This window comes from Chenopodium album, chromosome 11 (genome assembly GCF_948465745.1).
Source record: "Chenopodium album chromosome 11, dcCheAlbu1.1, whole genome shotgun sequence".
Classification (NCBI taxonomy): Eukaryota; Viridiplantae; Streptophyta; class Magnoliopsida; order Caryophyllales; family Amaranthaceae; genus Chenopodium; species Chenopodium album.
In genome coordinates this window covers 4,272,072-4,416,250 of record NC_137844.1, presented here as the reverse complement: position 1 = coordinate 4,416,250, position 144,179 = coordinate 4,272,072, and the positions used below count along the sequence as shown (strand labels likewise).

At 34.0% G+C, this 144,179-nt stretch overlaps 12 protein-coding genes, 1 long non-coding RNA gene, 2 other non-coding genes and 3 pseudogenes across 18 annotated transcripts in view; 11 read left to right on the top strand and 7 right to left on the bottom strand.

The window, feature by feature from the left end:
* Positions 1-1,328, top strand: part of LOC145567204 (serine/threonine-protein kinase STY13-like) — a 4,718-nt gene extending 3,390 nt beyond the window's left edge. The window contains exons 5-6 of the mRNA XM_081626449.1: positions 1-94; positions 849-1,328. The exon at positions 1-94 is cut by the window's left edge and continues 65 nt beyond it. Of these exons, the coding sequence (XP_081482575.1) occupies positions 1-94; positions 849-1,166 (412 nt within the window). The 3' untranslated portion in view covers positions 1,167-1,328. The remainder of the gene's footprint in view (positions 95-848) is intronic.
* Positions 1,329-6,432: 5,104 nt separating this feature from the next.
* Positions 6,433-7,255, bottom strand: LOC145568298 (uncharacterized). Its single transcript, XM_081627731.1, has one exon. The coding sequence runs from the start codon at positions 7,009-7,011 to the stop codon at positions 6,562-6,564; it is 450 nt and encodes a 149-aa protein (XP_081483857.1). The 5' UTR covers positions 7,012-7,255; the 3' UTR covers positions 6,433-6,561.
* A 4,536-nt stretch (positions 7,256-11,791) lies between these two features.
* On the top strand, positions 11,792-17,879 carry LOC145568297 (pachytene checkpoint protein 2 homolog). Its single transcript, XM_081627730.1, has 12 exons — positions 11,792-12,116; positions 12,228-12,291; positions 13,408-13,514; positions 13,599-13,666; positions 13,795-13,898; positions 13,998-14,102; positions 15,659-15,748; positions 15,834-15,909; positions 16,288-16,378; positions 17,228-17,355; positions 17,466-17,591; positions 17,692-17,879. Exons 1-12 carry the CDS (start codon positions 11,915-11,917, stop codon positions 17,830-17,832), a joined length of 1,302 nt encoding a protein of 433 aa, XP_081483856.1. The 5' UTR covers positions 11,792-11,914; the 3' UTR covers positions 17,833-17,879.
* Positions 17,880-19,523: 1,644 nt separating this feature from the next.
* On the bottom strand, positions 19,524-21,778 carry LOC145568296 (pentatricopeptide repeat-containing protein At3g48250, chloroplastic pseudogene; annotated as a pseudogene).
* A 27,389-nt stretch (positions 21,779-49,167) lies between these two features.
* On the top strand, positions 49,168-51,866 carry LOC145568294 (uncharacterized). The gene is made up of 2 exons (XM_081627726.1): positions 49,168-49,222; positions 50,137-51,866. The coding sequence occupies exon 2, from the start codon at positions 50,137-50,139 to the stop codon at positions 51,733-51,735; it is 1,599 nt and encodes a 532-aa protein (XP_081483852.1). The 5' UTR covers positions 49,168-49,222; the 3' UTR covers positions 51,736-51,866.
* Positions 51,867-56,819: 4,953 nt separating this feature from the next.
* Positions 56,820-60,208, top strand: LOC145568295 (protein DEHYDRATION-INDUCED 19 homolog 5-like). 3 transcript variants are annotated; one of them, XM_081627729.1, is made up of 6 exons: positions 56,820-56,954; positions 57,090-57,170; positions 57,953-58,095; positions 58,693-58,770; positions 58,884-59,104; positions 59,887-60,208. In XM_081627729.1, exons 1-6 carry the CDS (start codon positions 56,912-56,914, stop codon positions 59,990-59,992), a joined length of 672 nt encoding a protein of 223 aa, XP_081483855.1. In that variant the 5' UTR covers positions 56,820-56,911; the 3' UTR covers positions 59,993-60,208. The 3 variants fall into 3 exon arrangements, with proteins under 3 accessions (XP_081483855.1, XP_081483854.1, XP_081483853.1); XM_081627728.1 differs by having other exon boundaries at positions 56,832-56,954; positions 57,084-57,170; XM_081627727.1 differs by having other exon boundaries at positions 56,832-56,954; positions 57,081-57,170.
* An 8,564-nt stretch (positions 60,209-68,772) lies between these two features.
* LOC145567203 (elongation factor Tu, chloroplastic-like) lies at positions 68,773-70,568 on the bottom strand. Its single transcript, XM_081626448.1, has one exon. It carries the CDS (start codon positions 70,462-70,464, stop codon positions 68,992-68,994), a length of 1,473 nt encoding a protein of 490 aa, XP_081482574.1. The 5' UTR covers positions 70,465-70,568; the 3' UTR covers positions 68,773-68,991.
* Positions 70,569-71,626: 1,058 nt separating this feature from the next.
* On the bottom strand, positions 71,627-76,025 carry LOC145568293 (putative serine/threonine-protein kinase WNK3). The gene is made up of 8 exons (XM_081627725.1): positions 75,652-76,025; positions 75,401-75,438; positions 75,057-75,284; positions 74,753-74,976; positions 74,487-74,644; positions 73,239-73,431; positions 73,004-73,156; positions 71,627-72,922 (listed from the first exon to the last, which is right to left on the bottom strand). The coding sequence occupies exons 1-8, from the start codon at positions 75,736-75,738 to the stop codon at positions 71,859-71,861; spliced, it is 2,145 nt and encodes a 714-aa protein (XP_081483851.1). The 5' UTR covers positions 75,739-76,025; the 3' UTR covers positions 71,627-71,858.
* Positions 76,026-81,698: 5,673 nt separating this feature from the next.
* LOC145568292 (uncharacterized) lies at positions 81,699-83,585 on the top strand. The gene is made up of 3 exons (XR_014095804.1): positions 81,699-81,919; positions 83,225-83,410; positions 83,516-83,585. It is a non-coding gene; the product is annotated as an uncharacterized LOC145568292 (long non-coding RNA).
* Positions 83,586-87,004: 3,419 nt separating this feature from the next.
* On the bottom strand, positions 87,005-88,033 carry LOC145566097 (uncharacterized). The gene has a single exon (XM_081625636.1). It carries the CDS (start codon positions 88,031-88,033, stop codon positions 87,005-87,007), a length of 1,029 nt encoding a protein of 342 aa, XP_081481762.1.
* A 3,611-nt stretch (positions 88,034-91,644) lies between these two features.
* LOC145568291 (uncharacterized) lies at positions 91,645-94,209 on the top strand. The gene is made up of 2 exons (XM_081627724.1): positions 91,645-91,880; positions 93,820-94,209. The coding sequence occupies exons 1-2, from the start codon at positions 91,758-91,760 to the stop codon at positions 94,039-94,041; spliced, it is 345 nt and encodes a 114-aa protein (XP_081483850.1). The 5' UTR covers positions 91,645-91,757; the 3' UTR covers positions 94,042-94,209.
* A 2,953-nt stretch (positions 94,210-97,162) lies between these two features.
* LOC145568290 (uncharacterized) lies at positions 97,163-98,224 on the top strand. The gene is made up of 2 exons (XM_081627723.1): positions 97,163-97,387; positions 98,002-98,224. Exons 1-2 carry the CDS (start codon positions 97,265-97,267, stop codon positions 98,221-98,223), a joined length of 345 nt encoding a protein of 114 aa, XP_081483849.1. The 5' UTR covers positions 97,163-97,264; the 3' UTR covers position 98,224.
* Positions 98,225-109,424: 11,200 nt separating this feature from the next.
* On the top strand, positions 109,425-112,136 carry LOC145568289 (ylmG homolog protein 1-2, chloroplastic pseudogene; annotated as a pseudogene). The gene is made up of 2 exons (XR_014095803.1): positions 109,425-110,258; positions 111,854-112,136. The product of XR_014095803.1 is annotated as a ylmG homolog protein 1-2, chloroplastic pseudogene (transcript).
* Positions 112,137-112,704: 568 nt separating this feature from the next.
* Positions 112,705-112,786, top strand: TRNAS-GCU (transfer RNA serine (anticodon GCU)). Its single transcript has one exon. It is a non-coding gene; the product is annotated as a tRNA-Ser (tRNA).
* A 2,452-nt stretch (positions 112,787-115,238) lies between these two features.
* On the top strand, positions 115,239-115,320 carry TRNAS-GCU (transfer RNA serine (anticodon GCU)). The gene has a single exon. It is a non-coding gene; the product is annotated as a tRNA-Ser (tRNA).
* Positions 115,321-122,523: 7,203 nt separating this feature from the next.
* On the top strand, positions 122,524-124,934 carry LOC145566096 (putative F-box/kelch-repeat protein At5g24040). The gene is made up of 3 exons (XM_081625635.1): positions 122,524-123,794; positions 124,150-124,256; positions 124,423-124,934. The coding sequence occupies exons 1-3, from the start codon at positions 122,524-122,526 to the stop codon at positions 124,932-124,934; spliced, it is 1,890 nt and encodes a 629-aa protein (XP_081481761.1).
* A 3,210-nt stretch (positions 124,935-128,144) lies between these two features.
* On the bottom strand, positions 128,145-130,930 carry LOC145566095 (F-box protein SKIP23-like; annotated as a pseudogene).
* An 11,111-nt stretch (positions 130,931-142,041) lies between these two features.
* Positions 142,042-142,560, bottom strand: LOC145566094 (uncharacterized). Its single transcript, XM_081625634.1, has one exon. The coding sequence runs from the start codon at positions 142,558-142,560 to the stop codon at positions 142,042-142,044; it is 519 nt and encodes a 172-aa protein (XP_081481760.1).
* Positions 142,561-144,179: the final 1,619 nt, after the last annotated feature.

The window sequence follows — 144,179 nt, the reverse complement described above, 5'->3', positions numbered from 1 at the left end:
TAGTTTTGCAATTGTCTTGTGGGAGCTGATGCACAACAAGCTGCCCTTTGAAGGCATGTCAAACTTACAGGCAGCATATGCTGCTGCTTTCAAGGTAAAATTTGCTCGACTTGCTTAACCTATGCCCATTAGCCTATGTTAAAAAGTGATATTCATACTTGAAATTTTAAGGCAAATTTAGCTTTTTTTGACCCAAAATGAAGTGTCAAGAGTGTGGAGTTTGTGGAGTAGAGTATTAAACATTTCTGGAGGTGAATTGTGGAATCTGGCTACTTATCGCACTCCATAAGGTGATGTTGGAGAGGGTGGACAATAGTAGAGAGACTAAACTCTAAAGCTTTTTTCGTCACCTAAAATTATAAGTTGTACAGTACTGCCACTTGATAAAGCGTAAGGTATTATCAAGTGAAATCGACAAAGTATAAGTTGCAAGAGAGGGCTAAATATCTTTAACCTGTATACCTCTTAAGTCTTTTCCTGAAAGAGAGACTTTGGAAGGAAGCTCTCCCTTTTTCTTGTATTGTGTGTTGTATTGAAAGATGATAGATTGATAATTTGATAGGGAAGCATCATGTGGTTGTCTTGGCATATTTAAGATGACCAAGGTTCTTACAAGTATATACGTACAAAGCAGTAACTAAGTCAATAGGGCGGCTCCCAATTTTAGAACCATCATTATCGGATGTCTTCCTGTTTTCCTTTCTCTTTTTGTCTTTTATGCCACGAAGAATAAGTCTACAATCTAGGAGACTTGTAGCGTCGTAGCATTTGGGGATTTGTATTTTTGCATTTGAACTAGTGTTGTCTATGATGGAATGCTGTTGATTTGGTTTTCATCCTTTATCCAGAATGTGAGGCCTAGTGCAGATGACCTCCCTGAAGATGTAGCTCTAATTCTAACCTCATGCTGGAATGAAGATCCAGAAGCCCGACCCAACTTCACTCAAATAATCCAAATGCTCCTTCATTATCTCTCTACCATTGCACCTCTCGGACCAGCAATCCCACCTCGGATATTTACCAGAGAGAATTCAATTCTACCTCCAGAATCTCCAGGCACAAGCTCTTTGATGGCTAAAAAGGACAGCACAGGTGAAACCCCAAGGGAATCCATGGAAGACAAGCCTCGAGGGTTTTTCTTTTGCTTTGGTGGTGAATGTTACTAGCCTAGACTGGTAGAAGAAAACACCTTTCTAAATTACCAAAAAGGGGCCGTTCAGAAAGTGCTATGTAGCATAGTCTAGCAATTTAGCAAACGATCTGTTGTAATTTGTAACTTATAATAGACCCATTCTGATGAAATAGTACATGTCTAAAATTGCTTCCTCGTTTTCTGCTGTTTAGTGCTGCTTGATATAATCACATAATTTGGTTTAAGCACTGAATAAAGAAATTCGGGCAGAAATTCAGGTCAAGTGCATCCGAGTCTGAGTTGCTAACATTTCCAATACAACGTGAGAGAAGTGCCTGGTGCCCCAAAGTTCTGAGCACAAGCAACTATTAATCTGCTGAAACAGATGCTTCATTTCTTTGCAAGTAGTGTCAGCCAAGCCAAAAGAAATATCCCACTCCAGTAATGATATCATATTATCCTTAATCTAAGTAGCTTATGCATAGATTACATCCATAATTAAATGGACCAACTGACAGGAATGACAGCTATAAAATATTCAAATAAGTTGGGTATAAGATGAATAATTTACACTGTGCAGTCGTGCATAATAGAAATAGAAGAAGATAAAGATAGATAATGCCATAATGTTATGTCGATAGGTCTGTCTTATTGGTTTGGTGGGTGTATGTTAAACGTCAAAGCTGTTAGATATAATTACAGTAATACGATTTGAAGCTGTGACCTTAAGTTTCCGACTCAAAAGTACTCGACCAATAATTGTTCTTAGGGGTGACTTGCTGACTTTTGGCTCTTTCGGATTTCTTTTATTTTATTCCTATCTCTAAGGGTTATTTTTATTACATAACAATCGAACTATAATTGACATGTTAGAGGTACCAGTCTCATAACACACAAGCCATAAAGCTGATCCTTTGCATCATTATCTGCCAAAATAATGGTCCACTCTTAATTTATTAAATTGTACAAGTAGTTTACTCGAATTTTTCAAAACAAAAATGAATTGTTCGTAGGAGTACTGTAGTAATTTAGTAACCCTGAATCGTACGGACTACTGACTAAACAATTATAAATTAATAATTGCAAATTTGCAAGAGCTTAGAGCACCGACACAAGAAAATAAAATAAACTTCTCACAATCTTGAATAAATAAAACAAATTTTTCGTTGTTCAAAAATGATGAACACATTGTTCTGACTAGGTACTCCGTACTCCATTAAGTCCAAGTAGGGTCTCATTATATAAATAAAGTCAATTATGAGGCTAATTGCTAAAGAACAGTTTAGACGAGGCAAAATATATATTATGTTGAGCTCAAGGAAATCAAAATCAACGGACTTCATTATATCTTCTTTTATCCATCGTACATTCGATTGTATCATGCACAAAGACACGTAATTTACTAATACTCAATTTTGCTTATAATTGGAGTTCTTCCTTATGATAAGAATAACAACTTTTGGAATCTAAGTGTTTAGTGAAAAACGTTGCCCTTTCTATTCAATCATTTTATAGCCTATATTGGCCCAATATGTTCTTTGGGCTGTATAGATGAATTTTATGCTTAGTACTCGGTACTTAAAGTTATACTGTAAAAGATTTAAATATATATTCTTAAGTTTTTTTCTTTTTTTTTTTTTGGAAAAGTTAAATATTAGTCATAATTTCCTTTTCTTAGATGTCTTTTAATTTGTCACATATAGTCAGATCGAATCGTGTTACGTTGTTTTGAATTCAATGGAATGACGACATTAACTTGTCAATGATGTTGCTCGAAGTGCGTATACGCGGAACATATTATTTTTAGGTGTTTACATCGTTGCAATCGTATTTCTTAAGAATCAGAAACTGGAAACTTGTATGATTTGGCCATTTGGGAATATACTACCTCCGTTTTTTATTAGTTGACGTGTTTAGACTTTAGCACTATTCATACACTTCTCTTTGACCATATTTTGTGATTTATACGTAATGAAAAAAGTAGTCATGTGGGGTCTTGTTAGATTCGTCACGATATATATTTTCAAAATATCAAATTTTTATAATTTTTTCATATCGATAATTAAAGATATTAACGGTTGAATTTGTGCATTGGTAAACATGCCAAAAAAAACATGTCATCTAAAAAAAAACGGAAAAAGTATATTTTATGGGCATTGCCAAAAGAATATATTGAGTCTCTTGTCTTTCAAAAAAAAAAATAAAAAATAAAAAAAAAATTAAAAAACCTTGGGATTCTTTCAAATGGTTTAAAAGTTTGCACTATGCTCCTCTCTATCTAGATAATTGATTACATATGACTTTAATAGTAATAGTAAATACTTACTATGACTGTAAATTTGGGTTAATGTTAAGCCATGATGTGAAAATGAAACTTATTAATTATCTATTATATTAGCATATATATATAGTACGAGTATGCATTTCTTAAGATATTGTTTCCTACTTTTAATCTTTTTATGGGATGAAATTGAATTGGCCAAATAAAGTAGGAAGATCTAACAATATAAAACGGATTTTGAGTATAAATTTAAGAATTATAACAAAACGCCTCAATGTATATAATTAATACTCCGTAGTATTTTTTTTTTTTTTGGAGGACAATATTATATTTATTTAATTATAATATGTAGTCCTTAAAGCTAATTAAGCTTATCATTTTCTTTATACTATAACATGTTTTCAATTTTCATGATAGTGTAAGTTTTTATCCTTACTTTGGCATATTGAATTGATCAATATTAATGGTCAAACTTGACGTAATTTGACACTTTGACCATAAATATCAAGTGTGAGATATTTTGTTTTGGAGAGACGAAGAGTCACTTGGTGTAACAACTACGCTTGCTCTTCCGTGTGATATTCTTGATTGATATCGTTGATGCTTAATTATTGGGTCGTTACTTCGTTAGGGTATAAAAAAATGGCATAGGGTGCAAAACTTTTTTCACCTTATCACAAAGAATAATAAATTAAAGTGGTTATTCTTTCCAACTTCTTACAAAAACCTTGCTTTAATTTCCTTTCATCAATACTTGTTACAATAAATAATAGATAATACACTCTAAGGGAGGTTTTCTAAACAAAAATGGCCTTCCAATATACACAAAAACAACGTTACATACAACCCTCCTATAGCAAGGACACCACCTATAGTAGTAGTGGTGACTACCTTGACTATATTTCCAATCTCGATAACGTCCCTCGTTATCCTAGTGTCAATGATGAGGCCTATAGGAATGACATTGGATCGGACTATGATCAGGACACGGATGGAACAATTCATATCGAGCACCACCACAACCACGTGCCAGAGAGCCATGCTCGTCCTCAAAGGGTTCGTTTTGTGGATTCTGTTGAGCCGCCGGTGGTGGATGGTAAGAGAAGGGGGATCAAGCCACCCAAGGAGAAAGGGGGTGCTATAATGAGTGTTGATGATGAAGCTGATAACTTCATCAAGGCCAATCATAGGGGCTTTGAGATTCGCCGGTGGAACACTTTTACTATGTGACCAAGATACTACATACTCTCTATACTACTATGTATTATTACTGCATCATTTACAATTAAGGTTGTACGCATAATTATTGCATTATAATTTATATATATATATACTACTAAGTCTACACTATATCATTGTTGTCTAAATGGCTTATATTAGTACAATATAAATATATGCATATTGCATAATGCATGTGAGATGTGACAATATAGGTGAATTGTGTGTGTATATGTAGCTAGCAGTCCAAATAAATAATTTGATGTCTATCTTTTGCTTCTTATGGACTGAAGAAGTAGTAAATATATACTTCGTATGTATTAGCTCGTGTTGCTATTTTTCATGCTTTATTATATAAGAATATGCATGTTTGTCCGTAGACTGTAGCAATATTATTGTTAAGAGTTAACAAGATCGATCAACACACATGTGGGAGATGGCACGCACTGGGTTATCACATAATACCCTCATCAAATTAAAGATGTTTTTTTTTTTGGTGTTTAGAGCCACAAGGGCGAGGGTGAGAATTGATCACAAGATCACCTGAAATCGAGATGAAAGCTCTAACCACTTGAGTTATTTCTCACTCTCAGTATCAAATTAAAGATATGGTTGTGTACTGTGTGGTTGTCCAATTAAGTAATTAACTACATACATATATGGAGTATCTCTTTATTAGTAGGTTTCCGTCAACAAGACGTGATGCGTGAAGGAGAAAAAGTAATTCAAAGCATTTTTTATGTGCTTTTAGAAGAATTTGTTCTATGCAAGAATATTGGCTTTACATATATATGTTATTAGTTATATACCCCTTTCCAACATTGGCATACAAGAAAAACACTAATAACAATTTTCATGGTATAGTAAAAAAAGCATCAAATGACGACATTTGCCCTATAATTGATGAATTGCATAGTTTCACTTTTGTTAGTTTCCTCATTTACGCCTAATTATGTACCTTCGCGTATGTGTGCTAAGAAGAGAACTCGCGTATGAGCTATCCGTTAATATAGCTTAATACATGAGAGAAGCCTTATTATCATCAAATGGAGTGATGAGATAGTCCACCTATTATTAAATGTTTTAGAATGAAGCCTTATTGTTATTTAAATTTCTTTTCTTCCGTAATTAGCTAATAATATGATGTAACTTGCATATATGATATGTTATGGTCCAACACTCAAGTTGATATAAAAAGCCAAATCAAAAGATGAAAGATTTCTCTCAACTTATCTTCAAGAATCATATACGTAGGCCGATATCTCTTTCTAACTCTTAGTTCTCTCTTGAAGAGTTAAAATCATTATGCTAGTTATATTTATTGTTTTTTGAAACAAATGTAAGTTGTATAATCCACATCACTTATAATAATATTTACAAATTTCATGGAATTTTTTTAATCATAAGAATCCAATGTTTTCATTGATATTGTTAATATCAAATTGTATTGTAAAATGGTAGATGTCGACTACCTCAAATCAATTATTACTCCGTAAATGTTAGGTGTGGTACCAAGCCTACGCGCATATATCAGTACAAATTAATGTTACCCGTCATAGAAAATATAGAGGAAATTTACCCCAATATTCGCAATGATATTAGTGATCTGCTCGTACAATTCGCACTTATCATCAATTTATCATATTACAGATCTTTTAGAGGATGAAATTGTACATTGCAGTTTTTGAATGGACTATATTTGAATTGTTGTGTTACAAATTTGGTGGCAAAAGTACGACAAAAGGAAGCAAAATTTAGTTTAATTTGGAGTTACTTTGATCATATGATTCAGACAATAACATCACAAGAACCGAAAACACTAGAGATTTCGATCATCAATAACTTTAATTATAATTACAGAGTATCATAAAAGTATTAATTTGGAGTACATATTAAGAAGCTCCGAAATTAACTAGTTGAAAGTATTTGATTAATCTGAAATTTGAGTTTTACCATTAAATCTCCTAGAAGACATTACATTGAACAAATTCCTAAGGCTATTCTTACTCTCTTTTCTTCTCTTAAACACCCTTAATTGCTCATTTAATTTTTGCAAATCATCAAAATCATAATTCAAAACTAACCCGGTTTCCAACTTTTTCGATACAGCCACAATTTCAAAGGGATCCCAAAGAGATTGGTTAAAATTCCATATCCCCTTACTAGCCTCTTCATCCACCTTCAACTTGTTGATAGCTTCGACCTCGAGTTTAAACCTCGAAGGCGTGTTACGAAAGTTACGCCTTCGAGCATCGAACTCGCACGTTGCTTCCCTAGCATTGTTGGAGTGACTATGCCAAGCTTGAGCTACAGCTTTGATGATTTCAAGTTCCATTTGTTGAGTCTTATTTTTATCATCTCGTTTAATATTTTGTTTCATGGTGTTTGGTTTTTGGGCCTTGTTGGTTTCACTAGGAAAGGGTAGTGTAAGGGGACCATGATATAATCTTTGGGCCAATAATAGCCTCTCGTTTTAGTTATCTAAAAAAGGGATGAGTGTATGATATTTGACATGGGTATTTGATGGAGAAATTTAATGAATTATTCTAATTTATTCTAATTGAAGCTTGGAAGTTGGAACCATTGAATGAATTGGGGGTGGTTTTGTTTAATTTGGCAACTAGACTAGATGTAAGGTTTCAGCGGTATAAGGTGGATGAGAAATGTGAGATGCCGGTGCTTCAAGATGTGTTAGGTGTACTAACTAACTAGCACTTCGTATAAAATGAGTGAATGTCATTGAGGATGGACCGCCTTCAATTTCTTCTCGTAGATTAGTAGGTAAGGAGAGGTGTCATAATGGTTTAAAGCTTTACACGGGTCAACTACTCAACTTAGCTCAATTTAGCAGACACGATCCATTAAGAGTGTAGTAGGAGGGAGAAAGTAGAGCTGATCAAAGTCAGCCTGGCCCGATTTAGGGCGGGACTTAGGAATGTGGCTTTTATTATGTATTTTTACTTGATTATTTTTTGCCTGACCTGAAAAGCCTGCACGACCCAACCATTTTGAGCGGGTTTGGACACGTGATTATTCGACTCGAGAAACATGCTATTTTTTAGCCGGTCCGACCCGCCTAATGATCACCTCTAGGAGAAACGAATCCAAGGAGATAAAGAAATTCTCACTTACAAAATGTGTCTCGAAGAATTTAGTCCTTAAAAATGTGAAATATAAATCTTAGCACTAGATCAAATATAATTGCATGGTACAATGTTCATGTTTGTAGCATTGAAATCAATTTCTAGCTAAGGAATTTTGGAATGGTAACTTCCTAACCTTTTTTTAGGGCCGGTAATCTCTGACCCGACCTGAAGTTACTGAGAGAAACCCGAACCCGACCTGACTCGAACCCGAACAACTCAAATTCGACCCGATTTTACCAAAATTTCATATTTCGTAATAATATTAAGGGGTCGTTTGGTTGGCATGGGGTAAAAGGAATGGAATGAACGAAGGAAAAGAAAGAGAATGGAATGAAAATCCCTATGTTGTTTGTTTTAAAAACAAAGGAAATGAAGCCGCCAGTCTCACCACATACTACCATCACACAACAACCTATCTCTTCACTTCCTACCTTTTCCAACCACCATCTAGCCACCTCACCATGTGCCGAATCTCTCCCACCACTGCCGCGCCTCCCCATGCCCTCGCCGCCCCTCCCCTCCTCCCGCAAAACTCTCCCCTTCCCTGAAAAACATCCCACAGCCCCCGTAAAACCCTAGAAACCCCTCTCTATCCTCGTAAAATCGCCACCCGCCCATCCCTCTACCCTTGAAACCCTAAATTTTACACTATTTTTTATTGTTTCTAAGCATAATCCGAAATCTGACCCGAACCTGACCTGCTGATCCGAATTGCCACCCCTACTTTTTTTTCTCCTATATTCACATAGAGTTTTACTATTGGTGCTCAATAAATTGTTGACACATTAGTTGGAGTACTTCATTCAATTACCACATATACAAACAATTTATGTAACATGGTAGAGTTTTAGGTAGGTTTTGATTTTGAATGAGTGTAAGGATAAATTGTGGATAAAAGATAGTCTTGTAATGTTAAACAAATATGAGTACTTGCAATTAGAGGTGAAAGTTCGGTGTTTGGTTTGGATTATTGGCCAAATTGAAACCAAACCGAAATCAGATTTTTCAATCCCAATCCAAACCGAATTACAATTCGGTGCAATCCAAACCGACCTACATTTTTAATACGAAAACCGAATCCAATACAAAAACCGAATTACCCAATATTAGAAAAAAAATAAAATAAAATAAGCAAACATAAATTAACAAGATCTTAATCGTTTAATAATCTTTAAATTATTCTATTTAATCAATTGTAACAACTTACAAGGCTTGTATTTGCCCAAATACAGATTAGAAAAAAAAAATCAGATCTAGTGCTTCCTGAACTTCAAATGAATAAAAATGAAACTACAAAATTATCATAAATCAACGAAAAAACTCGTACTGCTTCATAGCTAAGTGAATTTATTTGCAAGGTCTCTTATTCTCATTCATGTATGGTTCATAGCTAGCAAAATTAGAGATGAGGATTGAGAAATGAAGGGGAAAAAGAAGAATGAAAGTCAGAGAAGGGGAGAGAGAAGCAAGGACGGACGAGAGAGAAAGGAGGAGTAAAGAATAACGGAAGACTTAGATTAGATATGGGCTAAATAATTTGGACTGGGCCTCTATTTTACAAATTAGACATTTACACATATTTATAATATATTTTGGTTTGGATCGGTTTTTTCGGTTTTGAGAAGCCCAAAACCGAAAAACCGAATTTTCATTTTTTTTCAATCCAATCCAAACCAAATTTTTAAAAAATCCAATTCGAATTTCTAATTTGGTTTGGTTATCGGTTTGGATCGGTTTTAATCCGTATTACTTTTACCCCTACTTGCAATGATTGGAAAACTAATGTGACATTGTATAAGTACTTCCTTTATTTTATTTTTATCATAACGTTTTCTTTTTTTGGAAAGTTTTAAATTAACCGCGACATTACTTTATTTGGCCAATTATGCTTTCTATCTTTCTCCATATCATATAGGCTAAGAACTTTTTGGAGAGCACCTAGCGCTCTTAGCTTATTGAATTCTATTAAAGGTTTGACAATTTTAAAAAGTTAATTTGAGTGTTTAATAAACAGGATACTAAAAAAAAAAATTTGACCTGAAAAGCTCTTTTAGATTTTTTTATTTATTTATTTTTTTGACGAGAGCTCTTTTAAATTAAGCTCATATTATTATTATTATTATTATTTTTTAAAAAAAAAAATTAGCTTATTAAATGTTTACCTCTTGGTTATAAAGGGTGTTTGGTGGAAGGGTAATTTGGACAAATGTAGCTAATTTGACCGTACATTAATCCAAACACTTTTACATAATCACTTATTTACAACCAATTAATCAAATAAGCTACTACAACCAGTTAATCAAAATTTGTAGTTAAACCAATTAATACCATCAGTTAATTACCAAACAAAGCCTATTTATTTTTTTCCTCTTAAAATATCGTATATTTCTCTTTACGGTATAATAAAAAGAGAACAAAGAAAGTATTCCTTTTGTATTTAAATACTTGCTATATTTTTCTATACGCGGAGTCTTGGGAGAGATTGAAGAAAATAATAAAAATGGAAGTAGTGGGGTTAGTAGAAGGTAAATTGGAGAAGAGAGAACCTTAAGGTAATAAAATATAATTGTATTGTGTAATACCCCTCATGATTGTTTTAAAAGGATTTGATATAGAGTGCTTTCCATAAATAATGTTCCCAAGAATTACAATTCCATAAATACAGTCATTCTTTTATAAATTCCAAGATTACTGTCCACGTCATCATTTAGGTTTTTTTTTTTTTCCTTTTGGTCCAGCAATAAAACGCCATTTGAGTTAGCGGTTTTCATTTTGGGGAAAACCACTAACTGAGGTAGCGGTGTTCATTACAGTTTTTTTTAAAAAAAATTTGAGTTATCAAAGGACAAATTCACATAATGGAATCAAACGATACTGCTCCAAATTACATCAAACTAAAATTAAAACAAAACCAAAAAAAATCAAATCTGAATTTTGTGAGATCTTAGTATCTTACACAATTATAAAAAATCACATTATATTTTATTAGCCTAATGGTGGAAATTCGATAAAGCTTGTGACGATAGAGAAGCGGCAGCGGCGTAACGACATAGGACGGTGGTGATGGCGTAACGTCATATCACATGTTGATGGACAATGGTGGTGATGGAGCAGGAATCCTTAGCAGTGATTTTATAAAATTAGGCTTGAAAGAGAATTTGCAATATAATCACCGAAAACCCGTTGTATCAATTCCCAAATTGAATCAAAACCCACCAAGGTATTGCACTGCCAACCAAAACCTTCGAGGATGATAAGCAATTAATAATGAAATGGGACTTATGTGAGAGAAGTTTGAGTGAGATATAAAATTTGAGCAAGGATTGGCCGGTAATGGAGGACTTTGGTGTCAACGATAGTGAGAGAGAGAGATGAGGATATTTTTTTTAGTGGACCGGTTTCATTATTAGGTGGAAATCGTCCTTGAAGTAGCGGTTTTATCAAAATTCCAGAAAAAAATTTTTTATTCATTTAAACTGATGACGTGGACAGTAATCTTGGAATTAATAAAAGAATGACTGTATTTAAGGAATTGCAATACTTAAGAGCATTATTTATGGAAAGCACTCTTTGATATACTACTCATATCAACAAAATGTATCTTTTTTTTAGGGAGCTCATATGCTAAGATACTTCATAGTTAAGCGTGCTTGGCTAAGAGTAGTCTTGGACGGGTGACCTTTGTTGGTCCTTGATGCGCATTTCGTGACAATAGGTCACTCCTTAATTTGTTTGGGATCGGGGTGTTACATATTGGGTTCCACTAGTGTAGAGAATTGAATTGTATATTGTAAAACCTTTTTAAATAAGGAAATAAAACAAGTATTTAAAAATGGCCAAAAATAAAATTGAAGCAAGTATTTAAAAGTGGAGGGAGTATGATAAAATATAACAAAGGATAAACTCAATTATCCCACCCTAATGAATTCCCGCTCAAATTCAAAAGCAAAGAATCCCCTAAAATGCCGTTCTAGGGCTTCTTCCAAAAATCATCAATTTTCAATCAATTGTTCATCCCTTTTCATTCGATTTCACTCATTTCTCTCTCTTCTATACTCTGCATCATCACGTAGAATTCAATTTCGTCGTCTTCATCAATCAAAATCAACTCGTTGCAAAAACCCTAATTTCAAGAAAATGAGCTCTCCAATGGAGATTTCAATTCCAAAACCTGAATCGACTGAACCTGAAGCCGAAACCATCAAAATCGACAATGGCGTTGTCTTGGAGTCAAATGTTGGTTCTCCGATGATTCCAGAACAATCTACTCCAACTCCTCCCGTTGTTTCAGAATCAGCTGCTTCTCCTGCAATTGCTGACGACAAATTCCTCGTTTCAGGTCCCCTCTTTCTCTCTCAAATGTTAATTTCTGATAATTTTATGTTTTTTTAAGCTCCAATTTCAATTTCTAAAAGTTTGGAATTTGCCCTAATTTTTGCCCTAATTTCAGTTGAAGTATGTTTGAAACCCTCCAGTACAGCTCGATCGGATGATGTCCGCACTTGCGTTGAAAGGTAATTTTTGATTTGTTCAGTAGTTCAATCAGTTTTTAAGTGGTCATACTCGTATGTTTGTATAAATGATTGTGCTTGTCAGAAGTAGCATTTTTTTCGCTGGTTAATTGAATATTTGTTTTTAGCTGATCATTTAGTTGTTCTTAGCTTGTTGCCAGTCTTGTGTATCGAGTGATTGCGATGTTTTAGGTGCATTGTGCTATATACTGTATGAGTTTGAAAGGGAATTGGTTTTGCCTATAGCTGATTGCCTATGCTGCCTTGAGATAGACAATGGTACAAGTATGAATTTGATACCAACACGAAGAACTTCTATTCTGAAATTTGTAAACGCATAATGTGTTTCCATAGGCCAGACTTGTGTCCGTGGTTGAGTAGCAGGTTCAAGAAACACCACCTTTCAGGATTATATGTGCGGTCATCTACATATTCGACAATAACCATGATAAATACAATAGGTTGCCCTGGCTTTTCATTTATGCATGTATGGATTGATGTGAATATGTATCTAGTTTCTTTTTGACACAAATGATTGAGTGAGAGGGAGGGAGGCTATGAAAGGGAACAGTTATACTTAGTAAACATTTTCCAACTTCTGGTTTGGTATCCCATAATAAAATTCTTTTACTAGAAAAATCCCCAAGGACATTTAGCTATTTAATTACTGTAGTAGACAATACACTGGTTCTAGACAAAATGGACTTACTCCCTCTATCTAGGATTAAGAGTCACATTATCCCAACATGCCAACATCTCACCATCAGACACATCACACATGTATCAATATTACTAAAAGACCTGATAAAATAGTTGGACCATATATCCCACAATGCTTGTTCTTATTTAGGGTTTAATTGTAAATCAATAGCAAGCCATGACTAGTTTGAAAATGTGACAACTTTTTGCAAAACATCTTGAAATAGTATGTTCTATTATTTTTAGACATATGGAGCAGTTTTCTTCTAATAGTATTAGACATTCTTGTTTTATAATTTGGGAAAAGATCATAGAAAACTCTATGCTGAATAGCTGACCTTCATATTTTAAAACTTCCAAATTCTTGTGAGGGAGTTTCTTAAGCTTGTTCTTGATATTTTTTATTCTGTTTATTTTCAGAATGCTAGAGACAAGAAGTTTGAGTTATAGCAACGGTCCTGTTCCTGTACCTAACAATGACCAATATCTATTAGAAAATGTGCAGAGTATATGTATATGCGATACAGGTAAGCTTCTTTTGAAATATATATTGTGTTGCCTCAACTTAGTGGATAATTCTGATAAATTAGATGTTTTTCCTTGTCTTGTAGATGAATGGGTGAAGAACGGTGAAGTTCTTTTGTTCTGGCAGGTCAAGCCACTTGTGCATGTGTATCAGGTACTTGCTTTATAGTCATACTTAGCTGGCCTAGTCTTACATGTTTATATGCTTCTATTGAATCTATTCTAACTGATTCTTATAGATTGATGATTCTGTTTTGATATGTGACCTTGTGTTTTTACTAGCTTAGTGAGGAAGGGCCTTGCGAGGAATTAGGAGGAGATGGTCAACATTCCAGTTTTAATGAATGGGCTCTTCCAGCCAAGGAGTTTGATGGAATGTGGGAAAGGTGTGTAGGTCTTTTCCCCCTTGATTTATTTTTATTTTTATTTTTTTTTAATTTTTTTATTTTTAATGAATTATAACAATATGACTGTTGCATCTGCAGCTTGATCTTCGAATCTGGACTAAAGGAAAGATTATTGCGGTATGCAGCGAGTGCATTGCTTTTTAGTGAAAAGGGTGTTAATCCATTCCTTGTGTCTTGGAATCGGTAATGTAGCATAAATCCCATAAAGTTATTCCATATATATTCATTTTCATACATTGTCTGCAATCTGCTATTCCCTGTTGAATGCGTTGATAGGCTTTTGTTTTCTGTTTCACACTACTTCCAGATACTCTTTTTATCAGATCACCAAAAAAAAGGATACTTCTTTTATCAGTTCCCCCCCCCCCCCCCCCCCCCCCCCAATCATTATATTGGATTTTTGAGAGCTGTTAACCTTTTTATGGAAGAATTCTACGCTTTGTTCCTCCTGAAGTTCTTTTGTTTAATTTTAATTTTTCCCTTTTGGATGTTAAGTGGTTTCCTCTTGAAAGCAGTGACAGTCCCTGATATAAGGTAATAAATTATCATCAGAAAAAGTTTAAATTACACTCTTTCTAAAAGAAAAGACGATAGGTTCTCTAGTTGTAGTTACTCCCCTGGATCAGTTGCCCCCAGAACTGACAACACCAACTTGCTTAAACTTCCATCAATAGTCAGTATTTTCACCAGCCGGGAGGCACCATAGTAAAATGATGCTCTGCTTCGTATTGCTAATTTGCTTAAGTTAAAAGCTTGCAATAACTGCCTATAAGTGAGCTCATTTGCTGACATTCAAGTTATGGAGATCAGTGTTCATGACTCGATACTTAAGCAGGTAGATCTTAATCACAGAACTAATTTGGCAATTATACAGGCTTGCAAAGTGCAATGAACTAAATGTGTGTCAAATACTGAAAAGTGCGTTCTTCAGATTGGTGATACAACACTTACAAAGTATTACTTATTCTTAGAAAATCCACAAGAGAAGTTCTCTGTATGTTATAGAAAGTAGGTCCAATATGCTTGAACTTGTATTACCTGTCCTTTATTATTATCGGTTTATCATAAGCTTTGAAAATAAGGCATAGTCTTGAAAAAATGCACTTATGCTTCTGAAGTCACTCATTCTGTTAAAACCTATAATTCCAATTTCCACTTGTATTGATGTCAATTGTCCTGAAACAATACTTTTAAACTACATTCACCTCATCTTTTTTTGAGCTGGAATTACATTTCTGTATATTACTTTGATAATAGCAACATGGATGTCATGTATTTTTACTAGCACAATAGTCCTGTGTATACCTTGACCATGATTTAAATTTTAAAGCTCCATTGTGGTGTTACAGGCCAAATTTTAAATTTTGCAGCTTACATTTTATTTGGATAGGAATTGGGGAAGTAAAAGGAAGGAGAGGAATAAGAGAGGAAGATGAGAAGGGGGAAGAGGTGACCTTTCATATTCCTTCCCATTCTTTCCTACATTAAAAGGATTTGTTTCATTAAAGGAGAAGGAAAATGGATCCCTCTAATTCCCTTGCCTTCCCTTCCTTCACCCCCTAATTCATTCAAACTAGGGAAGATGATTACCTCAATTTCACTTTCAACTCCTTTTTTTTTTTCCATATTATTCTATCCGAACACACTGTTAGAGCTATCTGAGATAGCTAGGTGAAACAGCTCTATTTGACTTCCTTTTTTTCTTCTGTTGAGTCTTGAGTCTATCGTTTTCTATGCAGAATCATTCTTCTACATGGACCTCCAGGTACTGGTAAAACATCATTATGTAAAGCATTGGCTCAGAAACTATCAATACGATTCAGCTCCAGGTTTGGATGTGTTATGCTAACTATATTAATTTGAGACTTAACATCTAGTTTCTTTACCTAATAATTTCTCTTCATACACAATCAGATATCCACAGTCCCAGTTGATTGAAGTTAATGCTCATTCTTTGTTCAGCAAATGGTTTTCAGAAAGTGGCAAATTGGTATGTGCTTTCAGCAAGCGTGATCTTATCCCAATTACACATTTCTTTCAGCTCTTAAAAAAATTCTATTATGATTATAGAAGATTGCCTCATTGCCTTCATAGATTTTAGTATCAAATGCAAATTACTTCCATTCTATCTGATTGACATGTACTGGTTCAGCTTCAGTTATTGCGACAGTTTTACATGGCTTTTAATTTTGTATGCTGCCTTGTCTGGTTCTGAGCCCTCTGATTCTATTAGGGTATCTTGCATTTTGCTGCTCAATTTTTTATTTACTTTTTTTTTTTTTTCAAAATTTGGAACTTCATCTTAGAATGATTTAAATTGTCTAACTGACTGCCCTGGAAAACTATTAACCCATAAATGGCGTCTCAGGTTGTGAATGCTCTACTTACTCAGTTGGACAAATTGAAAAGCTCGCCAAATGTTATAATTATGACAACATCCAATATTACAGCAGCTATAGGTACGCATATACTGTAGTTCAGAGTCTGTGTCTTGTTTTTGTTTTTGGGGATGGCTTCTAGAATATATTCCAGTATCTTAAAATCAGATACTAGCATCATCTGGCTGACTGTTATGATGTTTGGACAAGTATTTTGATCAAGCTTCCTAACGAACAACTGTGCATACCAGTTTGGCCCATGCATCTAGGAAGAAACAATCTCTTTGGATATCTTATGCTATGCCTTTGCAGTTTTACGAGCCTGAGAAGAAACCATGAAACGGTTGGAAAGTGCTTCAATGCACATATAAGAAAAGACCACTGCCAAGTTCAAAAACAGTAACACTTTAAAATCATAAATTGGTATTTTAATACATTGTTTTTAATTATCTATGGAATGTCTCATACATACCTTCCATGTAAGGTACATCAACTCTCAAGAATGTGGTTTTCTACAGTGATTTTCTTTACCACTTATTACATCCTTAATAGGTGGTAATAAGTTGGTATGAAAATCCACGAAGAAATGTACTTGACAGGAAATGCATTTCCAGAGAACTTCACGCAAGAAACATCATATATATAGTTGAACTTCTTATCTGGACCTCTATTTATGACATTTTACCATTTGAGCCATTTACTGCAGTCGACAGTCTCATTTCCAAGGGAACTGCACACATTCTATTTATTTCAGAAGCTGTTGGAGCTGAATCTTTTAACTTTCTTCTTTCTTGGTCTAAGGTTCACCATACTTATTTGTTTGATTGTGTACTAGGCTACTAGGTGTTCTGTGTGTAAATTGTGCTCTCTTTACCCTCATTCAAGTTTTTAGAACATTCAGTTTAGTGTATTTGCTTTCTGGCTTTGCAGATATTGCTTTTGTTGACAGGGCAGATATCAAAGCCTATGTGGGTCCTCCAACCCTGCAAGCACGATATGAAATACTAAGATCCTGCGTTCAAGAGCTTCTAAGAAGTGGAATACTAACAAAATTTCAGGTGTTTGTTCTGTCTTCTACTTTCATCCTTATTCCCATTGCATACCATCCTCCATACTATATGAACTAGTTATATCTTACTTTTGTGTTCCGACTATTATGTAAATGTAGGATAAGCCCCTCGATATTCTGACTTTTCCTAGTCTCAAGGAAAAATTGCTGTCAAGTGAAATGCAAGAGGCTGGAGCTTCATTGACATTGTCTAGGCAATTGCTTGAAGTTGCAGAAGCATGTGATGTAAGTACACATGTACTGTTATGTATATTATCTATGTTTTGTATGGGTTGATTTTATATACTTTCTTCTAAAGGTATAACTTAGTTATCTTGTTGTACAGGGATTGAGTGGAAGATCGTTACGAAAGCTTCCATTTTTGACGCATGCTGCTATGGCCCATACATTCAACTGTGATCCTAGCAAGTTTTTGTGCACAATGATTGATACAGCCAAAAGAGAGCGTTCTGAGAGACCAGACTGAATTCTGAAGTATTCAACTATTAATTGTATCAGAATCTTATGTTGTACCAGGGTGAAAAAACAGGGAGGGATTGGAGGTGTAGGGGTCTTATTATTGTATTATCAAATTCATTGTAGTTTCTCACAATCTCACCTACCTTATTCTTTGAAAATGTTAGGAAGTGGTCAGATAGAAATTGTACAGAATTGGATCATGCATATGAAAATTAGTAGTTTAGGAAGTTTGGTGCACATGATCCTCTGTTGATAACTTGAATCTCTAATTTTTTTTGTTTTTAGAGAAGAAAAAGGATTTCATTAATAAAAGATAGCCAAACGGCACTTACAAACAATTCCTAGGAAATCTAAAATTCCAATACAAGTACAAATCACCTTAGAACTAGTTACATCGCAGATTTGATTTACGATTTCCTTAATAAAAAACTTCATCTGAAGCAATACAATCTGTGAGTTAGCTCTAATTTGGCTTGAGATTCACGGGTGAGTAGTTGTTTGGGTGAAGAAACTCATATGGCCTTCTAGATACTTATGGAGACGATGAAACCCTAAATCTTCAATCTTTAGCACACGAACATAACAAAAAAAATAAGCCTAATTAAATAAACCCCATCATAAAGATGGGATCCATTTATTGAAAGCAATTAAAAAGTTTTTTGCGGTTAACCATCGGTAAAACCACCGGTGAAAGCCCCTATAAAAATTTACAATTGAGGTCAGAAAAAAAAGAGATGGAAGAGAAGAGAAAAAAAGGAGAAGAATGAAGGAAAACCTTTAAAAAAGCAGAAAAAATCTAGCAATGGAGGCTAGAAAAACCCTCCCAAGGAACACTCTAGAGGGAACCAACAAACCCTCCCAAGGAGAAAACCTAGAGGGAACCGATCACCTACTATTTTAGCTACCTTGATTTATTTGGTGTTATATTAGAATCTCGTAACTTGAATCCCTAATTTGGTTGACTTTATTTATTTATTTTTAAAGCAAAATGATCTTGACTGTGCTTTAACCTAACCTTAACAGTTTTTTCGGTCAAGTATTTGTGGGCCGACTACTTGGAAATAAGAGGGGGGGGGGGGGGGGGGGGGGGGGGGGGGAGGTAAGGAGTCAAGGAGATCCTTAATCCTAAACACTCAATTGGTAAGATAAGAACTCAAGACTTCTAAGTAAAAATTCTTACCAAGTGAGCCAAACCTTGGTTGAAGTTTGACAAAAACAAACGTGGCACTGCTGTGTGTGAATTTGGTGATGTAAAAGACATTGAAATTGAATGAAATGGACCTACATCAGCAATTTCAATACTCCATAAAGATTGTTTTCTTGACTTTTTATTGCTCATGAATGAAGCCCTTGAGAAATTTATTACTTCTGTTCCCACTCTTCCCATTAATGTATGGTTATGTATAAAAATTGAATGTTTATATCCCAAACTGGTATTGCGGCTGGGATTCTTGGATGACAATTATGTTGTTGAAATTGATAGTGGCAAGTTATGGAATAAGAAAAGGGCTTTTCCAATACTTTGATTATATGAAAGTATGAAGCAAAGGAGCTTCAAGTAGAATGTTTAAAATGCACAGAATAGTAGCATACTAGCAAATAGCAATCTAACATGACTATTAATCAGTACTTAATACTCCTATAACTTGTGAAGCTGTCAACTTGTATTCTTACAGAAAAAAAATCGCTCATTGCACACAAAAACCCATCATCTGTTAAATTCTTCAGTACAAACATGTAAACATTCATTGACAAGTCTTCCTGCTATAAACCTATAATGGGAAAAGGAAATGTTCTTCCACAACAAACAATGTAAAAGGCAACAAGACATCCAAAGTGACATTAAAGGCATCCAATCTAGGCCACGGGAATCCTGGAGCATTTTATTCAGTTCCAGAGATATATATCAAACCATCAAATTCCAGCTTGATAGTATACAGCATGATGCTAAAGGGAATAAAACTCTCTCCAAACCCAGCCACTAGACTTCCAAGAAGGCTCATTTATAACTAGTGGTTGAAGACGTACATTCTACACAAAGAACAGTTGTTTTTGTTCAGATACCAACTGCCTTAACTAGGAGAGTTAATTGAAGGCTTGGAGCCAAACAATTTTTTAATTTTCCTATGTCTGCGAACATGAGAAGGGCTATTGTAAAGCAGATCCTTGGCCTCAGAATGTCTACCTTTGTTAAAGAAAGATGTAATGATATTTACATAAGCTTCAGTGGATGGAAGACCATTCATAGGCACTGCTTCTAAGAGCTTCTTAGCATCCTCCACAGTTCCAGATTTGGAGATATGCTCAGCAAATGGTTCAGGATAAGGAGGATATTCTTGCTTCTTCATCATACTAAGAAGGTTGAATGCTTCGTTAAGTTTACCATCTTGTGCTAGCTTCTCAATCATCAGTTTGTATGTAGCCTGCCAAGGTTTTATGCAAGCCTTGTTGACCATCTCAACAAGAAATTTATAAGCACCAAGCAACTTATCTTGAGAGAGGAATCCTTCTATTAACACCTCCAACAAATCAGCATCAGGATCAAGGTTTCTTTCGGGCATCTGTGCAAAGCATGACAATGCCTCATCCAATTGACCTGCTATACAATAACCTTGGATTAATATGGTCCAAGTTTTTATATCGGGAACACATCCCTCAGCTTTCATTTGGTTTAGCAGCTTAACAGCATCTTCAAACCTTTTCAATCTACAGAGGCCAAAAACTTCTTGGCTATAAGTAATATTGTCAGGCTTGAAACCAGCATTCCTCATGTCTTCCACAACCTTTTTTGCTTCATCAAATCGCCCAGCTTTACATAAAGATCTATGCAGACCGTCATATAAAGCTTTAGTATGGGTGTTTCCAGCTCCCACATACTTGTTAACAACCCTATTTACCAATTCAATATCTGGATCAAGTTCATGGGCAAGCATCTTTAAAAGCCAATTACACTCGGTCTCTGTTGGCTTGTATGGACCATTCATCATGAGCTCAAACAGCTTAACAGCATCTTCCTTACCAAGACACCTTGCAAGCTTTACATAATTATCTATCTCATACTCCTTACTTCTCATTTTCTTCACCAAGTTCCAAAACTCATCCATCAATCCACCTAGAGCTAAAACCCTGGCCATCCTGCTGTATGTTACACTATTATGCTCAAATTTCCTGCTACTCGCAATCCACTCAAAAAACTTTAAAGCCTTCAATGGTTCTTCCTTCAAATTCCATACCACTCTAAACACAACATTCTCTGCTAACGGAAAACCAAGCTTCATTAACTTACTCTCCACCCCCTCATTCCACTCAGATCCCATCACCACCTCAACAACACCCTTAACAGCATCATTCTCACCATTATCCTCGCACATCTTTTCGTAAAACTTGGTCCATACTCCTGCCTCACTAACCAAATTTTCCCGTTCTAAAGCCCCATTAACAGCACCATAAATATGTTTATCAATGCAAAACCCCTTTTCCTTCATTTCCTTGGCGACATCCCAGAAATCCTTCAAAAACTCTCCACTAGCCAAAGTCTTAAGCAATATAGTACTAGGAACATAACGGGGCTCAAACCCTTTTTTATCACGCACCCATTTGTAAAAATCTAAAGACTTTTCAGGGTTTCGATTCAATTTCTTCAAAACATAAACTACAGATTCATGGTTCACTCTAGGGTTTAACTTTCCCAATTCAATCTCAAATTCTTCTGACCAATCTTTGGACAAAATTAGCTTAATCAAAGAATCTGGGGTTGTAGAAAAGTATAAACTTTGATGGGAATTGGGGGAAACATTGCTAAAATGTGGATTTCTAGAGAAAGTAGGAGATTGAGTAAAGTGAGAAAAATGAGTCACCTGATTCAATCTGAGCGAGTGAAGTCCTGATTGCCGAGTAGAAGAAAGCGAGTTGGCGAGTATGGAAGATAAACGGAGTAACTTAGCTCTGTTCATGGCTGGAAATAAATTGAGAAAGAGGGAAAATGGAGGTTTTAGCAGGGTTTATGAGTTGGTGTTTTTCTGAGTTGAATCGCTGGAATTTTGAGAAATGCAAATTAGGTTGTTTGTTTGGGCTGCAATCAGTTGGACTCTCTAGTTAAGGCCTAGTTCAGGTTCATCTGATCTGATTTTCAAATTGGACCTAAATTGTTGACAAATCAGTCATCATCATTACATACTACTAAAAGCGAATCTAAGAGAACACTTGTCAATGTATTATTAAAAAAATTCCCATTAAAATTACTTTCTAAGAAAAATATTATTAAATTAAAAAAAGGATTGCATTTAGATTATAACTTTTATTTTATGTAAAATCTAAAGTAAACTTCCTAAAATATCGACTTGCACATTATAACTATCACATATTTAAATATTTTCTCTCTTTATTGTTTTAATACGAACTGTATTTCATACGGTTTAATACTGATCAATCGATTTAGTTTTTTAATATCTAATTATATTTTCATTATAATTAGTCAATATCCGTGCATTGCACGGGGTTTCACCTAGTTTGTATATATGGACGTATTCAATTTTCAAATATCAAGTTATCTTAGGTTTTTATTATTATGAAATTAAACATATTTAACGTTATATTGACGTAAATGGAAAAATAAGATTTGATTTGGCCTAGTATGGTTTGAACTGACTTGAAGCGATTTGAAGTCACGAGGATGATATTATCTGATTCATCTGATTGTATTCAAAATATTGATAATTTTTGCCTACTTGCATAATTTTTCACCAACGAAACAATTTCACAATAATCCATCAAACCTGGAAAGGAAGTGCTTCCCATGTACCCAATGACACTCCGTAAGGCCGTTAGGGTAGTTATTTATAATCTTTCACCTTGCTTTAAATAATCAATTTGGTTGTTTACCTAGCTATTACACATGCCTTTTTTTTTTATTAACTCAGAGACTTCACGAGCCTTTATGTGACCAACTAGAGGCCATACATGGTTCCAAAAAACATTTTTTAGTCCTAGGATGTAATTTTTGCATTCTAAAAGTTTTCACCTTCGAGTCCTAAGCCTACGAAATATGTTCAATTTCGTGTATTATAGCCTTCAAATTTGGCTCTTGATAATTTATTGGACCTTGCAAAATTATACATCGAGGTGATTCTTTGGGTTCACAAAGGGCTCCGGGAGGCGTATTTGGTGCCCATAACCATCTAATTCATGCCTTGGCTCACCAATCAGTATCACGTCTATCTTAAGAAATCTTAGCTTGACTTGGCCTTGTGTTGTCTTGCCTTCTTCAACTAACCTTAGCTTGCTTTGTTTTACTATAGTTTAAGCTAAGCTAAGACAGCTAAGACGCTACCATCAATTGCCCTAATAATCTCAAAAAGAAAAACACAATATTATAAACATAAAAACAAGCAAACAAAGGATCTCTACAGAAACAAAGGTCGGAGCTTTAATTTCCACCAGTAAAAACCAAACAAAGCCCTTTCACAACTTACAGGTAAACCGTAGTTAGTTTATCAAGCTTTACAGAATATGTATAAATTTTCGACTTATCTTGAAGTTTTACTTAATATTTTTTCAATTTCAATTACTCGATCATTCAAACTTTTTTTCTCTTGTATTTCTATTTTTTTTTCTAAGCATTTACCTTTTTTTTTTTTTTTTTTTTTTTTTTTTTTTTTTTTTTTAAATAAAAAATTTAGGTCAAGTTCTTTTCCCATCTTTCTTGTAATCATATTGTATGGACCTCTTTACTCTTAACCCTTAACAACCACTAGATTGCATATAATTACAGAGTCGCTAAAGTCAACACGACTTATATAACATTAATATAAAATTAAAATATGAAGGAAGTAATACAGTAATTAGTTTAATTATGTCAAACGGAGTTCCAATAGAAACTCCAAACGCATACATATATTGATCATATTCATATCTAAATCTTTTTTAGTCTAATCATATTAATTTGGAGGCAAACAATTATCATTGTTCAATTTGCCTCTACTTTAAACGGCAATCATCTTTTATGGCCTATATTAACGTAGTCAATTTTTGTAATTTACTCAAAAATCATGAGATTTAAACTTTTAACTAATTGTCGTCAACTGAAGGCATGATATGCTAATTATTATCTTTGCCCTTTGCTTTAGCTGACAAAAAGGCTAGATTAATATCGTTGGTACTTAATAAATGGACCATTATTTATTTTATTTTTTTTTAAAAATGAGATTAAAGTTGCTTTAATACTAATATTTGCTCATTTGCTGTAAGTCATAATGTCAAATTTTGACCCTAATGATCGAATAAAAGGTACTTTACTATCTTTAGTATGAGCAATTGACTTAAGTTTAATATGTGACGGGTACTAGTGCAACACATGCATTGTCACGATAATCTACCCTACAACCCTACTACATCGTCAATCAATTAATCACCATGTTTAAGATGGGATTAAAAAGTAATGGAAAAGTTATTAGGAAGTTTCAATAAATTATACTCCCTACGTCTCTTAATTAGATTCCTACTTCTCTGTATTATGTGAGAAATAAATGCAAGATGTAAGATTTTAATTAAGGGACGGAAGGAGTATTGTAATTTAATTTAAGTCCATTTCTGTTTTGCTTATGTTAAGATGGAATATTTTTTTTTCCCCCAAATTCTAGTAAAAGCCAAATTTTTTATAAAGATAAAATCATACCCCGTAATATATAATTATACATTGCAAAATGATGAAAACATTTTTTTTAACATAAACTGGAGATACATATATTAAGAGGCTAAAGCCTTAAGTTTAATTACATCAAGCACCATATAATTTGTACAATGAAAATTGATGCCTATCAAAAGAATGCCTAAACCATAGGCTGAAACTAGTACTTCGCTGAACATATCCACCATAGAAAACCTAACATTACACTACCCCAAAAGTAAAGTCCATCCACATCCAAGTTGAACATATAACTACGAAGACATAGGAGCTGTGATTTGTGAAGAAGCAGCAGCAGCTTCATTTGCAGCAGCACGAACATGTATCAAGTCAGCTTCATAAACAGCACGAACACACTCTGGAACTAGGTAGTGGGTTTTGTATCCCACAACCATTTCTTTCCCAAAAACAGCAAGCTTGTGAGCCAAGACATTCTTCTCACGGGAAACATGTGAAATAATAGCTACCTCAAAATGACTGAGGACAGAAGCTACATCACATACCGCAGCTGCCAATTCATGATGGGGATTAGGACCAGTTGTAAGAAGCATGGTCCTCAAAGACTCAGCATCAGTTTCTATTTCAACCTTCTTTATCCTCAAATCATCCGCAATTGAGAGACCATCGTTCAAAGCATATAATTCTGCTGCAAGAGGGGAAACTGCTGAGTACTTACATGAAAATCCAACATACCAAGTTCCATCAGCACGCCTGAGAACTCCTCCACCAGAAGAGACTTCAGAATTCATCCAAGCTCCATCAGTATTGATTTTTATGTACCCCTCCTTTGGAGCTTCCCAATTTGGGCTAGCAGAGCATCCAACCTTAGCCTTTCCTTTGTTTTTCTTCTCTTCCATCTGCAAAATAGAATAATTAAATTGATAGTCCAATTGAAATTTAGTGAACAAAGAGAAAGAATTAATAGGTTTATTCTCAAAAACCATATTATTTCTTTGTAACCAGATATGCCAAAGAGCTGTAACAAAAATCAGTTTCCATTTCTTATCCAAGCCCAAATTATAGTTCAACCAAATTTTCCAACTTCCATTCTTGAATAAATAAAAATCGAAATTAGGTGGTTGATAAATTTTGGCAAAAATATCATTCCATAAAATTGATGAAGTAAAACAATCTCGAAAGAGATGAATATGAGTCTCACTATACAAATTACACCTTGAGCAAATAGAGGAGATTAAAGGCATGTAAGATGATATAGTTTCTGCCACAGGTAGAATAGAATGGGCACAGTTCCAAGCTAACATCCTGTATTTAAAAGGTGCTTGTATTCTCCACAAAGACTTCCAAGAATGAATATTTTTTGAAGACACACAAGAACCCTTTAATAAAAAATGATAAGCTGATGATTTTACTGTAAAAACTCCTGTTTTGCTAAGATCCCAAGTAATAAAATCTTCCAAATCATGAATTTTAGAGAAAGGGGTAGCTTTGATCAATGGAACAATAAAGGAGGGTAAAAGATGCTCAATGTCATTCAAATACCAACAGCCATTTCTGATAATATGAGCCACACTCCAATGTCCTTTCGAGTTAGGAACTTCAACATTCATAATAGTATACAAAGGAGCTTTACCCACCCAATGATGAAACCAAAGAGAAGTTGTTTTCCCATTTCCAATATTTACCCTTAAACCTGAAGCCAATAACTCTCTTCCCTTCAAAATATCTTTCCATATTTGTGATTGAGAAGCATTTGCATTACAATCAAAAAGAGCACTGTGTTTTAAATATTTTTCATTTAAAATTCTAACCCAAAGCTTTGAAGGATTAGTTAACATAGTCCACCGTAACTTTGCCATGAAAGCAATATTCCATAGTTTTAGTCTTCTAATCCCTAGTCCTCCTATTTCCATTGGTTTAGTAACATGATTCCATCCTAGCCTAGTGGTATATTTAGTTCTGTCAACTTTATTCCATAAGAACTTCCTGCAATGCCTTTCTATATCTTCATAAACTGAGAGAGGCAACATACTAGTCTGCATCAAATAAACAGGAAATGAAGATAAAACAGATTTAACAAGAGTGCATCTTCCTGCCAAATTAAGTAACTTAGATTGCCATCCCTTTATCCTATCAAAAGTTTTATCTAGGAGGCCAAAATAATCACTCTTTTTTAGCTTATTAGGATTAATTTCCACCCCAAGATATTTCCCAAAAGAAGTAGAAACAGAAAAACTAAATTCATTAGTTAAATCTTTTCTAATATTATAACACATCTTCTTTGGAAAAATAACTGAAGACTTGGTTTGATTAACCCTTAGCCCTGAAATATTCCCAAAATCATTTAAAACATTCATGATGGTTTTTATATTGGACTTAGAAGCATGCCCAAACATAAAAACATCATCAGCATAGAAAATATGGGATAAATGGATAGAATTTGTTACCTTGATTGGTTTCCATAACCTCTGACTCACCTTTTCTTCAATCATTAAGGAAAGGCGTTTAAGGCAAAGAACAAAAATGTATGATGACATTGGATCACCCTGTCTTATACCTCTTGAAGGCCTAAATTCTGTAGTTATTTCCCCATTCCACAAAACTGATATTTGAGGAGAAGTAATACAGTACATGATGAGTTTAACAAAATTAGGAGGAAAGTGAAAACCAATCAGTGTTTCTTCTATGAAATTCCATTCTAAGCTATCATATGCCTTTGTTAAATCCAACTTCAATGCCATTATATTTTTTCCTTTTTTTGCTTTATTAAAAATATGAGCCATCTCCTTAACAATAATAACATTATCTTCTATCCCTCTCCCTTGCATAAAACTAGACTGTAAGGGGCTTATTAAAAGATTCAAAAAAGATTTCAGCTTTGAAGAGATTAGCTTAGTAATTAATTTATACATAGTATTACATAGCCCTATAGGCCTAAACTGAGAAAGATTGACAGGATTATCAAATTTTGGAATCAAAGAAATATAAGACTTGTTAATTTCCGGATTAAAAGCACAGTTAACAAAACTACCCTCACAAAATTTGTGCAGAATAGAACCCATTGAATCCCAAAAAGCTTGAAAAAATCTGGGTTGTATACCATCTGGCCCTGGACATTTTAAGGGTTCCATGCTAAACAAACTGATCCTAACCTCTTCTAAAGTAGGCTTATAACATTGAGCATCTGTTAGTTTATTGAGCATCTGTTAGTTTATTGTTGGGAGCAAAAGAACCCGATCCACCTCTATTGTCTAATTTGGATTGAAAAATATCCCTATAAAATTCCATAGCCATCCTTTTCAAAACTATATCATCACTAATCCAATTAAGCTCAGAATCCTGCAAACAAATAATTTTTCCCCTGCTCTTTTTTTTTTTTTTTTTTTTTTTGCAATTATGTGAAAATATTTTGTATTCATATCCCCAAATTTCCTCCAATTCAAACCCGCTTTTTGTGCCCATATTATCCTCTCTTTTTTGTATATATCTTTTAATTCCAATAATAAATCCTTTTCTAAATTAACAAGATAATCTGAATATTTGTTAGCTAAATATCTCTGAATTCCCCCTATTCTAATTAATAATCTATCTTTTTTGTATTTTAGATTACCAAAAATATTATGATTCCATCCCTTTATGTTCTCACGGAATTTATTTAAACCAACCAAATAAGAATCATTCGGTTTTTCCCATTGATCAACAAAGAAATTAGCGAAATCAGGGTGATCTAACCATACTTCTTTGCATCTTAAAGGAAACTAACCACTAACCCTAGGATTAGTACAATCAATTAAAATAGGAGCATGATCCGAATAGGTAAAGGGAAGATGATGTACCTTTGTATGCGGAAATTGCTCCAACCAAGAATCATTCCCTAATGCACGATCCAAACGCTGCTTGATAAGAGTTGCACCTTGCCTTGCATTGCTCCAAGTGAAGGGATTACCATTGTAACCCAAATCCACAAACCCAGCTGCATTAGTGAAATTATTAAAGTCCCTGCATTGTGCATGACGAAATCCACGACCACCAAACTTATCACTTTAAGAAGTGACCTCATTGAGATCGCCAAATAGCAACCACGGAGCATTTGGAGGAGGTAAATTGTCCTGCATGTCCCTCCACATTGCATGTCTCTCTTTTTTAGTTGAAGGAGCATACACCCCTGTAACCAAAGCCTCTGAACTTGTGTTTTTGAAATGAAAAAGAGCATGAAAGAAGTTGTCTGAATTCTTATAATCAGCAAGGTCAACTAGATTTTTCCATAGAACCCAAATTCCACCCCGTTTGTCATTAGCCTCAACCGCCTTGAAATCATGGAAACCCAATTGAAGCATAACCTGTCTAGCACGATTCATCAGTTTTAGTTTCTAGAAAAACAAAGACCACATGCTTATGAATGTTAATCAAATGCCTTGCATGTGGTATAAATTCATCACGCGAAGCACCACGAACATTCCACAGTATGAACTTCATTCTAAGATTTGAAAGAGGACGTTGCAGAGTAACCGAAGGACGATCAGTTGGAGCCGGATTCGGTGGGAGGTAATACTCCTCCTAATCCCTCCAATATTCCTCCATCCCTATTGGAAGCACATCCTCCAGAGATAGAGGTGTCAATTGAGCCACTATTTCTCTCGGTCCCTGTAGAAACCTGTAATAACGAACCTGCACATGCATTCCCAACACCGCTTCCTGAGAGATGAACATTGCGGTATGGTGGTTTTCCATGTTTTGTCCTCGAGTTTCTAATCGCAAGTGAAAAACTGGAATTCTTCTTGGAATTTGGAAGGGGTAAGTGCAATCCTTTTCCTCTGCCCTGAGAATTGAGAGAGCTTCCTGTTTTCTCTTCAGCGCATCCAATAATCGTACTGCTCCCGTCAATTCCGTTGGGGAACCCGGACGCTTCTTGACTAATAGAGTTTTGATCATTGGAGAGGTAGGAAACAATTGTAGAATCTTCGATTTCGATCCCGACCCCTGTTGTAGCTCGTGGACAGGAATCCCCTGTAAAATTGGTTCTTTCCCTTTCAATTGTCGATTCATCTCCTCGTCGGAGACTTTGCGTCTCTGGTAAGTTATCATTTGATGAAGTTGTGGAGACATGGGAGGTTGATTGTTTTGCATGGCTAATATTTGAAAAGTGAGAAAGTGTATCTTGAGAATTTGAAAGATCAGTATTTAAATTAGGAAAAGGGGCTTGATCTACTACTGAAGAAGTAGAATTGATATTGTGTGGATCAATTATCAACGGTTCTAAAGGAATATCAACTTGCATATCTGCCAAGTGGCTTGTAGAAATCAACAGCTGTTCATCATTGACATTTGTAATCTCAATATCCTTGCTTGGTGATAGCTCAACACTCATAGGCTGGTTTGTTGGCAAAGGCTCTTTGTCTTCACTTGTTTCCTTTATTTTCTCTGATTCTATATTTTCCTCACTTTTCTTTCCTTGCCACTTTTGAGCTTGTTTATTCATAGGGTGTGGACCCTCTTTGTTAACCAAACTAACAGATTGCCCATTAACACTATCCTTAGGCTTAAAAACTCTACTATCATTCTTTTTCCTTAAATCATATTGCTTATTGCTGCTATTATCAACAAAAGCATCTTTCATAAATTTGTGGCTGTTATTATCAACCTTATTATAGGAATTAGTTTTCCCAAAATTCTTTTTGTTGTTATTATCAACAGACCGAAATTGTTTCCTTTTGTTTACCACCAAAGTCCATGGGCCAAAATCCCCACTGGAATCATCAACCTTAGTGGGCTGATTTTCACCCAACACTTGAAAACTGTTTGAAGTCGATGACGACCCAACCAGAACACGTGTGACTAACTGTGACTTTTGTACCTCATTTTCTTGTATTTCATTTAAATCATCAGATTGTCTTAAAATCGAATTTGAACTCTGTCCTTGAGCATGCTCAGCTGTCATCTTTTCACAATCACTTGCCACCTCATTGACTTTGTTCAACATGCAACTGCTTTGAACATGACCAATCTTCCCACAAGTGAAGCAAAGAGAACTAATATTCTCATAAACAATCAGTTGCCAAGCTCCCCCAATCCATACTTTTGTAATCAAAGGTTTATTTAGATCAATCTCGATACATACCCTAGCATATCTCCCTCTTGTGAGTCGATCCGTAGCATAATCAACTCTAATTGGAGTTCCAGCTAGCTTTGCTATTTCAAACAAAGCTGACTTCTCATAATACTCAACAGGAAGCTCTGTAAATCGAATCCAAACTGTCATCTTGTCAAAAGGAGTGTTCGATGGTCGAAAATTTGGCTTCCATTTTGAAATCATCAAATAATGATCAAAAACAAACCATGGTCCCCCAAATAAAGCTCGTTCATAATCATCTTCCATAGTCAAACGGAATAGGAAAACATTGTGCCCCAAATCAATGGTTTCTAAACCCCCTTTAATTTTCCACATGATTCTTGCTCGAGTTAACATAAAAGTAGGACGAATTGTAGTACCCAAGCACTTTCCCATAAGGGTCAAGTTCCACGGTTGTCTTAAACGAGTTAAAGTCACCCTGTCAAATTGAACAGATAAACTTGATTCTGGACAAATTTCTTCAGCTTCAGACCAATCAGTAGATGTTGCAACAATTTTCTTAGCCTCTTCAAACCACTGAGACGAATTTGCTACCACCTCCCTAAAAGAGATAGGGGGTGAAGATGTTAAAACAGAATTTTCCTTCATCTCCTGATCACACAAAGGAGAAGGATCAGGAGGATCAGATCCATCCACCATAGTTACCAAAGATCTAAATAACACTCTGAACTTTCTTAGAGAGAGAATCTAGAGAGAAGCTAGAGAGACATGCAAAGTATAACTCATCTTAAGAGATTGATCATAACAATTAGGAAGTTGAATTTTATGTTTTAAATCAAATATATATATATATATATATATATATATATATATATATATATATATATATATATATATATATATATATATATATATATATATATATATATTTGAAGGAATTTGTTTTGTAACTTTTTATATACTAATCGAATGGAATCTAGAATATCTCACTTCTTATTAAGCTCATCATAAGTTGCAAAATAAACATTATTCGAATACTTTCATCAACATATCCTTCACAATTTTGTACCAAAACTCAAGACACATTTGTTTGATTTTAATTTTTTTTTTTTTTTTTTTTGATAAAATAAAATATGGTCCAAGAAATCAAACATTAACTTGGGAAAAGTAGAACAAATTTGTATAATTCTATAAAAATGAACCGACCAAAAGCAAAGTTATGCAAGAATCAAAAGATTTATAAACCCAATTGAAATAAAGCCCCTTTATTTTTAAGAAGAGTTCCAGCTTTAGGGCACCATCATGTAAACAAAAGGCCAAAAAATTAAAAAAATTTCCCCTAAATCTCCACTATTGTATACATTATCTATCCCTTTCAGATTAATTTCCAACCCCCTTTTTTTAACCCAAAGTTTGAAAAAAAGTGAATTTTTTTTTTGCATGCGGAGAATATAAAGATTTGTGGGGAGGTCTCTTTGTTTGTTGGAAAAGTCTCAATCTATTATAACTTCATGTCTTACTATGCGTGCTTCTCAATTTTTCTTTTTTACTGCATGCTTAACTTTCATTATATTACATTAAATTAATTACCCTCATTTTCTATATATATGCCCTCATTTTATTACATTGTCATTATATTATATGTTCTATATATATTACATTCTTTACATACACTACCTTATTGTAAAAATGTTTGTCTTGACCTTGTTGCTCCATGATGAACAAATGAATAGAAGTCTTCGTCGTCAACATCACCACCACCACCATCATCATCAGAAGCTTCTTCCACGATCAATCACGAGTCGATGATCGAGGCAATGGATGAAGAACCTATATATGCAAGGGGAATTAAGCGCTCCTGGTCCGAATTCTGAATCTAATCATCAACTACTAGCTACTAATATACGTACTACTCATCATTATAATTACTTATCTTTGGGTTGTTCTTTTTTCCAATATTGTTTAAATTTTGGTTTTTATGTCCTGATTTAATTTTATGAGTTGGGATTGTACTATTACCTAAATACATATACTTATATAAGCTCAATTCAATTACCCTCCTCTTTTATGGGTTTCAATTTCTGGTTTTGATCTCTTAATATATTATATTGATTGCTAATTTTGTTCAAGTTGGCTGTTTTCTAGGTATGCTACAAAATATGTGGTTTCATAATATAATTTTGTAAATAATGGGATTGTTTGCCTTTAACCTAGCTCTAGGCTCTAGCTAGCTAGGTTAGTTAGTTATTCAATATGAAAATGGTCAGATTTGAATTTTATTATACCTTTTTACCCTTTTATATAGATAACTAAATTATAACCATTTTGAGCGGTACCTAAAAATTACACACCGTATTTTTGTTTATTGATGTCCAAAACAAATTCTCATTATATGAAAATACTATGCCTACATGTTGTACATAAAAATATGAGTAACAATTAGAGAATTGGATTTAAACATGAACCATGTGATGAACCTTTCTATTATTGTCAAATTAATGGTAAATCTGATCTAATGTCATATTAAAATGTAATTATTTTTTATTATAAAGAGAGAATTGAGTTGTTTTAAAATAAAAATTTGCCATTGTATGAGGACTACCTCAATTTTTTAAAAAGATTTGTTTTTTAAAAAATTATATGTACCCCATAATTAACAATAAAAATTTGTTTTTATCAGTCTTCCCATCAAAAATATATATTTGCATATTGACAATGAATGTTATTTGTTAGATTTCGGGAAAACTCCTCAAATTGGAGTGTGTACCATTGATCACTTTATATAATGTTACAAGGCGATTCCTAATCACGTTAGGAATCTAATAAGATAATTATACAAAATATATACAAATATATCCGACAAATATTATCTAGAAAATAATATCTATCACACCCCCACAGTCGAAGCGGCAGGAGGACGAACGCAGAGACTGGATCTGAAGTCTAAAAATAGCTCCCTTGATAAGCCCTTAGTGAAGATGTCCGCAAACTGAAATCGTGAAGGCACATGTAGAACCCGAACTTCACCCAACGCTACCTTTTCCCGAACAAAGTGGATGTCCAATTCCACATGCTTGGTGCGTTGGTGATGAACCGGGTTACTAGAGAGATAGATTGCACTGACATTATCACAATAAACGATAGTAGCCTGTCGAAGGGGACAATGAAGCTCCAATAATAAATTACGAAGCCAACAAGCTTCAGAAAATAAGATAATTATACAAAATATATACAAATATATCCGACAAATATTATCTAGAAAATAATATCTATCATTATTCATATGCGTAGAATTAGTATAATTGGGATGTTGTTACATTAATCGCACAATTGACAGTAATATAATTGTGCAGCGCACTTGGTGGGTGAACAACGATGGAGTAATTGGCATGAAATTTTCTTTCAAAGTACTTATGAAATCATTATCATTACCAATGTTTATTAACAACAATCACACAAACATGCCTTTGAATAACATCACATTTAATATATTATTCAATTTACAACATAACTAGTTATTGGATCGGGCGATGTCCCAGCTCATCATATATTATAAATTTGATCAAAATTAAGAAAGGTGATATTGAACAATATTAACAAGTGAATAAAATATAATAATCGATATCATCTTTTATTAATATATACAAAGTATAAGATATAACAAATTTAACCACCCGTCTTATGTGTGACTGGCCATGCCGCATGGCCACTTATGAAAGAACAAAGTAATCCCTATGATATTAACCAAGTAACCTCGTAATACTGATCGAATAACCCCTATAACACTGACCGAGTAACCCTATAATACTGACGAAGTAACCCCTTTAACACTGACAAAGTAACTATTACACTAACGGAGTAACCCCTATAAATATGTGGCCAGGCACATATAAGAATTTGTGAAAATTTAAATAGAGAGGTTACACATATGGAAAAAAAAATTCAAGTAATACATTAAACATGTGAGGGGCGTGATAGAGTATAAATCATTTTTTTGATCTCAATCATCAGGTTAACCTTTTAGTTGAGATAGTCTTTTAACATGGTATCAGAACAAGCGTGACGCAAAGATCACAGATCCAAATCTCATCCACCCTTTTTGTGCAATAATAGAATTCAACTAAATTTGACATATTTGAACATATTTTTTGTATTTAACTTTATTTAATTAGTTAACCTAATCATATTAGTTTAGCTTGTTTTTGTATAGAAATGACTAAATAAAAATAACTTGAAAAAAATAGAACATTCATGATTTCATGGTACATAACCTCAACTTTAATATATATATATATATATATATATATATATATATATATATATATATATATATATATATATATATATATATATATATATACACACACACACTAGTGTAAGACCCGTGCCATGCACGGATACAATTGAATTATTATTATTATTATTAATCATGCTCATTATATAAGACCTTTTTGTAATGGATTTTTTTTTTTTTTTTTTTTTTTTATGAAGAATTGTTATAGGGCTATATCCATCTATAAGAGATAGTTTTTTTTTTTCTTTTTTTACGAAGAATTGGAAGTTAAATTAGTAAGTGTTAACCATTCTTATAATCATATACTTTAATACATATATCGTCACAAGATTGTTCTTTTATATTGAATTTTTTTTATACCATACAACATTTTTGTAATTAAACTTTTAGATTCATATATAAGGTCGTGGCAGGTACATACTCCCTCCGTCCTTTATTGATAGTCACTTATGACCAATTTTAAATCCCAAAATGATAGTCCCATTTGATTTTTTCAAGTACCATTAATATCATTTTTTTACCAAAATTTCCTCCAATTTACAACAATATTTGTGCAAATTTAACTTTTCCATGTAAATTTGTCTTTTCCATGTTCTTTTATTACCTTGTCAATCATGCATAAAAGTAATTTTTAATGGTAAATTTAAACTATATTTAGATAGTATGTATTGTGGAGTATAAAAATAATATTGGAAGTTTGAAAAGATTTTATACTGTCTTTTCACATTATTTCTATTTTGTGAACGATATGGTTGATATATTTACTATATATATATATATATATTCTTATATTAGTTTAATAATAATAATATGCAATAGAATCATACATAAATATTATATTATAATAATATATAAGAATATAAGTATATAATAAAATATAATAAGGAAATAATAATATTATAAAATAATATAATAATTAAATACGAAAATAATAAAATTGGCGGGAAAATAATTAATGAAAGTGTGTCAAGTGTCACTATAGGTTCGCTTTTAGTATAAGTTATATATATATATATATATATATATATATATATATATATATATATATATACAAAACTGTAGTTAATATAATAATAATGACATATCTATATATTTTAACCAAAATCAACTGAATTATTTTTTCAAATTATATTATCACTTAATTTTTAACCAAAAGCTAAAAAAACAAAGATTGTAGAACCTGAACAAGGATATACGAAGGAAATTGCAGAGAGATTTCTCTCATCTCACTAAGACTTTTTCTAAATATAGAGTTCTAATTTTACATTTGAAAGAATTGTTGCTGTTGGTTGACAGAAGTTGCGATATTTCTCATACTATGTATAATGAAATTTTTATGAGAGAAAGAAAAAAGTTTGATTAAATTATGAAGAGGGATATATTTGGGATTAGTTCATTTAGTTGAGAGAAGTTGTGGTATTTCTCTTACTACGTACTCTGAAATATGATATGATTAGTTCAGTTGTTGGATGTCATTTTGCCTTACCTTGTTCTGATCATTCGAAAACTAACACGAAAATTCCAACAGCAAGATCAGCTTAATTTCCCCATTTCCAACCCACTTTTAAGTTTAATTTGATCTGTTCATTTGTTAAAAGTGTTGCCTGTCCATTTCTATGTTGTAAATAAGGAAAAAGTCTAGTAAAAATAGTATTGAAATATTAAGCAAGATCGAAAAGATGATCTTACAAACAAAAGAACAAACCGGTGTATTGTGATGCAAATCACTGACTTGAAAACGAAATTCCGGCGCAACCACGGTGGTCAATTGTATTCGCCGACACGTTCCCTAAGGTTAACACACCACTTCCACACAAAGACACTTTTGGGTAGAAGGTTGGGGTCAAGTATCTTATGCACAAAGAGAGATGTGTTTAAGCTATTGTGTTTTGTATATACTTCTTGTATGTATGATCAGAAAAATAATCTCCAATTTATAATGAATATTGATGAAGATGGAAAATCAAGGAGGAATCTTTTTAATCAATAAGAAAATAAAATTAGAATAATCATGGTGATTAAAACACCATAATCAACCTCTTAAATGGGGGGTTACAAGAAATTAACCAAGAAAAGGAATCCAAGGGAACCGTTGGAGTCTAACGGACAAACTAGCGCCCGATCGGGCGAGCACCTAACTAAAATTTAGGTTGCTCTCACGCCCGGTCGGGCGGACACTCTCTTTTTCCAGATGTCTTCTCGCGCTCGGTCGGACGCCCAATCGGGCGGCGAAACTCCAGAATTTTACGACTCTTCTCGCACCCGATCGGGCGATGCCCGTCCGATCGGCCGCCCATATCTGACCCTTTGAATTTCCTTTCTTTATTTCCAACAATCCCCCACTAAAGAAAGGGAAGAAAAGCCAACAAAAGATGAGAATAAGCAACATATTGGGCATAAGAGGAGATCAATACATAACACTTAGATGTTACATAAGTAATTTAAAATCTAGTGTTTAGTGAGATGAGGCAATGAATTACAAGTATAAGGGTGGAAAAACCTTAAAACCCATACACCCTTGATCAAAGAGTGGACGGACCTTGAAAGTCTAAAATTTAATCCAAGATCCTCACATCACATATATCACTCCAAAATATACTTGAACTCCGCGAAGAAATGTACTTATTTATAGCCAAGCACATTCACCTTAGGTCTAGTGGAGGCTCTAGAAAACCGGTCAAAGTTTTCATAGAAGATGGCTAGTCTTCACAACCATATAGGTGAGTCCTTTAGTGTGCGTCTCCATAGCGCAAGGATCCATTAAGAGTTAAACAACTTAACCTCACAAACACAACCAAACATTACCAATAACATTGCCACAGGAATTAGGACAAATGTAATGTATCATATGGCTTAAGTCTAATTCCCCTCGATGATTCATCAACTTGCTTTCTTGATAATCCTTTCGTCAAAGGATCCGCCAAGTTCTTTTCGGACCTCACATAGTCCAAAGCAATCACTCCATTTTTGAGAAATTGCCTTAACACTTTGTGTCTCATACGAATATGTCTCTTTTTGCTATTGTACTTGCTATTATTGGCCACTTCAATTGCCGCTTGAGAATCACAATGTATGGACACCGGAGATGAATTCTTCCCCCACAATGGTATGTCGGCTAGGAGATTCCTAAGCCACTCCACTTCATGCCCTGTCAACTTAAGAGCAATAAGTTCAGATTCCATGGTGGAGTGAGCTAGACATGGTTGCTTTGAACACTTCCATGAAATAGCACCTCCACCTAAAACAAAGACATAACCACTAGTAGAAGAAATTTCATCATTATCGGTTACCCAATTAGCATCACAATATCCTTCCAAAACATTTGGAAAATGATTAAAATGCAAACATACATCAATAGTACCTTTAAGATACCTTAATAACTGACGAAGAGAAATCCAATGACTTTGGCTTGGATTGTGAGTGTACCTACTAAGTCTACTTACCGCATAGGCAATATCGGTTCGAGTGCAATTCATTAGGAACATCACACTACCAATTACCTTTGCATAGAGTTCTTGAGATACACTTGGACCCTTGTTCATTTCAAGCTTTAAGTTGGGATCATATGGTGTAGTGCTAGGCACCACATTAAAAGAATCAAACTTCTTAAGAATTTTTTCCACATAGTGAGATTGGCTCATGATAAACCCACTCTTGGTCTTTCTTAAACGAATTCCAAGAATTACATCGACTTCTCTCATATCCTTCATTTCAAACTTAGTGGAAAGCAAAGCCTTAACATCATTCACAACACCAAGATTAGTACCAACAATGAGCATATCATCAACATATAAACATATTATAACACATGATGATTCAAAAGTCTTAGAATACAAACAAGAATCTGAAGAATTAGCCACATAACCACAACTCCTAAGGATGCTATCAAACTTTTCAAAGCATTGCTTAGGAGCTTTCTTAAGGCCATAAAGAGACTTTCTAAGCTTACACACCTTGTGTTCTTTTCCCTTTACCACAAAACCCTCCAGTTGAGACATATAAATTTCTTCATCAAGGTTTCCATTAAGAAAGGTCGTTTTAACATCCATTTGGTGAACCACTAAATCATGAATTGCCGCAAGGGCTACCAAGGTTCTAATGGTGGCAATGTTAGTCACGGGAGAATAAGTGTCAAAGAAATCTATACCTTCTTTTTGGGTGAAACCTCTAGTGACAAGTTTAGCTTTGAACTTTTCTATGGTCCCATCTGCTCTAAATTTCTTCTTGAAAATCCACTTACAACTTATAGGTTTAGAACCCTTAGGCAAGTCACAAAGGTCCCAAGTGTGATTGGACATGATAGAACCTAGTTCACTCTTAATGACCTCTTTTCAAAAACTAGTATCTATGGACCTCATTGCCTCACCATAAGTCTTAGGGTCTTCTTCTAAGAGAAACAAAGACACAACATGCTCACTTAAAGAATCCACATCAAAGTCTTCTACAACATAAGAAGTCAAGAAATTCGGTCTAAAGGAAGACTCTACTCTAGGTCTCTTACTTCTCCTAGGTTCAACATCTACCACTTTGGTAGAGGAAGAGGGGAGAATAGAACTAGGCATAGAACCAACAAGGGGAACATTCATACTTGACTCACTACCATGCATATCAACATTAGAAGACAAGGATTTGTTCATTGGAAAAATATGCTAAAAAAATACCGCATCCCTAGCTTCACAAATCGTTTGATCACTTAATAACATGAACCTATAGGCTGCACTATTTATGAGCATACCCAATGAACACACAATCAAAAGTTTTAGACTCGATTGTGGTTTTTTTAAAATCTGAAAAAGCCACCTTAGCCAATCACCCCGACACTTTTAAAATACTAAAATTTGGACTATAACCCTTTCAAAATTCATAGGGGGTTTTATCCAACTTCTTATGGGGCACTCTATTGAGTACATAACAAGCGGAAAGGATCGCTTCTCCCTACAAGTTATCGGATAAACTGGAACTAAGAAGCATGGCATTCATAGTCTTTTTCAAAGATTTGTTTTTCCTTTCGGCAATACTATTTGATTGGGGTGTGTAAGGTGGACTAGTTTCATGTATGATGCCATTGGCCTCACAAAAATATTTTAACGAATTTTTTCCATATTCACCACCTCTATCGGTTCTAACTCTTTTGATTTTAAGGTCCAATTGATTTTCAACTTCGGCTTTATACTTTAAAAATGCACTTTCGGCTTCATCCTTTATTTTAAGCAAATAAACTTTAGTATAACGAGAAAAATCATCAACAAAAGTAATATAATAATTTTTCCCACTCCTACTAGTGCATTTTTTAAAGTCCGCTAAATCCGAATGAATCAATTCAAGTAATTTGGTACTTCTTGAGATCATTTGTTTAAAAGGTTTCTTAGTATGTTTGACCTCAACACAAATATGGTATTTGTCAAGTTTGTCATCCATTGAAAAATTAATCAAATTCATGTCCTTTAATTTTTTCAAATAAGAATAATTCAAGTGTCCCAAACATCCAAAGACTCAACAATATAAGCAAAAGAAGTACTTCCATTCTCATTCATAACATTCAAAACAAAGAAGCCATTATTGAGGTAACTTTCCCAACAAAGTCTCCATTCTTAGTCATTATAATCTTGTCGGTCTCAAAGACAAGTTTTAGGCCGGCTTTGTTGAGAAGGGTTCCCGAAACAAGATTTCTCCTAAGAGAAGGGGCATACATCACATTATTTAAAAATAAAGTTTTTCCGGAGGTAAGTTTGAGATGGATCATTCCTTTGCCAAGGACTCCGGCGGTGCTACTATTGCCTACGTAGACATGATCACCGTCGGTAACATCTTCAAACTTGGTCATCAAGGTCTTGTTAGCACAAAAGTGCCTAGATGCTCCGATGTCCAAAATCCACTCCACTTTGTTCTCGACCAAATTGGCTTCCACCACCACCGCCGCAATGATTTCTTCATTTTCAACAATATTGGCTTGGAAAGTGTTGCCATCTTTCTTTGCTCCATGCCTTCGGTTGCATTGGTATGCCTTATGTCCAACGATCCCACACATATAGCAAGCACCTTTTGGCTTTTGGATTTTGTTGTTTGGAGTGAAATTGTTTTTGGACTTGTTGTTTCCCTTCTTCTTAGAATTTCTCCTGTTTTTAGACACATTCAAAGAGGAAGATTCAACAAGATTAGCTTTCGAAGAATTAAGAGATAAATTTTCAAACTTATCCTTAAGGCGATTAGCCTTTTCGGTTCTCATGTGACTAATGAGTTCTTGGAGAGTAATGTCCTTCTTCTTGTGCTTCAATGAATTTCGGTAGTCATTCCAAGAGGGAGGGAATTTCTCCAAGAAGACATTGGCTTGAAGGGTCTCACACATCTTCATGCCTTCACCAAGAATTTCAGTCACCATGTTCTCATACTCATGGACTTGAGACATGATGGACTTTCTCATCATCCATCTTGAAGTTGAGCCACTTGCCCACCACATACTTCTTTTACCCGGCATCATCCGTTCCATACTTTTTCTCTAAGGAATCCCAAATAACCTTGCTTGACCTGAAATTAACAAACAAATCAAACAAAGTGTTGTTCATATATATGATTGAGGAGATGACCACGAACAAGCTTGTTGCCCTTTTCCTTTTTCTTCAAGGTTTCCGTGATGGTTGCCAGAATAGGATCCGTTGCAACTTTGGCCGCTTCTTCCGCCTTCTCCAAAATTTCAATTAGATCTTCATTCAAGACATAATCTATCTCCACTTGTTCAAAAAAGATTAGTACCTTTTGTGACCACCTCTTATACTTGTTACCATCAAGAGATTCCAACTTAGAGAGGTCGTGAAGAGACTTCACAATACTATTAGTAAAAGACATAATTTCGTTTTCAAATTGTTGTAAATAAGGAAGAAGTCTAGTACAAATAGTATTGAAATATTAAGCAAGATCGAAAAGATGATCTTACAAACAAAAGAACAAACCGGTGTGTCGTGATGCAAATCACTGACTTGAAAACGAAATTCCGGCGCAACCACGGTGGTCAATTGTATTCGCCGACACGTTCCTTAAGGTTAACACACCACTTCCACACAAAGGCACTTTTGGGTGGAAGGTTGGAGTCAAGTATCTTATGCCCAAAGAGAGATGTGTTTAAGCTATTGTATTTTGTATATATTTCTTGTATGTATGATCAGAAAAATAATCTCCAATTTATAATGAAGATTAATGAAGATGGAAGATCAAGGAGGAATCTTTTTAATCAATAAGAAAATAAAATCAGAATAATCATGGTGATTAAAACACCATAATCAACCTCTTAAATGGGGGGTTACAAGAAATTAACCAAGAAAAGGAATCCAAGGAAACCGTTAGAGTCCAACGGACAAACTCGCGCCCGACCGGGCGAGACGGACAAACTCGCGCCCGATCGGGCGGAGCTCGCCCGGTCGGGCGAGCACCCAACTAAAACTTAGGTTGCTCTCGCGCCCAGTCGGGCGGAGCTCGCCCGATCGGGCGGACACTCCCTTTTTCCAGACTTCTTTCTCGCGCCTGGTCAGGCGCCCGATCGGGCGGCGAAACTCCATAATTTTACGACTCTTCTCGCACCTGGTCTGGTGATGTCCGCCCGATTGGACGCCCATATCCGACCCTTTGAATTTCCTTTCTTTATTTCCAACATTCTAGATAATGCTCAACTGTTTAAGATCTAACCGGATTTCATATTATGTAAGAAGAAAATATAGTTAGCTGTAACAATAAATTTTTTAATTGACTTGAGGCTAAAAGCTAGAATTTATATTCAGCAATGAAACCTAATACTTTTACGTTTTACTAAAATAATTATAGGTTGACCCTAGTGATTTAAAGCATGCAGTGTTTTAAATTTTAATCAAGAAATATATATGGATGCATGCAAACAATAGATTTATTTATATAAAAGAAAAAAATTCATAATCAAGAAAAACCTTTTATCAAAACTATAATAAGATTAGCAAGAATCACACTATGAATGAATTATGCTTGTGACTTTTGAGAAAAGATATTTGACGATTATTTCAAGTGGCTCCCAACACCTTATATTTATAGGTGATCGATGAAATGTGTAGAAGGCTCTATACACATGCTCTATAACTTATGCATCTAGAAGCTTAGGAGCATTCATGGTTTCTAGTGTCCTCCACATTTTTTCATTAACAACATGCTAGAATTATGTAAAAACCATTAAAGACATAATTAGTTGGGCTTATGAAATTTAGGCCACATTAAGCTAACAGATAGATATATGAGAAAGAGTAAAGTATAATTATACTTATAAAATACAATTGTTTATATAATGTTACATATGAGAGGTGGGTAACATGCCGCGCCAGGCCACCGCGGGCCGTGCCTGGTGGTGGCTCGTGTCGGGTCGTGTCGTGCCGTGCTGGGCCACCATTTGGCACACCTCAGCCCACGACATGGCATGCCCCACATGCTTGGCGTGCTGGGCAGCGAGCCGCCTATAATTTTTTTTAAATCGATATATAATTTTTTTGAATAACTTTTAAAATGAGTATGTTTAAATAATTTTATTAATTTATATTTACGTTTTTGTATTATTATATTATTATTGTTGTTTTTATTATTCTTATTTTTATTTTTATAGTTCTTTTACTTCTTTGTTATAGCCATTTTTATGGCTGTTGGAAGCAGCGAAATATAGCCGTTTGCAAGGGTCAGGGCGTGCCAGCGAGCCAAATTACCGCGTTGCCCAACGTGCTCGTGCCGATTTTTCAAAATTGTGTTCACGGCACGGCCCACGGCTCACTCCTCAGTCACCGGGCCGTGCCACTGGCTAGATCGTGCCTGGTCATGCCACCACCGTGCCGTGCTCGTGCCGCCAGCGGGCCAGCACGACCCATGCCCACCTTTACATATGAGTATTATATGTTGACATTATAACTAAAATATACCCAAAATCATTAAGATATACATTAACAATTACATAGAATGATAACACAATTTTCACATAATAATAATGTATGATATCATATTAATCAAGATATTAAGAGATATGTAAATGTATTTGATCATGTCGTGCCTTATCGTTCAATGTATTTGATCATATCGTGCCTTATCGTGTTTTTTCAGTGTGATATGTTGTGCGCGTCTATTCCCTTCTCCACCCCAAACCCAAACTTATAAAACCATTGTTCTTAGTCTCACACTCTCACCACCCTTCAACCTTCCGTATCTTCGCTGCTAACGCCCATTTCGAAATCCAGGCGCTCGCCGACGACGCGGACAGAGTAGCGAGGTGTTCTTACCAGCAGCGACTCAGAGTATCGGCCGCCGAGGAGTGTAATCTCCGGCGACGCAGCACTCAGTAAAATCTGAAGACCAACCTGGATATTCGCAGGTAAGCTTAATTTCCCTGTTCAATCTATCTCATTCTTTCTCAATTTACTAGTATTTTATTGCAAATTTATGCGATGATTTTTATTTTAGTATAATTTGGTCATTTTATTTATGAGTTTGTTTGTGTATATGAAAGGATGTAAATTTTTTTATTTTTTAATTTTTTTTATTGGAATTCATTTGCAATTTGGGATATAGGTTTTAATGGTGGATTGATATGATAAATTGATGATGGTTGCATTTGATTTTTAATTTGAGGATTGAAGTTTCTCAATTTTGTAAGTTCAGAGATGAATGATGCTAGTCCAAATTTCAGATTGTATAAGGCTCTAATTGAATTCATCAAGTAAAATTGTGTTTAGGAGAATTTGTGTATAAATTAGGTTCTAATTGAATTTATTGAATAGAATGGAGAGAACCAAAGGATATTAAGAAGGAAATGTAAAGAAAATGGAAAGTCCAAATTCTCTTTCTAGAATTCCGGGCTACCTCTACACAAGAGGCGGAAGCAGAAGTTGGAGACGGCTCAAATTTTAGGTTTTAAGATGTAATTAATCACGAGATTAAGTAAATGGTATGTTCTATATCTTCCACATGACTTGGGAATAAGGAGGAGGATGAGTGATTTTTATTCAAATGACAGAATTATGGTGGTATATTCAAGGAAAACCTTGTCAATACTATACCCATTACTTTCCTCAAAGACCTCTTGGGAAAGCAATGCGCCAATTTAGCTATAAATGGTGTGGAAAGTACAGAATTTAGCTTGGCTATAGTGTTATGAAGATGCAATATTGAAAGCTTTGTTTGCTATCTAATGCAGAATGAGACTGCTTGTGTTAATGGAGGGTCTTCGAACAATATGAGCAAGTTGTGAGTCCTTATTGAAAGCAATTAGAAGCTTTAGTTTGATGTTTGAGGTGGCTTTTACTACAGGGGGTGCTTGCTTGTGGGTAGTATGAATAAGAGACTTATATGTTGAATATGGGTAATTTTCTTGGATTTTGGAAATATGCCCCAATGAATTTTCCTGATGTTTAGAAAGTTGGATTTAGAAAAGGCTCCAGTTCACTTTCAAATGGTAGCTTCTTCAATTCTATAGGATATCATGAATGTTTGTGCAAAAGAGACAACTTCCTTATTGATGAATGTGCTTATCTATTGATAAATACCAAGTGACTCTCTGTTTGTGGTATGTTAATACTAGAGTAGAAATAACAGAGCGTTTTCTTGTTGGTATTGTGCATTTTTCTGATAATACATATTTGACATTTGAAATCTGCAATCGAGTCCTTATGTAGTCTTCTCTAAGTCTTTCTAGAGTCCGAATTAATGTTATAGTGGTGCTAGGCTGCTAGCAAAATGCAAGATGCAAAGGATGACCTTAAAATCATGAAGTTATCTTCATCAGCATTTCATGTTCATTGTGTTGCGCACAAATTTTAATTGACACTAGCAGTAGCTGCTGTTGCCGAAAATAATGCTTATTTTATTTGATTATTTGTCAATGTACTTGCAAGACTATTGACTTTTGTGGCTGGTTCACCAGAGGGGAAAGAATTTCTTCAAAAGAGGCAAGCTAAGTGAGTTCTAGAGGCAGTGTTTTAGATACGGTTGAGGGACTTGGCTTGAGAAGGCTTGGTTAATATAACTAAGGAGCATTTATAACATTTAAGAGATGATGATGAAATTCTCATAAGAATAAGGTCACTTCATTTACGGTTAAGCATAACATTGATTTTTCTAATATGGGGGGAACGCATGTTGTTCCAGGGAGGATGAAAGTTCGTATTTATAAGTCATGAGTAACTATTCTTCACCATTTTCGAGCTGAAGCTTTTCAATGTGTCGTTGATCAACACTTACAAGAACTTGAAAAGCAGTTTGATGAGGTAAAAAAAATAATTGTTTTTATTTTATTTTTTTTTATTATTTTATTTATTTATTTATTTATTTTTACATAAAAAAAAAAATGTTTGCTTTAATCCAACTAATCGTTTATCTTCCTTTGTCATAAGAAAATTTCTTCGACTTTCCAAATTTTCCGATGAAATATTCAATTTTTGATTTGTTAATTATTATTTTTTGAACATTTGCTTATGAATCTCATATTTCGTTGATCACATTCAAAATGATGAGAGATTCGAAAGGTGAAGAATCTAAATGAGCTTTCATGAAACTTGTTGAGACAAGGAAGAGTGTAGCTCATTCGAAGGTCTACATGCTTTTGAAGCTGGTTTTGCTTATCCTCGTGGCAGTGGCCACTGTAGAAAGAGCATGTTTTGAATATTTTACGTAATATTTAAAATGTGTAATTGTGCTAATCAATTATTCAATGATTGTTTGCTACTACTTTAGAGAGCTTTATTTGTAGTATTGATGCTAATGTATATTAGTTCGTAAATACGAGAACTCAACATGAACAATTGTAAATATATTTGTAAGTACTATAAGGTTTTAGCTTGCTAGTTTTTGACTTTTAATGTAAATTTTCATGAATTAACCATCTTTTTTCCCCCTCTTGTATATTATTGTATTGATTGTTGTTAAGCACTTGAGTTCAAAGTGTTTTCAGAAATCAGTCAAATCACCATTGGTTCATTGTTTAGCAATAGCAGCCATTGCATGCCAAGAAGAAAGTAGGAAGGGCATTTCATCCTAACTTAGTGGTACATTTTGAAAGATCATGGAGTTTGATTTCGCTGTTGATTGGGAGACTGATTTGTTGGGTTGTATTAATGGAGTATACTAATGCAAATTTTAGGGAGCTGAATGGAGTATAATTTGGAACCCCTGTGTTAGGAAATCTTAGTTGTTTGGCCTTTCCTAACTCCAATCATGGTGGTTTATATTTCCATCAAGAGGAGGGTTGTTTAGAACTATAATATAGTTGGGATTAGCCTTTTGGAATTTGGCATTTTACTATGTGATCTGCTGCGCTGCCTTTGACCCCTTTCTTGGAATTAATTACTTCCTATTTTCCGTTTCCAAACTAAATTTTAAGTACAATATGTTGCTGCTAGACCTAGTTCATTTAAAATCTACTCAAGGAGGATGAGCTCTTCGAAGAGAATAAATATTTGTCCTTCGAGTTGGTGGATTTGTGATCCACATGCTTCTGTAAACTGTATTTTACATTGAATTGGTGTGAGCAACAGAGAAATCTAGGGAACTTAACCATAGGAGGTGAGTAGGTGATAGTAGAGGAGGTGGAGAAATATCAGACATAATACCAGTGATTGGGAACGAATCATTCACTCTATTTATTAGGTACTGCAACAATGCATACATAGTCTGGGTGATGAAAGAGTATGCTGTCCCAGGTGTTAGGAGTGAAAGATACTGATTAAATTTTGTTGATGTATACATAGTCTGGGTGATGAAAGATTATTCTGTCCTGGGTGTTAGCATAGTCTGGGTGGTGCACAGATTTTGGTGGTCATAACCCAAGGTACATCTTGCTGTTAAATGTGGAGGGGTAAAAGTTGTATGATCTGGTAAGGAAGCTGACCAAGGATCTTGTGAAAAGGAGCAGTATACTCTTTGCTTTAAATTCCGCTTGCTAGGAGATCTTAGTGCTCTATGGGGTTGTAGGTAACAAGATGAGAATGTTGCATGCATTGAAGGATCGGATGAACTCACTTACTACATTTTTCTAGAAAAATTAATGGAACCCGACTGGTGTTATCGGCATCTCTGTTTTCGGTCTTCCTGCTGTAAATTATGAAGCAGAGTCTCATATCTGAGTTGTTGTTACACTCTGGTTCTCTTGTCAAAGCTGAAGCTGGAGTATTCTGTTGCTTTTGTCAACCTTAGACGTCTATATATCAATGGTTACTTTACTTTTGTAAGTGTAAGGGGTATCATGTCATAACATGGATCCAAATCCTTCCCATCACTCTCAATCTTAACCTAAACAAGGAGAGAAGACAGGGGTGAGTGGGGGTGGGGGGGATGTTTGTGTGATTCAGTCAACTAAATGTGCTTGCAGAAATAGTAACTCATAGGAAGAGAAAACTGTGTCTGCAGAAATAGTAACTCAAGATTGCATTCCATACTCTTAAGGGCTATGACCACCAAATTCTGTGTCTGCATACTGCCATTTTCTATTAGTGCTGAAAGAGGTGAAGGAACTTGGCATAAATTGGGATAAACCCTGTAGGCTTTGAGTGATTCACTCCGGTGATGGCATTTGTGATTCCATTAAACTTCGAGTTTCAGGTTAGTAGTCAAGCAGATTGGTTAAATTAGGCATCCAAAAAATAGATTCAATGTTGAACATATTTTGTTATAGGATGTCTATAAAAGCCCATTAAAACTAGGAAAAAGCAAGCGAAGTTAGCAATTGTTAGTCGAACAGTTAAGTTTGCATCTAATGAAATACTTGGCTATTTTGTGATTCATATGCATTGTTGATTTGTTGGTTATCATCACGTGTTCGTATCCATGGAGCTCTAGATTCTCTATGTCAATCCCTGCCCCGGTCATTATAAGTTTCTAACTGACGTTTCTGTATGCCAGACTGATGTACTATATTGCTGTAGCTTGGCATTGTATTGTATATATGTAGGCATCATAAGATGTCTCATATAAAGAATCCCTTCTGTTTTTTTTATCTGGGTTTTGGATTCTTAATAGATTGTGACAGTAATGTGTAATGCGGAGTACACAATAGTTCCCGTGCATTCGTGATGCCATTACTTACTGGTACAATTGCACAATTATTAAGGAAAACTGCTTATATTTGGCTGTAAACATGTATTGTTCTATTCAATATGAAAAACATATATACAAATTTACATCATCTAGAAAATGTACAAATCATTCTCTATAGTTTTGCACAAAGGCAAGATTATTTTTGTCTTGTGCCCTGTGTTGTTTTAATAATTAAGTAGTTTGCTACATAACTTAAGTGGTTACAACTTAACGAATTTGAAACGACTTGGTTAGATTAATCTCACGGTAATTTCAGCTGCAGGTCACCATGTAAATCTTGAACTAGAAGGAAGAGGAACCTCCTCACTTATCAGGTAACCTCAGCTTCTTTTTACCTTACAGTTTTTCTTCATAATAATACGTATTACTCACATCTTTCTTTGTCTGCCCTGAAAGACTTATAACTATTCGCGCATGATAGTTGATTAAATAATTGATAGGTAGTGTAGTAGATCAGTATATGAATTTATTCATTAAAACTGAATTAAACTAAGTTGATTTTGAATATTTCATCAACAAAATATGAACCGATCCTGATTAACTAAATCAGAATAACTTGTTTTTCACGTCATAGTGCCATACTGATAATGATAATATATGCAACTAGAGAATGGTATGGGCAAGGCATACACTTTACAACTTCAAAGGGCTCTTCTATTCTTGCTTAGGAGTTAAGATAGTTGCTTCTGACTTGGTAAAGGGGGAAAGAGTACACCGGTTCGAGTATTCGGGCTGTATTAAACAAAAATGGCTCTTCTCCTTCCCGAATATATACTTTTCTTGTTTGTGAGGAAGGCATAGGCTTGGGGGTTGACGTCAATGTCTCGAAAGGAATTTCTTTATTGCAATTAGATCAAGCTAGAAATTTCATACAATATGCTATAGGAATATAAAATATGATTAAGGTACTTGGAAATCACATCAAAGTGTATATAATAAGAAAAATACATGAAACTTACATAAAACAATAGTCAAAGATAACATCTACTCACCTTTAACTTTCTGACATTTCACTTGTTTAGCCAATCAATACGTTCATTACCCCCATTATCCTTAATCATGCTTTAATTAAATTCCACTCATCTCTTTCTTTCCCTAGCTATTTCAATCCTTAAAAGTTCTTTGATTAATCAAGAAATTTAAGCTTCGAAAATTTCTGCCCCTAAATAACCTGATGAAAAGGATAATCGTTTTTTGTTGATTCCTCATTCGTTTTCAATTGTTGTAGATGTCGAATCCTCGAACGGTGGAAGATGTTATTCAGGATTTTAAAGGTAGAAGAGCAGGGATGATCAAAGCTTTGACCAAGGATGTCGATGAATTCTATCGTTTGTGTGATCCTAATAATCTGAATCTATGTTTGTATGCCTTCCCTAACCAACAATGGGAGGTCAACTTACCTCCTCCTTCTTCAGACCTTCCTGAGCCAAGATTAGGGATCAACTTTGTGAGGGACAGCATGACAAAACACGAGTGGTTGTCTATGGTCGCGTTGCACAGCGATGCATGGTTATATGCGATAGCATCTTATTATGCTGCCAAGTTTAAATTCGACAGGGCTGATAGGAAACGTCTTTTTAATAAGATCACTGATGTTTCTTCTATATGTGAGTTGGTTGTGGGTGGGAAGACAACTAGGAAAAGGCTTAAGACCGAAGCTGATGGTTTGCCTGAAGACATACTCGTTGAAGAAGTACTTTCAAAGCTGCCAGTACGCGACCTCCTCAAGTACAGGTCCGTATCCAAGCTGTGGCGGTCTTTGATTGATGGTCCGGAGTTTGTTTCTACCCATCTTCAAAATTACAAGAACAATTCCGAGGTATGTCACTTGTTGGTTTTGTATCGCCCTGCTAGGAGTTGGCTAAGAGATGAACGTATCTTGGTACGCCGTGGTGATACCTTTAGGAAGGTCACGGAACTTCAATGTTTATATGATCATTTCGAAGGAGCTTATGAAATGATCAGTTACATAAATGGGCTACTTTTGGTAAAGAAGGGAAAATCGAGGGGATTTCGTGAAATTATATTGTGGAACCCTTCCATAAATAGCACGCTTAGTCTTCCTAATCCGATGTTAGAAGCTATGAAAGAGGCTACTTATTTTGTGCTTGGTTTTGGGTATGATGCCTCTCGCAATGATTACAAGGTCATAGCAATAATATACCCTCATGCCGAGATCAAGTACTATTTTGGAGAGCGCTATCGTGCTACTATCCCGGGCTTAGTACAAGTGTATACACTTGGTACCAATTCTTGGAGTAGCAACCTTGGTGTTAGTCCTCCACCTTATTGGAGTGCTGGGCAACAAGTTTTTCTAAATGGCGCGATACATTGGATAAACTTCGGACCAATTGTTACAAATGATGCTGATTCGTGGTTCAAGGAAAAAGATTCACATATAGTTTCATTTGATGTTGAAAATGAAGTGTTTAAGTATTTTGAGCTACCTAAGGCCTTAAAAACTGATGATGAACCAAAGGAGAAGTTTCCAACGGTGTTAGGACGATCACTTGCTGTATTTTGTGCTCATTATCAACTCCGGAATGACATATGGGTGATGGGAGAGTACGGTGTGTCGAAATCATGGAGTAAATGTTACACATTTACGTTGCAATTGGATAAGCTCTTGCATTTCAAGACCAATGGTGAATTATTGTTTGCGGTGGATGGGAAAGGAATAAAATCATACGATGTTAGAAGAGAAAGGGTAAGAGATCTTGCAAAAACTTACTCAAGGTCTTCAAGTTATATAGTTTTTAGTTATGTGGAAAGTTTGGTGTTATTTAAACAAGTTAATAAGCGGCCATTAGAGTCAACTAAGCCATAGAAGCATGATATACTACAACTTCTATTTCATTTGATGTTTAATTGTTTATGTATGTTTTGGCTAGGAATTTCAGATTTTGATTTTGGTCTTACAATTTCATAGCGATTTTGTTTTCGGACGTAATAATTAAGTAGGCGGAGTATTATATTTGGTTGTTGACATTTTAGGTTTCCTACCTAATTTTTCCGGATTTAGGTCTATTTTACTCTGTATATTGATTTAATGGGATTGAATCATCAGTAAACAAGATGTTTACAATGGTTTCATAGCAAAGTTCTTGCTTTGTGTTGTTTTCTTGTTTTTGCCACGGAAAACTTGGTCCTTCTCTTTCTTTGCACTCTATTTCAACATATTAAATTGAGGAAAATTACCCATAAAATAAAAATATCGTATATTTCTTATGTGTCGCCTCATATAATCAGATTTCAATTTTCAATAAACAATTTTTGAGTAATTTTTAAGGATTGCAATAAAAGGCCTTAATGTGGTGCAACCATAATATTGAAACCAATTTGGACAATTTGGTCATGTACGTATAAGTGGGGTTTTCATTGTAATGTCTTCATGTATTTTGGTGTTTTTGTACGGAGTAGTTTATTTATTATACTCCTGAAATCTTTTGCTATTACTAGCATGTTTTTGTAGTATTAACATTTATACACCTCGTTTAGTCGTTTGCTATACATCTATTTGCAATCAAATTTTCCCTTATTCTACGGTTCTACCACGAATGGCAAAAATGATCTCAAATTCTAAAGTATTTCATTTTTTGTTAACCAAAATTTGGCGATTTAATTTACTTCTTGTTCTGATTGTGATTATTTGTTGTCAAGGGTATTATTTTTACATGGAGATGATTTTACATTAGAAAATTAATTGCCTGAATTGACAATAAAATGATTTAATGTTACAAAGAAATGATATTGTGGCAAGACTGGCAACACTAATAACAACAATTAAAAAGTATTGATTTCCTATTCCTTCGTATTATGAGTAGTATTTTCTATGCATGAGTTAAATTTATAATAAAAATAGAAATTTATTTTGGAAAGGTGTAAGAGGAGTTTAAGATGTCTATTGCCTAGGGTAGGTAACGACGATTTATGTATAGGAAAAGTCTTTAGTTAGAGTATAATTTATGCTAATTTTGCGTGGCAGCTACTACTCGGATCACATACAGTATTTAAATCTTGTTCGTTGTTACTATTATAGGGTTCATTATTTCAAGGGGTTCTTCTGAAAATACTAACAAGTGTTTTCTACGGGAAAAAAACAATTAGCATGCCTAATCTATATTTTCACGTAATTGCTAATACGTCTATTATAAAGTTTCATGATTGCTTATTAATTTATGATTGGTACCATAAATATACAAATCTTGACCATATATTATGATAATTATTGTGGGATTCATTCAACGGCTAATTGGCCTCCATTTCCCATTATTTTAGAATTAAGAATAGGCTATATATGTCTTTTACCGATCAACTTTCATTTTGTTGGCCGCTATTGCATGCTCTAGTTTAATTTTATAAGACAGAGACATGACATCGTTTCATTAGGTTGGGTTAAATATAGTATTAATTTAATTGATGACCAAACTTTCGGTCACACATAGATTAGTACTCCATATTTTATATACGGCTATAAGGAGTAACCATTTTTAGTAGGGCTTGATAGAGCCATAGAGTGTTATAAAACCAAGCAAAATTTGGTAGAGTTGGTGAATAACTTAACTCATAACTTTGAGGTAATAAGTTCAAGTTTCACCAATTATATTTGCTTGGGAGTATGAGGATTTATTTACCTTCCCTCTCTAATCTCAAGTTAGACTTGCAGAGTTGAGCTGACTTAACCTGTAAGAGATGCCGGAACTAACAATGTCGTTCATTGTTAAAAACAATAGAAGGTTGTAAAAAGAATTTTTATTGTAGAAGAGATTAAATTTGTTTTGTAGTGACATTTAACTATCTAATTAGTTAGTACTCTCTATTTTTTACTACAAGTAGTATAATTCATATATGTTTTTTTTTTTTTTTTTTTTTTTTTACCAAGTAAAGCTTGGTGGAATGGGTGGGAAACTTACCTTGTGACTTTGAGGTCACGAGTCAAGTCCCTTACCTCCCCCATCTACTCTCAAGCGTTGACCTACAGAGCTGGGCTAGCTAAACTTATGAGGATACTGGTTCAGTATGGTCATTATCTTACCTAAAAAAAATTGTATGGATTTTTATGGCAATTATTTTATTGAATTATTGTGTCTATGACAGTTTTTTTAGACCATGTCCAATGGTGAGATTAAAGGGAGTTTCTTTAGGAGAGAGAGAGAGAGAGAGATTTTTTGCAAAGGATACCAATAAGTTAGTATCTAAACTTAGCAACTGCAAAAGAAAGTTGCTAAGTTTAGATACTTAACTTTATGTCGAGTGGGCCATTATCAATATTATAATATGTTTTGTAATTTATTTAAGTTTTAGTTTTCAAAAAAATAACTTATAATATGATTTGGTAGGCCATAAATTGAAAGTGACATTAGTATACTTTAGAAAGTCTCACCATTGAGAAATTAGACTACACATGAGTTGTTAAATTGAGAAATGAGTTGGGTATCATCATTGGAGGTTAAAAATAACTCATTTTGTATTTCAATACTCAAAGTTGAGTCTCACCACTGAAGATAATCTTACATTCCATACTCATTTTATCATTTTCTGTCTATGTATAAAAATGGATTTTTGATTATTCAATTTTGTTTGCTTTCTATATAAAGTGAGTCAACCATTGCGAACTAAAATATTGCGACTCACTGAATTACAAGCTTGTGGTGGACATTTAACATATGCACCTGTCTTAATTTGTCTTGCTTTAATTCTTGTATGGTATAAAAAATGTATATTAGACATAAAATATTCAAAAACCCTTTTGTTGCTTAGTTGAAGTTAAATATTGAAATTCCTTTTCTTAGGTGAACACGACTCAACTTTAATCAAGATTAATTAGGTAATAGACTATTTAAGTACAATTAATTGAGACGCAAAAAGTGTGAACTCCATCTTGTCTTTGAGTTTCCATTCAGAAAAGAAAAACAGTACTAAGATTCTCTTTTTCCCTTGAACGTGCATGACAAGCAAAATGTCCCAATCTTATTAAAGCAACTTTTAATGGGTACTGTGTTGAAGAATATGTTGCATAAACTTTATTTCTTGATTATTAGAGATTATATATGAAATGTTTTGTACAAATTGATGTATTACCTCTACAAGTAATTTTTCTATGTTCTGCTCATTTGCAATACATATGTGCGATTAAAAAAATTTTAGAAAGATAAATTTAAGATACTAGTAGAACACAAGGAGAACACATGAAAATTTTATGACCCTTTTAAATCTCTGAGTTAGTATAATACAACTTTCTAATTTTATAGATGAGTATTAATGTTTTAATCCGGCATGTTTCAAATTTCAAAAACCCTAAAAGCACATTTGTAGTGTAAAATCCGAGCTCGGTTTAGAAAAAGTCTAACAAGCTAAACACTATTTTGCGTGTTTAAACATGAACTTTAATACTTAGGCCTGGCCTGATTCAATCTGAATTTTGATTACAACCTTACAAACTATGTGCAAGTGTACAACCAGACAAATACTATCTCTGTTACAGGTTATGTGCAACGATTTGACATAAAGCAGAGAAGAAAAATGTCTAATCGTTGCACATAACCTGTAACGGAGGTAGTAATAAATTAAGTGAGCTTATATTCCATCCGTCGGAGAGTAATTGACACGTAAGACTTTTTTCACTAGTTGTTTGTTAATTAACTTTGCCCATAATTTATTAGCATTGTATTAAAAATAAATATTATCTTGAAATATGTTTATAAATAAGTATTAATACATTACGAAATTTCATTATATTGACTTTTAATATGGAGTATTTTTTAAACACGTATTTTGTATTGGTCAAACTAATGCATATAAAATATATATACAGAGTGTGTTGAATATAAGTGCGCTAATTATAATGGGATGGTGGGATTAATTATCATCGACTCAAATTGGGGAGAACAACTTTCCAAGTTGAAGAAGTATGGAAAGTAAGAAGGATGGAAAATTGGAAAGTAAGAGAAGAAATAGTGAAAAGGGATGAAAGAAACGTGACAAAAGCACAGAGTGAGTGACATTGACTGCTTGAGTTCTGATTGGGCGCCTCCATTTAATATGAGCCAATGACATCATATCACTTCTTTATTTTATTTTTTTTCTTTCCTTTCCTCCAATTTAATTAAATTATTCCACGTGTCACTTATCCATAGAAAACTTTTCACCATTTTGTTGTTTTCCGGTGGAAAGTAAAAGCTTCCCACATAATCTATTACTCCCTCCGTTTTTTTGTATTGTATAAGCTTGAATTAATTGAATTAAATTATAGAGATACAACTTCAATCATTAATATTTTTTATTAAACATTAGTAAAAATTATGAAAAAATTACTCTAATAGAAAATTCCAACTCTAGCTTATAAATATAACGGAGGGAGTATTATTATTATTTTTCTTTTACATGTAACTACTTTGTATTTGACATGTTTATTTAAGCATGCGACTACTCCATAGTTGTTAATGTACTTTGTACAAGTATGTTTTAAACATTAATAATTTAGTACTCCATACTTTGTAATTTTAATTATCAATAAACAAAAATTATAAAAATTGATGTGGTTTACTTCGTATTTATTAAAACATACTCCGTATTAACTAATAAAATGGAGAAAATATTGAAATTTTGAAAATTTTGGATTGCAATTAATAACTTTGTATTATAACCTCAGTTTACTTTAATTGTATTATACAAGTATACTATTAAAATATCAACTTTGTATTTATTAAGAATTGCAAATAGTAAAGAGTAATAATTAAAATTATGCATTGATAACTCGTAAATATGACAATTCAAGTGTTGCGAGTATGGAGTACTCCGTACTGTATTAAGAAACGGAGAAAGTACGTGTCACAACTTTTAATTTTATTTTTTCTTTTTTGGTAAGTATTTGTTATTATAAGAGTCAAAAGGAGAATGAAAAAGAAAGCAATTGAAAAAGAGATCAAGAACCAAAGAGTGAGTGACTCAGAACAACAGCAGCAGCAGCAGTTGAAGAAAGGAGAGAGAAAGAGGACATACTTATGCATCATCATCATCTGCTTAAAGACTTAACAAAAATACAAGGTTTTTCCTCTCTTTATCTTTCTAATTTCTCTTATTTTTTCTTTATTCTCTCCTTAAAAATCCCAAATTGTTGAAGTTTTCACTGATTTTTTGATTCATAAATGCTGACTTATTTTCCTGGTGAAGTAGAAGCAGAAGCAGAAGCAGCAATGGATATGGATTCATGGGCATCAAAAGTTCATTCTTCTAGGCATTTCTCTTCCCATCTCAGCTCAGGTTCTTTCTTTTTTTTTTTTTTTTTTTTTTTTTTTTTTTGTTAGCTTGAACTTTTGCAAATTTTGGGATTATGATTTGTTAATCTTGTTTGTTAGTAGTATAATTAGTGGGTTTTATTGATTTTTTTACAAATTTGGGATTATAATTTGTGAAATTTGCTTTCTTTGTAGTTATGAATAGTTTATCAAGTAGAGTAACTTAGTGGGTCTAGAAATTATATTGCTTTACTGCATAATTTGGGATTGCAATTTGTTAGATTTACTTGTAAATTGTGTATAATTAGTGTGTTTCAGAAATTCTATAGAAATTATGCAAAATCTGGCTAATGTGTTACTGTAGTGTTTTTTTTTTTTTTTGAGTCTGTTTTAGAAATTCTATTAAGATGGATTTTCTCACTTATCAAATTTTGTAAATTGTTTTTGTTATTGTTAAGATTGTTAACCATACTCTCCTTTTTAATGCTTGATTTTTATTCTTCCCCTCTTTTAAGGATTGTGTTTTATCATTGATTGTACTAATATTTTGTGTATTATGTTAAATCGCATAATTTAGAAGATGTAATGTAAGTAAAATTGAGTTATTTGTACTTAAATTACTCAAAGGACTTGTCTTTAAGCAGCCAACATGGAGAAAGATTGATTGGTGGAAAGAGGGGTCAGATGTTTAGAAACAAACTTTTTGAGTGGTTTTGTTATGGTCCTACTTGTAAAGTTGGTTGTCCCCTTGCCAAAAAATATTCATATTAAGTATAAGAAATGATTCATAGTGTTTCCAATTTACAGGAAATAGATTAGTGCTGGATGATTCAGAAGTAAAGGATGATGCAAGGGCTTATTTCACTTGTCCATTCTGTTTTATTGATATCGAGCTCACTACACTTTGTGATCATCTACAAGGAGAACACTGCTTTGATGTCAAGAATGCGGTATGTGTATGTTTATCCTTGTCTGTTACTCATATCCGTGAAGATTTATGTTGGCAGACAATTTTTGTGTTGTGATGTCATTTTGGTATTTGGAAATGCTCAGCATTCAGCAAGAATCATTATAATGTGATTTTGAACTACATTGCTTATATGAGTATATGACTACTTTGTGAATGTCTCATTGCTCATATTATCTAGTAAGGTTTTGAGTTCCAATGTTCACTTTCATTTGTCATACAGTTCAAGGTACCAAATACGTTCAACTCTATTGTTCACTTAAAGTTTTTTGTGCCTAAAACATGCAATCTGTCCTTGATTTTTTTAAGGATGAATTATAGATTCCATTGAATTGGATTAGGTCCATGGATCTTAAGAAATATTCCTAACACCACTACATGTCTACATGTATCTATTAAAGTTTTTTATAAATTGAGCTGCATAAGAAGCTTGTGGCACTTCTGCTGATTCTACTCTATCTTCGATATAATTTCTGGATATATGTGATCTGCTACGAGGCACTATGTCTTGAATATGTAGTTGTTGCAATGCTAATACCACTTCTTTACTTTGTTACCTATCCCATACCTATGATTTCAGGTTTGCCCTGTGTGTGCACTGAATCTGGGAAAAGATGTTGTCGGTCATTTTAAAACCCATCATATGAGTTCTATCAAGGTATTAAATGAGTTTTTCTCAGCTATTAGTGTTCACTTGTTTGAAAATTTTGATTGTTGATCATATTTCTTCTACATTAGTTCTGTTTTCTAATATATATCAGTGATTTACAGACTCGGAGAAGGTCCCATAAGTCAGGATTCTGGAACTTCTATGCTGGAAGAATGGCTGGTGGCTTGAGTGCAAAAGGTGGCACAGAAAATGTGAATACTTTAACATCCGATCCACTTCTGTCTCCATTTCTGTTCAGCGTACCATATTCGGAAACTAAGGATGATCAATCTCAAGATACGTGTTCTATTGATGATCTCCCATCCATCCCAGAGAACGAAAGGTACATACTATACTCTAATTTATATACTTGGGCCAGCAAGGGTGTCTATTATTGTTCACTTGCTTGATTAATATGCTGCCATTTTCTCGTTCCTATTATGTTATCATGTGATAAGACTACAATGTCATGTTTTGGGGTTTTCACTTTTTTGACAACTTACTGGCTTACCGCGCAATCAAGTTTCCAAAATATTTTGCCATTTATTCACTCTTAATGTTCATATAGGTTAACCTGAGGCCAACTCAGAGAATGTATTTCATTGCTTTTGAGGTGTCTTCTGATCTTCTCGTCTCTCAGGTTGTGGGAGTTCGGCTTTGGGCATGTTTTTTTTGTTGAAATAGTTTTGCCTTGAAGAAGCCATTCTATTAGCAATTAGAAACAGAAAATACTCATATAATATAATGCAAGACGAATACTACACTGTCAAAGCAGGAAATAATGAAGATCAAAAGAATAAAGAATGATGGTTGTCATCTTATATCATGATCGTTAATGCTTTGCAAGTTTACAACTGTAGTATGTATGCTTATATGAGTTCTAGCTACATCGGTCTTGAAAATATACATCTCTGCTGTGGCTAATAGGAGGATATAATACATATGGTCTATTTACTTGCATGAAGCAAACATTTTCTGAATCTGAATTGCTATCCCTCGGATCAACTGTTTGTATATTGCATCCATAGGTATTACTAGATTTTGGCAATGAGCACTAATGTTGATACAAGTCACATTGGGCACTGCTAACTGTAGTGTTATTACTGTTTTATTGTGGCAATGCAGCTCAAAGTCATCAAAGTTGGAACAAAGTGAAGAAAAGGAAGACTCAGAAGAGTCGAGGCAGAGAGCAGCATTCTGTCAGCAGTTATTTTTTTCAACCATAGTCTAAAATCCCTCCCATTAATCAGTAGTGCTTAAATATGAGATTAGTTTCCTGTCAAGTTAAGGTAAGAGATGTGGCACATGTTTTCGGGTGCACAATTATCTTCCATATTCATTCCCAGGGTCTAGTAATTTCCACATAAATTGAGAGTATGTAATATTGATGTTTATTAAAGGCAATTAGGTATGGAAATTTATTAATTGCATAGAAAGCTTACATGAACAGCCAATCGAGCACGTAACAATGTAACATGTTTCATTGGTGATAGAGGCATGTAAACAATGCCCCCTAACACTAATGCAAACAACCCTTCCTTCCCACACACAATAATGACTATTGTTGGATTTGTTGCAAACCATGTGATGAAGTTTGATTTGTTTTGGACACTTATCCATCAAAAAATGGCAACCATCCTAAGTCAATAATGAACTAATGGTGTGTTCAGTAACAAACACCTATATGAACCAAAACTCATTTCTTTTACTAGTAGTTCGAATTTAATTTTTATGACTTGGACACCCCATGCATTCCATTCAATTTTATGATTTTTTTTTCAAAATTGGTAAGAAAGCATGGTTTAGATTTTGGACAATTTTTGACTTTATTAGACTTGGATAAAAAGAGAGGATATGTTGATTTTCATGGACCTCATGAGACTATAAGAGACCAATCGAGTAATTGAAATCATTCATTTTCTTTAATGTGTCTATTTAGCCATTTACGTACATAACATACACGCCTCCTTTCATAATTTAAGGCCATTTCAAGCCTTTAAATGACCGGCAGATGGTTTTAAACAAAATTATGACTTTGGGATACATCTCTTACCACCCCTTTATCCTAAACTCCTTGTAAATGATTTGATTTCGTACATAGTCTTCAACTTTTACATTCAGAGAATATTTTTCGACCTAGCTAGATTATGCATCGGGGTGTTTCTTGGGGTTTCCAGTAGATATTAACCCACATGTCGTTATTACGTCATAAGGTGACCTGCCTTGGCTTGGTCTTGTTTTGCCTTGGCCCAAAGTCAAATTAAGACATATCCTCAATTGTCAAAAATAGATGTTTTTGAAAGGATGAAATGTACTCTATCGTTTTATGTCTTGCCCTTGTACACGTGCCTCATGTCTAGGTAGTGGTGTGCCTTCACACTTTGGCAATAGCATCACCGCCCCACACACTTAAGTGATGTCCCTTGGCCCTCACTCATACTTAGCATTTTTTTAGTTCCAAAAGTGCAATGTTATCTTCGTTTAGCCAACATAAGCGTTTATGACAAGGCCTCATAGGGTTATCTAATATTCTAATCTACTTAGATTTGTCTAGGAACAACCTTAATGGCCTGATCCGCACCTGCATTGGACTTCATCTTGGTGCTACTATACAAGTTCTAAATATGCGTAGTTTGACAATCGTACCTCCGTTTTATATTATATGCAATAATTTTCAAATAGAGATGCTTCAAATTATGTACAACAAATCAAAAGTTTCTATTTTTAACGTTAGTATAGCTACGACTCGAAAAATCAGGATGAGTAGAATTATAAACTGTACGGTCTTACCAAGGAGTTAAGATTCTCTAGATCAAAATTCAATCAATATACATAGTAAAAATTATGTATCTTTTTCTGTATGACAAAACTCATAGTTACATATAAAGAGCATAGTTATCCTAAAATCTCAAACTTGCTTTATATTTTCCTGTTAATAACTTGTATAAAATTATTTAGACTCTGCTTGTTACTTGAGCCATGGTCAAAAGACTTACGACGGCAGCACATATAACATTAACAAATTGGCGTTCTTTAAACATGACTTTGATCAAGTTCATTGCAACATCAGTAGTGATCTTCCTCCCATCATGTACCAAAACACGTCGACGCTTTCCCGAGAAGGCTAATAACACAAGGACAGTGATCCAAGCAACCATCGTGGTACGAGCCACCACGATCAAGCATATCGAAACTAGGGAGAGCCCGGTGAGGGCGAGTATGACGGTCCGTAGAGCCGAGGGTGATCCTGCCTCGATAGAGCAGGAGGAAAAGAAGTATGTTACTAGGCAAAGGGAGAATAGAAGTGTAGTAGTTGATGAACTACTACTACTAGTACTTGTTGTGATCATTTGGGTTAGAAAGTGATTTGAGGAAATTAAAGAAATTAGGAGAAAATTTATGGAGAAGAAATTAAGTAGATTTGAGGGTGATTATGTAGTGTAAATTTAATGGAATTATGGAAAGAGTAGAGAATTTGGAGAGAATTTTGGGAATCATGTGGTGCACATGGTCAGGTTGGAAATTAGGGGGTGACACCTTATTATTATAAGTTAATGTCGGATTTTATGTAAGATTAATTAATTTATGTTAATTAACTCTTTGTTAATTGAACAGACAATCACATCTTAATTATAAATACAAGTATTATGTAATGTACTATCTTGAAAATTACTTGTAAATTTTGTGATGTGTAATTTTGAATACTATTTTCATAATTTGACATAAAATGTGTAAGGATTGAAAATTATTTACCATATTTTATGTTCCAACTTGTACAAGATATGGTAAGACCGTAAGATATAATTACTTGTAAGATTTTAGAATTTATTTGTTACAATAATTAACAAATATGGTACAAGTAAGATACATAACACTTTAGAATTTCTAATGTTGATGACGTATTAATGTATTATGTGTACAAAATGTGGTAAGATATAATCACATGTAGAAATCATTAACAATATACTCCGTATTAAGGATTTTTTTTTTTTTAGATGATTATTGCAAAGTGGTTATTGATTCTCAATAATGAAAAATTATACTCTGCATAATATTTGCAATAATACAAACATATCATTAGAATATCAAAAATATTTTCAAAATTACATAAAAATTAAAGAGAAATTAGTGATTAAATATAATTTTCGGGAAAATTACAAATGGTGTGCGCGTAGAGTTAGAATGGGCCAGTGACCACAATTTTCACCGTCCATGAGACATCCAAAAGACCAAAAGGCTTAAATTTCGGCCTTTTTCTTCAATTGTTCAATGTACAGCCTTTTATACTCGTTTCCCAATCAACTTTTTTCCAAATCAAGATAATCTTTAATTGTAAACCTTCATTATTGCGGTTCAATGTATATTTTCCTTTGATACAAGTAATCCATGTAATAGTCCATGTAATAGTGACTAAGGGTCTGTTCACATTTAATAAAATGAACTAAACTGAACTGAATTGAATAGAGCTGAAATAAACATTTTATGAGAGAAGGAAATTAGGAGCTGAACTGAACTGAAATGAAATTAATCTGAAGTGAACATGCCCTAAGTAACCCCTAAAATACTCATTTTTTTTTTCGTTATTTTAATTGCATCATTTGAAGCTTCATACTTATTGGTTAATAACTTTAACACATCACTATATTTCCTGCAAATTGAGAGAGAGTCCGGCCACTTCACAAGACCAAAAGAGGTTGCACTCCAAAACTATATGGCGATAGAAGGAGTAGCCCTTTAGCCTTATAAAGTGTTTAACTCTCTTTTCTTTTCTCAAAATGTGAGACACTTACATGTGTTATTTGGTAAGATATAATTTAACACTCCCCATCGCATGTTACCAAAAGCTTTAGGTGAAAATGAACTATGAGTTACAAACTTACACTTGCTAATTAAAAGACAAACTTTCTCAAGAAAAGGTATACTTATTGGATTACTCATTTACTCGTAATTGTTTAGGTGGAGTACTTGCACGCTTTGCCCAAGTGGCCAACTTTGTGTATGTCAATCGACAAGTACCATGAATTATTGTATATTGAATCTTACTGTATGAGAATAGTAAACTAGAGAGGTTGAATAATTTCATCGTGTACATTAAGAAAGGTACATGAATATTGTCATGAATGTAACATGGGATATTATATTACTCGAATTAGTGCCCGAAGAAATATAGCGTATGTGAACACATTAATTGAGTAAAAAGAGTTGAGATTTGAGAATGTATAACAACATAACAATCATAATATTTTAATTATTGATCTAATTTGTTCAAATACATAAAATTTCAAGGCATAAAATTCTCCAAAATATCAACAACAATAAACCAATCGGTAGTGACAGTGCGTATGTCATTTAACACAATGACTGGCACTGAAATTCCCTTTGATTGAAAAAGTTTAGTGCAACTACCTATTTGATCTACGACCCCATTACAAAGATTTCGTGCAAGACTAAAATCTTTGCCTTTCACTACATCAGAAATATGATTAACCTTGCCTTTGGCATCCTCAAATTGATCCAAGCAATCATTAAGGGTTTGTTTAATCGTCGAATCACTAGTATTACCTTGATACCTGAATGTATCTTGGAATAACAAGTCCATAGCATTTGTTGCACATAACATGGAGTTTTCTATTAAAACAACATCAGTTGCATTTTCGCTACTTGAGCCTGATCTTAGACAATCAGTGCAAGCTTTTGGGTCTATTGTTTTGGAGCATACTTGCGCTATTTGTCCGTCATCTGCTTTGATGAACATCAAAGCTTGGAAGGAGAAGATGCAAAGAATAGCAAAATGAACTACAATTAAGGATTTGGCAGACATATTATTGGTGTTTGGTTGTTCTTTTAGGGGTTGGAAGGCTTTGGAAAGGGCTAGCATTTGCTATGTGAAATGTGTAGGTTATATATAGCACATTGGTTGAATTGGTTGGTTATCTATTATCAAATGGAGATCATGAGTATCATCCAACATGATTGTTGTGATTAAGATAGTTGACATCAGCATAGCTTAACTAAAAACGTTTACGGGATTGTTTCATAATATATCACGTGATTTTCATAATATATCATGTGACAAATCATACTCTCTTTCAGTAAGACAGAAAGAAAATAAAAATGTAAAAAGCAAAAAAAAAAAAAAAAAAAAAGGGTCACTTCTACAACAACAACAAAACATTAGTTCCAAAATGATTTATAAACACATGACATAAATAGCTACGGAGTATAAACTAGGATGTGCTTGAGAAAATTGAAACAAAGTGAAAAGGTAGGAAAAGAAAAAACATGAAACCATGTTAAGAATTTGATTTATATTATTCCTATGATTTTGTTCCATTATTATCAATCCTATAACTAATTCATATTATTGAAGATTTTATCCTTAAAAGTTTATTACACATTGATACTTTCCATAGAGATAGGATTACGTTCATATATTAAAGTAAGTAACTGAACTTATCTTAAGAAATAAGTGAAAATAAGATATTTATTCTCTAGAAAAAAAAAAAAAAAAAAAAGTTGTTAATCACCACTCTCAAATCTCAATTATATACCCGTAGACCCATAGTCAACATTTATTGATTTTTTAACCTCTATCAACTTGTGTCACGGTTAGGTGACATTGTAACTTTGTTACTATAAAAGGTTCCCTACTAACATGAGTTTCAAATTCTGAGAATGAATCCCCTCACTAGCACTTGTGGGGTCGAAGGCGTGTTAACCAGCCGAGTCAAGATCAAGCCTCTCTAGGCTTGGCTCAATCTTGAAACTAGTGAGCTTGGGCTGGGTTTGAACTCAAAGCTCGTCGACCCTGAGAAATTAAGCTTAGTTTGACATCAAAACCCTTAAGACATTAGTTTGGCTCGAGTCAAGGCTCAATTAATACATATTTGATCTAGTCTCAAATTTACCTGTTTTTATTATAATATTTTGGGAAATTCCCATTGGTACACCCGTGGTTTTGACTTTTTCCATTGATACACTCCAAAATTTTTGCCTTCCCATCGGTACACCCATGGTTTAGTCTTTTTCCCAACCGTGACTAACACCGTTAAAAAGTATTTCATTAAGTTAAAATAATTAAGGAAAAGACTATAATACCCCTTTTAAATATCTAATGTCTCGATTTGCGTGTCGAAAATTGTTCGGTTAAAGATTTGGAAGTCATGTTAGTCTTTAAGGATCCAAACCTCGAAATTAGCAAAAAAAAAATAACGCAAATGTCCCATGTGCGTGTCAAAAAAGTCTCGGTTTGCGTGCTATTATTTTTTTGTGATAGTAATTGTTCAATTAATGTTTTAGGGGTCATTTTGATTCTTTAAGGGACTAAATCGAACTCGAAATTGTCAAAACATTAACGAAAATGTCTCGTTTTGCGAGTCATGACAAAACAAAACAGAAATATCATGACGTGTAAAATGAGATATTTTTGTTAGTTTTTTGACAATTTCGAGTTCGATTTAGACCCGTAAAGGGTCAAAATGATTCCTAAAACCTTAACCGAACAATTATTATCACAAAAAAATAATGGCACGCAAATCGAGACATTTTTGACACGCATATGAGACATTTGCGTTTTTTTTTGCTAATTTCGAGGTTAATTTGGATCCTTAACGACTAGGACTCCTAAAACTTTAACTGAACAATTTTCGACACGTAAATCGAGACATTAGATGTTTAAAAGGGGTATTATAGTTTTTTCCTTAATTATTTTAACTTAATGAAATACTTTTTAACGGTGTCAGTCACGGTTGGGAAAAAGACCAAACCATGGGTGTACCAATGGGAAGGCAAAAATTTTAGAGTGTATCAATGGGAAAAGTCAAAACCACGGGTGTACCAATGGGAATTTCCCTATTTTTAATTGATGATCCCTCAAATTAGGATCCCAAATACGACAATAATCCCAAGACCAGTTGCCAATAGATAATTTTAGGTTACAAATTATTATATAAAAAATGATATTGATATAACCAAAAAAAAAAAAAAAAAATATCAAGCTTGCTCATGAGCTTTCAAGTCGAGCTAAGATAGCTTTGCTCCTTTCGATTTCATTGCCAAAATAAATTAAATCAGATGGATAACTCTCTACCGTACTTGTTAATGTAATTAAGTTAATCTCTGCATTAATGTTCAGGCTTAGCCTGTTTTTCGTGTTTCAGAGCTGTAGATGTTAATGGTGTGAAGACTTGAACAAAGGCAACGCAAACACACACCAGAGAAGAGGATCCATTAGCTGTTTTATAAATGGCTGTCTGATTAACTTTATTAAGTGTTATAAGTACAATACCAAGACACCCTAATATGATGCTATCATTCAAAGGCTTCGTTGAGGAAATAAAAATCGTCTATGCAATTTTCAAAATCTCAAATATGGTTAAAAAATAAAAAAATCACATCATCCTGAAACATTTTTTTTTTTTACCAGACAATTATGGATGCAGACAAATCTACAGGAAGAAGGGAAGAACTAGGGGATTGTATGGGACTATGGGTTGAAAACTTACAATGCTGGGTATGAGGCTTTACTAGGTTGGAGGGCGCGGAACCACGGAGGATCTGAAATTTTTTAGAATACAGATCTTGTCCAGTGTGAGTGGTTGCAAATGGGAAGAAAGGCCAAGATATCTATTGAGGCTTCGCAGGGATGCTTATGAGCACGCAAACTGAAACAAGGAATGGTGAAACATAGTGGTCCACTGTAAACATTTCAGCAATACTGTAATGACAAAGGAAAGCGATGTATGCAATTTGCCAAGTTAGGATTATCAAACCTACAAATCTAGCCGATCCTTGCTAAATTGCTAGCAGAACCTTTATGTTTCTTACATCCAGAAAAGTCACTCGGTAGCTGAAGGATAGCTAACAGCACAACAGAACAAGATATGCAGTGTAAAACAAGCATTCATCAACACCAACAAGGCAATAATGAAGGTTTATATGATGCTGCAAAGCGCTCATTAAGCTCCTTAACATAGCAGGAAATATGTTAAAACAGAGCAGTGGACAGTTAGCAATGGCTTTGGGCAATCACTTTTTGACAACAAAAGCGAAAGAGAATCAGCTTTACTAAAAAAAATAATGATCTATCATGTTTATAAATGACATCAACAACCATGTCAATATGTCATGCCTTCGTACTTGAGAACTCAAAAGTCAAAACCTGCTAATTATACTAAAATGATGCATCTGTCAAACAAGCAATACACAAAACAGAATTCTAAACTGTTTTTACTTCTATATAAAGGGCAGACATTGGAACCCTCCTCAAAAGGGGAATATATAGATACTATATGTGTGCAGCTATAGAGCTAATTTCAGATAATTTTTATTTTTGCAAGTGCAACAAGAATTAACATTCACAACTAAACTTGGTCAAAAATGGTGCAGCTTTGAGCTTTGTTACGTTCTGGCACTGTCTGGTTTTGTAAGTAAAAAAAAAAAGGGTGAATTTCACAATACTCATAGGTCCCAACATACCCAAGTATGATTTTGCAAGTTGGTTGCAACAACGTTCAATTCTACGTGATGAAAAACACCAAGGTCCGTCATTGCAAGAATTGTAATCACACTCGAAGCCTCATGAGTCATGACAATGCTAAACCAAGGCATTTATCATTGATGCAAATTCTAACTACTTTCACACACATATAACCTTTTTCAGCTACTGCTCAGTAACGCACATTCACACACAGTTATTGTTCAAATGCAAGCTGTCAGGAAGAAAGTATATTGATGAAGCAAAAACATTTACCCCTTTGCCAAGCATGAGACTCCTATAAGTGAAACTTAGCGACTCTTTTGATAACTTGAGACATGAATATGACTAACAATCTTTGTAGTAAAATAGAATACAATTGCGCAACATACAATCACCAGCATAAGATCGATTGCAGATAATAAAATAAATAAAAATACATTCCAAGTATGCAACTTGACATAATGCAACAATTACAAGCACAAATTCATATTGGAAAATTGAATAAACACTAGAGAAGACTGAAATCAGCAAGGTTATTCTGTAAAAGGTGTAAATTAAATTGCACAATTATGAGAATATCTCAAATGTTCAACCCTACTCCCCAAAAAAACATGTAAAAAGACGGAAATTATACAGCTTAGGCCCAATCTCATTACATTCCTGAAGCGCCTAACCAAATGAGGGAACCCCTCCTACCTCTTCCCCTCAAGAAAAAACATACAAAGACACACACTACTACTACCATTACCAAACTACTCAATGATAGTCTGGATAACACCAGCACCAACAGTCTTTCCACCTTCCCTAATAGCGAACCTCATACCCTCCTCACAAGCAACAGGGTGAATAAGCTCGACCTCCATCTTAACTCGGTCACCAGGCATAACCATCTTCGACTCCTCATCCTTGTCATTCATAATCTTTGACACCTTCCCTGTGACATCAGTAGTCCTCATGTAGAACTGAGGCCTGTAATTGACAAAGAAAGGCGAATGCCTACCGCCTTCTTCCTTCTTCAACACATACACAATAGCCGAAAACTTAGTGTGAGGGGTAATAGTCCCTGGCTTAGCTAGCACCATACCCCTCTGAATATCAATCTTCTGAATACCTCTCAACAACAACCCAACATTATCACCAGCCATAGCCTCATCCAAAATCTTCTGAAACATCTCAACCCCAGTAACAGTAGTATTCCTAGTATCCACCATTCCCACAATATCCACAGTCTCTCCAACCTTAACAGTCCCTCTCTCAACCCTCCCGGTCGCCACAGTCCCACGACCGGTGATCGAAAACACATCCTCAATAGCCATCAAGAAAGGTAAATCAGTCTGTCTAGTTGGAATAGGAATGTACTCATCAACAGCATCCATAAGTTGGTAAATTTTATCTACCCATGTATTATCCCCCCTCTTAAGACTAGGGTTCTTCACCAATTCCTCTAAAGCTAACAAAGCAGACCCAGAAATAATAGGAATTTCATCACCAGGAAAATCATAATTAGACAATAATTCTCTCACCTCAAGCTCCACCAATTGTAGCAGCTCTTCATCATCAACTTGATCTTGCTTATTCAAGAACACAACCATATTCGGCACACCCACCTGCTTCGCCAACAAGATATGCTCCTTAGTCTGCGGCATAGGACCATCGGCACCTGACACAACAAGGATAGCACCATCCATCTGAGCAGCACCAGTAATCATGTTCTTGACATAATCAGCGTGTCCGGGGCAATCGACATGAGCGTAATGCCGGTTTTCTGTTTCGTACTCAACGGTGGCCGTGTTAATTGTAATCCCACGAGCACGCTCTTCAGGGGCAGCATCAATTTCATCGTATTTCTTTGGGGCAGAGTTACCCATAGACGCAAGCGCCATAGTAAGGGCGGCAGTAAGAGTGGTCTTACCATGGTCGACATGACCAATAGTGCCGATATTGACATGGGGTTTGTTCCTTTCGAATTTCCCCCTTGCCGCGCGGACGGTGAAGGAGCGGCGGCGTGCGGCGGAGGGTGCGGCGGTTGTAGATGTGGTGGTGGTGGTTGAGGAAGAGGTGGTGAAAGAAGGGGTGAATGAAGATGAAAGGATGAGTTTAGAAGGGGTTTGGGATTTAGGGTGGAAAGAGAGATTTGGGAGATGAGAAAGAGATTGTTGATTGTGGGGAGGTTGGTAAGCTAAAGCAATGGCGGCTCTAGCAGGGGAAGTAGCTGATAACGCCATTGAAATTAGAGAGGTTAGAGGATAGAGGAGAGAGAAAATGTGGAAGAAGAAGAATGAAGCAGAGTGAAGTAGTGAAGTTGGGGTTTGTGTTATCTTGAAGAGGAAAAGAGGAGATTTTGGGGGTAGAGATGAAAAGAAAGGAGGGCCTCTCAATTGTTTGTTGTGTGTGATTCTATCTCTTTGTGAGTGTTGTGGATATGGGCCTTTCCAACTCTACCCTAGTTAAGATTGTTAACTCCCGGGTTGTGTTTGTATAGTTTCGGTAACTTTGATTATACTTTAGACCGTGTTCTCTTCATCTTATAAATTGATGTAAATATTCGATAAAACTAGATTACTTGAATTAATATAAGTGGTTAATGTAAAAGTTTTTTTTTTTTTAACGAAATGTTAAAGTTTCTTAAAGAGAATAAGACATCAGGTCATATGAAAAAACATGAAATACATTAGTTTAAATTACTATTAGAGCTTATTTTAATATTTAATTAAACTTAGATAGTGTTTAACACTTTTAATGTTTATTTGTTTCAATTTCTCCTAATTTGGACTTATCTTATTTAAATTGAACTTGAACTTTCTTGAACAAACATATAAAAAATAAACAAATGTTAATCTATAAGATATTTTAGATTGATCTCAATGAATAATTTCTCTATATTATTTTGTTTATTGTATTTTTATAAATTATAATTAATAATTAGAGATATTAACAAGTGTGCTTATCAAATCATTGTATTTTAATATTTAAAAAGAGGTTGGGAGTACTGTTGGAAAACAAGTGAAAACAAGCAACAACTTCAAAAGAAGGCTTAATAAGATGAAAAAAGAAAGGATAATAAGACAAGTTATGGGCTGATAGCTTGATAGTGACTTGAAGTATTATACAACTTATTTATGGTGGAGGAAGAAGCAAAATCTAGTCCCCTTTTATGCCGCGTTTCCACCCAAATCACCTCTTCTTCTATAAATATGATTTTCTAACATACTTTTAACTAATCCTATTTTTGTAATTATTAGCAACAAATGATTAGTTTATGCATTCAACTTTAAAAATAATTAAATAAATAAATTCATGCATCCTCAAACATCACAACAAATACTTGTATTTCGAACATAAATTGAGAAATGCACACCAATTACATATACTATTATATAGTTTAATATAGAAACCAAACTATCCTCATTTGAGACAAAATCATGACAAAATTGTTCCTTACAAGTAACTTGTACATATATATATCATTAAAGAACACAGGCATATTTGAATAAGAAAACATAAATGATAATATCATCTACAGAAACTAACATCTACAAATCTAAGGTATCAAAAGCAATCACAATTCCCGATTGTTGAATACCATTTGATCAATGTATTAAACCGGCTATTCCCAAATTCACGGTTTTTCTAAATCATTCTTTAAAATAACAGCAATTCCAGATGTTGATTCCTGCTTAATGTTTGTTCTTGTAATAGAAAGATCAAGGGTACTTAACGAACGTGTAAATATTCTTTTTACTGGCACTTGAATAAGATCATCATGGCCATTATACCCACCAACATTGGGCATATAAGATACTATCTTCGTGCTGCACATGTTAAACACTTTTACATGCATTTGAGGTGGAAGATCTTTTAAGACATGAGAGATATCCAACTTATGCTTCGACTTCAAATCATCTAGTTCTTTTTGCTGCTGAATAAGCAACTGATCAAGTGTATCAGCAATAGCCTTCAAATCTGATTCATTGTAGGACTTGCCAACGTAGTTTTCCACACTACTAACATCCTTGTGGCTACCTTCTTCATTTTGGGTAAGTGAAACCGTAATATCATCCTTCTTGTTATAAGAATCCTCTTCTTGACTACTTAATTTATGAAACACATCGTCACCCTCACTTCCTAAATGAAAAACTGTAGGACTTTTTGGTGGTAACCCGCCACATTCATGTTCGTGCTTTGAAAGCTTATTTGACACCGATCCAGTGTATGGCTCATCAACATTCTCAATTGGTTCTCCATGCTCATGACCAACCTTATCGCTCTCAAATTCTTGCCAACTAGTATTCCCAATTGGTGGCATCTCATCACCAATTTTTGGAGTCTCTTTTGGAGAATCTGACCAAAACTTACGACCAGAAGGTAGTTGGTCTGGAAAAACATTACTTGTAGAAAACGGTGATGCATTTGACAATGGAGAAGTATCACCCTTATTTTCACAGACGTTATGTGGAGATGAATCCTCCTTAGGGTCAGTTTTAGGGCTATCAAATGAATCACCGGCAGATGAATCCTTAGGTGACCAATTTGGGATTAGATCCCGAACTTCAGAGTCAATCATGTCAGCAATGGTTGTAATATCTTGATCTGTCAGGTCCAGTTCATGAACCATTTCACTAGCAACCGCAATTGACGTGTCGGCTTCAATGTCAAATGGAAAATGAATATTGCGGCATTTATCTGTACCATTCCAAAGCACTTTAATAATCTATAATATATGCTTGGCACAATAGATGAATGTAGTGAAAGGAAAAAAAATACCTGTGGAATCAGCTATCCGCAATTTTATAAATATTGTGTTGACATCTTTTCTTTCTCCTTGTAGTGTAAGGTCTCTGCTTAGCCCGGGATTAGGATTGTCCAACAAAATTCCTTTATCAATATCAGACTTGCTGTGAATACTCTTAGTAGACTCTGTAATAATTTCAAAATCTAATTTGAATAAATGAAAAGCGAGTAAAGGTTTTATAATGTTCTTACTTATCAAATAACATACCTGAACCTGAATCTAAATGCGGAATATTAACATGTGATGAATGTGCAGTGGTCTCAGGACTCACGTCTGACAAAAAAGGGTCATTTAGGAGGTCTTTGGCGGATAATCTCTTGCTCACATCAGCTATACATCTCTCAATAAATTCTTTGACATCAGGATCTGTCACTTTTGCCAAAGACGCAGGCTTAATTCCCTAGCAAATGTAAGAAAAAAAAAATACCATGAAGACTATCTATATGTATCCACAGAAATGTGGTGCATGATGTAAAAATAGATAAATAAGTTGTACTCTGTATTATTTTCAGGGCATAAAACCCACTAAAAGGTCCAAATTTAACTTCATTCACAATTTACTTCAATTAAAGAATGCAAATGAAGAGCATTGTGTGACAAAACGTACTAATATTTGCCAATGAAAGGTGATGTTCTATTATTCTTTTATACAATTTAAATTTCCTCATGATAGTATTTTCAATGATGCAGCTGTACACATACTCTAATAACTCTATATTTTAGATAGATTGGAATCAACGCACTAGCCTACGTTGAATCTGATGATTGTAAAGGAAGTAGCCAAAATAATTTTTTTGTCCAAATATAAACATAAAAATGAGTTATCATAGTGAAAACACTTAAGGACATTACATTATATTGGAACTTGATCAAGTGAATTAAACAAAACAGGGATATGAATGCCTTAAAAGTACAAAAGTCATATTGTCAACTAAGCTCTAATGAAGCATGGAAATTTAATTCCTAACACAACAAACGGGCAATTGATCTTCAAAATACTTCACTACTAAATATCTGAATTGCTATTGAGTGGTTGCGGATATTCATAAAGAAAAACATAGAGGTACATTACCATAACCATTAACTACTTTTTACCAAACATGCTGCAAATAATTCCAGCGAATAGCTACATCGTATTAACCATCAGGAATTGTTTCCTTAACTGATATTTAATTGACTACAATTAGTAGGTAGCTTTAATACACCATGCCACCATCATGCAACAGATGATACAATAAGCATTTTACACTTAAGAGAAAGGTTCCTGTCCCATAAAGTGTCATCGTCAACTCTCACAAGTAAAACTAGGGACAATATCAACATTCACCAATGATCACAGGTAATTTCTAAACCATACTAAGATAAGGATAATGCAAGGACTGAAACAAAAGAGATGCATAAACAAGACAAACAACCAAAGAATTGGGAAATTAAGGAAGCTTTTCAATGCCTTACCGATGTCACTTTCTTGTATATTTGAGCAGCATTGGCACATTCAGTATAAGGGTACTCAAAAGTCACTAATTCTAGCAAACACATGCCAAAGGCATAGATATCAACAAGTTCGTTGTAATCCTCTTCATAAAGCTCTGGTGCCATAAATTCCGGAGTACCTGAGGTAAGAACAACAATTACCACAAGAGCTCTACCAACATTCAAGTAATGATAAAAAAAAGGGTGGACTTAAATTTAAAATTCCAATAAAGAAAATTTATCCTCACCTATGACACTATGTGCTCCATTGGCATGGTGAAGAATTGCGGCCAATCCAAGATCACCAATTTTTAGTTCTCCACTATTGCCATTCACAAATATGTTATCACACTTAAGATCCCTATGTATAATAGGAGGATCATGACTATGAAGGTACTGAAGCCCTTCCAAAATTTGTCTAGACCATTTCTTCAATGCCCTCAAGTCAACATGCCTATGCTTCTGTCGATATCTACCATGGAATTGAATCAAATGTCTCAATAAGACGAACAAAATTATCTAAATAACAAGTAGACGCGATTAGAAACATACTGGCGAAGGGTGCCTGATGTGAAAATCTCAGTAATGAAGTTGATATGCTCATTCTTTGTGTCAACCCAAGAATTATAGAACTTTATAATGTTCTTATGCTTCAAGGTCTTAAGGAGATGAACCTCGGAATAAAGTCGTTCCAAATCCTCAGAATTTCGCAATAGTTCCGAAATCTTAACTTGATTCCAAGCTACTTCTAAACCTTCTATTTCATCAAATCCTCTATATCTAGTTTTTTCTTAAATTAAGGATTAGCCTAGTTTTATATCATCAATTATAAACTAATTAGCATAATAACAAAATGAAAACAGTGTAAATTAAGAATTGATAACTAAAAAGGATACACTTTCTTAGAAGCCCCTCTTCCAAGAATTTCCTTATACTGCAAAATACAGGTGAATAAACAAAATTGGCAAAAACCCATTACAACAAACATCCAAAATCAAATTATTTAACAAACATAGGTATTACATACACACTAAATTCAAACAAAAATGATCAAAATTATGATTAATTTTCAAAAGTTATAAGATAGGCATATAATTAATCAAAATAGCAAAATGTTTGAAATTCGATTTAAGAAATTTATACTTACCCTACCGTAACGTTTAGTTGGATCTTTCTCAACAAAATCACCGTCGGAGTCGTCCTGTTCTTGCTCCGAGGATGCCTCCCCGCGCATAATTCAATTAACACAGAAAATCCAGAAGAATTATTTTAAAAAATAAACCCAATTTATCAATTTAATCAATCAAAATGGAAAATTTTGGATCTTTAAATCTGATCGTTGCATTAAAAAATCTGGATCGAACATCGAAACAACCCCCAATTAAAGATAAAAGATTATTATGAAAAAATTATGTGATTTTGATGATTTAGATATGGTGTAAATTGGTATTGTAACGAAGAGTAGGGAAAACGGGAGAAAAAAGAAATGCAAAAAATAGATGTTTGAATTTGGGTAACGAGTCAAATACTTGAACCTTGAAATGCCTAATTATGATGATATAAATGGAGATTATATATGGCGGGTTAAATATTTGACATTTGGAGTTTGTCGTTTGGCACTTGGCTCATTCAAGATTTGAAGATCATTCTATAACATAGAAAGTCTACTTAGGCTTAGGTGGCACTAGTGTAATGAAAAAAAGTCAACTTTTGTTTTACTTCATTAAAGACTTAAAATTCTAATACTTGTACTTTAATAGTTTCAAATTTGGTTAATGACGAATGCAACTCGAAACATATCAAAAGGAGTAGTCTTGTGCATATAATCTTTATTATTATCGAGAAATGAAGTATGTTTATTGACCTTGTACAATTTATAAAAAAAAAAAAAAAAAAAAAAAAAAAAAAACCTTTTAATGGCAAAATTATGCATCTAATCGTGTGATAAACGCTTGATTTTATTTTATGTTTGTTAGCTTCTTTAATATCATTTCCTTCGTTTTAGGTTAGTTTATTCATGGTAAGGGCCTGTTCTGATTGACTGAATTGAGTTGAAATGAACTTAGCTTAACTGAACTAAACTAAACCAAGCTGAACTGAATAGTTTATGCGAGAGGGAAATTAGAAATTGAACCGAACCGAACTGAAATGAAATGAACTAAACTGAACAGAAATTAAGTTGAAGAGAGCAAGTACTAAGTTGTTCCTCTTTCTAGAAAATAATTTTATATACTATATGGTTATGCTAATGTGTTTTACGATTTCATTGATGTCATGCACGCACAAGTCTGAACACGTTGAAATTTTAATTAGATTCCAACAAGTTTATAATCTGTTATAGTGTATGTAAAATTGTAAAGTGATTCATGACTATATGATTCCATTGATTTGTTCTATATATACTACAAGTACTTTGTTGGGATCTTAAGGGAAACTCTAATTGTTAAGCTAGGATACTTGTAACTCGGCTTAACCCAAGTCCCCAACCTCGTCATTTTTACCGACATACCTTCTAAACTACTATCGCCAAGTAGTAAACCACAAGTGTAAAGCTTAAATTGGACTCTCACGGCACACTTTAACCATTAAGTTTAGCACTGTCAAAACGGTTTGACAGTTCGGTTTCGGTTCGGTAGTTAATCGGGTCGGTTTGGAATCGGTTTAATTGTCTCACGGGTCGGTTTTGGTTCGGTTTAAATAGTTATCAGTTCGATTCGGTTTCGGTTTATTCTTAAGCGGTTTTAATTCGGTTCGGGTTGTAAACAGTCCGGGTAGTAAACGGTTCGGTGCAGGCGGGTTGCGGTTTGTTAACGGTGCAGTGTAAACGGTTTTTATCCAGGTTCAAACAGTTTCGGGTTGGAAACGGTTTCGGGTCAGAAACAGTTCGGTTCTTTTTTGGTTCAGTTTATAACTGGTTCGAATCTTTTTCGGTTCAGTTTTTAATTGGTTCGGTTTTTTTTCGGTTCAGTTTATAACTGGTTCGGTTCTTTGATGGTTTAACCACTTTAACGTTATTCTTATCGGTTCCATTTCAAGTTTACTAAATTACGGTTCGGGTCGGTTTTCGGTTTCAAAAAATAAATTGTTTATCGAGTTGTTTGGATTCGGGTAGTTAATTGGTTTTGGTTTGAAATTTGATAGTACTTGCTAACCTTTTGCGTTCACAAGTTTTATATAAAGTCGGCAAGTCGCGAATCATTTCTTATTTAGGCATCATATTATAAACAAATTCTCATTGATTTTATAAATACATACTATGTTCTGTTTCAAGTTTAGTCATACTGATTTTACTAGTTTATTACGAAGTAGATTATAAGAGTTAGTGTATTAATGTATTATTGTTTTACAATTAGGTTATTATATGCTTCTTATTTAATCATTTATATACTACGCATAGTATCATAATCATGATTTGATGAGTTCTTGACTTCTTGTGAAATGAAAATTTGCAATTTGGTAATTCGATACTTGATTAGTCAACAAGACTGATAATTATGACTCATTTATCATTATATATTTTCATGAAATTATGAAGATATTACAAAGTGCTTTGATTTGTATAATGAAAGAAAACACTAATGACTAATTAACAAGGTAATATTGATTAGTTCAACCGATCATATGTACACATTATTAACACATGGCATCTAACCATCTCATAGTTAAATATTCGTATCATCGTTATTCGTATGTATTAGTACAAAGTTATAGACTCATTAGTGATCTTTATAAATTTATCTATTTATACATTTTATTAATATAACGTTTTTATAATTTTTACGTGTATGAAAATAAAGATATACCAGTAGATGTTTTAATACGTGTCTTGGGCACTGATCCCGATCAAATGGGGCAAAAAAAATACTAAAGAATTGAGGGAATAATATTTTTGTAGATGAATGTACAACACACAAACACACACGGATCCCCACTCTCAACCATAGATTAAAAAATCAATGGTTAGATTCTTTCTCCCACAACACACACGGATCACCACTCTCAACCATAGATTAAAAAATCAATGGTTAGATTTACATGAAACCCTTTTGAAACCCAATTAGGAATTAGGGTTATCACTTATCAATCTTCCCCTCTCTCTCTCTCTCCGCCGTTCCTCTCTCTCTCTCTCTCTCTCTCCCTCTCTTGCTGTTCCTCTCTCTCTCTCTCCTATCTCTAATTCTACTTCATTTCTTGTGTATTCTTTGACAGACAAGCGAATTTCTTGATTTCTTCTAGTTTTGAAACCCCCAAAATCATTATAGTTTTGCCGTCGACCACAATCATCCCTCATTCCCTTTCTCACATAGTCAAATGACGTCCGACGGATATCCTACCGCAACGGCAAGCCGGTGACTGCGCGAGTACAAGATCTCGCCGCAAACAAGCACATGACGATGACTGCAAGTTGTAGTGTTAATTTAGATGTTTTCATGGTTTGAGATGGGTCCAGTTTAGCTATGAGTTTTAAGGAAGATGTTCATTATTAATTGTTAATGTGGTTTTCCTATGATAAAATATTACAAGATCCTTCATTTTTTTGGATTTTTGGATTATATGGCTTTGTAATTGTTGCTGGTCTGCCTGTTAGTATTATTTTTATAATTTTGTTTTAATTAATTATAATCTCAGTAGAATGGATTTAATAAAATCGGGTACCCCATGTACCTGATTTTCTCGGGTCGGGACATGGGCCGACTTTTGAACTACTCGAAAAAGCGGGTACCCGGATTTGAACACCCCTACACCCTACCTGAGGCTTGTTTTGCTCTTGTTTGTGAACACTGATTAACCTTAAGACCTTAATGAATGATTTGCCTTGCTATTTTAAAAAAAATATTCTAATATTTAATCCATTTAACTATATTCCCGTCAAAAAAAAAATCCATTTAATTATATAAAAAAGTTTGTAAACGGTTCGATTTAGAAGCGGTTAGGTTCATAAACGGTTCGGTTTATAACCAGTTCGGTTTACATTCAGTTCGGTTTTTAAATGGTTCGGTGCAAACGGGTAGCAGTTTGCTAACGGTTCGGTGTAAACGGTTTTTTTGCCAGTTTAAACGGTTTCGGGTTGGAATCGGTTTCGGGTTAGATACAGTTCGGTTCTTTTTCGGTTCGGTTTTCTTTCAGTTCGGTTTATATTTGGTTCGGTTTGTTAACGGGTTCGGTTCTTATACGGTTTAACATTATTCGGGTCGATTCGGTTTCGGGTTTACTAAAATACGGTTCGGGTCGGTTTTCGGTTTCAAAAAAATCGGTTTTTAATCGGTTCGGTTCTCATTTGGGTCGGTCGGTTTCGGGCAGTTAAACGGTTTCGGTTTGAAATTTGACAGCACTAATTAAGTTAGTAGGTGTTTCCTTAGTCTTGAATCCTTTATATATTAATGAAATAATGAGTATCAGAGTATACACGAAGTATCATTCTCAAAGCTCTGTGTCTCTGACCTGCAAAGGCACGACTTTTGCCGTAAAATATGCCATTTGATTAAAAATAATCAGGTGAGATTGAAGCTTATTATGAATACTCCTTAATTAATTTTAATATTTTCATGTGCTATGTCCCTTGAATGATAGTGCTGGTTGTTGGTGAGACAGATTATAAAACTCTACAATGCTATATGTTGGGAATTTTAGATGTTATGACACAGTCGAAGGTAGAAAGAAAAGCAAGCGCTAATTCTTTGCGAACAGACAGATTTACAAGCAATAACTCTGTAAAAATACTCCGGAATCCATCAGAAAAGAGTAAAACTCTTGGTAATATTATTATAATGTCAAAAACTAAATATTAAAGACGGCTAAAACGTTTAAGTAGTCTAAACAAAACCCTAATATGAAAGTAAAACAAAATTAAAATCCGGAAAATGTTTAAACGAACTCGGATGGCTTAAAAATCACGGCGTAGCCATGTGTTGGACTCATTGGCCCGTTTCCATTTCCGAAGATATATTTTATTAAACAATCTAACTCTGGGAGCCTAACTAGTAGAAATCTTTACTCTTAAATACTGAAAATCAAGCTTTATGACGTTGCACTTCTTCGTCGAACCGAGAAACTAATCTCTCTACGTCATGTTATTAGCATGAATCTGGAAACTTGGACAGTTCACTTAAGTAATAATCTATATGTTACTCCGTAATTGTTAAACAATCGGTCATGAACTTATAATTCGAGGTTAAGGCAAGAAATATTTTTTTATGGAGTGATAAAGGCATAAAGCTAAGGATTAGCCTTTTGCATATTTATGTTTATCATTTCCAAACATTTATACTTCGTATTAAAAACACAAATCTTAAAACCAATAATTCATTATAGGTGTTCAATAATATATATTTCATATTTCTTCTAACTTTATTTATTTTACGAAAACAATCAATACGTCCTTCCTCTCACTTCCCAACAACAAAACTTGATTTATTATTATTATTATTATTATTATTATTATTATTATTATTATTATTTATTTTATTTTATTTTATTTTTTATTCCATCGAATGAGGTGCAAACCAAACTAGAAAAACAAAACAACAAAACTTGATTTTTATTTGTTGAACAAGAATAGCATATGATAAATAAAGCACATTATCTCACTATTGTTAGAGCACGCATATGAAAAATAGAAAACACATTATTTTTCGATAAATAGCATGTGGGTTGTACAATGTACGGGCCATAGAGCAAGTTTAAAATTAATATTTTTCCTAACTTCAAATCGATTTTGGTATGTATGTTTCTCAATTAGAGGCAGCTAGAATTCAACCGTCACAAAACATAAATTAAAAAGTTTATTTAATCACTTATGTATAAGATGTATAATGAAATATGAATGCAACTATGCAAGGAAGAAAAAAAAAAAAAAAAAAAAAAAAAAAAGATAAGCAAATTTGACGTAGTTCACTAATTATATATTTATATGTTAGCTAGATCTATATTGAATCGCATTCCAAATTTCCAACAACTTATTTAATTAAATTATCCATTACTCCATTATTCTTCGGTTACCTGTAAACGTTGATAATTAGAAGTAATGTTATGAAGTGACGAGGAAATATACTATTAGAACAAACTGAATGCCCATCTTTAATGACACCTTGTCAAAAGTAATCCATCATTTTAGTTTTGGGGACTACTTTTCATCGTTTGGGGACTCACCTTTCACTTTTCATCGCTTAGACATTGCCGGTAGGAATTAAAAATTTTCTGGTGAAGTATTTTTATTTTTTATTTTCTTTTTTTGTTACAGCTAAATAAAAATAATGACACATACTCCTCTCCTAATAAAATAAAACACTGCTAATTAAAAGTCAAGCAACTTGCAACTTCTAGTCCTGTATTTTCTCAAAAGAGCAACGCTTCCATAGTAGACGAAAAAGCTTCTCCAATACTCTTCAAAAATCATCCATTACTCTTCGGTACAGGTATATATTGTATCTAAATGGTATATTTTTTTTGGAATTAGATGACTTATCTTATCTTTGGTTGTGTATGCAATTGATAAGGGTTTAGGGTATTTGTTCAGATGTTTGAAATTTTTTTGGCAAAATTGTTCAATGTACTAGTGATTATGTGTGATATTATGATAGATTGTAGATAGTTAATATGCTTATCCCCCATTTTTTTTGGGATAGGGTTTTGTAGTTTGCTTGAATATGGTATTAGATAAAGAAAATTGAAAACAAAACAGAGTAAGAAGAGGTGAGTTTATAGGCTTTTGGATATGCAATTTGTATAATAAAAATGTTTGGGCTATGAATTTTTTTATTTAGGTTTTTTTTTTTTGAAATACTTGACAAAGTAATTTTATTTTAAAAGGGGCTTATTTGGTCTCAAATTGTTCCGTATGTCAATATTGATAATCTATAAGTTTTAATTAATTCATAACTATATACTCTATTTATCTTATGTAAATAATAGGTATTGATTAATATGGAACCAAAACCTTGCATTGTTGTTCATCATGGTGGATGTTGAAAGCTAGTTCATGGTGTTGTGGAATACGAGGGTGGGTTTACAAATATATTTAATGATGTGGCTGAGGATTTGAATGCATCACATCTTAAGATGTTAATATCAAATTTGGGGTACACTAATCTAAGCAAGTTGCATTATTTGGATCCTAGAAAATCTACGGTTGATGGTATTAGGTAACTTGGATATGATGAAGCTACCTTTGATCCTTTCATCAGTCTCTTTTGGTTGAGTACGGTATGATTCATATTTATTGTGAACATGAAGTAACTGATATTCTCGAACCACATTATGTTGCTGACTATATTTTTGATGAAGAGTTATATGTGGGAAGCAAAATGAGCTTTACAGAGTTGTTACAACATGATGATGAGGATGCTTTTAAGAGTCATGTCATGCCTACAATAGATGATGCAATTGATTATGATGAAAATGGCACTGATATGGAAGGTTTAAGTTTGGTGTGAGAGATGGGATAACTCAAACGAAATATGTGGTTGATCTAAGAGATAGAACTTGCAGTTGCAATACATGGCAACTAAATGGGATACCATGTAAACATGTAATTGCTGCCATTTGGAAGTCTCTGGAACATCCCGAGCAGTATGTTGAATCGATTTTTTTTTTTTTTTTTTTGTGTGTGTGTGTGTGTTAAATCTCAGTAAGTTCATATGCTTGTTTTCTCAAAAATCCACTCAATTATAAGCATGTGTACAATATGTTGGTGGTTCTTGTATTTATGTCTTCCTTCCCAGATCAATGAACCAAGGAGGCAAGCTGCTTACTATACTGATTATGGTGGAGAGCAAACTTTGCAGTCAACTAGAGTAATACAAAACAATACCCAACAATCACAATCAACTCAAGTTAGCATTTCATCATCAAACCGTAGCTTCATTACTCTGAATGGCAGAAATTACATAACAACTCAAGCACTACAGGTATTATTTTCTTATTTTTTTGCTCCACTCATGTCAATTCAGTATAAAGTTCAAGTAAAATAAATAGACTATATGCTAATTGATAATTTGTTCTCTTAATGCAAGGATATGGCTAACAAAAGTATTGGACCTTACAACGATAATCTCAATCAATGATATGAGAAGTTACAAAATAAATCAAACTTGAGGTAAACCCATTGGCTCTGTACAATACTTCGTATATGCTTTTGGTTTTTTTTTTAATCAATCTATATTATTGCTATTAAAAATAATTCTCATTACTCATATACGTTTTTAATTTTTTTTTTTTTTTTTTTTTTTTGCAGAAATGTTTAACATTTTGAGGTTATCCAGTTACAATTACGCATTTTGGACTCTACAGACTCTTAACATTTTGGGGTTTTCTTCTGCAATGTATTTTTTTTGTAGAGTCAAAGACTATTGATTAATTTTATATTAAGAATTTTATCTCTTTGACAGTTGTAATCAACAAATTTAGGAGAATTTTTTATTAAGTGACCGGATTTTTGAATTCCGGTGACCGGCAGTCCCCAAACGATGAAAAGTGAAAGGTGAGTCCCCAAACGATGAAAAGTATGGAAGGTGAGTCCCCAAAAATGCATTTTACTCTTCCCTCCGATCTTTTAAATTCTTCTTATTTCCCTTTGAAATACATGCTTGTCAACGTAAATTTTAAATCGCTAATAACTCTAATAATGTGTTATTGATAGAAAATTACTCGTTAAATATTAATACTCCGAATTGAGACAAATCAAATAAGATCTTACTTAATTATGTTTTATGTATGTTCGAAACAATTTAAGACCCATTAATTAGCTCTAGTGCTCTGCGAGTCCAAGCCAAGGTTCAAAGATAACCAAAATTTAAAGCTTTAGTATTGAATATTGATATAGAATTATACTCCCTCCGTCCCCAAAACTTCAACCTTTTGGATTGATTTCGCGGTTATTGAGAAACTTAAATAAAAAGAAATAAAAACATATTGGAAAGATAAATTTACATGGGGTTTGTAAAAAAGTAGAAAGATAAAGTATTAAAAATACATGGAAAAAACAAAATTTTCTATAGGAAAGCTAATTTTGCACAAATATTGTTGTAAATTGGTGGGTATTTTAATCCAAATGGGTCGATCATTTTAGGACTAAAATTAGGCCAAAAGGGTCGAAATTTTGGGAACGGAAGGAGTAGACATATAGTGATTTGTGACTTGAAGTTGTGAGTACTACTCCGTAATTCCGTATTGCTTGTTAATTTCGGATGGAAGGATTAGTGAATGTAAAAAGAAAATGCACATGGTTCAAAACCATTTGAGCTTCACTAGATTGAGAACTTGGTATGTTTGGCCTGATGCAATCTTCTCGATATTCAGAGGCGAAATAATATTTAAGGTCTAAATACACGCGATATATGCTTTACAATTTAAAGTATATACAAAAACTCATAAACTTTTTACATTAAAAATATTAAAATTTAAAGGAGTACATTGTATTTTATAAAGTATTACTTGTAGATATTTTAAGTGTATACCATACCAACTCCTTGAGAATTGATTTAGGTAACCAACAAGGCCGTGAATTTTGAAAGTTGACACATAATGATCTATTAGGCTATCAACTTATTTTAACTGTCATTCTTCTATTGTTCTCTAAACCTGGAGATATAAATGTTCTTATTAATTGAAAAGGTAGATGTAAATCGTATGAACATTTAGAAATATAGCTTAATACATCTAAAAACGCATTGTTTGAATTAGATATGAACATGTCAATTCGCGTATATCCAACTTTGGGCCGAATTTATCCAAGTTCAGGTCCATTATCCCTTCTCTTATCATTAGATGGGAGTCATAGGACTATATATATATATATATATATATATATATATATATATATATATATATATATTTTCTTGGTTTGGACTTGAATTGAAGAGTCAATAACTAATTAATTAGTACAGGGCCATAAGCATTGTTCAACAATCAAATTTTGGCTTAGTTGCAGCGTTATAATTTACCGTAGTAGCGAGATCAAAACGTTTGATCTCTATATTGGTAGTGTATTATTTATATAAGATGTTTGATAATGATAAAGTTGATTATTGATTAATACGGAGTACAAGATTACAAGATTACCAACTTCGGGACAAAATAGCTAAAACCTCTGGGAAAACTTTGTTGCAGTATATTTTCTACTTTTTATTAAGCTGAAAATAGAGCTTTTCATCCATTCGAAAAGCCAAATAAACAATTTTAATATATATTTGTTTGACAACGTTAAAAAACAATAAGGCAACAATCAATTAAAAACCAACCGGAATTCAATTACCTAATATGACCATAGTTCATCGAAGTATGATATTATTAAGAACAATATCATATGTACAAACAGTCAAACACATATATATACATACGGAGTATAAACTATACTGATTCCTCATAAATGATCGAATGAATATTAGAGTTCACCATAAACATATACTCCCTCTGTTCTTTTTTTTTTTTTTGCTCCATTGGACTTTTCACGGTCTTCGAGACACGTGTTAAAACATATACTTCCTCCGTTTTCTTTTACTTGCAACACACCTTTTAAGCACGCGGTTTTAGGAGATGATTAATGAGGGTAAACGAGCGATTTTATCAATATAATTTTTACACGAAAATTAGAATAGAGTTAAGTATCATTTGTAAAAATTATAATGGGAAAAATTTGTCCATTTACATTACATAAACCAGAGCTCAAAACACGTGCCACAAGGCTATGTTGCAAGTAAAAGAAAATGGAGGAAGTATATCTCAAAATTTATAAGTGTAAAAATTATAAAAACTTGATATTAATAAAATATATAATTCAGCGAATCCAACAAAATCCCACTTGACTATATTATCTCTTATATATTAATGGAAATTTGCGGTCAAAGCTATTAAAAGTTCAAAAATCAGCTATGGGGCAAAAAAATAGAGAAAGAGGGAGTAGCATGAAATAAATTACGATCAATATCTTTAAAACTCTGTTAAAAAATATAAATATTGATAATGTGTGTATATTATTGTATTGTATATAGAGCTGAAATATTCCCAATTAAGGGCAGACTAAATGAGAAAAAACAGACAAATAATACAAGGTGATTAGATGCCTTTTAGATAGGAAGAAGAATAATTGACCCATGTTGTAACCAAATCCAATCTGTCCTGTCTGATTTAGCCCACTTGAAGATTACCCACCCAGCTGTGAGATCCCATTTTCCAGCTCCTCTTTCTCTGTCTTGAAATTTGAAATCCTTTCTCCTTAATCTCCTCCCATGTGCTTCCCATCCACTTCTTGCACCACTCCTTGAATATTCGTCAATTTAACCTGAAATTGAGGGAGTAATACCATACGTCCCGTTGAATTGCATTGAGATTAACAAATATTAGGTACACTCGAGAGCATGTGTTGTGATGTTTTATGGACTCCTAACGACTTGAGAGTTAGGAGCCTATGCTTGCTCTTATGAGTGTAAATAATATTTGCACGTTCCAATTTTTTGGTATACATTGGAAATAAGCCTTAACTTATTAAGGCTGTATGGTTCCAATCATTCAACCTTCCAAGCATATAGGAATAAACAAAACTCGGATGACCCATTTCTATTTAACCCATCACCCAACGACCCAGAGCTCTCAGAAAGTAGGGATGACAATGGGGTGGACGATAAAGACAGAGATGATGACAATGACGATGATAACGACATAGGAGACGTCGATGATAAACTCTTTGACGACGATAACGGAATAATAGGCTTAAAGATAAACAAAGCATGCCTCAATCCAGGACTAAATAACCAATCATGTACATCCCAATACACTTCTACCCTTAACCTATTCAAATGTATGCTTCCATTTCCTCTAAACTTCCATTGCAAATGCTTCACTTGAATTACCACTTTTCCATCAACTTTTACCTCCATTTCCAAATCCATTTCAACTTTATTATTCTTACACTCTATAACAATATCATGAAATCTACCCTTTTCATGAAACTTAGCCTTAGTAAAAAATTTCTTTTTACCAAAAATATGTTCCTTTTTTGTGACTAAAATAGGCTCACTAATACAAGGCCTACACCCAGTTTTCTTATATGCTTCATTTTTCAAATCACCAACTAACAAAACGACTTCATTTTCATACACAAGAGCAACAAAATACTCTGAACTTGGCTCAGTCTCACCATTATTAAACTTAGCGGATTTCAAATCCCAGAAAACATCCACTTTTTTACCATCATCTATTGCAAAACTTTTTGACCCATGTTTCCTCCAAAAGTACCATGGCTTCAGCTCCACCTTACAAGTGTAGTGCCCGTCACCATCCGACGACAATGACGACGATGACGATGATCTCCCTTCGTCGTAAGGGCTCGATATCGTAACCGATAACCCGTGGAGGAGGAGGAGATTCCTACACCATGTAATGGTGATCACACGGCTATGGTTCCCTAGCTTAGTCCTATACATTGACATGATCACACTTTGACCCGCTCGTGTCACGGCCGTGTTTTCTAACTCATCCGTGGACCGTGCCCCGGATGAGAAACACGCCGGGATCCCAATTGGATCCGCTATCATATTTATCTATTAGAGGTTCAAATATACACAACCTTATTCCTATATATACAGTTGGTATACTGGACTGGACTGGACTTAATTAGGATATACAACTACTTGAGATTGTTTAGGACACTTTTATGATGATAAATGTTGAATGTGATTGACTATGAATAGAAAGTATAAGAGTGAATATAAGAGAAATAAAAGGAGTAAAGAGAAGGATAAAGTGAGGGAGAAGGAGAGTCACAGCTCATAAGATGTGCAATGTGATGTGAGTCATAGATAGTAGTAGATGGATAGATGCTGCCAGCATTGATTAGAATAAAATAAAATCTATATCTATACTTCTATATTAAAAAGCGTTCCTAAAAACGTTTATGCGCCACGTGTGTCACGCCACCACTCAATAATCAATGGCATCATGCCACATCACCACTCAATTATCAATGGCATTGTGCCACGTCACGATTTAATATTTCAAGGCAATGTTAACTAAAAATGCATAGAAAGAGGTTTGAACCCCTAACCTCATGGAACGTATACCACACGTCTTGCCATCTTAACTAGCAATAATTTATGCTTTATTGAATCCACATAAATGTGTATAAATGTAGAATAAAAAAAGCACCCAAACTAAAAACAAATGAAACTCATAATAATCTTTCAATTCCTTTTAATATTTTAACATTATGTTCTAAATTATTAATACTAAAAAACTTAAAACACTTAATGAAAAAATAAAAATGAAAAAAAAAAAAAAAAAAAAACAAAACAAAACAAAAAAAAAAATTATCAACATCCCAGGGCAACGCCTGGGTCAACAAACTAGTTTATAATTATTATGTATCAAACTGGCAAATAGATGGCAAAAGCCAAATTATGAGTTGTTTGAATGACAACTTATCGTTTTTTTATAATTCTATTTACTTTATAATATGGTCAAGAACATAACTACCTTAATATAAGTATGACTTTTTGCCTTTCCTTCCTCTTTTGGAGAGTTTTGGGGTTAATTAATGAATTGAGGCTTCAATGATTACACTAACCTAAGTTCTAAGTAGCTCTGTTTGAAGCAAATATGTACTACGTATATGATTCATATAATTTAAATAGTAGTATTAAAAAATTGATTAAGCTGTATGTTGCTTGTGGTCCTTAATCCTGATTACAATATTACTTCCTTTGTTCAAGAATATAAGCTTGATTTAAAAAGTCAAGTAAGAATGTAATTTGAAAATGGAGGAAATATTTTGCCGTGATATTTTTTTTGTTGTGGTAAAGAATGCCACAAAAGTTAGTTATATATTAAATCCCATAACTCGAGTAATCTTCCGTGAGTTTAATACATAATTAAACTAAGGGTTTGTTCACTTCAGCTTAATTTCAGTTCAGCTCCAATCAGTTCAATTCAGTTTAGCTCCTAATTTCCTTCTCTCGTAAAATATTCAGTTCAGTTCAGCTCCAATCAGTCCAATTCAATTCAGCTCCTAATTTCCTTCTCTCATAAAATATTCATTTCAACTCAGTTCAGTTCAGTAAATATGAACATGCCCTAAGTAGGTGGACATCCGATCCATACTGCTATAAATTGCTAAGTTGCTATGGTAGATAATAATATAAGCCTGGATACTTTATTTTTTTGTAAGAAGAATATTTTTTTTCTTCATAGTTTGCATTATTTTACTTTTAAAAAAGCTGTTTCCATTATTATCTTGTGACAAAATCATTTTTATATATCCTTTTTATAATTCCAAATAGTAATTGCTATGAATAATTTCCCATTATTCACAATAATAAATTAATACTCCGTAATGCTAAGAATGTAGAAAACTCTTTTAATATTTCTGTTTGATAATTCCACAATAATTGTTAAACAAATAAGTGACGACATTGATAATTCAACAGAGCATTGAATGCAAGTTGATAATAAAATGATTTTTATAGCATGGTTTTCTGGACATGACAGTATACGATATGGGATTGCTAATTTGCTATATGACCAGTCAATAATCGACAAATTCTACACTCAACTACTTTTTTTCTATTTCAAGTTACAACTTACAAATATGGAATTTTTTAATTCCCATACATTTTTGGAAGGCTTGCTATTTAAAAACTTTAAAAGAGTTATTGGGATTTAATTTTTACGAAGTATGAGTCAAACTGGCATTCAGTGACAGGGGCCCATTCTTAGAAATGGGACCCAATAAAAGCCAATTTCAAGAATTGGGTTTCTCCTAGTTTGGGCTACAGTTTTTGCGTATTGGATAATTTGGCCCAAGGAAGTCGCTTGTTGGATTAAGGATCTGTTCACATTTATTTAATTTCACTTCATTTCAGTTCAGTTCAGTTCAGCTCCAATCAATTCAGTTCAGTTTAGCTCTTAATTTCCCTCTCTCATAAAATATTCATTTCAGCTCAGTTCAATTCAATTCAACTCCAATCAGGAAATATGAATAGGCCCTAAGCCTTACACATTACACCTAAACATGTAGCTACCCTATGGTCTATGGAGGAGGAGTATGGAGTTTATGGATTACTTACTAGAAATGCTTGTGTCTTTGAACGGAAACATTTGAACATGGACAATTTTTTGTTAACGTAAAAAGGAGAATATTATAAATTCTTATTCATGTTTTTGAACATGGACATGTTTGTAACTTTGTACTCAATGCTTTAAAATAGATGTCCAATTTTACGCGTATACTAATATAGAATTTTGATCAATAATATTTTTAATTATCAGTAAATATAAATTAAAAAATTTGACATTCGAAAACTACACATTGAGACAATCCATTTTACTATATTCACTTATCTCATATCTTTTTATTTTTATTTTTATTTTATTTTTGTATTCACTCATCTCATATCTTTAATAGATAAATACGAGTAAACAGATATTCATCGAAAACTATACATTGAGACAATCCATTTTTCTATATTGACTCGTCTCATATTTTTAACATGATAATTTTGTAAATAAATACGAGTAAACAAAATATTCATAAAATGCAAATTCGACCATTATTGATTTAATTGAATTACAAAAATGTAATACTCGTACTCCCTCCATTTATTTAAGTGAAACATTTTAACCTTTTACGATGTTTATCTAACCTACTTTGACAAATGTTAGTGATTTATACATAAGAAAAGTTATTCTTATAATCCTTGTTTGAATCGTTTCAACAAATAGTATGTTAATATTCAATTATTATGCAATAATTTTTACTTACTGGTAATTAAAAATTTTATTAGTTAAATTTTTGCATTGACATGTGTGAGCAGAAGAAATGTTTTACTCAAAAAAAGACAATAGGGAGTGATTCTTAAGATTTTTTTGGTAATTTATTTACAAAATATCCCGATAAATAGTGGTTTAAAAATAAAAAAACATAGCACGTGAAAAAGAAAAAAATATGGGGAATAGAGAGTAAGGGAAGGGCCCTCCAGCTTGTTGTGAAAATGAAGTTTCAACTATTTTTTCCATTTTTTTTTAATAACGGTGGGTCACGTGACCCACCGCATGACCATGTCTATTTCCACCAGCCAATAATATTGTGACACAATCATAAAATGAAATCCCCATATTTAGGAACAAAAGCATAGAGATTAGAGAAATATAGGAACAAATTAGGTTTCAATATCAAGTATAAAATAGATTGTTTGTTATTTCTTGAGTTATTCTTCTTCACATTTATTTCCTCTGTTTTATTTTTTATTTGAGAGAGACAGAAAAATGACAGGAGTTTCAAAGGAAGAAAGCGTAAGTTTAGACCTTTTGAGGCAAAAGATGAGAGATTTTGCTAAGGAAAGAGGCTGGGAACCTTATCATACTCCTAGGAACCTGCTTTTGGCTCTGGTATTTTTATATCAACTATCATTTTCTCTTATTTTTTCTTTTCTTTTCTTAATTTGTTGTAATTATGTGATGTGATCGGTTTGGTTTACAAATGACATGGTCGAGAACTCGAGACTAAAATTTTGTTGTTGTTGTAGTAGTAAAATAAGTACCAAGCATTCAAATTGCTACATAACAGCTTTAAATAAGTTACCGGATGTTAAAATAGTACTCCTAAAATTTAGACCTCTTGGTTGCAGTATTGTACTAGTACCATAAACCTCAAGATGTAACTGTATGAAAGTATTTGAACTCGGTAATAGTTTATACTTGTTCCAAAATTCTTGATGGGCTGTATAGTTGTTTCCATGAATGTTGGAAATTTGGAATGCTAGCGTACTATCATCCTCATTCCTTAATCAAGTCTTGCTATTTAAAATTGATTGTTAATTGGAATATTAAAGCAAAATAGATTCTAAGGGTTTGTTCTTTTCAGATTATTTTCAATTCAGTTCTTAATTTCCTTCTCTCATAAAATATTCAGTTCAATTCAACTCCAATAAGTTCAGTTCAGTCAATCAGAACAGACCCTAAAGCTATTTTTTACAATTAAAATTGAAATTCATGTATCCCTTTTGGGCCTATTCTCATTGACTGAAATGAGCTGAACTGAACTAATTTGAACTTATTAGAGTTGAACTGAATTAAACTGAACTGAAATGAATATTTTATGAGAGAAGGAAATTAAGAGCTGAACTGAACTGAACTTATTAAAGCTGAACTGAACTGAATTAAACTGAAAATCATCTTATGAGAACAGGGCCTTTGTTGATTAAGTATGTTTAAGGCGTGTTTTATTCACATGATTCCCTCACTTGAATTTATTTGAACTTGTTGTACTTTATTAAAACATTTTTAATTTGTAATTTGAACCTAAGAAATTCTTACTAGAATTTATTTTTCTAAATTTATATTATTTAAATTTATTTTTCCAGCATGTTTTGACAGTTTTGTGTGCGGTTGACTACACCATGTTACCGCTTATAAAAAAACGAAGTAATCTCTATGACACGTACTAATCGAGTAACACCTACAATATTGTTCGTCCAAGTAACCCCTATAATAATAATGAAGTAAAACTTGTAAGACTGACGAAGTAACTCCATGATAGCTGGCTACACGATATCGTCAGCCACATACAAAAATTTGTTTGATTTTTCATGTATTAAAAGAAAATAAGGTAAATAGAACTCGTCTTAGTCTCTATTATCTACAAAGTATCTGTCATGATTAATTTATATTGATCAAACTGATTTCTATTAATAGAAGAGAACGTTCTCAAATTTTATGAAGGCAATTTTATGTGAATTGTTTTATCCATTGCTTTATAGCTTTTTAAAAAGTATAGGTCTTGATTAAAGTCTAGTAGATCTGTAGGTGTTTTGTCTAGTGGTTTGTCATGTGTTTATAATGCGTTTCATTCAATTAGGCTAACTAATCACACTATGACACTATTCCACTTTCTTTAAGTGCATCAAATGATGTGTACCAGTCAAACCTCACTGTCCAATGTAAAAACGTGATGCTATATTGCTATGTGTCATGACTGTCATCTTTTTTTTTTTGTTAATTCAACGGTTGTTTTTAGGTAAATAATTTTTACTTTAAAGCGAGTAATAAATTTATAATACCATCAATCAAGTATACTATTTTTACATGTTCAAAAAGACTTGTCATTGATTCTATATTTCTGTAATAGAAGCAATTTTATTCTATGATCAGATGTTTTACTATATTCGTAATTAAAGATGATAAAAACAACATAACTATCTAAAATCATGTTGTATTTTTATTGATTAAGAAATACGTAGTATGTGATAACTTAACTTGACTAGAGTCGATCAAGATTGTGTTTTTATGCACACATTAGTTCAAAAAAATAACGACGAAAAAAATGCAGGTGGGAGAAATGGGAGAGCTATCGGAGATATTCCAATGGAAAGGAGAGGTGGAAAGAGGTTTGCCAAATTGGAAAGAAGAAGAGAAAGTTCATCTTGGTGAAGAACTTTCTGATGTTCTTCTCTATTTGATTCAACTATCTGACAGTTGTGGCATTGATCTTGGTCAAGTTGCTCTTCGCAAACTTCAGCTTAATGCTGTTAAGTATCCTGTTAACAAATAACTTAGTTGATGGCCTTGAATTGATACATGTAACCTTATTAGACATAGTTGTATCTTTGTTTAGCCGTGGCTAACACACTCCCGTTACATGACATTGTGGATGTGCGATTACTTATTTTATTTATGTTTACTTAGGGATATCTATTTTAATTCTACGGAGTACTTTAATTTTGACACGTATACACACCATAATCACCAAGTCGAGATGTGAAATCAATAAGATAAGTAAAATCGTTATTTTCGACAAGGCTACACTAATGAATAATCCAAATATGTTGCGAGAGCACTATCAAGGACTCAAGGTAATTCCGAAGATGTTGAACAGGTAAAACCATAAAGGCATAAACCTATATATTAAGTTGTTTTGGTGTTTAGTGAGCAACGGATTATAAAAATCAATATCAAGATCCTCGGAAATTGACAAGGGGCTCTAACCCTTGAGGTATCATTTCCTCTCATACATCAAGTAGTAGGTACACCTTTATATTATATAATATATGTTGGTCCATGAATCCCATGATAAGCTAGATATGAGTGGTAGCCTTGTTTTTTTTTTTTCGATCCAAAAGAGGCAGAGCCAAATACAAAGAAAAAAGAACTGAAAGCAACAGAAAAACAAACACAAGCTAAGGAGGCACTAGGCGTGGGAAAGCCACACCTCGAGCATCCTCCTCTAAAATACGATTAAGAAAAACAGGAATAAAATTAAGAAAATCAAAGTCAATGTCTTGAGTGACTCCGCGGTTGGCCAACTAATCCGCCACGCGAATTGCTTCACGAAATACATGAGTAACCTTCACCTCCCAACTGTCATCATTTAGCATGTTGATGCATCTAGTGAGTTCATGAACACTTTCACCATTAGGAGCCTTCCCCTGCCTCAAAATTTGCACACAAGCCAAGTTGTCTAACTGAACTTCAAGATGTATAATCTGAAAATTTTTAGCTAACTCAAGACCACGAGTAAGGGCTAGCACTTCAGCTCTAAAGGCTGTGCACCTTCCAAACTTTGCAGAAAAACCAGAAATAAAATTACCATCTTGATCTCTGATCAAGGCACAACCCCCGCTAATCCTGGACTCCCTTTAGCTGCCCCATCACTGTTAAGAACATACCAGCCAAAGCTAGGACTCTGCCATGACACATAGCTCTGCCTCTTTTTCTGCTTCAACCTGTCATCAGGACCTGGAGTTTGCATACTACGGAAAGCTTCATCAACTCTAATACGAATGAAGGCCCTAATATCAACCGGAATCTCATCACTTCTGTTAAAAACATGGCAGTTTCTCCATCTCCAAATCCACCAAGAAACAATACCAAATAAGGTTGGCCACCCATGATCATCTTCATTACCTGTATCTTGTAAATTGTGCGTTAACCACTCCTTCAGAGGCTTGCTGAAAAAATCTGTGGCTAAGCTTGGTGCTAAGACTATATGCCACACTTGTCTTGCAGCAGGACAATCACGAAGTATATGTAAGGAGATTTCCTCCGAATGACCACAAATAAAGCATTTAGGATCTTTAGTGAGGTGCCTTTTGAAACGATTCAAGTTACCAAGAAGACGATCATGACAGGCTAGCCATAAAAAAGCTCTGATCCGCTGCTGTAGGGGAGCTTTCCAAATTAAACTCCAGCATTTTTCATCAAGAAAGTCAGTCTTGTGTCTCATGATACTAAGGACTGATTTAATAGTGAATCGGCCTTTTGAACCATCTTTCCAGTAGATTAAATCCCCTATATTAGGATCAGGTCGAATTTCGTGGTGTTGAATTAATTTCATAGTGTCTGAGTCCAGAAAGGGAGCGAATACATTCCACTTCCACCCTTGATTAATTTCCCACATTTCCTCTACCGTAGCACCAGCTAGCTCCTCAGGGATGGGGGTTGTAGCAAGATCACTAAGGGGTCTGTCAGTAGCCCACAAGTGATCCCAAAATAGGGTGTGCGATCCATTGCCAATAGCAGACCTCATACCCTTGCCCAAGACGTGTGCATTTTCTGTGATTCCAGCCCAAACATTCGAACTTCCCTGCTTAGACTCGAACATATCAACATCACAACGACCCCTACAATATTTAGCTCTAAGAACACGTGACCAAAGAGCATTGGGTTCTGTCAAAACGCGCCAGCCCAGCTTTGTGAGAAAGGCTGCATTAGCCTGTTTTGCCGAGACTAAACCAGCCCCACCAAATTCTTTTGGACGCTGCAGTAACTCCCAAGACAGCAGATGAACTTTTCTTGTGTCTTCATTGCCACCCCAAACAAATCTTCTAGTTTTTTTGTCGATGTCCTCACAGATTGAACGGGGTATTTTTGCTGATTGCATTGAATAGAAAGCCATTGAAGACAGAGTGGATTTTGCTAAAGTCAAACGGCCAGCAAGTGAAAGATATTTAGACTTCCATCCACAAAGACGTCGGTCAATTTTTTCACATAGGTGGCTGAAAGTCTCTTTGGTGACTCTACTAGTGAGAGTAGGCATCCCAAGATACATTCCCAAATCATCAGTTACTTCCATCCCCAAAGCAGAACCAATTGCTTCTTAATCAGAAAAAGAAACATTTTTTGAGAAAAATACTCGGAATTTAGGTAAGCTTACTTTTTGACCAGAGGCCTCACAAAAACGAGCTAAGCATGATCTCACAAGTTCAGCTTGGTTGATACTGGCCTCTGCAAAAAGAACAATGTCATCCGCAAAGAAAAGGTTCGACAAAATCGGACCATCACGACTTGCTCGGATCGGTTTCCATAAATCAAGAGAAATAACCTCTTCGATGACTTGATAGAACCGTTCCATACACATGACAAACAAGTAGGGTGATAAGGGAATTAGATATACATATACTATTATATAATATCATATCATATCATATCAATCAATTTATAATTATCATTATTATTAACAATATTATAGCCTAAAATGAAGATTATGCTATCAATAATAAAGGGAAATAATCATAAAAGCAAATCTCCAGATTAGGAACATAGACATAGAGATTAGAGAAAGAAAGGAAACAATCAAACAGATACCTTTAAATATCAACTGATATCATCAAATATTCAAAATCTTCCTTCTTTTGAGATTTACCTCCCTCATATTTATTATATTTATTTATTTTTATTTAAGCATAGGATAGATTGATATTTCTTGAGTTAATTTTCTCTTTCATTTCTTCCTCCTCTGTTTTTTTCCTCTGTTTTTTTCAGAGAGAGAGAGAATAATGACAGGAGTTTCAGGGGAAGAAAGCGTAAGTTTAGACCTTTTGAGGCAAAAGATCAGAGATTTTGCTAAGGAAAGAGGCTGGGAACCTTATCATACTCCTAGGAACCTTCTTTTGGCTCTGGTATTTTCATATCAACTATCTTTTTCTCTTGTTTTTTCTTTTCTTCCCTTTAATTTGTTATTTTTACCTCTGGATTTTGTTTTGGTTCGATTATGTGATGTAATTGGTCAGGGTTATAAATGATGTAGTCAGACTACAATTTCTTTGTTGTTTTGTAGTTATAGACTAAATGGTAAGTATTGTACATTTAAGGTTACTACTCATACATAATAACTTTGAACATGTCACCTTATATAAAATTTGGACCTTTTAGTTGTATCATGTGAAACAGTGAAAGCGTTTAAACATTTAGTAGTTTGTATTTGTTCTACAATTTATGATGGGCTTATACACTTGTTTTCATGAACATATTTCTTGATAAATATAAGGGTAATATTGCTCAATGATTAGGTTTCTTAATAAATCCTTAATTAGTAGCAGAAGAATGATTAAAAAAAAAAAAGCACACACAAATGTTCAAAAATCGATCATGTCATATTGTTATTGCCGAATGGTTAGAAAAATGTGACAATTAAATTTAGATAGGGTCAACGAATATCTTGTCTTTCAGGCATATACGCGTCATATAGTAGTGAAAAAATATTAACGAAGTAAAAAAAAAAAAAAAAATGCAGGTGGGAGAAATGGGAGAGCTATCGGAGATATTCCAATGGAAAGGAGAGGTAGAAAGAGGTCTGCCAAACTGGAAAGAAGAGGAGAAAGTTCATGTTGGTGAAGAACTCTCTGATGTTCTTCTGTATTTGATTCAACTCTCTGACAGCTGTGACATTGATCTTGGCCAAGTTGCTCTTCGCAAACTTCAGCTTAATGCTGTTAAGTATCCTGTTAACAAATAACTTGATGTTACCTTAAAACTATTAGACATAGTTATACCACCTCCGTTACAAATTATAAAGTCGAGATGAAAAATGTCTAATCGTTGCAAATAATATGAAACGGAGGTAATATTATGAGTTTATGACTATTGCATTGTTTAATTTACATTGCTATATAATTGATGGAAACTTTGGTTCTGTTCTGTTTTTTTTCCTGAAACTATATGACATGATTTTTTGCACAGCTTGTTAGCTCGACATACTGTCATAAGTGTTTAATACATTCTTGTTACATGACAAAGTCACAAGGATATGCGATTACATTCCTACATATGTATATTCAGTTACCCTAGTCAGTAATAACTCGAGAAATGAAATAAAATCTACATAAGACTAGGTGAAACCATTCTACTACACATTTACACAAGGTTGGACTAATTCAAAATATGTTCCCCTATACATTGGGATGGTATATGCCCCTGCCCTTACCTAAACATTGATCAAAATCCGTTCATTCTGAAATGTACAAATATAATCCATAGCTAAGATCGAAAGAAATATGACATAGATTGACATGTATGCATGCTAAGATCGAATTGTTAGTTTTGTTACAAAACAATTTAACAGCACATCAGCGTTACTTGAAGTTTTTCTTAGTGAAGCTAATCTGCTAATGAGAAGTTTCTCAATTACAGTACTATCTAAGCAGAACAAGGTTATTTTGCTCCTGGACTTCTAGCATGTTTGCTCAGTATAAAATACCGCCTTAAGATTAGATTAAACATGACATTAGTTCCCACTTTCTAAAGCCTCTTAAACTAACACGAGTACAGAAAAAATTGTGTACAGAAGTATATTACTCATAAAAAGAGCAACACAGGTTATACAACTGCCTGCTAGCTGAGTTGTGTGCAAGGTAGGTGCAGGCTGAACGCTGGATGCCAATTAGCCTAGTCAATCAAAGATGAGCCTCCTACTCTAATAAGCAAATTCGAACGCAAACCATTCAAACTTTTGATACTGATGCAACTACGGGACTAAATGCAGCAGCATCAATTTTAGCTCATCAAACATAACAATTTACAATCCCTGATCAAGATCCTTTTGAAATAGGAATGAATACTGATTCATTCTTTATAATCCCTTATCTAAATTTATCCGAACATTCCAAGTAAGAGGTCTTACTTTGAGCTCTCAAATTTCTTCATTATTGCATATCAGCATATATTTAATAGCCGTGTTAAGGGGATGGAGACATTAGCATTGGTAATTAGGCTAGCCTTAATAATAATGCTGGCTTTCTATAGTAGCTTTTCACATTATTGTATCATGAATTTTGCTGGACTTTGATAACAATGTTGGCTTTGTGTATTAAGTTTCAACATTTTAATTAAAAATTGGCCTGCCATGTCTTGTGCTTGTTGAAATTCATAACTCCATATCAAGGAGGAATAATTGTTCTTTGGCTTGTCTTTTGTTTGTCAATCCACATAGTGACATGCATAGACCAACTTTTTAGATTCTAGATTTCTAGCACTTTTACAGATATGTCTATGTTGGATATTGTATCATTTCGAGTTTTGTAGGTGAAAGTTATATTAATTTTTAACCAAATCGATTCATTATTATTAAACATTCATACAACATCATAAATGAAATTTAAATTAGAATATATATAATTGAATCCAAGAAGGGTTTCCTTTGTCAAAGCTACAATTGTTGAATACATCTTGCATTGTGGTACATCTCTCGAGCACACATAATTGGAATATACAACTTTTTCGGAGAGTCGATCTGACGATTTGTTGTAGTCATAAGGATAAATATACACATCATTGTGTATATTTATCGAAATTTAAATTGTAAAATTAAAAAAAAAAAAAAAAAAAGTAAGGTAAAAGGGAAGGAAATTAGACTATTTCCAACTTAAACGACGCCCAAAAATTTAGAAAACTCTAAAAGAGAGGAGGGGGGGGGGGGGAGTTTTTACTACCGTATAGGCTTAGGTGAAAGTTATATGAGATCAATAAATTCCATTCATTATTCAATTATATCATAGAAGATATGCATAAGCTTGTCAAGCCTAGATATTTCGACTTTATAAATTCTTATTATTTGAACTTATATAAACTTATTAAATTTTTTTAGAAATAACTGAAAATAAGATAAACTGAACAAGCACTTGTATTAAAAAACTAAATTTTATTATCTTCATTTCTCAATTAATAGCTTACCATCACACTATTTTAGATCTTTAGTATCATAATAGCTTATTATACAATAAATATTTTATTTTAAATATTTCTTTAGGTATATCCTTCCTTAGATTCTCGTTTGAAGTTACATTTGCGGGTGATTGTTGCCCTTGGATGTAGCCTAGTGTACGTCATTCACGATTCTCCTCAATCGAAGAGGCTTGGCGGTTCCGATTAAAAAACGTTATCAAAGAAGTGATGATATTTTTTCAAGTAGTTGGTGCGTTAGATGTACCTTTTCCTTCCAAATTAAATTTAAATACAGAGCTTAACAACAATGACAGCTTGTTTTGTACAACGTATTGTGAAGTTATTTGTTGCATTAAAAAACCAAGTCCAGGGTTGCTGAAATGGTAGTGAAATATTTGTAAACCTGTTAATATTTAAGTGCAATGCGTGCATTATCAATGCCAATTTAGTTCGTACGAAGTAATATACTTAGCGAAATTAAACACTAATTTAAAGCATATAAATAATCGATTAAAATAACTTAAACATCAGTAGGAGGAAAGACTTGGGTTATCAATATATCATTGTTTTTAATTAATTTGTCCGTTTATTATATAATTCATTTGTTGAAAATGTGTGTCAAAAGATTAATTTTTAGTTTAAAAAGATTGAAGGAAGTACTAATAGTCTAATATATAATTCATTTGTTGAAAATGTGTGTCAAAAGATCAATTTTTAGTTTAAAAAGATTGAAGGAAGTACTAATAGTCTAAGGGCCTGTTCACTTCAGCTTAATTTCAGTTCAGTTCAGCTCCAATCAGTTCACTTCAGTTCAGTTCAGCTCTAATCAATTCAGTTCAGCTTCTAATTTCCTTCTCTTATAAAATATTAATTTCAGCTCTATTCAGTTCAATTCAGTTTCAACCAGTTCAGTTCAGTTCAGCTCCAATTAGTTCAGCTCGGCTCAATTCAGTAAATATGAACATGCCCTAACACTAACCTGTTAGTTATTATATATTTCATATATAATTACATGCTATATTTACCTTTTATGAAGAGTAACTTGATTAACGATTTTTTCAAAAAAAGAAATGAAAATTCATAAGTTGCAACTCCTCCATAATTTAAAGGCTAAAATGCCTGAAAATACTTATAAGTTACAGCTCACTCGGTTACTTGAATACTTATACTTGTCATCAAAGACCTTGCTTAGAAGCCAAATATTTGTTCTCTTTCAAATTAAGCCATTAGCTTAGGCCCATTAAGATAGTACACCGAGCTAAGAAGTCGGAAGAACTATCAAACGAGGATTTTTTTTAAAAATTATTTTTTTGTACATAATCAATTTTGTACAAAACATTTTGTAAAAAAAAAAAAAAAAAAAGTACAAAACAACTTAATTGATAATCCTCTATGGCTCTATCTCTCAAGAACATGTATATAAGCGAGACAATAAATTAAGTTATTATGTTAATTAAAAAATGAAAATTGTTGAAATACAAACTTACCTCCAAACTATAGCGTAAAACAAAGAGAAGATGCTTCAACAATTTTTTTTGACTTTTAGTCTTTGATCTAGCTCTAAATATTATTTGCATATTTTTTTGAATTTTCTGAAAAGGAAATGTTTTATTATTCAATCTCGTGTTTCATGAGAATGATGACATAGAGCTTAGTATTTGTATTTTCGAAGAGGGAAGGGGCAACTGAACAAGGTTTGAGTGATAGTCTTAGCACTTATATAACATGGTAAGTTGGGATATGGACTAAAAGAAATTACTTGTATGATCTATCTATAATTTAGTTTGAAGTATAACAAAGCGATACACGTAATATATGTTTACCTGTAATTAAAATTGTGTCAATTTGAAGTATGACATGCAAGTAATGGTTCCCAAAAATAGTATGGCCTGGGTAGAATTTAAATGATTTACTAAAGAGTCAAAAGTCTATATTCTCTAGAAATTAGATTTTGGTCACCTAAATCTTGGCTTTAACTTGACATGTTCGGCAAAATATAGTCGTGAAGGTAGCTGTTAGTTGTAGTAGTAGCTGTTAGCTGTGCAAGTAACTGTTAGTTGTTAATGAGCTGTTAGCTATGAAAATAGATAATTAAAGTATAGGTGTTCAATAAAGTAGCGGTTGACAAGCTGTTTACAAACAAAAATATTTTTTGTTTTTCCTTTAAACTATAGATCGATTAAATTGTCAACCGTTATTTCCAATCTTCAAATGTTAATATTTTTAACTTTTGATAAAAGTTACATCCACCATTAAATATTACTCCAACCATTACATCATCAAATACTCATATTCTTTATTAAGTAGTGGTTAGACCAAGTCAAACCACTAAAAGCTACCCAAAATCTACTGCAGAACACACCTTAAAAAAAAAATAATTAATTTAAAACTTACTAAAATTATACTAATATGTTGATTAAATATATTAAATACAAAACCTTTTGCATGCACCCGGTTTACAATAATTTTATTGTACATCGAACATTTTGCGAAAAGTGACCCTTTTTTTACAAAAGTGACCCATATTTTTATAAAAGTGACCCTTTTTTCACAAAAGTTACCCTTTTTTCACAAAAGTGACCCTTTTTTTTTTACAAAAGTGACCTATATTTTCACAAAAGTTATCCTTTTTTTTCACAAAAGTGACCCCTTTTTTTTTTTTTACAAAAGTTACCCTTTTTTTTTCACAAAAACAGAGTATCAAAATCAAAAAAATAAACACAAAATGCAAAAGTTTTTTGTTCTATATCAGTCATCACCTCTCACTTTCGAAGTCTACTAAACCTTTTGTTCTTGAAGTTGCAATTTCAGTGCAATACAACTACATAAGTCCATAAGCCAACTTGATTTCACAAAATACAAAATCAAAAACACCCACCGCCAAACCACCAACCGGAATCCCACCCACTCACCCAGCCAACCCAAAACCCCATTAACCCCATTAATATTTTTTGATTTGAGCTTGTTTTTGTTTCAATTTTTGGATCATTTTTGGGATTTGATGAATGAATTTGATTGTTTTTTTTTTTTGTGTTGGATGTTGATTCGGATTTTGTGTAATTGTGTTCATAGGAAGCAATATTAGAATTTGGGGGAAAGATAGTTGTAGTTGTTAGTGGATTGATTTGAAGGAAGAGAGAGAAAGAAAGTGTGAAAACCCACCAAACCCGACACTGGGTTCGACGCGAAATCGGGGCAGGGATCGAAGTTCGACACGAATCAGGGGATGGAGGAGGTCAGCAACGCCGGAATCGGGAGATGGGGGAGGTTAGCGGCGCTGGAATCCGACAGGGTTGGTGGTTTGGTGGTGGGTGTTTTTCTCGGTGATGAAGTTGCCCACCCCGATTTACACTAATTTAGTGTAAACCGGGTGTTTTTAAGAGTTTGTGTATTAAATAATAGCCAAATTTGCTTCAGTAAGCTTTGATTGAGTCGAGTCCTATTAAGAAGATATTGAGCCAAGTTCAATTTAATTAAAACCCTAAAAAGACTAGTAATTTGGCAATCTTCTTATCTTCTACCTAAGAATATTAACATCTATCAATGAAGAGGGACCTTACGCAGAAAGAACATATTAGCTATGCATCATGATCCAAATAATGCTAACTACTTCTTGACCTTGGCTTTTAATTTCAATAGTAATTTAACCCTAATTATTATTTAATTAACTTTAACTTTTTCGCGGCTCGTACAATTTCCTAAAGGACCTTCACTGCTCCAAATTGGTACTTTGATCAAGCTTTATAGTTAATTACCTTAATTAAAGTATAATTAGCGAGAAGTGACTTCAAATGAGCTTCATTTTGATCACAAAAGTTGAAAAGAGTCTGTTGTAGTAGTTGTCATCATGATAACCATCCATGCCCTTAAAATATTAATACAAGATCATTAAAGCAAATTATATTCCCTCTTTACTTATCTAATTTAATTAATATAATTTTTATTATAAGATGATTACTTAAGCAAACATAATTGGCATAATGACCATAATGATTGCACATCCTTCCTTAGTTCCACTATATATAATATGTGATCTTCACTACACATTATCAAACAAAACTAGCTAGACCATAATTATTAGTCCTAGAAAAAGATATCATTAGTAAATATTATTAGTGAGAATGTTAAAGTCTAATAGAGGTTCCTTCATTCCAAACTCAACACTTCTAGCGGGGTGGTGCCGCCCACGGAGGAGGCTAAGAAGACGACGAATGAGCTCGATAAGGTTGGGGAATCGACGACGGGTGTTTAGTCTTGGGTCACGCTCGGTGGTGCATTGGAGTTGCATGGCGGGGCCGCTACGGGTGTTGAAGAAGTTTATGGTTGATATAGGGGTTAATGGGAAGTGGATAGAGGCTTATTTGAGGTCTTTGACTCTTTTAAGGCCACAAGCATTTCCTTTGTGTTGATTTTTAATCCCTCTCATTTTATTTTTGGGTCAAGTTATTGTTGAATGTTGATCTTGTGTTGAACTTACCTTCATTTTTTGATGACCCAAAATAAGGGGATAAAAATAGTATTTTGTTATGTAATTAACTATATATATTAATATATGTAATTTAAAGTAATTAAGTCTGGTCTATATTATGGTGAAAATAGGATGTATTATGTTGTTATGTGATTATAGTTACTATGATCATGACTTCATGAGGGCAACATTTTCCTATTTTACAACAAATGAAAGGGAAGAAGATAGTACTACGTATTTTATGACTAGGTACCGTAGGAAATGAAGATAATGAGTAGTCAGTCAAATTAAGTAGAAATTCATGAGTAGAAATTCATAAGAAAAAGTATATTCCATATATAAAGATCGATGTGTTTAGAAGTTACATTGCACGGTATTTGCACCATCATAGATTGACCTAACTTCCAAGTATACCCAAAAAAAAAAAAAAAAAAAAAGTGCAAATTACGAAACATTTATCAATATTCACCTAAGGGATTGCATTCAACTATCGTTGCAATTTTATTTATTTATTTTTTTTTTTTTTTTTTGGGTTGTGATACTTAAATTACGGAATACTCCCTCTATTTCTAAATATATGTCTCAAATTTCTTTTTGATTATTCGTCTCTTTAAGTTTGTCTTGTACTATTATTGGTCATATGGGACTACTACTTTACTCCACTTTACCACTTTTCACCATAGAGCAAAATTAAGCGACAGGAGGAGTATTTTTTAGGAAGTGAATCATAAAAATTGTTTACCACACCACACATTATACAACCGATCAACTATACAACAATATAACCTTTCATCTGATCCCCTCACTAATGTTCATTGTTAATTTGTTATTACTCAATCAGTTGGGAAATAGTTGTCACAATTTTATATTTTGAACATATCAAATTTAAAATTCAACATATATAATTCCTCCAAAATTATCATCTTTGTATCATTGTATATCTAATCTCTTTAAGTTATAAATTAATGGACGAAGTAGTGTTATTCTAACCACTTATACTTAGCCAACTTCTTATATATCCTTTCTAATAATTAATGATAAGCAAAACCTTAATCTATACAAACATCTCCTAGGATTGTAAAAAGGTAGTTGTACTAACCTAATAAGCTAAGGTGCGTACCATGTCAGTCCATAAGGTATGTATTAATGTAATAGGAGAATCAACACTAACGTCCAATTTTCCAAAATTTCCGGGATGTGTTAACGGCATCCATTAGTATAGTTTATGATAATGATGGATTTGCTCAATCTAGAACGATTTGCCAAATTGGTGTTAATAAATAAATAAATTATTAAAATAGTGTTCACTTAAAAATATTTCTCAAACTAGTGTTCATGTAGGTTTGGAAATTACAAAGCTAGGAGTTAATATTGCTTCGTTTTAAAAGTCTAAATATAATTAAAAATTAGAGTCTCTAAACTAGTTCTCTTTTTTTCTTTGACGGGCAAAACTAGTTCTCTTAGGTTTTAATTTACTATTGTTATAGACGTTGATGGTAGATGCTATCGGGAAGGAAGCATAGTCAATCTTTGACATCACTATAATCAGGTGTGTTTTTCTTCTTTTCTAATTAAAATTCAACTGAAATTTATGTGAGCTTACATAAAAAGTAGATTAAAGTTTAACGGAATAATGTAAATTGGTTAAATTTAACCTAATTATGAAAAATTATTCGACTTAAGGTAGGTGAATTAGACTTTGCAATTGAATATATTGTGTGATAAAAAATGATATATATTATTCTAATGAGGAATTGAGGGTGATAAAAAATGATACTATATTGTGTTTTTTTATTTAGCTAGTATGACATGTTTTGAGTTATTTTGTAATAAAGTAATACTATCTCCAAATTGATATTGCATTGTAGAACTACTCCCTCTGTTTTTAAATACTTAGCTTGCTCCATTTTTCTTGGGCACGCATGCCAATGCTAACCTTTGATTAATAATATTTTTAATTATTAATAAGTATAAAATTCTAACAATTGAAAATTAATAATCTATTCATCGAAACGATTCCAACAAATACCCACAAGACTATATTTTTTTCTTATGTATAAATTACAAACATTAGTCAAAGCAGGTTAAAAAAATAGTGCAAAAATAGAAATGGAGCAAGTATTTAAATACGGAGGGAGTAGCAGTTATTTTCAAGAATGGTGATTGAGTGCCTTGATAATTTAAATCCAATTAAATAATGCATCATGTTATATATACGTTTTTTGACAAGGTTATATCCATAACAAAAATGCTAGAAAATTTTAAACATTTATATTACTTTGTATTCATAATCCAGACTCTAGTCAAGATACCGTAAGCGTTAAAAATAAAGAATTTGATGGTATACGCATATATTTGGATTGTATTAGCCATTAATTTTTAATTCATAGCTTTGTAATTTCCGAACCTATATGGACACTACTTTAAGAAATATTTTTAAGTGAACACTATTTTAGTAATTTATTTACTTTTTAACACCAATTGGGCAAATCGTTCCTCAATCTAGTATTAACATTAATTAAGCCAATCATAAATCAATCCAGTTTGTATTTGTATGAGGAGCCAAATTAAAGATATGCCACAATTCCTGGGATCTGCCAACGTCAACCTTGAGCTTCTACAATCCTTTTTTTTTTTAATCTACAATTAGAATATAGATTTATTTTATTTTTAATTTTTTTGATAAAGAAATGATATTTGGCTAATCTCTAAATTCTACAATAAGACCAAACTATCTAATCCATTCGAATGATTAAAGAGAAGAATCATCACAAAATGTACGTGAGCCTATAGAGAAAAAGAAAGGAAAGAGAATGACCAAGATTAGCCATGGAATTGACCACCTGATTTGCCTTGTAATAGCAATATTTGAAAGTGACGAAGTCAAAACAATGAAGATCCCTTTAAACATACATAGTATTGTTTAAGAATGAAGTCAAAACAATGTTTGTTATGCTTCGTATTATCTTTTATTTTTTAAGCATAGTTTTTCGTATCGTATTACCTTTATAACTGTTTATTTTAATTGACAGTGTCTACTATTAACCCTTACTAGCTTATTTAGTTCCCAACATAACTTGTGACGCCAAATTTTAGAGAGTAAAATATAATGAGTTCAGAGTTATATAACTGTATTGAAATATTATGTTGATTACATTTATGAAAAAAAAAAAAAAAATAAATAAATTATTTGTATAATTTGCCTTTTGGGCCTCCTGAAGCATGATATCTAAGTAAATCCAATAACTATTAAAATAAGCATATTGAAGCAAATTAGGTTGCATAGGCCCAACTTAAAACCATGTTGAACTCGCAACATTTTCAGTGGAATATTATTATCCATCATAGAAAATAAATGGGCCAAATAGCCATAAAACAACGACATTATTATCCATGCATTTATCAATCGCAAGATGCATGTTCACTTCAAGTCTTCAATACCTATAATTTTTATTCTCATACTCCGTGTAAAATATTTTCGAAAATTGGAATACCAAAAAAAATAAACAAATACTGAGTAACAAAAAAAATTCAGTAGATATATTATTTTAAACATACTTATGTAATACGGAGTAACAAAAAGGATTTGATAGATTAATTTATTTATGAACTTTGGTATTCTTTGTGTATTTTGTTTTAAATTTTGCTTCTTTCATTGTAACTAATGTACAAGAAATATTAATACCAAGTGTGGATTTAATATGTTTAATGTGTAGTTTGAAATAATCGAGTAACAATTTATTAGTATGAAGTATACATAGTCAAAAGCATTGAGTAAAAGCAAAAGATTTGTCTTAGAGACCATTAAAGTTTATTCCCTCCTCTCTTTGTTCATGTTTGCATTTTTTTTGTATAAAATTTTCATGCCAATGAAATTTTAAGCTTTCTCGAATGTGACAATGTGAGATTTTACATGATACATTTACACCTTTACTTGTTAATTTTTTTGTTTTTTGTTTTTTGTTTTTTTTTGTTATTTTTTTTTTTTTTTTTTTTGGTGTTTAGAGAGCCACAAGGGCGGGGTGAGAATCGATCCCATGATCTCCTCTAATCGGGAGGGAAGCTTTAACCATTTGAGCTATCCCCCACTCTCTACTTGTCAAATTATGGGACAAACCCATATAACTCTAAAAATAATAGTAATAAAAAAAAATTCTATGCTCTTGATTAATTGCAAGATTTGGAGTTTCATATACAGTATTTTTCATTATGTAAAAATTACAATACAAGTAACTTAATTTTCATTACCTAAAATTTACAATACGTTATCACTTTTAACTTGTCACATGATAGAGTAACTCTGTCAATAGTATAAAAGTCCGATTGTTTTTGGTGTTTAGAGAGTCACAAGGATAGGGCGAGAATCGATTCTAGGATCTCTTGAAACAAGCTCTAACCACTTAATTTATCCCTTATTCTAGAAAAGTCCGATTGGTTAATTAATTGAGGACGAAGGAGGTATATAAATGTAAACCAATACAACCAAATAAAACATTTTTTTTTTCTTGACAAAGGGAAACATTTTCATCTTCCAGCAAACTCTGCAAACCAAAGATCAAAAAATGGCGACCATCACAACCAGCAACGGATCCCTTCTACTCTACGCCAACCTCAATTCCGCCGCTCTCCACCGCCGCAAAATCCACCACCGGCAACCCATCGCCTTTCTCTCTCCTCCAAATTCCGTCGCAATTTCTATCCCTTCTCTCAAAATCTCTCTCAAACAACCCCTGAAAACCTACTCTATTATACCCAAGAATTCCAAATTCCTCACTTTCTCCTCCTTAAACCCTAATTTCCCTCAAATCCCACCTCAAAACCCCCAATTTCTCTCAAATTTAACCAAAACCCTAACTACCCTGTTTTCGCTTTCACTTTCTCTCCCCTCCAAAATCCCCCAAATCATCAACACTCAATTCCTCAATCTCAAAACCCTTTTCCTAACCCCATCTCCTCAACTGCTCGAAATCCTTCAATTTCTCCATGACAATGTTGTTTGTGCAGTGGGTCCCCTGTTTTTCGCCTCTGTTCAGGGTGTTCGAAGTGGGCCTCCATTGACTGCCATTGCTGCTGGAATTGCTAAATGGCTTGATATTTATAGTGGGGTTTTGATGGTTAGGATTTTACTTAGTTGGTTTCCTAATATGCCTTGGGATAGACAGCCTTTTTCTGCAATTAGGGACCTTACTGATCCTTTTTTGAGCCTTTGTAGGAAGATTGTTCCTCCTGTTTCTAATATTGATCTTAGCCCTCTCTTGGCTTTCGCCGTTCTCGGTACTCTCGGGTCGATTCTTGGCAATGCTAAAGGTTAATGGTGGAGTATTGGTGATGATATGTCTAGAAGAATTGTGTTTCAGTTTGAGGTATAAGGTCTTATTTCTATGTTGGTCAAGTTTTGTTTGATTCTTGATGATATGTATACTTTGTTGCCTATCTTTTTTCATTTGGTTTCGCATTTCGTGTTTGAGTTCATTGCTCATAGTCTACTATATTGTATTGTTTAATGATCACTGTTTTAGATCACTCAGTATTGTTTAATGATCACTGTTTAGATCATGAATTGACCAAGTGATACATGTTAGCTAGTTGATTATGATGTAATGGATTATAATTTGTCCTTTTGTGTATGTTTTAGTAAGCTTAAATGCTACTTATTCCTTTATTGAATTGTTAAATCTCACTTGTTGATTTACCTTGTCTGAATGAGGAAGTTGAAGTCATATTCAACAATGATTAACAAATGCATCTTTATCTCTTGGTTTTGAGGCAAATGGTGCTACTTTATACACACTAAAAAAGAGTAGCTTGACACATACTATTGTACCAAGTCACTCTATCTCTATGCAGAGTAAATATTGACTAACTCGCCAACATCAATTTCTTTAACCAACAATAATAAATAAACACATCTTTATCTATTGGTTTCAAGCCTATATTGAGCCTATTTCTACTTTGGAGGACTATAATTCATGCCTTGTATGTATCTATGTCGAATATGTGGACACTGTCTTGCAATTTAGGCTCCTGGAGCTAACAGTCTTTGCTTAGATGTACTTGTTGCAAGTTCATGTTGTAATTTAATATTATTTGAAATGATGGCATCATTTATTTGCTTCTTTACCTGAAATCTGGGCTAGTGTTTCTCTTTGAACAAGACTCCCTTATACTTTTCTCGAGTATTAATATGTCAGGGATTTTTCCCTTGTAATTACATTGGTGTTGTTGCTTCTTTTGGGTCAATTTTGTTAACATGTTCAGCTAATTCTACACTAGAGTTTTGCCCTTGCAAGAGATAGTAGAGTATCTTTGGTCATTGTAGCCTCTTTGTAACCTGTTTCACGAGTATATATATGTGTGAAGTGATTTCCCCCTTTTCTCCCATCTAAGTTATTGTTGTCCATGATGGAAATCAATTAGTGGAACAAGCATGAAGCAAGTCATATCAATGTTTGTCTTGGCTCCTTAAAAAGTATCATCATTGTAAAGTGATTAATGCCATATTGCCATGATTCAAGTCATTCGTAAATTTTTGAACTTGTTTCAACAAGCCTTCTTTTGCATAATCATCTTGAATCGAATTATCTAGCAAATCAGATTGCAAATGATTGTTATCTAGAATATCTATTTTCTTGCTTTATGGACGTCTCCAACTACATAGTTTATGAGTTGATTATTATTGACACTCTGATAATTTGTGAGTTCATTGCAGTAGGAGTTTCTTTACTCCCTGTGCATTATCTTCTACCAAAAAACAGAGCACAGAATTTTGTAATGTTTATGTGTATTTGTTTTGCCTTAGAAAGAAATTTAAGGTCTAACAAATCAATTATGTTTGATTTTCAATCAATAACCTCGGTTATGAATACGTCGTGATGGTATTGTTGAAGCCTTTTATATACTGTTTATTCTTCCTCCCCTCCCCCTAGTGTTCTCACTGCAATGCTTGTTATTTGTTCAGGGAATGAAAGGAAATGGGAGGAATGGATAGTGTTGTTTCTTTCTGCTCCAGGATCAGAGAGAAGTTTGGCTAGTAAAAAAGCCAATCATGATGATGAACCGACTTCATCGACAACTGATTGATGTGAATAGATTTTTACTCTGGTTAAATCTCAAAAAGTTAAAGGGAAATGTTGACAGTTAGCTCAGGATAAACACAAATTTTCAATATTTTCTAGTACGGAGTACATTTTTTTGGATAGTATGTGAACTTTGTATCGTGTTTTTGATGGTATTTTTTAAGAAGCAAGTTTGTGTTAATATGAATCCAGGCTTTTTTTCTTTACATTATTCACGTATTGACTCTTGAGATATCTATTGATTTAGTTACCTACATCGAAGAACACATATGTTGGTATAGGGTGGAAAATCGATATTGAATGCTTGGTACCTTGAATCCTCTGTCCTTCGAATTGCTCAGCTGCTAACTTGATCTTGCAGTCTTGCAGAGTGATCATTTAATTTTGGATAATCATGTACAATGAACATGTCGGCTGGTGGTGTTGATAATTGATTAAGTTCACTTGTTATGTGTTCTACTACATAATCTTAGAACAAGTACTTACTTCTCCGTAGTCCGTCATACATGATTCTAAGATATCACAAAACTCCCTAATTTTACAATTGAATTTGAATTTACATAAATTTTTCTTAGAAATCTTATGAGATAATAATAATCACAGTAAGTCATTGAGTGAGAATTTTCCATGAAATGAACGAATGAACCAAATTAAAATGTGATTAATTAATAATTTTAAGATAGGAATGATCAATTAGAGTTAAATAAATACAACAGGAATCTTGGACAACAAAGTCGCTTTGGCCGAGTGGTTAAGGCGTGTGCCTGCTAAGTACATGGGGTTTCCCCGCGAGAGTTCGAATCTCTCAGGCGACGTTCTCATTTCTTTTTTTTTTTTTTTCGTTTTTCTTTCTTTTAAGTTTTGTCTTAATTAGTGTTAGAATCACAATGGATGCCAAAGAATATCTTATACTTGTATGTAAATCAACTTGGGTAAAATACAAAATTGATTGTTATTATTAATATATAGCATTACAATATGCCATAAGAATTCGAATATCTTATTATAATCTTGAACAAAAAGCAGTCTAGTCTAAACATCATTTTCAAGTGAAAAAAAAAATATAAGAAGCGTAGTCTAAGAACCAGATAGATTCTGGATGTGTAAGAACTTATGCCTCATGTCCCACTCTTTTAACTCTTAGAATACTACCAGTAGTATAAATTGCTTCTTTTCATCGTCACTAATAATTATGTGAACAACATAAATACAAGTTATATTCATGATCTTCTACCATTTTTTGAGCCTCTAGATGCAGATGATCTGTCTCTTGCCAAAGCTACTTCTTCTGCCTTCATTTCAACATATGTAAGGTTTTTGTGTGTGACTTTGAAAAATATGAGTCCTTTAAGCTTTACTCGAGAGGCTTGTGACATGTCATAATTAACAAAGACTTGCACCGGACTACGAGCTGAGGATTGAAACTGTGAGCAACATCGATCTAATATTTTGCTCCATATATGAGATGTTGTGAAATAAAATAAGCGCGTGCTATGAAGTAATCAATCCATATGGGATACTCAAGATAGATATTATCATAGAGTCATAGACTACCTACACTTGATCTGAGCTTGTCCTAACAATTCGATCTCCATTATTATTTAATTTATTGCCTCATATAGTAATATGTATCTGAATTGAAGTTAATCATGCTTCATTGAAATGGATGATTAAGCTATCTTAATGGACAAACTAATTCAATACATGCTTCTGCATTCTTATAAAGTTGGTTATTACTAAAAGGTTGGGTGTATGTATTTGATTGACTACACTCACTAGAGTCATTGTCGACTAATTATTTCATTTAATTAGTGGATTGAGCACACTCACTAGAGTCACTGTGATCTCATAAAGAAAATCATGCATAATTAAATTCGTTTTTACTTGTCTATGTATATCATTTCATTTTGGTATTAATTTTTTTTTTAAAAAAATAAGAGTACCTATAATACAGAGAAAAAGGAAGTTGTAATTAAAACACACAATACATATTGAATTTTGAGGCCTAAAGGTCTATTTTGATTTACTGAAGTGAATTGATTGGAGCTGAAATGAATAGAGCTGAAATAAATTGTTTATGAGAGAAGGAATTTAGGAGTTGAACTGAACTGATTGGAGCTGAACTAAACAGAAGTGAAATTAAGTTGAAGAGAACAGGCCCTAAGGCCCTACGCTCTTGGTCGCTTTGCATGTCGTCATCGTCGATGGCCCTAGCTGGCTGATCAATATGTGGTATGTCCGGCTAGTGAGTTAATTGGAGAATAGGTCACAATGGTATTGAACAATAGGTGCACTATATACAACATGCTCATCAACCTAATGAGCGTGCTTTACAAAGAGACAAATTTTCAATAGTTACTACGTGTAGCAATAAACCAATTAATCTATAGTAGAATTATTGACTAAATAACTCCACGATTAAGAGATCTTACCAATAATGAATACACAATATACTGTACTTCATCTTAAAAGAATGACCCTTAATTTTTTTTTTTTTTAAATAAATAAATGTATTCCTCCATTCAAAATAATGTGCTCATTTCTATTTTGCATGGCCTTTAAAACGTATTTTTGACCATCGATGCTTCAATAATGTATTATGAAAAAATATAATAATGTAATATTAATATATTAAACTATACGTTATTGAACGGAAAAAAAAAAAAAAAAACTACATATCGAGTCAAATTCAACTATATCTCACGTGACTATTTTTTTAAAATAAATAAAGGTAATGAGAATATATATTTGGTCAAACTTATAAAGTTTAATCATGAAAAGGTGATATAAGCACATCAATTTAAAACAGATGGATTAGAAGAAAAGAATTACCTTCAAATTTGACACTTCAAAAGTTTTACTTCCTCTGTTTTTTTATTGTTGCAACAGTTTGACTTTTATACTATTCATGTGTTTCACTTTGACGATTTATACATAAATAAAAATATAGTCATGTGTAATCTTGTTAAATTCGTCTCGATTTGTACCATTTTAATATCTAAAATTTATAATTTTTACATATTGGTAATCAAAGACATTAACGATTTATGTATCGGCAAGCATGAAAAGAGAAGTGTTATAACTATAAAAAAAAAAAAAAACAGAGGAAGTATTATTTAAGAAGCAAAAAATAACCAATTTTCTTGAGGAATTAATTCAAAGCTCATTTTAGTCATTTAAAAGAAATTTAATCACAAGATATTTAGGAAAAAGAATGATGAAACAATATTATTTAATATTTAAAAGGAATCAAGAATATTCAATGAAGTCGCTTTGGCCGAGTGGTTAAGGCGTGTGCCTGCTAAGTACATGGGGTTTCCCCGCGAGAGCTCGAATCTCTCAGGCGACGTTTTTCATTTTTTATTTTATTTTATTTTTTATAGGATTATTTGTTACACTATATAGTAAGTTTTTCGTAACTTTATAACAGAAGTAGCCGCAGTAGCACTTTGGTTAAATCTACAGATTTTGAGGTTCCAGGTTCGACTCCTGGCTGCAGCAAATGTTTTTTTCATAATATTTTTTCTTATTAACTCGTATCACATTTTTTTTTGTATCATAACCGATGTAATACATACGTAAATAATTTGCGGCGATTAGTTTAATTCGTGGAATATATTTTTAGATACAAATATTGGTATCATAAATCGATGCCAAGAGTATATCTTATATAAAATTCTGTTAATTTATAGTATCACTTTAAAATGCCAAAGAATATGTGTAATTTTGATGATAAAAGTGGTCTAGTCTAAACATCCCTTTCAATTTAAAGATTGATACTAGATGTTGGAGATCAATAGAACCCAATGCCTTATCATTTATACGGTTATACCCCACCATTATTTTAACTCATGTAACTCCGAGTAGTATAAATTGCATTGCATAATATGTTTCTTGTTATGACTCATATTGTAAGCAATTCAAGAGGCTTTAATTTGGTATCATAGTTTGGTTAGAAATGGGTAATCTGCATCCTGAGGCTCAAAGTGCACGCGTGATGGAAGCATGGATTGATCTTCTTCCATTTTTGAGCCTCTAGATGCAGATGATCTGTTTCTTGCCAAGGCTCGCTCTCTATTTCACTTGTGCACCACGGCACCAGCATGATCATATATATATGACTTCAATTCACGAGTCTTTGAGGTATATACATAATTTTATGTAGGCTTGTTTCGGCTATATTGTTCCAAGCAGGCAAGCATCACCATGAGTCCTCGAGGTTTTCTGGCCTGGTGAGCTCATGTGATTGCAACAATCCCCCACAATGAACCGAGAGCTCGAATTTAGTAAAAGATCAGATTGAATTCTAATAGAATACCTCAAATATGAAAATTTGCAAGTCAATTTGGATATAATTTTCAAAATGTTTGGTTCAGTTTGTTGGTTGCATTGGTCAAGATTATGGTTTGATGAGCAAGTAAACATGCTTGTGAAGTTAATTGGCTGATGGTAGGTGAGTTTGTAAATATTGTACTACTAAATCTACATAAGATTACTATTGGAATATTCAGTTTAATGCATTAATAACCAGGCCAGAACCTATTATGCTACTCCTTATAATTCTTTCATGCACTTGATTTCCTTATAAGGACATTTAACAACACCAGTATCGTGCGATCCACCCAATTAGTTCAGAACTTGTGTAATGCACAGACACTTATAGGATTAAGGCTTTGATTGATTGATTGTGTAATGTATGGACTTAATTAAATTTATTTATTTATTTATTATTATTATTTCAACATTAATTAAAAAAAAAAAAAACTGAATCAATAGGAATTAATTTTGATAAGTTAAATTAAAGGAAGAACAGCTATGAGATGAAACAAACAAGACCAAATTTATTAACATCCTTAATATATACTTGTATAAAACAATGTTGAATCAATAGGAATTAATTTTAACAACTTAATTAATTTAAAGGAAGATTAATTATGAGATGAAACAAACAAGACCAAATTATGTTAGTCATTTCTTACATGTTAATAATAACTAGCCTTTTGACCCGTTCGATGCACGGGTTGTTACTTGGATAAATTATTTTCAAATATAGGTATACTTTTCAAAAGTTGAAACTTTTGATATAATATACGAAGTAATTGTTTCATTGCTAAAACTTAAATAAAATAAATAAATAAATAAATAAAGTTAGAGTAGAACTGTGAAAGAAGATGAAGGAATTTGGTTAGGTATATATACATGAAGAATGTGGAATATGAAATGACGTATTAGTTTAAGTTATATTTTAATTAAGTGTAGGAGACGAAAAGACAATTTTGATTATAATTCATATGTTTTATGTAATGTGTACTAATTATAGTGGAAATGAAACACTTCATTTTCTTTTTTGAATTTGCAACTTATAGAATGCATAAAGATTTAAACAAAAAAATTTTAGGGAGGTGACATGTGGCATATGGGATAATGAGTGACTTATAATGACATGTGTCATGTGAAAAATATGTGGTTTGTGTTTTTAAATACTAAATAAATAAAGTATAGAAGTATAGATTTAACATTTTATTCATTCAAATCATTAATACACATGGACTACCAATGAAAGTTAAATTTAATTTGTAAAAATCAATTGTAATTATTGAAAAAATCACCTTTAATAAGTAAAAAAAAAAATGAATTAATTTTAATTTAGTGAAAATTAACATTATATATTTCATAAGTAATAGTCAGTTATTGTAATTAATTTCTGTTTAGTTTTAATAAAATCAAGTAAACTTAACGTTGGTTAGAGTTCTTTAACATTCTTTAGTGATTCCGGGCCAAGAATCATAGTAACAAATTTTTTAATTTAAGACGTTAGATTGTATATTACATAACTCTTTATTATCTACTAGATAAAGCCCGTGCGATGTACAGTTTGTTTGAATTTTTAAAAATAATTTATATATATGTGTGTGTGTGCGCGCTAGATAAAATTCCTAATATCAAAAGATAATATTTTATATTTAATTAATTTAAACTAGGAAATCTCATTCGCTAATTTTGCTTACGTGTCATTTAAATTATTTAATTCTAAAAGAAATTAATAATCTCGTATTTGATCGGCTACCACTAAAATTTATTATCCTACCTGGCGCGTTGAAAAAATTAAATCATATGTGGATCTCTAAGAACTCGGGAAAAAAACTCCCCTTTATATATATACTAAATGAAGTCCGTGCGATGCACGGTTTGTTTGAAATGTTTAAAATAATTTTTTATATATATATATATTTATGTGCTAAAATTTGTTATATATTTAAATAAAATTCCTGATATCAAAAGATAATATTTATATTTAATTAATTTAAACTGGGAAATCTCATTCGCCAATTTTGCTTATGTGTCATTTAAATTATTTAATTCTAAAAGAAATTAATAATCTCGTATTTAATTGGCTACCAATAAAATATATTATCCTACATGACACGCTAAAAAAATTAAATCCTATGTGGCTCTCTAAAAACTCGGGAAAAAACTCCCCTTTATATATATATATATATATATATATATATATATATATATATATATATATATATATATATATATATATATATATATATATATATATATATTATATATTTTAGATTGGTATAGAACTGATTCCAGGTTTTTTTAACCGTATTTTTTAAGGACTTTCATTCATATTGCATCCAAACTTAGAATACTCTGCGATTTTATTTTATTTTATTTTTTTTTTACCAAGCTTTGCTTGGTGGAGTTGGGGGGAAACTCACCTTGTGAATTTGAGGTTATGAATTCGAGTCCCACCAACTACAAAATGCTTTAGAATGGGGGATTCCCTTACCTCCCCTCTCTACTCTCAAGCGATGATTTACGGAGCTTGGATGGCTAAACCTGTGAGAGGTGCCGGCTCAATAGGGTTCTTCTTCTTGGAAAAAAAAACACTTAGTACACTCTGCAAATATTAATCATATATGTGTAGTCTTTTTGGTCACGCCTAGTGTAATATATACTCCAATCCGTACTCAGCAATTACCTACAGATGTTGGTATCACAAATCGATGCCAAGAGAATATCTTATATATAAACCTGATGATTGAGAGTATCACATTTGTATGCCAAAGAATATTTGTAGCATTGATGATAAAAAGCAGTCCAGTCCAAACATCCTTTTCAACTGAAAAAATAGGAAGGCTGACGTATGATTGGCTGAAAAAAGAAAAAAAGATTGATGCTATTTGTTCAAGATTAAAAGAACCCAATGCCTTATGTCCCACCATTCTACTACTAGTATAAATTGTTTGGTTCATGACTAATTATGTATGTATGTCACAAACAAGGTTCGATTTCATAGTTTGGTTAGAAATGGGTAATCTGCATCCTGAGGCTCAAAACGCGCTGTTGAAGCATGATCGATTTTATGCTGTTTCTGAGCCTCTAGATGCAGATGATCTGTTTCTTGCCAAGGTTCTCTTTCACTTAGCTTGCTCAGCTTTTATCTATGTTTACTTTCCGCTATATATGAATGATCACAAGTCTGTTCCGCCTTGAGATTTATATGCTTGTTTAATTTCGATATATCTACATTGTTTTCAGCATGATCACGAATCCTGGAGGTTTAATTTCTTGCCAAGGCTCTATTTCGCAAGCGCACCTTTCAGCTTGCTTTGTTTCTGATCTGAGGACTGAGGTCATCATGATCAAGAGTCCTTAAGGTATATGCTTCTTTCAGCTATGTTATTTTACAAAGGCTTAAAATAAATAGAATTGTGTAATATTATCCTAAATTGCAAAATTGTTTGGTTTTTATCTTCTTGAACTTATAAATTTACACCAATGAATATATTTTGCTCTTGATCTTGTTGAATGCATAAATGAGTTGAATCGAACTAAATAGTAACCTGTTTAATTTGATCCCAGCTTAATAAATAAAACCTACCCGAAGCTTGAGCTCCCCCAACCTAAATTAAAAAACAAATATGCTCATTTGAGTTGGGGTCATGATATTCATAGTAGTGATTATTCGAGTTTAACCAACAAGAGTTGGCTCAAGTGGTAAGCAACTTGATGTCCCATAAGGGAGGTTTCGGGTTCGAGCCTCACCATATGCAGAAACTCTTGTTGGAAGACTCACCCACTATAAGCCAGGTGTGCTACCCGGGTCGGATCCGGATGTAGTCGGAGCTAAGCTGCGGTAAACTGGATGAGCAACCTTAAAAAAAATTATTCGATTTCGTTTGAGTTTTCTTAGGTCACTTTCTCCCCGCTTAAATATATTTTCAACGTAATAGGGTGTAGGCGTGTAGCCTTCTCCAATTATGGATGTAGTACTATTCACTTGATTTTTCTTATTTTGAACTCATTCTTATTATTTACTTCTTATTACTTTATTAATTAGAGCAAAAAATGAACTTGGATACCTCTTATTAATAATATCCTTATAAAAAATTATTTGAACTTATTTTTTTTCTAAACTTATCTTATTTGAATTTTTAACCATTATCTGAACTCATATGAAATTGGTTTTCATGAAATAAGTGAAATTTCAAAGACACAAACGACATTTGGCTTAAATTAAGTTTAAATATCTCCTATGTTTTTTTTTTGTTATATCCCTTTATGATCTTTTTATTTGTATATCTCTTATCTCATTTCACATGTTCGGTTTAAATATCCCTTATGAAGTTATGATATTTTGTTATATTACTTATATAAATCCCTCGTGTTATTTTGATACATTATGTAGCTAGTATTCTTCTAAGGATTTTTTGACTTTTACCACCAAAAAAAATCAAAAAAATGTTTTTTACCACCAAAACTTCTAAAACTTTTATTTTACCACCAAATAAAAAATTAAAAGTTGTTTTTTACCACCTGACGTCAAAAACCTAACGGATTTTTTTAAATTCTTCGATTTTCGTGTCAAACACATGCTCTTAAGGGGTTTTGGGGGGCACTTTGGTCCTTTGGGTTCGATTTGAGGTCAGAATTGACAAAAAATGATCGGAAATGCCTCGTTTTGCGTGTTTAAAAAAACCTCGATTTGCGTGAACACGCAAAACGAGGCATTTCCGATCATTTTTGTCAATTTTGACCTCAAATTGATCCCAAAGGACCAAAGTGCCCCCCTAAACCTATGAAAAACATATTTTGCGCACGAAATTCGAAGAAATTTTTTTTAAGCCGTTAGATTTAACGGTTTTCTTGACGTTTGGTGGTAAAAAACAATTTTTAGAAATTTTTTTGGTGGTAAAATAAAAGTTTTAGAAGTTTTGGTGGTAAAAACAATTTTTTGATTTTTTTTGGTGGTAAAAGTCAAAATTTCCTTCTTCTAATTGTTTGTTCTTTTTGTTAATATTGTATGGGTTTTAATTAGGGTCGATGTTCTTTAAATTTGGCCTGGCTATTGTATATGTACTTTGAGGAATTGAACGGAGGGACACATAATTTCTATTTTAACATGTGTTATTCTTAAATTATTTTTAGTGTCATTTTTTTTACTGTAACATTAAAATTAAATATTATTTAATTTTATTAATTCTATGTTTTAAAAAAAAATTATTATCATTTAATAACTATGAATATTTTTTGTTGATGACAATATTCTTTTGAAATCTCCTCTATTGATGATTAATTTTCGAACCTACATAACATTCGTAATATTAATAATGAACATTATAATATTATATAATGAACATTATTTATATTTATCCACCATGATGTCAAGACACAATTTAAAGAACATTTTACAATAAGAAATGAACATTATGTGACAATGAAAGTACAATACATTTACAGTCAAAGAACATGGGCATTTCAAATAGTTCATCAAGAGATTTATATGTTCTTAACATTTTAAAGTTTTTTTTTTTTCACTCTAACTATATGTTCATTACATTTCTGTAATATGTTTTTTCTGCTTTTTTTTTTTTTTATTTTATAAAAGAATAAAAATAAAAATAAATAAATAAATAAAATAAAATAAAAACGGATGTATCATGGTACAACCGCCTGCATAAAACAGAGATTATGAAATAAGTGATAATAAGGTGATAAACCGAATGTGGCTTATAATAATCAACAAAAACAATGAATCATACAATGGTAAATATAGTACATAATAATCAACAAAAACAATATTTTATTATGGAGTATTTTTATTACTATTTTAGTATTACAATGATATATATAATATACAACAATCAACAAGAACAATGAATCATCACGCAACGTACGATTAATCATATACATAATTATACATACATCGATGAAAGATAATTAATCACAATAGTACATACTCCGTACTTTTTACGAGCATTAAACAATTTCAACCAATTTTTTTTTGACGAGCATTAAACAATTTCAACCAAATATTCACGATTACCATAACCCCCGCAATCATCATGATCCTAAAATAGGAAGTATTCCATTTCCCAAAAACCTAGCTCTTTTTTTTTATTTTATTTTTTTGGTTTAACAAAAACCTAGCTTTGAAAACGATAGAACAGAGTTGTTTGCTCATTCTCCCGCCCTATTCTACTCTATAGTCTTGTACTAACAGAACACATCGCAACAACTTGGCGCACAATTCATGGCAACGAACAACGAGGAGAGAGAAACCATCGGCAATCGTCGCCGCCGCCTCGCCGCACCACCCGCCGGCTGGTCGGAACTCCCGCACGAATACCTCGCCGCAATCGCCTCTCGCCTCGTAAGTCCTCACCATGTTTCTCGATTTCGATCAGTTTGTCGAAAATGGCGGTCTTTAATTCCTCCCCAAAACCCTAATTTCATATCCCCAAATTTCCCTCGTAGAATTACTGCTGAAGCTAAACTCCCTTTCAATGAGAGGCATAAGTATGATTCGTTGTTTCTTGTTTCATCCTCTGTTTTTGTTGTTCAATCAGTTGATTCGCCTTCTGATTTTTGGGTTTTAACTGTTGAGAAATCGAATTCGGGTAATTTTCGTGTTCTGTGTCCTTTTTCTAGGGATTTTGCTGGGAATTTGTCCAAGGATTTCCCCAAATCCCTAGATTTGCGTGATTTTAATGTTACTGAAATTGCTAAAGGTTATAATTTTAGGGTTGTGATCGAGGATCAAAAGAAGTATAATTTGGGGCTTTCGTACTCACTTATACCTCGTCGATCACTCATATGCTCTGCTTATAAGGTGATTATGTATCCGAATCCGAAGTCGATTAAAACTGTGGATGATTTTACAGTTGTGGTGTTGTATGAAGGAGGGAATTTAGCTGCTTTGAAATCGAATGGTAGGAAATTGTGGTATTTGTGTTACACTGGGGATGCTCATTTTGATGACATTGTTCTGTTTAAAGGGATGGTTTGTGCTGTGGATCGTTCGGGCCGAGTTTATGCTATTAATGAAAAGGCTAGGGTGGTGAAGACTATTGTAAATATCGCGATTCGTTGGGGGGCAGATAATGGTGTTACTTATGATTATTATATGCGAAAACGATTGGTGGAATCGTGTGGGGATCTTTATCTTGTTGTTTGGGCAGGTGTTTGTGCTCAAGGGAATGTATGGTTCAAGGTTTTCAAGTTAAATGAAGCTCTTTGTAGGTGGTTCGAGGTTAAGCATTTGGGTGATCGCGCCTTGTTTGTAGGCTTTGATTGCTGCTTCTTTGTTTCTGCTAGGGAGTTTCGAGGATGTCAACCTAATCGCGTTGTCTCTCAAAGAAATTGTTTTCTTCGTTTTGGTGGAGATCATATCTCCGATGATTATCTATTTGAAAGAGTAAGCAAGGGAGAAGAGAAGGTCCAACACCTCAAGGATAGTGAGATTATGGGGCTTAAGCCAATGCATGCTGGCTTTTTGCAATCATTATGGCATTTTTCGACATGGTATACTTAATTTTCCTTTGATTTTCTCTACATTGTGTGCACAGCCATTGTTTTGAAATTCAAAAACCAATAACTCTGTCATCACCCATTAAGTCTAGGATGCCGAATTAATCAATTTTACTTGTTTGTGTAGTGTTCTAAATTTGTGTTTGGGCGTTCTGTGATCATGAACGGAATACCTCTGAAAAGAGGAGAAAGAAGGCTATAAATTTGTTACTCTTTAAAGTAAAATTGTTTAGTACACATAATGAAAATGATCAAAGCACTGGTTAATTTATATATATGTGATATAGTTCAGAGGGTTTTGTAGCAATGAGTCCTGCATTATAACTTATTATTTTGTTTGTTTATTAAGGAATCCCGATGAAGAGCAAAAGGTAAAACCAGATCTCTGCAGCAAGGATGCACAAGTTGAAGACATGAAGCAAGCAGTGGTGGTCAATACTAAGAAGGCTGAAGGAGGTAATTATTTCTTCGACGCCATCAAACAAGATGTCACTGTCTATATGCTTTGTGTTTTTAGTTGTTCTTTACTACGAAGTATTTGTTTAGCTATGGAACCAGAGATCAATACGAGAATATTCTTCACTAGGTTCCTGAGCCCTCATCTATATCATCTTTATTTCAGGTTCTGGAGTCGTGCTATCCTCTCCAACTAATAGACCAGCATTTCAGGGAAAAGAGGTGAGGTCTGAGTTGGTGCCTGTATTAGAAAAGGTTTGGGCCAAATATGGGAACATCATTGAACAGAGTGCAATTCGTAGTTCTGATACTATAATCATGGCATTGGAGTCTGTTGCAAAGGTGATAAACATTCTCCAAAATACCTCAGCAAATAAATTGACTGATCATCAAGTAAATTATCTGGTTTCAACCTTGTCAGACCTCCAACTTATGCAATTGAAAGTAGATTGGTTAGTCCCCTTTGTTGAGAAGGCTGTTGCACTAAACAAGAGCAGGCAGTTGGCGGTTGCCTTAATGGAGCTTGAGAAAGCCAAAGCTCATGTCGAAGAATTGAAACTGAAGCTCCTTGCTGAATCGGAGAAGCCGGACAGTGGATTAAATCTTGCTGTTGTGGAGAGCATATCTGCATCTGGTCCAATTGATTTGGACAAATGCCTAGGGGAGGGAGTCTGTTGATTTAGAGGGACTCCTGATTATCGTTGGTTGCTAGTTTTAAACAACTCGAATGACTACTAGATTATGGGTAGGCGTTGTCCAAGTGTGGTCGAGGAGATTGTAGCATCTGATTTTTGCTTAAGCATTATCAATACTATATCCTTTTTCATTAACTAGTTAAAGTGGTAAACTGTTTATCTACTCTTACACCAGAAATTGAAGGTGCTTAATCATGTCAAAGATTCTTAGGTTATAGTTATAGAAGTTCTTTGCTCTTTATGTTATGAATGACGGGAGTAGACCTGGTGATCGATATACACATCGATAATCAAGTTTGCATTATTTCGCATATTCCATGAATAGTTAAAAACTTAAAAATTGTGTGATGACAAGCCTATTCATAGTTAAACTAAATACGTCAAAGTAACGTATAGAAAAATCTTCCATGCATAAATGATAAATCCAATGCTTGAAAATACTCCATTAGATTTCTTTAAAAAAAATAATAAATAAATAAATAATAAAAAAATTAAAAAAAAAAAAAAAAAAAAAGCTAAAAAAAGTCCAGATTATTCTTGCAATCTTTCTCAAACAAACAACACTTCTAAACAAGAAGCGTATTACAAGAGGACATAGTAAAATATATATCAACGCATTGAAATCGACATTGAGCAGCAGGGTGCAAGCCACGTTTTCATTGCTTAATGATACGCTAAAATTCGAGGTAGCCAACACCAAAATAACCACCACATATACGAATTTCAATACTTTAATCATCCTATCTTTCGTGGGGAGAAAAGCCTCGAGTCCCATGGTTTTCGATCTTACTCGCAATGATCAGAGATCGATCGAACATGAACAAATTTACGAGTAATTAATAATTTTATATAAACTAGCTTTAATTTAATTTAGATGTCAAACATCAACCATGGGTTTAGGAGTATTTATAATAATATTAGCTAGATACTCCGTATCATCTAACACATATCCTACATCAACCATCCAAAAAAAAAATCATAAAACCCAACATGTGAAGTAAATAAGATGAAATAGATAACACTATTAATTACTCAGTATATCTTTGAAAAGAAATCCTATGTTTATATTTAGATTTTTTTTAAAAAAAAAAAAAAACAAAAAAAAAAAACCTAATGTTTTTCAATGTTTAAAAGGAGTAGTAGTACAATACAATTAGGATTACAAAGTACAAGTATATAAATATATAGTATCTACAATAGATTGTTTCCTAACACGAATCTCAATCTGTTCTTGCAGATGACCTTTCAACTATGCACAAGTCTCTAGTGTTTCATACGATATGGTTACGTTTATGTGTTTTTACCTACTATTTTCACTTTTCTCGCTATTTGGGTTGGAGAATTAGGTTAATATGCTTATCTCTAATTTTGAACATATATAATCTTAATCTTGTGACATATTTCTACGCTATATATTCAATGGTCTATTGTAAATAATTTTATTGATTGATTAATTCATGTTTTGAAGGTCGTAGACAAAGCCGAACAAAGTTCTTGAGATTATACTTGGTGTTGTCATATATAGCAATGATCCTTCTTTTTCTAACGAAGAGAGAGCGCTTTGTGGTGGTAAGAGTAATTTCCTTTTGTATTGTAGATCAAATGTCGGTCATGACTATTGTAGACTCCTACATTAATTACGAGAAATATAATAAATAAGATTATCACACAACTAAAAAGGTCTTAGTTATATTCTCTAAGAGACATTTAAAGAAAACACGTGACAATTTTTATTTGGTCTGAAATCATTTAATCTCAAAGATAATAATCCTCTAGTTTTGTTGTTGTGGTTTGATGAACTTGTTTGAATTATATAAGAAGACTTAACAAAGCTTGTGTGATGATACTTGGTATGTATATCTTTCCCTACCTTTGTTAGTTGTCACTACTTTATACTCCGTACCAAATTTTTATTTATTGATTATCCTTTAATTTAAACTTGTTTTTTTTAAATGATACAGAAATAACGGTGTCAGTTGCTGCTACAATAATCACATTACCTCTGAATTGCAACTTGTCGTCTTTGTCTTCTAGCCAATCTTCTAAAATAAAATCAAATTGATTCTAGTGGTATTATTGAGTGTTGGAAGATAATAGGATTCCGAAGATAAAATGTGTTGGAAGATTTGCTCTTGTTATTCTACAAGTATTGATTGCATTATACATAGTATTTGTGACTTTTTTGTTTGTACTCGATATTTAATCAGTTGACTTTAATTTTAGGATTGCTGGCTTCCTAAAAGTCAACTGATTAAATATCCTACATCAACTAGGTTTAGGTCTCAGAATATTGCCTTATATACAAAACCATAACTGCTTCATATAATATCTCAAGTATAATGTGTAACACTCTGTATATACAAAATCAAATTCTATCTTATACGAAAACATAACATTGAATGTGATATGTTTTCCATATACTATATCTTATACAAGTATTAGTACGTTTTTGGGCTTAAGTACTTTAAAAAGAAGTACAATAATAATTGGCTCCTTAGAGTCTTACACATACAGAAGTTCTTTAAGGGAAAAAGTGTCTACGTAATTCAGATGCCATATTAAGCCTAAATGTCTTAAATTAGCTAGGAAATTAAATCTTATAAATTTGTCTACTAATATCACTATGAATGTTTATAGTCCGTACTTCTTAATTTCTTATACAAGGTACAACTGGTTAGTTTTTCATATACTTCGTAGTAAATAGTAGCATAACACATTTTTTTGTATTAAGATTAGGAATCAATTTCTATTTTTTTTTTTTAATACTTGTATTATGTAGCACAATTAATATTTCATAGAGGAAAATTATTACAGGATTACTTATGAACTTATCCACTACGCTTGTTAGTTTCCAATTTCTAATTTTTTTTTTTTTTACCAATTGAGTTCTTATAAGTTTAAATTTCATATACTTCGTAGTAGTAAATAGTAGCATAACTGCCCAAAATAAGTCATACATTTCATGATCCTGCCAAAATAAGAGCAATTGTAGAACACTTTTGCAACTACATCAGGGTTACATTACTAATAATTACATAATCTGAAACAGTTTCAGACATTAACAAGTCGTCATACTCATCATACAGGAATCATCTATCGCGACCCTGCAATTGAAAACAGAATACTGCAGGATAGTTCCAATATACTTCTAATCCGTTGACATATTAAACATTGAAAATGATCACGAAATTCTCTAAGCCGTTTGCTGATATAGGGATATACTGATAGCTAGTGGTTCTGGTACCTGAAAATGAAATTGCAAGGAAAACTATTAGAACTTAGGTAGAAAATCTTAAAGACAGTACTATAGGTGTGTGATTTCACTTTGAACGTTCTCTGTAATTAGGGTAACATCAGATTCATCTTGATATTTGAGAGTATAAGTCAAATACAAACTTTACAGGTATTCGATTAAAATGCAATTGAACAACCATTGAAAAAATTTACCATACAAAACATTGTGAGCTTGAAATCTACACATCATCCTTCAGCCAAGCACATTCTTTAGGTCTATATGAGCTAGAGGAGCTGAGGCCACAGCCATCCCGGCCAGAAGGTTTCTTTGTTGAGCCAATCTCCAATCTAGATCATGCAACTGTGCAAGAAGATTGGATTTTGTATCTCAAGTTCCTTCATATAATGTACCTGCTGCTGCTCATTGTGTACTGACATGGCCTTTTGTACGAAAGGAATTAGCCAGTCCAATCTTAAGCGTATACCCTGAAGATAATTCATGGTTGAATTCAAGTATGCAGCTTGGAAACCATCTAAGAACATTCCTGAATGGCTTTGAAGAAGAATGATCACATTGGCTAGTGACTCCAAGGCCCATGTTAGCTGCTCATTAGTTTGCACTACATGTCCTTGCATTATGATCCCGTGTTTATCCCATATTTTCTTCAAAACCGGGACCAAATGAGAGCTCACCTTTATTCCTTGAAATTTTGCCTGTGAAACACCATTTTGAACAATCTGCAAAAGCATATATAAATACTTAGAAGATGCACTAACAACCTAAAAAGTAAAAACCAATTTTCTTCTTTTCGGCTTATGAAAGACTAACTTATCTACCTCAGTAAAAGTGATGCCAATAGGTTTAGCATGACCTCCAACTTGTATAAAGGTGGGCAATGTTACTACTTGCACTAAGGAATGTTGATTAACTCCACCCGGATAACCACTTTGTAGCTCTTTCTCTTCTTTGTCTTCTTCCTCTTCCTCTTCTTCTTCATCTTCTTCCTCTCCCTCTTCCTCTTCCTCTCCCTCTCCCTTTTCAGAGCTGTCTTCCTCTTCCTCTTCACAGCTGTCTTCCTCTTCCTCTTCATTAGAGCTTTCTTCCTCTTCCTCATTGGAAGAGCCTTGTCCTTCCTCTAGCTCTTTGGAAGAGCTTTCCAATGAACAACATACAAGATACATTTTCCAGTTTAGAAAGACTTGCACCTTTAACATATTAGATTTATTGATAAGACAAGCAAAGTATGAAGTACATTTTGAGGGTGGAGTACTATCAATACTTAAAATTATTTGTCTGTTACAACAACAGAGAAAAAGTAAAGCTTTTCCTTGTTAGTTTAAGATGTAAAGCATCAATGTTCTTAAAATCAGCGAGTCTCATAACAATTGCCATATTAATACTCAGAGATCATCCAAACTAGTAAATGTGATACTTTGTATGTCTCATAATCATACAGAGTAACCATCTTAAAGTATACTTGTCAATCATGTAAGATTGCACTGAAATAAAAGTTAGAAGCATATCTTACTTAGTGGCTGATTCAGTATCCGGCAAAAGCCACGCTGGGGGTGGCCAGAACACCACAGAATATTGAGGAGAAGGCGCTACAGACCATCCATATCCATTAATTCCACACCCATCATCAAAATGGAAAATACCAATATCAAAAGTACCAGTACCACCCGTATATTGTGGGAAGGTTTTTTTTATAGTACACAATCGAATTACCTCTCCAACCAGGAAAATAATTTTTGTTGGCAAAGAAGCAGCCATCCAACGTTACAAATACTATACGATCACATATATCTTCGACTGTTTCCCATTCCCCCTCCTCTTCTTGCAATCTATACACCTCGAAACTGATAGGTGATCGGTTTCCAGGCCTCTGACATCTATAAACAACAACATAGAGTTCACCTAACAATTCTACCAGACATTTCTTTTTATCTGTTGTCGAATCTATTGGCTGCCCTACAATCTCCAACATCGATAACGAATCATAACCCGTTCGATACAACCTTCCTCGACGATCAATAGCTTATACCCTTCCATTGAAGTAGAGGATATCATCAAAATTCCTTCCTTTGGTATTCAATATTTTTCTTCCTCATTGTTAAGCCTAATTGCGGATAAAGTTCCATTACCATACAACACCATAGCAGTACAATTATCAATTGTAGGATTGTTTTTATGTTTCGGATCCACAAATAAAACCACTTTGTTCCTTAAACATCGGCTCTTAAACATGTCCAAAGGTATATCCGCTGACCGTAAAGTACAGAATTTCCCAAGTTCAATCACTTTAAATCAGATAATTGCAAAACCTTTGGAAAATTTTCAGGCAAATCTTCGATGTTAGTCCGAGAAAGAGGTTTCCTAAGGTAGAATTTACCTGGGTTTAACTCCTCAACAGTAATTAACCAAGGTGAGGCCTTAGGATTTCGAGACGGTCGGAGGAGAAAAACAGAGCATGGTACTATGATTAAAGATTTTCCAGGAATTTCTGACGACATATGACTTGATCTGTTCTTGTCTAGAAGGGGAGGAGTGGGGATTGAGATTTTGTGGGGTAAAAGAGGGGATAAAAGGTTTTTGTGAAGGAGAAGAGAATTCGGGGCTGATCGCCGCCATGTCGAGCAGACTGCTCGGAACTTGTGGAGATCGGTTCGTGTTTTGAGGCGCCCGGCAATGGCTGAAAGAAGCTCTGTTGGTAAGTCCGACCAAGAACTTTTCCGGCGGTTCATTTTTCTTTTGGTGTGAGTTGTGAAGAATGAGCAGATTTTTTATTGATAAAAATTAGGAAAATTTGTAAATTTTTTTTTTTTTTTTTTGAAACGAGGAAAATTTGTAATTTACCACCCAAAAATAGGTCCATTTTCTAAATAACCACCCATTAAAAATTTTATTTTAAAATACCACCCCTTAAATTAATTATTTACTCAGATTACCACCCTTTTTAAATTTCCGGTGGAAATAAGGGGAGTGGGGCCCACATAACGGCTAGTAACGGCAAGTTGATGCTTCTAAAAAGAAACCCCCCCCCCCCGATTTTGTCATATAAAACATAATTCCAAACCATTTATTGCGATTTTTACTCCAAAATCTACCCAAATTTGACGAATTTTACTGATTGCAGAAGCTTGGCAAGAAATTTCAGAGGCTAATTCGCATCAGGTAATGTATTCAAATCAGAAAAATGTAGGGTTTAATTAGGGTTCTTATTGCACCTATATTGGGGAAAACTGATTGAACTGTTCATTAGGGTTTATTTATTCGCAAATTAGGGTTGTAATTGTATTTGAATTGGGGGAAATTGGGTCTTTATTTAATTAGGGTTCATGTTCTACAGTCAATTGTGCTTTTCTGTTTGAATTGGGGGTTCTTATTGTGGCAGAAATGTGGGTTATTTGTTACTGACATTATGTCATTGAGTTGCTGCTAATTTTGTATATACTTTGTTTGCAATTTTTCATGCTAGTGTTGATTGAAGCATGTGTTAAGCCTTTATGTTTATTTGTTGTTGTAATTGTTATGGCATAAATGGAAGAGAATAAGAAGGTTCTCAGATTTAAGTATATGAGTATTGTAATTGACCTTGAGTATGAGATTGGGAAAAATAATTTACAAGATACGGCAATAGCATTCGAAGATCAACTTCGTGTTATGGATGACCCCATAGAAGGATCAATTGAGTATGTGTACCCCATATTCCAATACATATATAAAGGAAAGTATAGGACTTTAGAAGATGATGGAGATTTGTTCAAGATGTTTAGGAGGTTGCCTAATGAGGAATTTTACACCATACATGTTGGAAGCACAGATGACCCTGGCTTCTTGGCTGACTGTATCATTAAGTACAGGATGAAGCAAAATGGGACTTGGCCACCACCTGGTTACCCTGACTATGGTGGTCAACCACCACAATGAATAGGTGTGATTAAGTAGTTGTTGTGTACTTGGTTGTTTGTTGTTGTTTTATCTGACTTGTTTTATGCTCATTTCAGGTGTAATCATGTCTTGGAATAACATATCTCCCACAAACCAGAAGAAATGCAACTGTGGCTTGCCTTTTGCAAAGTTGACATCTTGGACTACTACTAACCCTGGCAGGAAATTCAAGGCTTGCAAGTTCTATGACCCTAACACTGAAACTAGGGGTTGTAAGTGTTTTGAATGGGTGGACAGTGAGGGGACTGATTGGCAGAAAGATGTGATTAACCAATTGTTGCTTGACAAAAAACTGATGAAGGGTGAAGTGAACACTCTCAAAGTTCAGGTTGATGATTTAACTGCCCAAAGAAGATGCTTGCTTAATGAGGTTGATACTCTGAGGTTGAAATGCAAGGCTCTGAATGGTGACAGGAAGAAGATGATCAACAGTAATGGTGGTTCTGACAGTAGGCTCCTGGTTGTTGTAGTTGTTATGTGTCTAGTCTTTTTAGTTCTAGGTTGTGTTGTAATTAATAAGCTGGTTTAAGTGGGAGATGTAGTGATTTCCTCTGACATTTGTAGTGGCTACTTTATGTAGTAATGAATGAAACTTGTTATTTTGGTATGCAACTTATTTTGGTTTCAATATTATACTTGCCATGAGTTGTGCTTGGATCATGACTTAAACGATATATACAACAAAAAAAGTGAGATAGAAAATACTTAATATCTTGCCAATGCATTCCACAAGTATTCATTGGGTATTGCAAAACATTGAAACAAAGGCATTCATCATTGTTGGAGTACAAAAAAAAAAAAAAAAAAAAAAAAACTTAACATTGTTCAACTACTTAAAAAAAGTCTTCACATTTTTCAACTAGGGTTCTGTTCAAACATATCTAATCTCTAGTCATCCTAATAACATGCAACTTGCTTCTTGGTGGCTCAAATTCCCTTGAATAGGCTGTGGCAGCAGTTGTAGTTGAAGCCTGGGTCTGCTGAGTTTGCTGCTGAGGCTGCTGCTGACTGTGCTCACTGAGCTGCTCACTATGTTGACTCTGCTGTTGCTTCTTCCTTTGCTCTTCTTGGGGAAATTTCTTGCTGCCTATACTATGTGGTCCAGGTGTGCCTCCAAGAGCAGTCTGCAGGACATGATCAGAAATTAGGGATAGGGTTTAACTCAATGAAAATAACCAAAAATTTCAGGAATTTGTGTTCTTTACCTTCCTTGAGGCCCTTTCTGCTTTCTTCTTTCTTTGGTCATTCACCCAGTTAGTGTTCAAATGAGGCCTGCCACCTTCTTTCTTGGGGGATGATACAGCAACTGGTGTGACACTTGGGTTTTTGCAAGTCTTAGCATAGTGTCCTAGTTGGCCACAGTTCTTACATGTTGCCCTTCTCTTCAATGGTTTTTCTTGTTGCTGGCTCTGCCCCACCACTTCTCCCTGTTCTAACTTCCTTTTTTTGCTCTTAGGCCTCCCAGGTTGCACTCTGATGGCTGGTGGTAGTGGCTTTCTTAGCTTGACTTTATCCCAATGCTTTGGACCAGGAATAGGGGCAACCTCATACCTATATGCTAACATGCATGTGGACACAAAGTAAGCACTGTCCACATACTCTTCTGGGTCTGCCCTTTTGTCCATGATGCATGCATATGCATGGACACAAGGGATGCCAGTTAGCTCCCAATGGTAGCAAGTGCATGTTCCTTTATTAAGGTCAACTTTCACTATGTCAGAATTCAACTCAACTTCATATGTGTCACCTCTAGAAACTTGGACAATGCAATGCCTAGCTGCTGGTTCAATTCTTTTGAATGCCTTTTTCACATATGGAACTACTTTTCCCTCCATTTTTTGATAACTTTCCCATTTTTCATTGTTTCTTTTCATCATATACCTCCTAAGCCATTCCATCTGAGTCAAAATGGGCTTATCTCTAGCTTCTTTGATGACAGCATTAAAAGTCTCACAAACATTGTTGAGCAACATGTTTGACTTTGGAAATGAACTAAAAGCATGTCTAGACCAATGCTCAACAGGGATATCAGCTAGGTATTCAAATGCATCCTCAGACAAGAACCTTATTGACTCCATTGCCACTTCAAAATCGAACTAGAAAAATAGACAGGAACACATAGAGACAGATTCAGCAACACATACCCAACCTATTTTAACAACTTGAGCAGCACAGAACAGTGACAGCTTCAGCACATAACAGTCACACACACTCACTCACAGACACATACAGTCACACACACTCACTGAAATAAACTCAGACACACTTACTGAAATAAACTCAGACACACTCACATACAGCCACACACACTCACACACAGTGAAACTGATTCACACAATCAGATTTAGGCACTGGCAACTAAGTATGCATAGCATACCTGTGTTGTGAGAAAGGACAGGAAAAAAAAATTCATTTGTGAGAAAGGAAAGAAAAAAATAGCATACCTGTGTTGTAGCTCTTGCTGCTGCCCAGAACAGCTGTTTGAATGTTGCTCCACTAAATTGCAGCTTGAAGTTGGCCCAAATGTGTCTGACACAGTATCTTGTGTCAGCATTTGGGACAACTTGCTTGAAAGCTTCACAAACCCCCGTATACAAGATTCCCTAAGCAAATCCACTGACATGTCCTTCACTTTGCACTTATACCTCCAATATTCCCAGCCACCCTCATAGCCACACAAAGTCTTCCCCCTTATTTTTTTATACCTCCAATATTCACAAACTGTCCCCCTAACCTAACCTTAACATCAACTAATTGAGCAGCAATCTGTGCATGTAATACCACATTTAAGACAACTAATCAAAAATGAATTCTTTACTACAACCAATACACACAGCAGCAATAAACACATTCCCTAATTCACATCTATTCTTAAACAATTACCCAACAATTAAACAATAATTGACTTCAATTAAAGAATTCAACAAAAATTACAGAACAATTCAACCCTAAATTTCAACAAAATTGCAATTCTACCATCACCAACCAACAACATACAACATTTATGAAAAGGATCTAAATTGCTTACCTCTGATGTCGCCATTGACAGCTACCAATGTCAGGTGATGAACTCAGCACGTGGTCCCCAGCAAAACGCCCTAAAGATGGCGAATTTCGCAAACAAGCTCCTCGCAAAACCCCAATTAAAATGGTGGGTTTCAAATGAACTAAAACAGATTTAGGGTTTAATCTCTATTTCTCAATCTTAATCTCAATGGTGGGTGAGAATTTATGGAGCTGGGTGATTTTGCAGAAGAAAATTGAATGAGAGAATGAGAGAGTTGATAGAGGGAATTAACTACTGTAGCTTACAATAGTGAAGTCGAGGAAAAAGAAAAAAAATTAAGGAGGGAAGTAACGACTGTGGGCCCCACTCCCCTTATTTCCACCGGAAATTTAAAAAGGGTGGTAATCTGAGTAAATAATTAATTTAAGGGGTGGTATTTTAAAATAAAATTTTTAATGGGTGGTTATTTAGAAAATGGACCTATTTTTGGGTGGTAATTTACAAATTTTCCTAAAAATTAAGTAAGAAATAATGTAATCAGTTTTGGCGCCAGTTTTGAGTCCTGTGTTGCCGCCAGTTTTACTTGGAGACTAACATTTTTTTCCCGCGTAAAACTTCAAACCGTTATAAATAAACATTGGCTTTGGTGCCCGCAATTTCTATAGTACTTCTAGAGTATCGTGAGCATGGTACTCCAAGGGGTCAAATACTGACTTTTTAATTAAAAAAATCCTTCCTCTCCTTTTATTCTCCTGCTCTTCCCTTTGTCTTACTTTATTTTTCAAAATTCTTCAACTAATCACTCTATTATTAAGAAATTTTGTTGAATTGAAGAGCTAATTGTGTTAAATTACCAAAAATTAGAAAAATTAAAACCCTAAAAATCAAATTGAGTGTTTTATATTTGTGAGAATCTGATAAAATTTGAACAGTAATTTGAATGAAGATAAACAAAACAAATTAAATATACTTACTTTGTTTTATTTAAAGAAGAGAAAAAGAATCGAACAAATTTATGAGAATTTTTGGAAGAAATTTTACGTAGAAATTAATTTACTTGAAAATTAATTGAGCTCATTTTTTCGAAGAGGGATATTAACATATTGTTCAGTAAAAATAACATACATTTGAAAATAACAAAAATTTCAAGTAAGATAACACAATAATCTTGTAGCAAAATAACAAATGATTTCAGTGAAATAACACAAGGTTTGTGTGAAATAACACAAGGTTTGTGTGAAATAACACAAGTTTACAGTAAAATAACACGGGCCGAGGTTTCCACAAAATAACACTAGAATTTATCAAAATAACACATGATTTACGTAAAGTAACACAATGTTTTAGCAAAATAACATAAGGTTATTTTAGCCAACAACAACACAAGATTTGCGTAAAATAACATAATATTTTAGCAGAACTACATAGTACTTTAATTAGTAAAATAACATACAGTTTTCATAAAATAATACAACGTTTTGGCAAATTCAAAAATAACATAGATTCGATTGAATCAAATCAAACAAACATATTTAGTTCAAATTAGCAGTATCATTTTCAATTAATTAAATTAAAAACAAAACAAATTAAATGTACTTACTTTGTTTTGCTCATTCTTGTTCATGATTGTCGTTTCTTCATATTTTTATGAATATAAGCCATTTTTTATGTAGTGAAATTGATTTTCAACTTTGATTGAGCAATTTTGTGCTTGTTTGAGTGGTTAAAATAATAATCAAAAGAAATTTTGTAGTTTTTGTTGAGAAGAATGAAGGATTTGATGATGCTAAAATGGTGGATTGGGAAATTAGAGAGAGAAAAGGTGGGGAGAGAGAAATGAAATTGAAATTTTATCTTATTTTAGGTTTATATTCATTTATATACTCTCACAGCTTTTTATGTTATTTTATTTTAAAGATATGTTATTTCATTTAATAAGATGGAATACCATGAGCATGGTACTCTAGTAGTACCTAATACTAATTGCAACTTAAATCATTAATGTTTATATACTTCTATATAGGAAAATTTGACATTTGCTACCAGCGAAAACACCCCGTGTCACATTTACTACCTGTTTAAAAAAATATTTTAAATTACCACCGCACAAATTCCTTAACTGTATATATTGCTACCACTTAACAGAATCCGTTAGGTTCCATTAAGTGGGCCCCATATTTCATTAAATAATAATTTAAATTATATAAAAAAAAACTTTTAAAAAAAAAAATTCTCAAACACCTCCCCTCCCCTTCCCGGCGTCAGCCACCCTCCCCCCTCCCTTTGCTGGCGGCCAACTGTTTCCCCGAAACCGGCGAACCCCTCCTCCTCCATTTCCCCTCCTACCAACCACCCCTAACCTCGTGGTCGGTGCACCACCCGCCCACTGCTAAACTGTCACCTCCGCCGCGAAATTCCACCAAATTCTTCATCGGCGGCGCCCCGACCTTTCCCCCACCCCTACGTAGCCAATGAACCCCTTTCCTCTTCGTGTTTCCCCGACCACCAGCCCCAAACCACCAGCCAATCGAAACCCTAAGTATCGAAATCGAAATCGAATTCGTAATCATAAACCACCGACCCCAAACCACCGAAATCGAAACCCTCGTTTAGGGTGGTTTGGGGCTGGTGGTTTAGAATTAGGGATGGCCGAAAGGTAAGGGAAGGGGAGAGGGTCGATTTCGGTGTGGGGAATAGGGAGGGGGCGATTTCCGGTAGGGGAAAGGGAAAGGGAGTGGTTTCCGGTACGGGGTGGGTGTCGGGGCAGCAACAACGGAAAAAGGAAGGGGGGTTGTCTGCGTAGGTGGGGGAAAAGGAGGGAGGGGGGTTGTCTGCGTAGGTGGGGGAAAAGGAGGGAGTGGGGCCGCGCCGGCAGGGGGGATGTGGTGGGGTCGCGCCGGCGCCGGCAGGGGGGAGGGGGTGGCAGTTGAGGGGACGAGTGGGCTGCAAGGTGGTTGAACGGTGACTACACCCAACTAGCCGTTGTTGTGGGCCCCTCAAACAGAAACAGTAACAGGGTTAGTCACTGGTAGTTATTTCTACAATTAGGGAATTATGGTGGTAGTAATATAAAATATTTTTTAAAAACAGGTAGTAAATCTGATACGTGGTGCTTTTGCTGGTAGTAAATGTGAATCTTTCCTTCTATATATAAATATTACATTCGTTCTTATTACTTGCAACAAAGAAGTATTAATTATAAAACCAAATAATTTTCTTTGTTGCAAATAATACGGAGTAAGAAATTAGGGTAATATGTAGAAACTAGAAAGTTAATACGTAGTATTTTGCATACATAAACGTGTGATGAATCCAATAAGCTTTTACAAGATTAAGGTTTTTTATTTAAATATAATAAACCAGCAAAAACGGTAAAATGTAAATATGACATATATGAGTAATGCATGTTTAGGCAAATCTCAACAAGGACATATGAGAATCTGCTAGGTTTGAGGGGTAATAACAATCATACTACCAAGAGCGCATAAAATAGCAATAAAGCAATAATAAAGCACTAGATAAGCAATGAAATAACAATAAACAAGCAGAATGAACTCTACTATGAAAAGAGTAAGTTTAGAGATACAATACTGAATAAGGTCTAGCCTCCTTCTTCAGTAGGGACGAAGCTCCGTAGATGAATGCAGAGTAATTCTATTATATTCAGAGTATATGTGCGTATATGAATGCTAAAAATGTCTAATTACACTTATTTATACCTAGGGATCTCTAGGGTTTACAAATATCTTCAGAATATATTCAAAACGAAGAAGATCTTCTTGATTTATCTTCTTCCCTGTTCTGTAGGTATATTTTTGGCAAGTATCCTCTTGATTGATACGCATGATGGTGCTTTCCTTGTTTACTCCAATCAAGCCGTTTTGCCTACTTTTGCTGAATCATTGATCTTGGATTGATGCCCTAGATGTTATGGATCGTATTACAATACGGGCCCAACAATTGCCCCTAATTTTTATTTCCAAGTATTTGGAAGTGAAAATTACCTAAAGAAAATTCTGGAAAATATTGTGAAATTCAGAAATTGCTCCAACGGTTAGCAACATAGAAAGTGGTGGCGGTTTTAAAGCAAGTTCCTCGATAACTGTGAAGGGCGGTTTTATTTCCGTCTTTGGTATTTATTGAGTGTGCAGGCTGTTGTCTAATCACTTCAATTGCTTTGCCCCTAATTTCTATTTCATCAGGTACTTTCTCTCTCCTCTCTGTTTGCTCTGTTTTACTTTATATTTTTCTTTTCTCTTGTTTTTGTGATGGATGATCATGTGAGTGTGGTGTTTGCTGGGGTGGATGAGGGTGTGAAAAAGCCGAACTTGGTGGCGCAGAATGTCTTTCCTGTCAAGGATACCTATCCTTCCACTGTTACGAAGGAGGAAGTTCAGAACATCGCTGCACTTGCACGTTTTCCTGATGGGGTTGTGGTGAAAATTCCGTCAGCCAGGGAGAGGGCTGACTGGATTGCCCCTGGTTGGGTGTGTTTCTTTGAGTACCCTTTTGTAATTGGGCATACATTTCCTTTTTCTGCTCTTGTTCGTCAATTTCTTTCTAGAGTTAGGGTTTCGCCTTGTCAATTATTGCCCCAGACTTGGAGGGTATTGAGAATTCTGGATTTGCTGAGTGTGAAATTGGGTATAGAACTTGATGTGAGGGATTTGTGTTACCCTTACACTATCAGGACCAGTGGTAAAGGTCGGGTTGGTCTTCGCCTGAAGGATGGTGTTGGTCCTTTGGTGACTGATTTGGAGAAGACGTTTGACAAGAAGTGGTATCACAAGTTCTTCTTTGTGAGGATTGATTCGTTGGGTGATGATTGTGATTTTTTTATTGACACTGTTGAGGCCGAAGGTATTTTGTTTTCTTATTCCTTTATGTTCTTCTCTCCTTCTTTGTTGATTTGGGCTTATTTGCCTGTTGGTTGCAGTGAGTAAATTGAAGCAACGCTCTCAGTCTCCATCTTTGATAGACAAGTTATACGAGTTGAGTGCAGACGAAAGGTCTTTCATCAAATTGACGCAGCCTGAAGTAGTTATTCAAATTAAGTCTTTGGACGAGTCTGATTCTGAACAGAAAGTTACTCCAGCCATGTCTCAAGGTTTGTTTTCTTTTCTCCCTTGTGAGTTTCGATGTTTTGTTGCGCTTATGCTTTTGTGAATGCGTGGTTGGTTTTTAGTCTGTGTGTTTTTGTTTTTGAATTGGTTGTTTCCTTGTTGAACATATTTGCGCGTACTTGTTGGTCTTGGTTGTTTGTTATTAGCGTCCTTGCTGTATATATTTGATGTGGTCCTTGTTGTACAATTTTTGAACTGACTGTATTCCTTGTAGATACATCAAGGTCACTGAGGTCTCATGATCTTCTTAGCTCATCTTCCATCTTGGGCCGTCTTAAGTCTCGTTCGTCCCCCCAGACTTCTGAGGCTGTTCCCATCAAGATGGTTGCTCCTAGGGGTGCTGCACCTCCGCCTCCGCCTCGTGCTGGTCTTAAGAGGAAGTTGGAGATACCCATTGATGTTGACGCTGCTGAATTTTCCTTTGACTCTCTTGCTCCACATGTGGATACCTTGTTGTTTCCTTCCTTCAAGGATCGCCAGTCTTCAATGACTTTTGCTGATCTTTCACAAGAAGCGGTTGTACAGTCCTTCCAGGTATAGTGTACTCCAAAAATTTTTGCATTAAATCGACCTTGTTGAAATATGCTTCTTACATTTCATCGTTGCTGTGCAGAGCCTCCAGTCCTGCCTTGGTGTTTTAGGCAAGGTGTCAGAATTTTCTCGGGTGTATGAGGCTATGAAGAAGGAGCGTGATGCTCTGTCTGACAAGTACAAGGCTGCTACTGAGGCTTTGAAGTCTGAACGGGCTAAGCATCGGGACTGCATTTCTGAGCGGGACGGGTTGAAGAGTACCCTGAAAGAAGCTGCTAATGAGGCCATTGATGCTGCTACGTACTACTATGGGAAGGCACGCCTTGAGATGATGGAGGAGTTTCAGCAAGGAAAGCATGAGGCTTGGGATTATGATGGTGACAAGGCTTCTTTTGAGAAGGCGTTTCCTGAAGGGACTGCTGCTCCTGGTTCCCTACTGCTGAGCTTTGCTAATGAGGAAGTGAATTCTCCTCACAATGAAGAAGTGAAGGATGCCCCAGAGGTGATGAGGCCTGTAGCTGAAGAAGTAGCCCCTGCTGACAACACGGGAGAAAATTAGTTTAGCTGGTGTTGTGTCACCTTTCTTTTTAATCAAAAATGTACAACTCTGGATGGTGTTTCTGTTTACTGCCTTAGTGCAGTCTGGATAATTTGTTTTCATTTTGTGCTACGCTTCTGTAGCTGGATGCTTTGTTTAATTTTGTTGCAATGCAACTAAGTATTTCTGTCTTTCTTGCTGTGTGATTGTCGTTTCTGCATAGTGTGGTGTGTTTGCAGTTGTATCACGAATGTATTACAGTTGTATTACAGTTATATTACAGTTGTATTACAGTTGTATTACAGTTGTATAGTAATGGTGTTACTTACGTGTGTTTGTAAGTTTTGTGAGGGTAGTAGGTCTGTTCTTTTCAGGAATGCCTTGCCTTTGTTCTATAGTGAAGGGACTTGTTGCATCCTTGTTCAGTAATGTCAGTCGTGTTCCTTGCAAAACAGAAGAAGGTGAGGGGTGGCCGTGGGTTTCCCCAACGGCCCTCCGATGCCAAAGTCAGTACTCGTAATGATCATAAAGTAAATTGACAAAAGATAACGATAGATGAGTACCTTTCGTGCTGAATCTAGCTGTTGGAGATTTTTGTGTTTTTCTGTTTTCTGATTTTTTTGTATTTTTGCTTGTTTTCCTGTTTTTTTTTTTTTTTTGTGTTTTCTTGAAGTACAAAATAGAAATAACAATTGCGTACCTTCTTCAGAAATGATATAATTTTAAATGTGCTGCATTCCAGCTTCGCTGCACTTCTTTCCTTTCTGCATTCCTGAGTCTGTATGCTCCATTACCTACTACCTTGGTGATTTCATAGGGTCCTTCCCAGTTGGGTGCTAGCTTTCCTGCATTAACTTCCTTGGTGTTTTCGTATACCTTTCTGAGGACCCAGTCTCCTAGCTTGAAGGCTTTGACTCTAACGTTCTTGTTGAAGGATCTTGTTACTTCCTGTTGGTATGCTGCCATTCTCATTTGTGCGTCTTCCCTTAGTTCCTCTACTGTGTCTAAATTGTGAATTAGTTCTGCTTGGTTTCTTTCTTCTGTCATCAGTCCGTACCTTGCTGTAGGCACTTCTACCTCTGTTGGTATTACTGCTTCACATCCGTACACCAGTGAGAAAGGGGTATGACCTGTAGCGCCTTTAGGGGTTGTTCTGTCTGCCCACAATATGTTGGGTAGTTCGTCTGCCCATTTCCCTTTGGCTCCCTCCAGCCTTTTCTTCATGTTGCCTATAAGGACTTTGTTACTTGATTCTGCTTGTCCATTCGCTTGTGGGTATCTTGGTGTAGATGTGATAAGGGAGATGTTTCATTCCTTACAGAACTTGGTAGTTTTGTTGCTGATGAATTAAGACCCGTTGTCTGTAATGATCTCCGCTGGGACTCCGAATCTGCTTAGAATGTTCCTCTTGATAAATGAAATGACGTGCTTATCCTTGATCTCCTTGTATGCTTCTGCTTCAATCCATTTGGAAAAGTAGTCTGTCATTGCTAAGAAGTACACTCTCTGCCCTGATGACGGTGGTAATTTTACGATATCCATTCCCCACTTCATAAATGGCCACGGTGTCAATGTTGGGTGTAACTCTTCTGATGGCTTGTGTGTCAAGGGCGCATGTTTTTGGCATGCTAAGCATTTCTTGGCGAACTCAACTGCGTCCTTTCTCATACTGGGCCAGTAGTATCCCATTCTGAGTGCCCTGTTGGCTAAATTTCTTCCTCCGGAGTGATTTCCACATTCTCCACTGTGTAAGGATTGTAAGACTTGTTGAGCTTCTTTTCTTTCCAGGCATCTTAAGAACGGTCCTGCTGCAGATTTCTTGAAGAGTACATTGCTGATTAGGCAGTACTTTGAGGTTTTCTGCGCGAATGCTTGAGCTGTTACTTTCCCTGTTGGTTTCGTGTTGCCCAGGAGGTATTCCTTCAGGGGTGTTATCCAACTGTTGTCTTTTTCTTCTGTAGGGCCTGTTTGAATTTCGTAGACACTCATGGTTGATTCCTTCTCTATGGCTGGTGAGAGTACATGTACTAGAGGGATTGCCCCAAATTCTTCTGGATTGATGTTTGATCCCAAATTTGCCAATGCATCTACTTCGGTGTTTAGGTTCCGGGGTACTTGTTCTATCTTGAACTCCTTGAATTCCTTGATGAGCTTCTTTGTGACTTCTAGGTAGGCAATCATTCTGGTGTCTTTCGCTGCATACTGCCCGTTGATTTGGTTTACCATGAGTAAAGAGTCAGAGATTACTTCCAGGTGTTGTATCTTCATATCTCTTGCAACGGTTAGTCCTGTAATGAGCGCTTCATACTCGGCTTCATTATTGGTAGCCTTGAAGTTGCACCTTACTGCTTGTGCTATCTTGTCTCCTTGGGGTGATGTCAGTACTACTCCTAAGCCCACTCCTCGTATGTTTGCTGCACCATCTGTATGGAGTGTCCACCTTTGTGCAGCCTTTGGTTCCTGTAAGGCTAGTACTTCCTTTTGTGCTTCTTCTTCAAGTGTAGGGCTGAAGTCTGCCACGAAGTCTGCTAAAGCTTGAGATTTGACTGCCGTCCTGGGTTCGTATTGTATGTCGTACCTGCTTAGATGTAGGGCCCATTTTTCCATCCTTCTTGACATTTCTGGTTTTCTCATGATAGCTCTGATGGGGTAGTTGGTCCGTACTTGTATGGGATGACTCTCGAAGTATGGACGTAGCTTTACTGAAGCAGTGAACAAGGCTAAAATGATTTTCTCCAATGAGGCGTATCGTGTTTCCGCACTGAGCAGGGTCTTGCTGACGTAGTAGATTGGAAATTGTTCCTTTTCTTCTTCTCTTGTGAGGACTGCGCTGACCGTCCCTT

Coding starts and splice junctions, on each gene's coding strand:
- LOC145568298 (XM_081627731.1), bottom strand. CDS start 7,011: ATGAAACAAAATATTAAACGAGATGATAAAAATAAGACTCAACAAATG.
- LOC145568297 (XM_081627730.1), top strand. CDS start 11,915: ATGAGCTCTCCAATGGAGATTTCAATTCCAAAACCTGAATCGACTGAA. Junction 12,117..12,227: donor CGACAAATTCCTCGTTTCAG/GTCCCCTCTTTC, acceptor CCCTAATTTCAG/TTGAAGTATGTTTGAAACCC. Junction 15,749..15,833: donor TCAATACGATTCAGCTCCAG/GTTTGGATGTGT, acceptor ATACACAATCAG/ATATCCACAGTCCCAGTTGA.
- LOC145568294 (XM_081627726.1), top strand. CDS start 50,137: ATGTCGAATCCTCGAACGGTGGAAGATGTTATTCAGGATTTTAAAGGT.
- LOC145568295 (XM_081627727.1), top strand. CDS start 56,912: ATGCATCATCATCATCTGCTTAAAGACTTAACAAAAATACAAG. Junction 58,096..58,692: donor GCTTTGATGTCAAGAATGCG/GTATGTGTATGT, acceptor CTATGATTTCAG/GTTTGCCCTGTGTGTGCACT. Junction 59,105..59,886: donor TCCATCCCAGAGAACGAAAG/GTACATACTATA, acceptor GTGGCAATGCAG/CTCAAAGTCATCAAAGTTGG.
- LOC145567203 (XM_081626448.1), bottom strand. CDS start 70,464: ATGGCGTTATCAGCTACTTCCCCTGCTAGAGCCGCCATTGCTTTAGCT.
- LOC145568293 (XM_081627725.1), bottom strand. CDS start 75,738: ATGCGCGGGGAGGCATCCTCGGAGCAAGAACAGGACGACTCCGACGGT. Junction 74,977..75,056: donor ACATCAGGCACCCTTCGCCA/GTATGTTTCTAA, acceptor ATTCCATGGTAG/ATATCGACAGAAGCATAGGC. Junction 73,432..74,486: donor TATACAAGAAAGTGACATCG/GTAAGGCATTGA, acceptor TACATTTGCTAG/GGAATTAAGCCTGCGTCTTT.
- LOC145566097 (XM_081625636.1), bottom strand. CDS start 88,033: ATGATAGCGGATCCAATTGGGATCCCGGCGTGTTTCTCATCCGGGGCA.
- LOC145568291 (XM_081627724.1), top strand. CDS start 91,758: ATGACAGGAGTTTCAAAGGAAGAAAGCGTAAGTTTAGACCTTTTGAGG. Junction 91,881..93,819: donor GGAACCTGCTTTTGGCTCTG/GTATTTTTATAT, acceptor AAAAAAATGCAG/GTGGGAGAAATGGGAGAGCT.
- LOC145568290 (XM_081627723.1), top strand. CDS start 97,265: ATGACAGGAGTTTCAGGGGAAGAAAGCGTAAGTTTAGACCTTTTGAGG. Junction 97,388..98,001: donor GGAACCTTCTTTTGGCTCTG/GTATTTTCATAT, acceptor AAAAAAATGCAG/GTGGGAGAAATGGGAGAGCT.
- LOC145566096 (XM_081625635.1), top strand. CDS start 122,524: ATGGCAACGAACAACGAGGAGAGAGAAACCATCGGCAATCGTCGCCGC. Junction 123,795..124,149: donor TTATGGCATTTTTCGACATG/GTATACTTAATT, acceptor TTGTTTATTAAG/GAATCCCGATGAAGAGCAAA. Junction 124,257..124,422: donor TACTAAGAAGGCTGAAGGAG/GTAATTATTTCT, acceptor TCTTTATTTCAG/GTTCTGGAGTCGTGCTATCC.
- LOC145566094 (XM_081625634.1), bottom strand. CDS start 142,560: ATGAAGAAAAGGCTGGAGGGAGCCAAAGGGAAATGGGCAGACGAACTA.